The 121,896-nt window shown below is 37.4% G+C and overlaps 2 protein-coding genes across 2 annotated transcripts; both read left to right on the top strand.

The window, feature by feature from the left end:
* Window positions 1-19,620: 19,620 nt before the first annotated feature.
* On the top strand, window positions 19,621-70,943 carry LOC149287207 (myosin-IIIa-like). The gene is made up of 35 exons (XM_089493189.1): window positions 19,621-19,788; window positions 22,830-22,964; window positions 23,677-23,781; window positions 24,225-24,324; window positions 24,410-24,486; window positions 24,604-24,749; window positions 25,117-25,182; window positions 26,724-26,879; window positions 29,365-29,464; window positions 33,408-33,524; window positions 34,299-34,403; window positions 34,654-34,737; window positions 37,007-37,209; window positions 38,100-38,198; window positions 38,300-38,414; window positions 40,517-40,643; window positions 42,481-42,691; window positions 43,167-43,314; window positions 45,722-45,875; window positions 47,926-48,014; window positions 49,691-49,820; window positions 50,210-50,289; window positions 50,390-50,431; window positions 50,733-50,807; window positions 51,847-52,052; window positions 52,448-52,559; window positions 53,773-53,935; window positions 54,072-54,155; window positions 54,240-54,363; window positions 55,025-55,883; window positions 56,716-56,860; window positions 64,759-64,862; window positions 68,527-68,567; window positions 70,078-70,209; window positions 70,835-70,943. The coding sequence occupies exons 1-35, from the start codon at window positions 19,621-19,623 to the stop codon at window positions 70,941-70,943; spliced, it is 4,911 nt and encodes a 1,636-aa protein (XP_089349315.1).
* A 9,705-nt stretch (window positions 70,944-80,648) lies between these two features.
* LOC149287206 (glutamate decarboxylase 2-like) lies at window positions 80,649-112,936 on the top strand. Its single transcript, XM_089493228.1, has 16 exons — window positions 80,649-80,724; window positions 81,310-81,369; window positions 81,481-81,630; window positions 82,123-82,356; window positions 85,847-85,937; window positions 87,855-87,967; window positions 93,033-93,148; window positions 96,701-96,780; window positions 97,566-97,620; window positions 98,431-98,547; window positions 99,395-99,459; window positions 104,674-104,752; window positions 104,853-105,002; window positions 111,241-111,348; window positions 112,280-112,369; window positions 112,763-112,936. The coding sequence occupies exons 1-16, from the start codon at window positions 80,649-80,651 to the stop codon at window positions 112,934-112,936; spliced, it is 1,758 nt and encodes a 585-aa protein (XP_089349354.1).
* Window positions 112,937-121,896: the final 8,960 nt, after the last annotated feature.

The following is a 121,896-nucleotide window of genomic DNA, read 5'->3' as shown; positions in this document are numbered from 1 at the left end:
CATGCTCACAAGCACTTATACACATTCTCTCCCCCTCCTTACCAAGTTATTTTTGTTTTCAATAAATATACAGACCACAAATAAATGTGCATAACGTGATAAGATGCGGGTTCATTTTTGACAAGTAATTCCTTACTTTTCGAAACATACAAAAAACAGGGATTTCAAAAGATTTGAAGTAAAAATGGTAAATACAAGAACTAAATACCCTTATTACTCCACTAGTGAAATGTGAACTATTTGATGAGATGACGATATATAAATTATATACTTTAAAAGCCTTTATTATCATCAAGCAGGTCAAATCACACCATGTTCTGATCACAGAACAAAAGAATTGACAGAGTGCTTTATACTTTGTTCAGCTATTTATTTATTACATTCAATGCAGAAAAGAACATCGGGATTGTAAATGCTCTTGTTTCATGTTAGGTTTTGAAGTAGTTTAGTATTTAACTTACATGAAGTGGCTTAACACACAAAGCTAGTGCACCCTTCTTGTATGTATTCTGCTTTAGGTTTACAGTTCTGTGTCTTGAGACACATCAATGTGCATGCGGTAAATCGCTTATATTATTAGAATAACTAAACACAAAATGTAAAAATGATAATGCATATCTAGTCCATGTCTTGGAAAAATATAGTGTCACGCGAGCCGCCGCGGCACTTACCTTGCGTGCTCGCGGCAGCTCACTCTGTCCTACCGCTGACGCCGCGCGGTCACCGCGACCCGACGTCGGCTGAGCGTCACACGCGCTGCCGCGGGACACACACCAGGGGATCGCGGCGGCGCGCCCGCCGATGCCGCCGACGCCGTACGGTCGCGGCGGGGTCGCAGCTTCGACCGGACGCTAGTGATGTCCGGATCATGAACGAATCGTTCATTTGATCCGGTTCTTTTTAGTGATCCGGATGAGTCGGTTCACTAGACTGAACGATTCGTTTGTAGCGGTTCAGTCTGTGAATCATCATGCAGCTGTAACCTGATCCTAGAGCTGTGAGTCATCTGCAGAGCACTCTGGGGTCAGGTTACAGCTCATTAATTCTCACAGGAACGATGACTCATAGAGTCAGAGATTCGTTCAAAGAGTCGAATGAACCGAAGAGTCGAATGAACCGAAGAGTCGAATGAACCGAAGAGTCGAATGAACCGAAGAGTCGAATGAACCGAAGAGTCGAATGAACCGAAGAGTCGAATGATTCGAATCTTACAGGGATCCGGATCTTACAAGGATCCGAATCTTACAGAGATTCGAATCATTCAGAGAAAATCACTGATACCATACTTTTATAAATAAATACATTAATAATGTTCACACTGCCCCCAGGATTTAGATTCCCCTGAGTTTGCCCCCCTTTACCTATAACTGCACCTACAGTTAACTTTATTAAATTAATTAAATTAACCCTCAATCATCAGCATAAAATTAACCCTTATACCCCATCAACCATAACTGCCCCTGAAATTAACCGTAAAGATCCCATTAACCATAACGGCCCCTGAAATTAACCCTAAAGACCCCATTAACCACAACGGCCCCTGAAATTAACCCTAAATACTCCATTAACCATAACTGCCCCTAAATTAATTGCATGTACTCCAGATAAATTACCTAATAAATTGGTATGGTTGATGGGGTCTTTAGTGTTAATTTGGGGGCAGTTATGCTTAATGGGGTGTTTAAGGATAATTTAGGGGCAGTTATGCTTAATGGGGTCTTTAGTGTTAATTTAGGGGCAGTTATGCTTAATGGGGTGTTTAAGGATAATTTAGGGGCAGTTATGCTTAATGGGGTCTTTAGTGTTAATTTAGGGGCAGTTATGCTTAATGAGGTGTTTAGGGTTAATTTGGGGGCAGTTATGCTTAATGGGTCTTTAGTGTTAATTTAGGGGCAGTTATGCTTAATGAGGTGTTTAGGGTTAATTTGGGGGCAGTTATGCTTAATGGGGTTTTTAGTGTTAATTTAGGGGCATTTATGCTTAATGAGGTGTTTAGGGTTAATTTGGGGGCAGTTATGCTTAATGGGGTCTTTAGTGTTAATTTGGGGGCAGTTATGCTTAAAGGGGTCTTTAGTGTTAATTTGGGGGCAGTTATGCTTAATGGGGTCTTTAGTGTTTATTTGGGGGCAGTTATGCTTAATGGGGTGTTTAGGGTTAATTTGGGGGCAGTTATGCTTAATGGGGTGTTAAGGGTTAATTTTAGGGGCAGTCATGGTTGATGGGGTGTTAAGGGTTAATTTTAGGGCAGTCATGGTTGATGGGGTGTTTAGGGTTAATTTAATGGTGAGGGTTAATTTAATTAATTTAATAAAGTTAGCTTAAGGTGCAGTTGCAGGTAAAGGGGAATGTAAATCCTGGGGGCAGTGATTATGAATGTATTATTTATAACAGTATGGTGACATTCTCTGAATGATTACAATGCCAATGAAGGCAGAGAGTCGTTCAAAGATCCGGATCTTACAATGATCCGGATCTTACAATGATCCGGATCTTACAATGATCCGGATCTTACAATGATCCGGATCTTACAATGATCCGGATCTTACAGTGATCCGGATCACTGTAAGATTCGGATCCCTGTAAGATCCGAATCTTTGAACGACTCTCTGCCTTCATTGACATCACTGGAGGCAGGGGGGAGGATTCATAATGAAAGGGGCGGGGCTCCGTGCAGACACACTGAGTGATCCGAAGATCCGGATCATGAATCGGATCATTTCAGTGAACGAATCGAAATGATCCGATTCACTTTAATGATCCGAACTTCCCATCACTACCGGACGCCGGCAGGGTGGTCCTGCCTCCACGTCATCGCTCGGGCTTGCGCCTGCACGCCGGGGACGTGCAGGTGCGTCACCACCTCTCACCGCCGGGATCGCGGATCGGATGCCTGCCGCGATGACGTCACGCGACGCACGCCATGCACGCCGCGCACGGCTCGCCGCAGCCTCATTGTGAGTAGGAATTCCCTATTTAAAGGCCATTTGTTTTCTCTTCTGTACCCGTTCAAAGTATATTACTTTTTGGGGTGTGCTGTTCCTTGTGATATTTATCTTGCCTCGTGTACCGACCTTTGCCTGTTCTTTTGACTACGATTCTGATCTGCCTGCCCTGACCTTGGACCTGTTATACCTTTTTCCCTCTTATCTGCCTGCCTCGACCTCGGACCTGTTATACCGTTTTGCCTCTTATCTGCCTGCCTCGACCTCGGATACGCTACGTCCTTATATCTGCATAGTTGGATCCTCCTTCGCTACCTGACCCCGTGACATATAGTACAATTTGTGCACTAACAAGCCTTGAGTCTACTACCTTTGGGCGAGTTGTACAGCAACAGGTGTAACAACCTATGTTACAACCAGTCACATCTAACATTTGCCCTATTTACTAAACTACAAGTTAGCAAACAATGACTTTAAAGATATATTTCATAGATTAGAAAAAAAAAAGTTTGCAAATTCAATAAAGCCACCTTGCATATCCACTCAATTCTTGCATATACTGACTTTTCGAGTCGAGTGTACACAAGCAGACAACTTGCAAATGAATTAATCACGGAACTTGCATACCCTCATCTGAAACTCACAAAGTCACATTCCCACTTGCAAGCAAATTAAAATGTTTTGTGAGTGTTAGCATGCAATCATAGTTGAGTTAACCATTAAGTTTACTAAACCCCTTTTTGTAGATCCCATTCAGTATATGGGTAACCATTTCTTTTAAGGTTGACTACGCAAGGGTCTACAGTGCTGTAGGGGGGTTCTGACAGTAGGTACTCACAATTCTGTTTATCCTCATCAAGAACTGTAGTTTCTGTGGGTGATGAATCAGAGGCTTCAAGCCAAGAAGGGTAGTTAATTTCCTCAAACGAGGGGAATTTGAATGGGGCTGAAAGATTCAGGTTATTCCAGGAATCATCCGTAGTTTAAGTTGATGATTAACAACCTTTAAGCATCATAGGTAATTTTTATGGGGTCTACAGCTGACTCAAGTAAAGAAAAGAGTAAGGGGATTATTTACATTGAGCCCTCCTGAGCTAGAGCAAAGTGGCTTCCTCTGTTACCATTCCCTGCACACCAATGTCTAGGGGTATTAGGACATATGTCTTGTTAGATGAGTTATATATTTTCCCCTTTCAATAGTTTCTTTCAGAGGGCTTATTTAGGCAAAATGCACCTTGTAAAATATTCAACCAAGTAAATGAATGGCATCATTTTTTCTATGTCAGAAGAATGCATCAGAGTGTCCCTGTGGTTTTTTTTGCCCCAAACACTTATCTGTATAGAGTAGGTTAGATAGCATTAAATGATCACATTGAATGTGTTCTCCCATATTACCACATGGTGGCAGTATTCCATCTTCAGAGTGCATGGCAGGTTCCATGGAATATTAACTGTTAATAAAAGTATATCAAAGCAATATTTCATTTGCAATAAACTTCCAAGAATGTATTGTACTGCACAGTGGATAACCGTTACATCTTTTACCTATCATCTTTTATATTTTTTCAGGTAAGGTATTATTTTGTTCTGACACCTGATGTATTCTTGTTTCTGTTCTTTTATTTGAGGCTTTGCTAATTAAACATCAGTGACCAGTAATTGCTAATTTGAAGCTGAAATAAGAGGCCCACAACCCAAGTTGTAATTTAACCTTTTTAACTTTTTTTTCCATGCATAATTCTTTGTCTTCTAATTTTCATCTCAGGCTGCAGCTGGGAATTTTCTGCTTGACTAATGCTCCAGTGACTTGGAAGGTAGCATCTGATAGACGCACTTACTGACAATACGTTCCAATAATTGCATGCCAGTCACCTATTCATACTGTGTCTCAGAAAACAGGGAGCGCACAGTTATTAACATCAGTACGCACCAAAACTATAGACAAAAGGAGACACTTTTAGATTATGTGGTATTGTCTAGTACCCTCCTTTTATGTTTTTTTTTGGTTTTTTTTTTTAACGGTGGAGGCGAAGCTGAAATGTCAGTGATAGACTGAAACTACCAGAAGGGCAAATGATGAAGACAATGTTCCTCTTCCTACTGGGTGTTTCCAATGGTAGCGGTTTTATGGCATGAGAATACAATGCAAATAGATATAATAAACATAATAATACAATGTCAATAAATAACAAAAAAAAACATTTATATATATATATATATATATATATATATATATATATATATATATGTCTCTGCCGTAAGAATGGCGAAACATTCATCCGAATGTTTAATCACATACAAACTATGCAAAAGAGTAGTAAGAACCTATCAGGGCCTGCTCTTGTCTCACATGACAATTAACTGTTCCCTGAAAAAATATGAATGAGGTAAAACCTTACCTGTTAGAATTGTTAGAAACGGCTTTGATTATCAAGAGTACTCGGCTGCATTCATTATAAAGGTGTTAAAATTTTCATAGTATGTTAAACAGCACCATTAAGCATCAGACAGACCTCCTCTATATATCACATTTATAGGTTGAGCAAACCCTCAAAAACAATGCAAAAATATGTGATAGAATATATTTAAATATTCACCGCTAATATATTTGGTTACAATTACTTTGTTTTAAAAACGCAACCTCGGCTCAACCATATGCACATAAAATACATAGCTATTATGGTAAATTTATATATATCCTCACAGCATATATATCTGAGCGTTGAGAGAGTAGGGAGATTGTCCCGGAACACCAGTATTACCGTATATTAATGGGCCAATTATAATTTTTAATAATAATAATAACAATATTTATTATTATTATAATTATTATTTATTTGTTTAATTTATATAGCACCAACAATTTTTATTACAGTGTATCATATGGAATTTTATTTTCCAATATGGCATATCACATTCTTTTCCTCGTCTCTGCTTTTTTCTTTTCAGACTCAGATGCTTATTTTCAGCATTCATTCTGCATCACTGATTTTTGTCTTCCTTTCAAATGATCACTTTGTCAAATTGTGACTGGTGTTGCCATTTGTAAATCACTGGAGCGAGAAATTAAACAGACTCTTTGAGAGCTACTTTTTTTGGACATGATAGCTATGTACAAAACCAGTCTAAGGCTAGGTTTCCACTTGTTTTTTTTTTTGCTAAAAACGCCCAATTCAGTTTGGTGTTTTTTCAGTCCTCTTTGGCGTTTTTCTGCTTTTTTGGGCTCTGTGGCAGTTTTTCAGAATCGCAGCATGTTGACACTCTGGCGTTTTTTGCAAGGAAATCTTGACGTTTTTCTCCAATAGAAGTCTATGGGAGACAAAAAACGCCATGAAAAAGCCATGTGGGTTTTGCCTTGGCGTTTTTTATGGCGTTTTTCTCCACAGTTACAATGCAGAGGATGGACCCGGTATCTGTGTGTCCTACGAGAAACAGGCTGGAAACAAACAGTTTCCCACAAAACAAAGTTCATATTGAATTTTACACCATTTAGAACAAACATGCCATTACAAACAAACATACCCAACCGGATCCTGCCTGCCAAAAGCAACAGCAAACAATTTGCACCATCATTTGGGGCCAATCTTCCTAGAGGAGCAGACATTCGGAATAAAGCATGCCTTACAAACCACAGAAAAGAGACAAAAGGGTCCGCCGGGGCGAGTTTAAGTAGAACTCTACCAAGAAAATGACATCATTTGCTTGCCATTTATCCTAATCCCTTTTAGCTGGGCGAAAATTCCAACATGTAAAGGCTGGAAAAACTGCCTAAGGTCAAAAAAGCAATTTCCACAGAAAGGCTAAAACGCCAGAAAAAACACCAAAACATCAAGAAAAAAACGCAGGACAAAAACCCAAGTGGAAACCTAGCTTTATAGCATACAGTGTTATATTTTTTATAGGCATTATCTGACCTTTAATGGAATATCACAATATGTTTTTGAATATTATCTTGTTAATTCAGACACCGCTGATAATACAATGTACAAATTCAGCCATCAACTGAAACATAAGTACATGAAATATACCTTTTCAGGTGTTATGTCTATTTATTATGACCTGCCACATTATTATTTTTACATGCAATGCGCTTAAATGTGGAAAATGATTTTTTGCTTAGAAGTCTATGGCTTAAAGCTTGTAGCGCATCCTTTACACAGCACATGAGACGCCAAGCATCCTCAATGGCGCTCTCCATGTGTGTTCCTGGAAAAAGTCCGTAAAGTACCGAATGGTAGGACAGGTACTTTCTCTCGATGGAGTCCTTGAGATCCAGCTCCAGGGCTCTGAACAAAGCCTGTGCAAACGGGCACTGCCAGAACAAGTGAAGGGAAGTCTCCTCCTCCACAATGCACTGTGGGCAGTGTCTATATCTGCACAGCCCCCTGGCATGCATAAATGTCCTTAGGGGGAGGCCTCCCTGAATGGCCATCCATGCCATGTCTTTATGCCTGTTGGTTAGCCTGCTCGACGAGGCTTAAAGCTTGTAGATTTTTTGTATTTAAGTTTATTATACAAACTGATTATGATAAAACAGACATCAACCTGTTTTAGCAGGAATACATAAATCGGTAGTATCGTTACAGATAGACGATAAGCAGTACTGCGACGCAGCGCAAGGCAATACACGTTACAGTATGACTTCAGTTACGGAAAGCTCAGTAGAAGCAGTGTACAATTACATTTCCAGACGTGGCGCATATGGTTAGCACTTTAGTGAAACATAACCTGGGGAAATGGGGGGGGGGCGAGGAGAATGGGGCTAGTCTTCAGCCTCTAGACTGTCCTTGAGAGAGTAGTCTCTCAGCAGGCTGTGGATAAGCCTGCGGCAGTCACGGACTGTGACCTGCTCCCTCCTCAGCACCAGGCGGTTCCTGGCAAACCATAGAGCGTCCTTTACACAGCACATGAGACGCCAAGCATCCTCAATGGCGCTCTCCGTGTGTGTTCCTGGAAAAAGTCCGTAAAGTACCGAATGGTAGGACAGGTACTTTCTCTCGATAGAGTCCTTGAGATCCAGCTCCAGGGCTCTGAACAAAGCCTGTGCAAACGGGCACTGCCAGAACAAGTGAAGGGAAGTCTCTCTTTGGCGGCAGAGTGCAGCTCCTCCAGCGTCAAGGGGGCGTCCATGGCTGCGCGACCTGCGGGATCAATGGTGTTAGTGATACCTGACAGGAACCGTTCAGCAGCCTCCGGGTCTGTGTCTTTGGGGGAGTAGAGATCTCGGTAGTAGTCGACGACCACTTTCTGGACCTCCTCCTTCCCCTGTCGTACCACACCTTCGCTGTCTCTCATTTCCGCCAGGGGCGTGTGGGCGGAGTGGAGCTTCCTGAAAAAGAGTTGCATTTCTCACCCTTCTCCAGGTTCTCCACCTTGGAACGGAAGACGATTTGCTTGGATTCCTCCTCAAAGTGCCTTTTCAGGCCCTCCTTGGTCTCCTCCAGCTCCTCGTCCACGTCCCATCCGCACTGTTGGAGGTCCAACAGGGACTGCAGCTTGCGTTGCAGCCGTCTGAATTTCCTCTTCCTCTCACACGCCTGGAGTCTTCCTTTAGCCTGAAAGAAAGAGCGCAGCTTTACTTTAGTAAACTCCCACCACTGGGTTACAGTGGGGAACAGATACTTGGTACTGACACAATCAGAATATACATTTCGCAGCTCATCCACGATTTCCTGCCTCTCTAACAGGGCACAGTTCAGCTTCCAGGAGCCTGGACCGGGAGGAAACCCTTTGCCCAGGGCACACTGGAGCTGAACAGCCCTGTTGTCTGAGAAGTAGCAGGGCACCATGGAGCACTGCTGGTGCTCTACCGTTCGAGAGGTGAACACAAAGTCTATCCGGGAACGCACAGAGCCATCCGGCCGGCTCCAAGAATAGTTCACGGAGCCGGTCCCGATGGAGCCCATAGCGTCCTTTAAGGATGCCTCTGTGACAATCTCTCTGAGCAGTTTCGAACTCACGTCCAGTTTTGTTGCGTGGGTGGAGGTGCGCCCTCCTTCCTCGATCGGGCAGTTGAAGTCCCCGCCTATCACTATGGTCCTGGCGGTGGTCAGCTGGGTCCGCAGGTTCTGGAGTAGCTCCAGGCGTTGCTTCTGTTCCGGGGAGGCGTACACGGTGATGAGCCTGACAGGCTCCCCCGCCCAGGATCCGTCCACGACTAGAAGTCTGCCGCAGACCATCTCCTGGACAGCATCCACCGTGAATTTGGCTCCTCGGATCAGGATAACAACTCCCGCCGACTTGCAGCCGTTCCCGCCGGACCAAAAGGACGGGCCGTGAGACCATTCCCTGCATAGATGGCGATAAGAACGAGAGAAGGGTAAAGCACATTCCTGCAACATATACACATCACACTGCTGGGAAGAAAGGAAGGTTAGTAAACCGTGCCTCCGGAACTGGTCCTTCATGCTCCTTACATTAATGGAGAAAATAGAAATTGACGCCATTAGTTGGGAGAAAAAAGAAGGTCAGCTCAAACAGAGGCACTAGTTACCGCCTCCTCCCCCTGGTGGGGGAGGATCTTCCCCGCTGTGGTCGATGGGGTTCATGGGGGTCCAGGCAGCCTCGTCTAGCATCTGTTCCAGGAGGGAGACCTGGTTGTCGATGTCCAGCTGGTTGAGGATCAGAGCCTCGGTCTCGGTGGCTGGCTCATCCGACGGGGTCAGGTCCTGGACCATCTTTTCGAGCGTGTCGTCGTCGTCATTAGCGGGCTCGGGAGGAGAGGGGACGGTGGTGGCGCCCTCTTCTGAAAGCTTGTAGATAATGTAGATAATCTATCTATCGTAGATTATATATATATACACACATATATCTATACACACATATATCATTACATAAGTTATGGTGGGTAAAGGTGATGGAAAACCCTTCCATTAAAATTAAGGGGGTAGTAGAAGTACCGTATAGGCTCGGATATAGGCCGCACTTTTTTCCCCCACTTTAAGTCTTTAAAGTGGGGGTGCGGCCTATATTCGGGGTCTGGCGCCCGACGCCCGGGACATGCAGTCCCGGGCGCCGGGCAGGCAGCGGGGTTAGGATACAGATCCCCCGCAGCGGTGCAGGGGACCTGCATCCTACTCCCCGATACGCTCAGACAGCCTCCCCTGCCAGCACTTCCCACGGGGGGGGTGCCGGCACGGGAGGTTGTCTAAGCGCATCGTGCGGTTGTCTAACCGCACGATGCGTTTTACCTCTGGCCCCCCGCCTGACTCCCGGCACCGGAAGTTGTATACGCGTATTGCGTAGATGTCCCCCGCCGGCCTCGCAAGACACCCGGGAGTCAGCTCCGGTAAGTCGGGGGGCAGAGGAGGACAGTGGCAGCATATCTCGGGGAGGGAGGAGGACAGTGGCAGCATATCTCGGGGGGGGGACAGTGGCAGCATATCTTGGGGGGGGACGGACAGTGGTAGCATATATCGGGGAGGGAGGACAGTGACAGCATATCTCGGGGGGGGGCGGACAGTGGCAGCATATCTCGGGGGGGGAGTGACAGCATATCTCGGGGGGGGCAGAGTGGCAGCATGTTTTTTGGTGCTTTTTTAAAGAAAAAAACTTTTTCTTTAAAAAAGCACCAAACTTTTAGGGTGCGGCCTATATACGGGGGCGGCCTATATCCGAGCCAATACGGTATTATTAAACACTCATCTACAGACACCAGACAAGCCAGAAGGCTTGTTGTTCCCTCAGAAATCTCATGGTGCTGCCACAACCACAAGGGATTCTGGGTAGGCGCATGCAAATAAGATCAACAAAGATCACCTTTGCCTCTATATCCACTTTAAACACGGATCCCTTGAAAGTAATTGTACAGGACAGCCTTTAGACAAAACTCGGGAAGAGGTGCAGTAGCCAGATCACCACTTATGGACAGCTGTTTTGTCCTAATGGGACTCGTCAGCATGGGGTTGTGATACTGGGTTAATACTAGAGACTTGGTGTAAACAAGGAAAACCATTACATAAGTTATGGTGGGTAAAAGTGATGGAAAACCCTTCCACTACAATTAAGGGGGTAGTAGAAGTAGATTGAAAAATGAAATTCAATCTGCTTGAGTTGATCACCTTCAGGGCACATTTACAGCATTAAGATTTCTGTAGGAGATGTGCAACATTATTTTACTGGAGATTATGAGACGGCTCTGGCACTTTAAGGCTGCTGGACGTCTAATGGCATAAGTGCAGTCTACGATAGGCCACACATTAAATTTTTATGCTCAAGCGGTGTGCGGCTGAGTTTATTAAGCCTGCGGCCACACACCATACCTAGGAGCTTCCAGGCACTCTTCAGGATGCCTGATGATATCAGTGGGATGGTGCTGATGATGTTGGTGGGTGGGGCCATTCACATTGTGGGCTGGGCTAGCCCCAAGCGCTTTATATTTGTATGGGGGTGGGAGGGAGAAATTGGCTACATGCAAAGAGTGCGCCGCGTCTAAACACCTCTCCCGCGATGCAGAGATTTCGATGACCTGGGGAAGCAAGGCCAACACGGGCCAACCTGGCACACTGAGCGAGTGCTGCAGTGTGCCTTCTGGATATGCCCGGCCACACACTACATGGCATTTTAACATCCAGCCATCCACCGTGCTTCTGTCATTAGGTGGCCACTGGCCTTAAGGTCCCTGGCACTCACATGCTACGACTAGCAAATTATATTGCATTTTCATTAATATATATATATATGTTTTTTGTTAAACATAAGTTAATGTTGAGTGCATGTCCTCGACTGTGACTCACAAAATTCTCCCCACCACAGAATAAACAATTATTTAATGAAAACATTCTTTTGACTAACTGATCTTACAATAAATAAAATTAATTTCAGCAATGAAAAGTATTTATTTGTTGAAAACCAAGCACAGTGCTTTATGACAAGGTGTTCGCTTGGAGATAAGGCTTATTTATTCTTTAACTTATTCTTCCTTTCATTCATAACTGTTATCATTCTTCGCTGATGCTCCATAGTCATAATGAATGTGCTTCAAAGCGCACATGGTCGGTTCTCTGAGGTGACAGGGCAGGGAAAGAATAGGCATGCCTAGAAAGCTTAATAATACTAACAAATACAAGTAATTCTAGAGTAAAGGACTCAAGTAGGTCAGGACCCTCCAATAATGGCTCTGGTCGCTTTTAACCCCTTAACGCCCATTGCCGGGTCAGGCACGTCATGCAAAACGGTCACTTAACGACCTATGCCTGACACGTCATGAGACTTAAACAAGCTTAGAAATGATCACTTTCTAAGCTTAAACGGTGTTGCTGTAATGCCTCGGTGTCGAGGCATTCAGCAACACCGAGATCGGCATGATGGGCCATGTCTGGCCTCTCCCCGGTGGCGTCAACATCCGCCATACATTGTATGGCGGCGGACGCCCGTTTTAAAAGCGATCAACAATCACCTCCTAAACTTCAAAAAAGTTTTAAAAAACTTAAAAAAAATGAATGGTTTGATGGGGTAAATTGGAGTGGCTGGGCTCAAAGATAGGGCATAGTACAGACTGACCGAAATGGGGGGGAAAAAGCGCACCTCCAAAATGTGGCATTTTAACCCCAAACACCAGACAAACCCATACATGTGGGGTATGACTGAACTCGGGAGATGTTCCTGAACACATATTAGGGTGTTTTTTGATAGTGATGTATACCTGGAGCTATAAATTTATACCCAAAGTACAATTTGTGTGAAAAAAATACAAGCAAAGCAAAACGCTACTTGTACTTAATGCTCCATAACGTGCAGAAAAAAGCAAAAAAACATAAAAACATTGGGTATTTCTAAACTCAGGACAAATAGTAGAATATATTTAGTAGGTTTTTTCATTAGCTTTTTTGGATGAGTAAAACATTTTTGGGGTAAAAGTCAGAAAATGTGGGGTTTTTTTTACATTTTTCATCATATTTTATTATTTTTTTTATGGGAAATTAGATAATATGATTAAAACAATGGTATCTGAAGAAAGCCCTTCTTGTCCTGAAAAAAACAACATATAATTTGTGTGGGTTCACTAAATGAGTGAGGAGAAAATTACATCTAAGCACGAACACTGCAAAAGTGTTAAAACAGTCTCGGTCCCAATGGTACAAAAGGTAAAACACAGCCTGGTCCTTAAGGGGTTAATATCTGCATATATATTTTATTAGATACATCCCACGTGCAAGGGTAGCTAGTCTGTACTTCTGTAGGTTCTATGGAAATATATTTCATAGCATCAAGGGAGTTCAAATTCAATAACATCTGGAATGCTTCTTGGGGCGACTGACAGGCCCATCCTGGGCTAAATGATGATTTGGGCATATTTATTGCCTAAATTTTCTGCCACACCAATAGTAGTTTTCATTTTCAATCAGTTCTATGAAGTTTTAAGATTTATCCCAGTCTCGTTTTGACATCTGTAATCCAGTAACAGGGTTGAAGGTGTCAATGTTTTTCTCATGGCTCCTTTGTAATTTATCCACACAACGTACAGCAACCGTTCCCTAAAATAATTACGTTACACTTTTTACAGAATTTTCAGTAACTTTGTGACTGTCTATTTCACTGTAGGCTCCAGCTCAATGAAGTAAAAAAACAGTATTATACTGAAAAACCTCTTTTTTTTTCGTTTTATGGTTGAAAGAGCCTAGCGTTTTTATTTGACGTTGAAGGGCTTTCCGCGTATAATTCAATACCATTTTGTGTTACACAATGTTTACACTAGTCATAAAACTAAATATGTTTCCCGGTAGATCTCTCATTTTATTTTTTCTGATCATGGTTTCATCACATAAGAACATGGCAGAAATATTTAATAAGGGGTTTCTGTTTCCATGGCAACAAACCATCAGTGCCTGTTATTGTGTCACACGAAAATAATGTGTTTCCAGCTAAAATATGATTGCGGTAACATTTTCCTTGTTTAAAGGGACACTCCAGACATCATATACAGTTTAACACAGGGCTTGGCAAATTTGCTTTGAATCTAGGAAGGAGTCTAAAAAAGTTAAGAGCCAGGGTTTTTTCTTTATAAACAAAAATAACAGCTCTTAAATTTACACATAAAGTAGACTAGAACCAAACGTCAAGGGCATTTAACGTATGCAGATAATTAATACATTCTGATGTGACACGCCAGATGTTTTATGTGCTCTGGGGAGCAGTTTAGGGGAACATACTTCTGGACAATAGCAGTATATTATTGTACTTTTTGATAGTTTTTAACTTAAAGTGATCCATAATCTTTGGGGGAAAAAGATGGTATATTATGGATAAATCGCTGTACTTAAAACTAACTCAACACCACAAATTAAATAACACAAGGAAACACAGCATTGAAGGTATAGAGCAACTGAAAAACAAACAAACCCAAACTTACAGGTATAGATCAACTGAAAATCACAAGCAAACTCAGAATTGAAGGTATAGATCAAATAAATAATGCATGGAAAGCCAGATTACACACGTAAGGACTTGCCCCAGGTATGATATAACAGCATATGATATCTATTTATGCACTAAATGAATAAACACATGGCTTCACTGATAAAACATGCCATAATCTAAAAAAAGAAGGCGAATTAATAAACGAGCATGAAAAACACTAAATAAAGAACAAACTGTCCATTTAAATATGATTTTAATTCTGTGAACAATTCTTAATATTTAAAGAATGATTTCTATACCAGTGTATCTACGATCAAAATCTAATTTTTATATTACAGTCCAAAAAGAAGGGTCCTTTTTTTTGGTACTCCAAATGATGTTCGTTACGCCAAATGTCCAGTGAGAGCTATCAGTGTGTAAAGAGCAGAAAAATCATTAAAGGAGCTTGCGGAGCCTTCGCTTAAAATCGTTCTTGAAAATATCTCCTGCAATACAAAGAATTGACACGTTTGTAAGAGCTAAAAGACGCCTGGTGGAATTGACAGACCTCAGCTAGGTTTTTTAATGAGATTCAAAATGTTATTACTGATCATAGAAATATGGTGATAATGAAAAGCATCTAATCAACAACGCCATATGCATTAATGAGAACATACACTGATAACTGTATTTAAATGACATTACCATTTCTAATAGCCATGTGTGCTGGTTAGCATTATTTCCTCACATTTACATCCCCTGCTTATAGAATAGGCTAATTAGAGGATCTTTAAAACAACTTTTAATATTTAAAAAAAAAATTATTAACTATAAATGACCTATAATTTTGCATTTATGTCAAATACCAATAATCCTGTCTACCTTAGTTCCAATTTTAATCAACCATGTTTTTTTTAGTTATACCACTGTATTTTTCTTTGTAAAATTATTTTGCAAAAAAAAAACCCAAAACATGTTAACTTTTATATAATTTTAAAATTATTTTAAATGATCTGATTTGAATTAATGCGCTTAATTATAATGTTTATACCCCTTAGTATCAGAACATGCGTCTTTTTCTTCCTTACGTTCCTTTTGTTTTTCTTGTTTAATTTTCACACCACATAAAACTGATATAAAAGTTTTATTAATCTGCCTTTTGTGTATCCGTTTTATCTTGGCTCGGAGTGACACATTAGCTGCCCAGCCATTATTCTAATTGGCAGCTTTAATATTTTAGTACGCACTACGCAGTATCTCGTATTAGTTTCTACTGCCTTGGAAAACGGAACTAATAAAGAAACCAGTCTTTGGATGGATTATTTCATATATATGCTGACGGTCTTCAGATCATTTCACAATAGTTGTCAGAAAAAAAAACTGGAAAAATTGATTTGGTCTAAAAAAAGTGGAAAATATGTTAAGTTTGTATTAAATGTGTTTACATGCTTAGTAGCAGTCAGCAGTTTAAAAAGATGTAGTTCATGTTTATCCTTTGCATGCCTCTCTTTAAAAATCTTAAAGTCTGTTTAAAATCATCATTATGGGGAATTAAGTATGGGAAACGAAGGAGAAAAATGGTTTCCAACCAGTGATCAGATGAGATGGCTGAAATATGGAGTCTTTGTACAGGAGACAATGTGCAAGATGGTGCAAATATTACAAAGTTTCGTTTGACATACATGTTAAGCTTAAAATTTTTGTATGATTGTTTTTTCCATGTATATATTATCTGTTTAAAAGACCCAACGCTGAATATCGGTAATTTGAGCTGAAAATGACTTCCGAAGCATATGTAAATTATGAAAGCGTTATACAGATTTCTCTTCCTGTTGATGAGCATACTTGGGAAGTTTTCCTCCGAGTCTCCTGGTGATCCACTGCTTACCAGGGACATCAGGTTAGTATCTTCAGTCTCCAGGCGGGGGAGCAGCACTTACTTGTGTCCACTCCCGGCCCACCCCTTGAAAGTGTAACATAATGTCTACCTGCTGATAGTCGTACCTCTTGACCGCAGAGGGGGAGCTCCGGCAGACAACCTTGGGAAGTTTCCAGGTATGTTAATGAGGTCATCATGGTATGACATCCAATCCCAGTGTCTCTGCTACACACGCCTTCCAGGGGACAAGTAAAGAGATTCCTCAGCTAGTGGAAAGGGTTAAAAGAAACGGAGCAAACAAAAAGGGTAAATAAACCTAGACAAGAAACAACATATAGGATAAGTGAATGGATTGTTGGGGAACTCTCTTGGCCTCTAGAATGCATAAAACTAAACTGGCGATAAGTGGCTTCAATTTAGTAAAACACAAACTTCAATATTTAAGTTCATAGACATTATGTAACAGCATATGGAATACATCTATATGCTAGATAAACAAGCACCGGAAAATGGAAACTATTCCATAATCTGGAAAAAAAAAGGAATTCAACTCTGTATGAAAGTCACTAATTTAAAAAATAAACTGACAATTTGAATTTGATAGCTTTTGGGAGCAATTCTAAATATCCACAGATGCAAAAACCAATTCAGCCATCAGGACATTTTTTATTAACTTTTGTAATTTCTATACTTGAGCATCAGCAGTAAAGATCTTTTTTTTTATCTGAAAGTAAAATTTCATTTATTATGCGAGTCAAGTGATGACCTTTTTCACGTGACCGGTAAATGCTAATATCAATGTTCTTTAGGGCTAACGGGCCATATGGTATCTTTACTTAAAATAGTTCTTGAAAATATCTCCTACAATTCCAAGAGGAGATTTGCTTGTTAGACAACAAAGCTGCCCTTAGCTCCCAGTAACCAGAAATCTGGATCACACGCTAATCCCTTCAGCGATGTCAATTGTTATTAGGCAGATCATTTAACGCTGAAGGACAAAAAACATAAACAATTTAATAATCAATCGTATTTCCTCAAAAATAACCCACAAAGAAGTAGTATCCCACAAAGAAGGCAAATGACGCTTTAAGCAGCATATTTTGTTTTTGGGATCATGGGTTAAAAAACCTTTTGTCAGCTCTCTAGAGATTTCACGCTACAAATAACTCCTTACATAAGTATCCCTAGAGGGATTTGCTATTTGCAGAAGTTTTTATGCTCCTGTTCTTTAGGTGAAAAGGCGAAAAACTTCTTTATTTTAAGCAAACAAATAAAGACACGTTTTGCTTGTAATCTACGAAAAACTAGAAGGAGTTTTTGTTTTCTTGGAAGAATATTTGTCTTCCTTTTCTCAAGGAGCTTAGTGATCACACTGTAATCTAGTGTACTGTAATTGAAACACTAGAGCAGGAAAAGGGTGAAATATCTGGGGCAGTGGGAGCCAATCTGGGACCCGCAGCTTAGGTGACACCAGTTTGACAGTTTACATTGGTCATCAGAAATGTTTACCTGTAAAATTTTAATGCACAGCATGTCGGAGAATAGACACAGTATAGTGCAAGTTCATTTGGAATGTAAAGGACGTATTAGAACCATGCCGGCTGCTCGGATCATATTCTGCCTCCATGTAGGTGAGTATTTCACACGGTGAAAAGCTGTTTTTGACTTTGTAGATGATATATGTTTTCACTGACCCTAGAACAAAAATCTTAGTATATATATATATATATATATATATATTGTAAGAATTAAAAAACAAATAATTATAAAAAATCTGCCAGATAACACCAGTATAAAACATTGAGATGTAAATAAATTAATGTGATTTAAACCTTCGAGTGCCAGAGAAACATGCAACCTATTGCAAAGCACATAAATAGCTTAAATGACATTTTTGAGTGCATCCGATTCATGTATGATCACTTGAAAACACACAGTCTGTTATTATTGCTTAATAATGACTTATCACTTATGTAAAAAAAAAATTGTTTATATTGTTGTAGAAAAAATATTAACATCTAACCAGGAAAATCATGATTATTTTACGTATGGAAATTATATATTATTTAAATATAGTTAGTCTAGTATTACATTATATATATATATATATATATATATATATATATACACATAAGACTACCCCTGTATACTGTCTGTTGGTGAGCACGGATGTAATGTTAAACTCATGTTTTCGTGTATTCAGGCGGAGAACATGATGATAATGATTTCTATAGCTGTCAGATCTGTTCAGGATTGCTGCTTTTTTGGATCAGAGAGGGGGTGTAATAGCCAAATATCAGCATTGTGTGACTAGTACACAAAGCAGAGCCCCCTCAACAAAGTTTTTCCAGATTCATAGTCACAGTGCTTGTTTTAGCTTTCTGTATACCAGGAGATGGTACAAAGCTGCATAGAGTTAGCGTAATATGGACTCATTAATGTTGTAAAAGAAAGATTTTTAAGGCAATAAGGACACTGTACAAAAGCTCTCAAGAATTCCTGTGGCTTGCTATTTTGAATATCAGTGTTATAAATCCCTGCTGTATTTGTGCTTTATACAAAAGTAGTTTTCTGACTATTGTGCAGTGGTGCCAGTGTTTCCTTTATTCCTTCCTAAATTTCTTTGGTGACATACAAGACAATGGCGTGCATGCTTCTATACAGAGTAATCTGAACATGTTGGGCTCTCACAGGCATCTGTACCTTCCTTCATAGACCTCATGTTGGCTTTGCTAACCCCGTCATGTTATCTGTCCAATGTTAGTTGCCCTCATCCTCTTACACCTCCATGTTAGCTCACCAAACCATCTCTTTCCTGATATTATTACTTCAAACTCCTACATATTATTCCCTCTCATGTGTCTTCCATCAACACCTAATGTTAACTCCTCAATGCTCCTTTCTATCTTTTTCCACTCTTCTTCCCTCAGGGTTTCCTGAGGTCCGTGAGCCCTGGGAACCTTTTCATTTTGCTCTACATTAAAGGTAGCCCTGAACATCAAACACCAGTAAATGATGTCTAATGCTGCTCGCTGACCTTCCCACCACAAGACCATGGTATGTCCGATTACAAATGCACTGACGATTAAGGTTCATTGGGAATTATATCACATAAGGTTATTATTTATTATCAGACTTTGTGGTTACAGTGGTTGTATGGATGGAGCTGGCCTTGTTCCTCTTCATGGTAAAGAATGTAATGATTTCTGCTAGATAACTACAGATAATATGAATACTTTAAACAATAGATTGCACTCATTTTTGTCAAAGTAGGACATTTATGGATATGTAGATATGTCCCCGTTGTCAATTGTCTGGGCAATTAGCGAATTTGGAAAGGTTGAACTTGAAGGGATTTTTCAAACTAACTATGCAACCACATACTTGAGGTGGTAATGGCCAAATCATTATGTGATATTAGAGGGTAATATATACATTCTTTTTCAGAATGAAACATTGATGATGTTTTCGTTTGGTGGAAAATCGCTAATATTTGACTCTTTCCCCGACCCATCCGACATATGGGAAATTGTTGAGACAATTGGTAAAGGAACTTACGGCAAAGTTTTTAAAGTAATGCACAAGCACAATGGAAGCAAAGCTGCAGTGAAAATCCTGGATCCATTTCATGTACGTTGCCTTAAAATTACATGTTTGTCATGAATGCTCAATACTGTTTCGCACTTGATTCGGTGTTATTGAAGGTGCTAAGAACTGCAAGTTTTGCCAGAGTTTAAAATAACTTTTAAGGTAGTTTGCTTTGGTGATATTTTACCGGCTGGGTGGGTGTGGAGTAAGAAAAGAAAATAACAAAAAAACATGTAAAGAGTGCGTGACCAGGACCAGGACATTAATATGCATTAATTGTATTGGTTATCATTGTTGTGTTTATATTTCTTGTAATGTATCCCATTGACTTCACTGGTTATTGTATGCCCACTCCCTATTGGTTACTGTATGCCCCACCCCCTGAATGTTATAGATAATAATGCATATAGAAACAACAAAATATGTTTAAAAATGAAGTCCTGAAATTGTTTAAACCCTGGGTATAGATGCAGGGAGGTGGTTCTAGTATGGGTCTCACTGTTTTTGTCTCCGATGGCACCTCTGACTGTGGATCTTTTGGAATATAATTGTAGCATGGATGCTGCTGCAGCACACACAGCATTTTTGAATACAAGAATTTTCTGAACATTCCTAAAAAAGACAAACCCAAGAACAAATATTTTATTAAACATTTTTGGTTGCATTCTCATAATCCTACACACCAATGGGTTCAAAGGTTTGCATATTGCGAGAACTCACTGTTTGTGCATTTGCTAGGTTGATCTTGCTTTTTGGTCTTTTTTTTTAATCTTTAGCACCTGACTACCATCTACAAAATCCTTCAGGAAGAAATCTCAATGGGAAATGTAGGAATCTTTTTAAACATTCTTTGGACTCCATTGGGTCCATTAAAAGATTGTTTGATGAAACTAGTAAAGGTTGATATTTTTATTTTTAAATATATAAACAAAGAAAATAGAAAACAAAAAATATATATAAACAAAGAAAACAGCAGAAACAAAAATTAAGGCAGATATGCCAGGTTTATTAACGTCCTACTGTCTGTGAGTTATCTAAACACACCATGAAGGTCACTTGCATACAGCAACATGTAAACACCTTTATATCTACGATACCAGAACCACAATTCCATTGCGACGTGTCTCTTCCCTCCCACAGAGAAGAGCCTTATCTTCAAATATGACATATCTCTGCGTTTGATGAAATCAATTGTTCCTCAAGCCTTTCCGATAACCAAGTCTGGTTGTTTCTTTAGTAGAAGAAGCTGCTCATTTCACAGTTGCCAATGAAATAAAATATGAAATCTAACCATAGTAAAAGAAACAGGGCTACTAAAAAGCACCAGGTGAGATTTTAAGGAAACAGTGGCAGATGGTGGCTACGTATCTTTGAGTTAGCTTTTATTTTCTAATGCAGTGTTGTACTGTACAAGTATAGTGAGTCATAAGAAATATGAGAAACATATTGAAAAACACAGCATATAAACACATACATAAAGCACACAGCTGTATTGAGCGATGGTCCCAAAAAAGCCACAGACTTGGCAATGTGACAAAATTATATATATATACGGGACAAGTCTGGGGTGAAAAGAAGTTCAGCTGTCTAGTCCTTTCCTTACTCCAGGGTGATAATCTGGTATCATGTCACTAATTCTCAGAGCTTCATTAATGAACCATTCTGTACGCTGAGTGATGATATCAACAACTTTATAACTAGCCAATTGTAGGGATTTTGTCTGTGATCTGATGAATTATGATTTTAAATTGTGAACATAAAAACTTAGATTTATATTTAAAAGAAACTTTAGACATTGTAAAGTACAAGTGCAAATTAGTATTCTGTGGCTGATTTGTACATTGGATACAAAGATTATTAGAACGCAGATGAATGAGAACAGCCCTGGAGGGAAAGAATGAGACAGAGGAGCCCCATGAATGAGGTGCAGGAGAGGTACCTCCTTTGGTTTCCTTTTAATTTAATGGTTCATATTGGGGACAAATTTGTGCCAGGTAAGGGTTAATACCCCAAGGGACGAAAATGGGAGGTGGTGAGAAAGCCCTTCTAAGGGATATAAAAGGGAGGCCTGGAGTGGCAGTTGCCAGCTTTTATGCAAAGAAAATAATTTCCCGCCTATCCCAGGGTTTTGTAGCCGGGTGGTCAGGTTTGAGGCTGGTATGGCGCAGGAGTTAACCACCTATAGGTGTGGTTACTCGTGGTGCTCAGAGGTGTGCAGGACACTCCAGGGGCACTTGCCCTTGTGATTCAGGGTAGTTATGTGGCTGCCGTGGTAATGCCAGCAGTTCCAGCGGGGATCCAAGGGGAATAGGCCCTTGCCAGCCCGTAGTTTAATTGGTTATAATTTGGTATCGTTTGATGGTGTAAAAGGAATGTTAATAAAGGTGGTTACGTACTTGGTGTTTGTTTTGGTAAGTAAAAGTTTAATGTTAAGTTTTAAAAAGTGAAAAATTAATAAAAAAGCTTTCTTTAAAGTGTTGCGGTGCTGTGATAATATGTGGCCCGCATAGCAGACAAATTTCATCCATTGTTGACAAGATTGAAAATGAAGTAATGTATCTGTTGTGTTATTTAGGAGGAACCACAATGAGACACAATGTGAATATTATCATACAGGAAAAGCAGTGACAAGAGCAGCCACTGAAAATTGTTGGACATATCTTAAAGATTGCCATATAATACATTAAACTTTTAACATATAGACAATCTTTGGTGGTCAGTTGATTAATGTTTTCTTTGTAGGTGACCTGTCTGTTATAACTGAGGAAATGTGGAAGATTTTCAAAATAGTTGAAGAGCTATGATTAAAAAAAAAATGTTTCTTGTTTACTGCCAAAAGCATGTATTTTTCATGGAATTAAATCAGAAATTCAGTGCCATTTTAGCCACTCAATCAATAAATATTTAGAGAGAAAGCAAAATGTAATAAAAGGAGACATTTGATGGACTTATGCCCCTTTAAACCATGTTTTCCCCAAAATGAGCACACATAATAGAACATGATAGCTTTTTATTTTGAAACTAGTATTTTTTCTGCATGATTGAATAACTGCTTTTGCTGTTTTTTGTGTGTCTTGTAGGAGGATATTGATGAGGAAATTGAGGCAGAATATAATATACTTAAAGCACTCTCTGATCATCCCAACGTAGTCAAGTTTTATGGAATGTACTTCAAGAAGGATGCAAAGACCGGTGATCAATTATGGCTTGTTCTAGAGGTCTGTACCACCCATTAAAACATGGTTTAGCATCCTGAAAATGGTTCTGTTAATGCTTTCCAATGCTTCAAATGTAGATATTTGGTCAAATTTAGTCCTAAATCCTGCTCAAGAGGTGCACGTCCAAGGTAAAAATGATAAGTCTTCCCATTTAAAATTTCAGTACCTAATTTTAACTCAACCAGAAGGCAAATTCATGTTCCTCAGGTTTCTCCTGCCTGTGAATGCCCATGGATATACTAGTACCGGGTAAAAAGTAGGTGTTCAACTTAAAATCAACAAATTCTAATTTTCAAAATTCATGCCTAACGATATTTGAAAATAAGACATGTCAAGTTATTAAAGACCCAACCCAAGTGTCACCCAGTAGTCAGGCCCCGTATAGCATTACTAGATGAACCTCCATTGACCACAATTTAATCTACTGTCATAAAAAATAAGTTACATAGAAGTCATTAATCGTCTGCTTGTAGAAATATAATGCCATTAGCCCTTCGGCACTCTGGTGTTAATCGAATTACATTACACCACTGAATAATATCAATTACATACATGATTCTAAGCATTAAAAAAACTGATAGCCAAGCTACTATCCTGGCACAGTGTCCCCATTTGTTGCTCAATATCTAGCAGCCTTTGTTCAAAATGTATCCCTCAGACCATACATGGCTGTGTATGAATGACACTTGAATACAATGTTGTGATCTTTCAGCTGTGCAACGGAGGATCTGTTACTGATCTTGCAAAGGGACTTCTGAAAAGAGGAGAAAGGATGAATGAATCCATTATAGCTTACATTCTGCATGAAGCTCTAATGGTAAGAATAAACCTTATTCATAGCTGGAAATTTTGCAGATATAGTGGTCCATAGGTCTTCCTTCGTGCTTCGTATGGAAGCTAAGTTGCCGTGTGGCTGGTAGACCCAGTGCCATATACAGCCTCCACATATATATACATACTACCTGATTATTTGTTAAGAAATTAGACATTTGTAGGGAGAGGTGAGAACCTTTAATAGGAGTTAAATATTACAGTGGTGTTCTGGGTACCTTAAGTAACACACTTATAACCTGTGATTTCTTTTAGAGATGAACATACAGAATTGAACTCGTTTACTCTTTTGGGTCCAAAAAGTTTGTCTTGTTGCTGTAGGCTTATGAACTGGCTGGCCATGGTTCACATGTCATACCTTCTATGTCCCAAGTCTTTTTAACTCTGTTATTACTGTCTAAGGTCCACTAACTCTTTCTTTTTTATCAGGGCCTTCAGCACTTACACAACCATAAAACCATTCACCGTGATGTCAAAGGAAACAACATTCTGCTCACTACCGATGGAGGAGTTAAGTTGGTTGACTTTGGTAAGACAATATCTTGAGCTATTAATCAATATTTAAAATAATGTTAGGCATGACTTCTACACGTGATGTACTTTAAATATTGCAGGTGTATCTGCACAACTAACCAATACACGATTGCAACGCAATACATCAGTGGGAACACCTTTCTGGATGGCACCTGAGGTTGGATATTTCTTTTTTTTAAGCATCTTTGAATTTTGAGAGTGATTAGTACTTTGTTTTAAAGAAAATATGAATGGCACAAATCATTGGAATATAATTTATATATGATCAATACAGGTAATTGCTTGTGAACAGCAAGTGGATACAATATATGATGCAAGATGTGATGTTTGGTCATTAGGAATTACAGCCATAGAGCTTGGCGATGGGGATCCTCCTTTGGCTGATGTTCATCCCATGAGAGCCCTATTTAAAATACCCAGGTACTAATATAAAAATTGAAAATGTATAATATAATAAAACACCAATTAGTGATATGAGGAGTTTACTTGTTAAACTTACTCTGTCTTTTGGTGAGGGTATATTTATTATATGTGTAAGGCTGATGCCATATTTAGCTTCTCACATAAAAATCATAAAAATCAAAAGAGAAAACTGCATGGTTTTCAAATTAATTTAATTTGATTAAATGGCAAATATTATAGCACCAAAATAGTTCTCACGTTTCCAAATTGGATGGGTTTTTCAGATCCCCCCTTTGTTCCTTTTCCTGTCATACAGGCTTATCATTAAACATGATAATTTACAGTTGGGTTGTTTAACGTTTAATACTAGCCTGTGCTTTTACAGGAACCCGTCACCTTCACTGCGCCAACCGGAGCTGTGGTCATCAGAATTCAATGACTTCATTAAAAGGTAAAAGCAGTATAGCAGGAAGATGCAACAACTACCATGATAGAGAGGAGCCATACATGTTGAAAGTAAAGGAAATATATGTATATTTTACATTTGTAGCTTTGTCTGCCATTGAATTCTGTAATCTAGTGCATTTATTCTATTTCTTCTTTGAAAGAAAGTCTTCATCACCTTTAGAATTAATGTAATAAGATGATACAAATTTAATTAGTATAGTATTCTTTTTTAATTTCACATTTACCTTCTAAGTGCTGGAGGCCAGGGGACATTTTTTTTCTTTTGGGACAGTTAACCAACAAAGTTTTACTGTAGTAAACTTTAGCTGACACTTTTATTAGGAAAACCTATAAAAACCTATACTATAGATATCTAGTTCAAGGCACATCATGCATCTGATCACATGACATAATGGTAAAAACACAAAAAATATCCTCCTCTATTTTCCCTATGAATTCAAACCAAAGTAAAGAAAAGAAAAGTGCCCACCCTCTTTGGTAAATTCATACAATCGCTGTTGTACAAACATGTATAAGTAGATTGTAGAAACGGCCCCCATGTAGGTGACAATGCACATTATAACAGTTTAGGCACATATACATTTTATAATCTTTCAAAAGAAAAATAATGGCAGAAGCTCATTGGTCTTTATTTTAGACAGGGCAACAAACATATATATTAAAACATATACTCTGTTTGCTATTTTATTATGTTTTTGATCCAACATTTATTTGGAGGAGGTTTTGGGTGGAAGGGGTGCCAGTGACATTGTATAGGTATAGGAGTAGAGATCAGGCTGTTTTATCAGCATGCCAGTCAGCTGATCTCACAATATAAATGCTGCCAATTTAATACCCCCCAAAGTCTATTACCATGGTAGCAGGCAGCTGTATGAGGCTGTCTTTAGACAGAGATGCCTAGCGCGGTCACGTCACACATGTACTTGACCCTGGAGACCCCATGGAGAGTGCTAGTTGCAGCGAATACACGCCTTGGCACAAGATAAAAGTGAGAGAGAGCTGTAGTTAGGATGGGATGAGGAGAGAGTGTGTGTGTGTGTATGTATGTATGTATGTATGTATGTATATGGTGTTGAAGTGAGTGAGTGTGTGTTAGTGGATGGTGTTGGTATCACCCTGCCCCTAAACAGAACTCCACCAGATGTTTCCTAGGTTTCTATTCTGGTTGTTGCTACTTATATTTATCCTATGTAAATAATTAATGCAAATTGTACACATATTGTGGTATATTCTGGATCAAACAAATACTCTATGGCAGAGCAATTCCACATACAAAAAGTATGTAAAACAGTAGAATCAGGTATTTTTTTACATTTTTCTAGGATAGGGCCTTGCATACCAATTTAAATATGATATATATATTAGTTATTAGTCAATATGTGAATATAAGGTACAAATATTTAAAGAATATACATTTTATTTTCTTCATGCTTTTGAAAGGAATAATAATTTCCATATTAATTATGTGGTAGGATGTTTGCATTGACTCCGATGTTTTGTTTTGATTGATTCGTATTAAAACAGTTGCCTTACGAAGGATTTTGAAAAGCGGCCAATGGTTTGTGACCTCTTGGAACATGCATTTATTAAGCAAATTAAGGGTAATGAAAAAGCACTCCAAAAGCAGCTCATGGAATTCATTGATATTCACCAGCAAATGGGAATCATGGAGAAAAAAAGGTAAGAAAAACAATCACAATTTTACATGCGCTAAAGAAATTTGTTGTATGTTCAAATTATTACATTTATATAATAATGCTAATAATTGTTATACAGTATATAATATTTATTACATCACTAGTGCATGTTTTTTGTTCTACAACTGATTTAGCATAGAGGTGATATCTTGAATTCAGTTTGGAAGTACAAAGAGTCAAAAGCAGTCCTAGTGCAAACTTTGATGTAGGGAAGGTATTAATCAGGAACTGAGCAGCCGATCAATATCACATATTCTTTCTTGGCCTCTTGTTCCTTGTTTTATTTTATTTCTTCTGGTTTCCATTCACGTTTTGGAGAAGTATGAGTTACTAGAGCTGTAAAATGGAAATAATTACACCGTGCAGCTTTTTGACTCAAGCTGGAGAAAGGCTTCAATGATTCGATAATTTATCATAGTCTGGCAGTGATGCCCCCCCAATATATGGTAAAACGGGCTTCTTTTTATAATCCACAATTCTAGTGCAAAGTGCTAAGCAGGGAGTAATCAGCAGGAAGACTCCGTTGGTTTGCATGGTAATTGCTCCAAATGTAGAGCCGAGCCCCACGTTTTATCAGTATGGCACTAGGTTTTCAAAGTGCTCGAAGATTTATTTTCTCATATAAACACAGGTGGCACAACCACATCAACAGATTGAAGAGCTGCCTAGGATCCTGTTGCTCAATGAAGCGCTCAGAGTATGGAAGGATGGCACAGGTTTACCGTAACATTGAATCATTCTAATGATTTTTTCCAACAAATGAGTAATTGAACATATGTCCCACTTTCCTCGCAATAAATACATTCTCCTAAATAAGGAGCCACGGACATGCCACAATTTATCGATATTCCAGCCTGAGCATCTCAATTAGAAATCGATTAACCTACCTATTTGCAGACAGGTATACACAGAATTGTTTGCCTTTTTGCAGCCCTCCATACCTGAAATTACATACTGCTAAGCTAAATCTGTACTACTTGATAAAGATTATTTAATATAATAATTTAAAATATTTTATGTTTAGGGCCCATTAAAATCAAGAGCTGCCAATAGTAAAAAAAAAAGTCATTAAGAGGCTTAAACTGTAGAAATGGCAAAATAGAAAAGCAATAGACCTTAATCAGTCCCTGGTCTGATCATTCCTTCAATGAATTTGCCTACTACCACTTCTGCTGGTAAGATGTTGCATTTATCTACCACCTTCTTGGTAAGATAACATTTCCTTACATGATATCAAAACCTCTGACCCTCCCGTTTTAGACTATGGCGTCTTGCTCCTCTGACATTGAAGTGGAAGTGTCATGATACAGCTTTCAGCACTACTAAACAAATTGAATGAAACCACTTATTTTATCAGTCAGTGTATTTGTTTGGCAATATTTTGTATAAAATTGCACATAGAAGCTGAGATTGGCAGAAACCTGGGACAGGGCCAGCATTATCTAATCAATTGCTTGTCCTGTCCTACTCATCTTTTCATCAATTCTAATAAATGATGCCAGAACCGATCAACAAGCAATAACCGTAGGGGAAAGATACTTTAACAGGAGGGAATACTCATGACGATCCCGAGAATAGGAAGAAAGAATGGCTTCCCTAAAAATAGTTTTAATTGGTATACATCGCTTATCTTAATATGTCCCTGTCATTAAATGGGGTTACTAGAAAGGATTTAGGAAAACAGTATGATTTCTGAAGGGAATATAATTTGTCTATAGAGGCAGTAGTCCAGTGATGTATACAAATGATCATTAATTACGCTAATAATTCCACTTATAAGATTGGAGTTAGACAGTAAAAAAAAAACATCCATTAGGTCATCCAAAGCAATCTTCAAAATTAAGCATAAAAGAAAATATCGATGCCTCGTTCTTCAGCAAAATCAGTCAAAAAAAGAAATTATTCAACATTTCTAATTGCAATTAAGAAATAAATGCAAGTGTTCACATTTTGTAAAATGCATAGGGGGCCAAAAAAAAAAAACCAGACTTAAATGCAAAAAAAGATTTCAATGTGCATTTTACTGGAAACTTTCATTTGTAATGATAGAGCGTTACTCTTCAAAAGGCCGAGCACCTAAACTTCCCAGCTAGTTCCTATTTAAAGCATTTCATCCAGCTTTGACGTATTTAACATAAGCACCTGCGCTGGCTTTCCTAGTATTTGCTAAGTATATCATTTGATTGCAAATGAGTCAGTTCTGGTCTGGCGTAAAAGTCACACTGAAGTACGTCTACTGGGATTGGGGAAAGAAAAGGCAGAGGCAAATAAGAGAGAACCAAATAAAGTCAATTTATTTTACTAACAAAATAGGTGTGCATGCGCTAAATTCCTCCAGAAACATAAAAAAGAGAATTGTGTGACTTGACATGTAATATGACGATGATCACTGCTGATAAATGTTTTGGAGTGCTTATGTTTTTTATTCGATTTTAATTTTGAAAGAAAGCTATTTTTTTGTTCGCTAGACACGAACGGATTCATACCAAGAAAGGCGTCTTCAGAGAGTCTATGACACCCAACCAGAATGATGTGGATGACTTGGCAACATTAGAGGTCCTGGATGAGGTAGGGATGCGTTAATTTACCAATTTACACATGTCTAATATACGTTGCAATTGAAATTTATTTCATCCAACCTTTTGTGAAGCAGGCAGGACACCAATGAATGGAGACTTAATCATCAAAAAGATGTAACCAACTCACCATAACTATACAAAAATATATGTGGTGCATATGTATGTAATTTAATAATTACTAGTGATACCAATGATAATAATTATTAATACTTTCATATGGTAAATGTAAAAATCCTTTATTTATTGATTTTTTTTAACATTCCGCCTTCCTAATTTCGGTCACTCAATTTAATGCATATGATAACTATGTGGTCCCTTTAAATTTTCATGGAGTCCACTTGCAAATACATGGAGGAATGCTGCAGAATCCCTCTATCTGCATTTTCTCTCTTCCTCTACCCCCCTGCTATATGCTCTTCAGCCAAACACATCTCCATGCATGTGGTATACTCATCCCCAGTCGAGAGGGGGTTTGTTGAGACCCCAGTGTGCACCTACATAAACCTTGCCATTTATTTCAATGGAAGCACCTTTCTGCAACTAATTGTCTACTTCAAGCATCCAGTCAGTGGCAAAAAAATGTCAAACCATGGAGTAGGAGAGCAGCTGCAGTTACATGGCTGCAGCTTCTATATAAAATAAGTGCTTGTTTTTCCATTTATAAAGAATGAATGTTCGGATCTTCTTTTAGTAGGAGTATCAGGGACACTAAACTCTTTCTTTAATTGTTTTATATGTGCCAGTATTGTGCCAGTATTGCACACTTTGCTACAAATGTTTCTACCTAAATTACAAGGGGTCTTTCAGAAATAAAGACAGACTGTACTAATCCTATGAATGTTCAGTGGAAAGCTGGCTTCTTCTGGCCCAAGGGGCAGGTACAGCTGATTGCCCCTCGGCCCCTTGCTTCACATGGTAAACTGTACACGAGCACACACGCTCACATTAAAACATACACTCACATGCTTGCTCTTATTCTGAAACACAGACACTAATACATAGTCACACCATCATACTTCACCCCCTATCACACCTCACACCCTTACCATGCTCTTCCTTATTGCAGCTTATACACTGTGTGAGCAGCCACGATATTATTGTAGGATCATTTATCATCACGTTATGTGTCCCCACTATGATTTTGAAGAAATTTGGACCGTCCTTGGGCACATTTGCCCCCCCATGCCAGCCTGCCCCTGTTCAGGTTAATATTCCACCCAGTCACTGTCTCTTCCACAACTGTAAGGACTGGCCTGCAGAGCATCGGGACTATTGTTAAATATGTTTGAAGCAGCAACATATTAAAATCATTAGACAGTCTTAATTTATCCCAATTCTTGCATTTTCTTCAAATAAATAATTCTGACATCTGCTTCATGCAAATGTAATGATTATGAAAATGTGCCCTCCAAATGTAGTCACAGACATGCTTTTATGAATATCTGAATATTAAAAGAACACATGTACTTACCTGTTATTACAGCTGATTTCCTAAAATAGATTTATTCAAATAGCAATGGCAAACATGGAAATTTGATTAATGCGTCAAAATCCAAGCTTCTAAATATCCAATCAGCATTACATCTAAATTCATAATTTTAATATATTGGATATGTACGAAAGGTCATTAGTATAGTTAGTTACTCTTAAGGCATCCCAAGATCAAATCAGTAACCCAACTATGGAAACCATGTTGTATCTGAGCAGTGAAAAGCCTAAAAGGCATACCTGTTAAGTTTGACCTCCCTCCAGAAGTCTACATACTGTTCCGGGAAGATTAATTTATGGCAAATGGCTAGTTGAATGAATCACTGTTGGAAATTACTGTTGGAAATCATTGTTGGGCATTACTAGTCTATAGCTGAAATGATGGAGCAGCCAATAAAACTGATTAGTAGAAGTATTATTAAACACTCATCTACAGACACCAGACAAGCCAGAAGGCTTGTTTTTCGCTCAGAAATCTCATGGTGCTGCCACAACCACAAGGGATTCCGGGTAGGCGCATGCAAATAAGGCCAACAATGATCACCTTTTGCTTCTATATCCACTTAATACATGGAACTCTTGAAAGTAATTGCCTGTTGTACAGGACAGCCTTTAGACAAAACTCAGGTAAGAGGTGCAGTAGTCAGATCACCACTCATGGACAGCTGTTTTTAATGAATCACTGGGAACACAAATTTGACTTCTGTCTAGGGGCGCTTGCAAACCCACGATCCAGAATAACTTATATAAAAAAATAATAAAAAAGGAAAAAGAAAAAATAGTGTGATACAGTAACAAATGTAACTCCGGCACAACGCTTCAATGAATACACTCACAATGTGAATGGATCTTTGGCGCGTGTATCAAAACCACTCCTCGGTATATGTGTTGATTTCTTGGCTCCACGTGTATGTAAGACAAGAGATATCTGATAGGGTGATACCTTTATAATCTGTATGTGTGCTATAAGGTAATGCACTCACATTTCGTCTTTCAAATTGTTTTATTCTACTTAAATTTTTTATATTATTTACATTACTTTTTATCCCGTTCGGACAACTTTGTAAACACCTATATGGTGTAGTTGCCGACCAGGGTTTAGTAAGGGCTTGGTCCCAGATTAAATTATTTATTTATTTATTCAACCTGGTATCCTTTGATCTATTTATGGCACACACTATCAGTTCATAAACTACTGAACATACACTATTTATATATAGCACTTGCACTTTACCAACACCCACACTGGATCTTTGAAGAAATCTTCTCGTGGAATCCAAACAAAGCCTCCCCAGGAACTTCATCAAGAGACCGGCTCCACTCCAGGACAACAAACCAGACGAGCTTGACATCTTCCAACTAAATGTGAGTGCATTACCTTATAGCACACATACAGATTATAAAGGTATCACCCTATCAGATATCTCTTGTCTTACATACACGTGGAGCCAAGAAATCAACACATATACCGAGGAGTGGTTTTGATACACGCGCCAAAGATCCATTCACATTGTGAGTGTATTCATTGAAGCGTTGTGCCGGAGTTACATTTGTTACTGTATCACACTATTTTTTCTTTTTCCTTTTTTATTATTTTTTTATATGAGTTATTCTGGATCGTGGGTTTGCAAGCGCCCCTAGACAGAAGTCAAATTTGTGTTCCCTTTTTCTACATTCCGTGGAGAGTGTATATAGGGCTGCAGCTAAAAACCCGATCTCAAGAAAGGAAAGTAATTTTTTTTTTTTTAATTTTTTTTTTCTTTCTTTATTCTCACTTTTTGACACTTGGTTTCACATTTCTCACGTTCTACACTTTGAATGAATCACTGACAGACATTAGGGATCTTTGGCTAATATTTACTCTATTTCATTGCAGCTAAGCGATTTAGAACTGGTTAGGTCACCAGGGCTCTCTTTATGGGTGGTGGTGGGGGGCTAGGCATGAATTGGGGGTGGAAAAGGGAATATACAGAACCATGGCAGGGAGCAGAGCCAATCTCTACCACCCTCCATTTAAAGGTCAAAGGTTTGAGAGGGAGGTCCAGTAATCTGCTGGGATTCTGGGACTCTCTTGGGCCCATAGAATTCTCAGGTATGACCAAGTATAGGTAATTATGAAACCATCTTTCAGCATTAATCCCCATAAATAAAGACCATTTAGTGTATTGCTGAAGGTTTCTTCATTAACAAATCCTATTAAATTAATAATTTGTTTTCATAACCCAATCTTATGAATTGAGGTGTTGCCTAATTCTTCATTACATTATAAATTATATACAAAATAGCATCATTACAATTTTTGTTATCTGTTATTTGTTATTTGGTTAACATTAATGCTTTATAGATTAAAAAAAATGCAGAAATGTAATGTCAATTTCATGATATAAATTGCAAATATTGTACAAAAGCCTGCTTTAAATATTTGCCATTTTCTTTTCCTATAGAATTCTGTAACAGACCAGCTTCAGAAACGATATAACAGAGATCAGATATACACCTATGTGGGCGATATTCTTGTTGCAGTCAATCCATTCAGAAGCTTGGATATTTATTCTTCTCAGGTTTGTCCACATTTGATTTTATTTGCTTATGTTTAAGATAATTTGCATTTATTTGCTAAAAAGGATTTGAATAACCAGCAGTTTGTATTGAGATTATCGGCTATCTACGTCTAAAATACAAAGCCCTGTGTTTGTCATGCAGGAGCTAAAAAACGACCTAACTCTTCTTTTCCCTTGTACTTTTTTATAATTGGACTTTTTGGGAGAATACTGGAAAAAGTATAATCCTGCATATAGTGTATGTGTTTTAATGTGGGTGGGATGCAGCGCTTTTTATTATTAAAACATTAATTTAGCATAATATAATAAGGTGCGGATTTGGGTAACATCAAGGATTCCGCCATAGCAAAATTAGTCCTAAATATATAAAATATATAATGTATAGATGAGTAGCTGCTATATATTCCAGTATGCATTTATATTGTAAACTATCTATACTGTAATACATGTCTTATGTTGAATATATCCAATATTGCGTGAGATAGAGCTCATTGGAATATTTTGGAAATTCGAAAATTTGAAGTTGCCATGTATAGAATAATTTTCTAAATCAAAGACGGAACAACTAGAAGATGCTCCAGACGCAACACTTTTTCTACAGTCCCAAGGATAACTTAAAAATATGTTGGTGTCATTAAACAGTTCAGCTCTTCATTATCAATCTCTCTACAAAAAGCAATTGTAACAGTAATAAAAAAAAAAAGTATAATAGTATTTAAAAAGCACTAAAAGTTGCAAAAGTTGATAAAACTTTGTCTATTCTATGTTTTACAGTATTCTCAGCTGTACCTAGGAGAAAAGAGAACTGCCAACCCTCCTCATATTTTTGCTGTGGCTGACATAGCGTATCAGTCTATGGTTACATATAATACAGATCAGGTAACAAAAGAGCATGTACACTACTGCACAATATGAGGGTGATATATAAATCAATAGATAATCATATTCTTAAACTCGATTGGCCAATCTAGAAATATAAATTCATGTGGGCCGTCAATTACAACATTATATTTCTATGGAAATAGCTTCATATCTTGGAAAAATGTCCCATATTTATCTTATGTAATAGGACCTTGACATGTTAAGTAGCTCCTGAGTGATATAATATGAGCTGTATTTATCTTTTAAGTGTATAGTTATATCTGGAGAAAGTGGAGCAGGAAAGACAGAAGGTGCTCACCTCTTGGTCCAACAACTAACAGTACTTGGAAAGGTAATGTAATTGGTCTGGAGTTTTAAAAATGATTTATAATGCAGATTAGGAAATCTATTTGTAAAGAGCAGTTCATCATGTAAGTAAAAATTAAGTTGATGGAAACACAATATAAAAAGTGAAATTTAGAAATCACTTACTAACACAAATATTAGGTGACCTTGCTAATAATCAAGTGGTTTATATAACAATATTTTATAATTACAACATTTAATGCAACTATAAAAGTAACTTAAACTTGGTTACTGATATTCTTTTCTGATATTACTAATGTTTGAATGTGTTTCAATAAGACACATTACCTGGTAGGGGTGTATATAATGGGGTTGTACATTGATAATACTCATCTTTAGTTGAGAGACAAAAATGGCTAATTAAATTGTACCTCAAAATGTGTTCACTATGTAACAAATCTACAAACAGCATACAAAGGGTATTCTCATATTATTTGAGTTGATATACGGTATAGACACACACACACGCTTACCTTGCGTAGAACCTATCTTTAGCCCAGCAGATATGCAGTTTAAGCCTCCACACTACTACCATGTTACTTGACCCCACAGAGCCCCTTTTAAGAGTGGGCCCAATTCAGACTAGCCCTGTTTGAAGAATTTTGGCCAGGCAGACAATTGCCCTCATGCCCCCCCTCCAAGGCCAGCCTGCCCCCAGAACACCTGACTAGACTCTTCAAACTTTAGGAATGAATATGTTTAAACATTAACACACGAATAACACTTTTGACAATGCATGCCCTTGATGATATTTTTTTTCAAATGGTTTTCTATGTTTCAGTACATGTTCCATTATTAAAGATTATGCTAATTACAAAAGTAATTATGCAAATATAAAGCCCAGAATATTTAAGTAAGCGTCATGTCTCATTATCAAACAGACAGGGATCTCACTACAGTCAACGTAAAATATCATTTATGTAGATATTGTAAATCATTGTATAAAGTTAATTTCCACTGAGGAGATTTGGTACAGAAGACTTTGATAAAAATCACCACAAACAAAGCATGATTTATGCTTGAAATTTATTTAGGGCCGTCTTGGGAATTTTCGCTGCAAAACAGATCTGTTTAATTTTTCTAAAATAAATCATGTTTTCCTAAGCTCTTCGAGGAGAAGGGATGATGCTTATTCACCTCACAGCAGATAGCGTGGCACAATTATACATTTACGTTAGCCACCACGACCTCTTCATCAATTGCCATGAATATTGTATGCCTAGAAAAACATCTTCGCAGTACGTCTGGCTATATGTAGCGGTAGACAAAACTTCTGAACGTCTAAGGTCCCTGACAAACATACTATTGAAGAAGACATATACCTGTCACTGATTGACAGCCTAAACAGCCAATCAGTGGCAGGAAAGTTCTCCTATTGAAATCAACGGGTAGACTTTACGCATGGGGTATAAACAGATCACTCCAGCTGAATACACACCGACAAGGCATTTAGCTGGGGGTAGGGAAAGGGGCAAATGTTTTTGGGGGATTCTGCAGAATTCCCTCATCCATCTGCAAAATTAACCACGCACCTATGCATTAAAGTACATATGATGGCTGGTGTGTCCCTTGAAAGAGGAACACTGTTGTCTTGGGGAGTATGGTTGCAGTGTTGAATAAGGGGCATTTAACTTATTAAAACATTTTGCCCTGCTTTATGCCTGTAAGTATGACTGTGATACACTGAAATATTTTAAGCTTCTAGAAAAAAGGTTTATTTGTGGAAAAGAGAGAGATTTGGAGCCCAAAGAGGGACACAGTTGAGGGTTTGCAACAAAAATCTTTACAGGTATTCACAGAGTCACCTCAGATTCCCAGTTTATTTAATGCCCTATTTTTATGAACTTTCATGGCAGATATGTATTTTATATTCTTCTTATATCCATTTTAAACTAATCTTAACTTACTGTGCACGTCAAAAATGCAACTAATGATCACAACATTAGACTAGTCAGGGAGAAAAAACTATGAGCAGCTGGATTTTATTATTGGATACATACATTAGAAGATTGTGTTGATTACAGTTTAAATACAATTTTAGATCTAGTTTTATGAATATTTACTCATGGGCTATTTTATTCAAGCTCCAAAAAAGGGTAATAATGGCTAAATTATAAATGAGGCTTAGGAAGGAATGGGGCCATTGGACTGACGATGCTCCCCCACCGTGAGGTCCAAATCCTGCCCAAGCCACCACAGAGTTCCTAGGTAGAACTATATTATTAGGAAAATTTATTTTAACTTTTGTGCTTCAGGCGAACAATAGAACATTGCAAGAAAAAATACTGCAGGTCAATAACCTGGTGGAAGCCTTCGGAAATGCCTGCACTATTATTAATGAGAATTCGAGTCGCTTTGGAAAATACCTAGAACTGAAGTTCACAAACAATGGAACAGTAGTTGCAGCCCAAATTTCTGAGTATCTTCTTGAAAAATCCAGAGTTGTTAATCAGGCCTTGTAAGTATCCATTTCTTATTATACTTAAATAAAACTTTACGTGCATTGTTTTTTATAATTCTGCTTTTTTCTAACTCCATACAGTACATCGCGCTTACCCCCTCCTTCTGATTGTGTCTATATACCGCTGCACATTCACACTACGTGCCTCCCAACTGTCCCACCTTGTGCCCACCTGATTTTGCCAGTTTATCCCACTGTCCCGCTGAGAAAAGGGGACAGAGGTAGAGTTTGGTGGGACAGCTGGATTGGGGACCGCAATCCCATGGTGCCGGTTTCATTCTCCGGTGTCTGGGATGCACAGTAGTGCTGCCAGTTTGAGTGACACTCTACCTCCCAAGCAGGGCTGGTGCGAGGATTTTTGCCACCCTAGGCTTCTAATGAATGACCGCGGCCAAGCTCAGTCCCCTGGCATCCCAGGGGTAGAAGTTGGGAGGTATCTATGCCAACACTAACACTGTTAACCACACAAGATAGGGACCTCCTTTAATTTTGTATTCATCTCTATTGTACCCGAAATGCTGGTATGGCTACTGTAATTATGTTTGGGGGAAGTAGGGCCTTTATTTAAACTCATAAAAATGCTCCCCTCCTGGATCTGATGCCCTGATCTGAGCTAGGTCACCCAGAATATGCCAGTGGTGGGTCAGATGTCTGGCTTGGGTGAGTGGTAAGGGTGGCCTCGTTAGTTGGCACCGAACTATAAACGTGCCCTCTGCATCTGAAAGGGGCATAGCCTTGAACTACATCGCCTTGATCCCTATTTTCTTCCGCTAATCCACCTCTACCAAGGCACTCAAATAACCATGTTAAAATGATTTATATTTTGAAAAAGGAGTTCTGAAAATGGCAAAATAAATGTTTAAGGACTTCTTGATTTGTTTTTGCAGAGGAGAAAAGAATTTTCACATATTCTACTATATCTATGCTGGATTGTCAGAAAAGAACAAACTTGCACATTATAAATTGGCGGAAAACAAGCCTCCTAGGTAATACAATACATTACGCACAAACGTGGTACTAAACTTTGGCACGTTATTATTTTTTCATTGCAATTTAAATGCTAATCATTTATCTTTCAACATTTCAGATATCTACAAAATGAACATATTAAAATGGTACAAGACTTTATGAATAATCCTTTCTATAAAAGCCAGTTTGATTTAATTGAACAATGTTTCAAGGTAATAGGTTTTACACTGGAGGTGAGTGATATGATTGCATTTAATATTGCCTGCCAGAGTAGGGGACAATTTCAATAAGTATGCGTTAACAGGAATATTAATTATGTCATTGAAATTAGAAATGTACGTCTATGTGATATGCTTTTAAATTCCAATAAAAATATCACAGAATATATCTATATCTATCTATCTATCTATCTATCTATCTATATATATATATATATATATATATATATATATATATATATACAGTATATATAATACAGAATAGATAGATACAGAGCTAGTGACAATAAGGATTTCAAAATCTGCTTGCAGTTTCTTCTTAAACAGAATATTAATATTTTTATAGATTTTTATATTTGGAAAACACTGTGTCAGTATCAGTCTTAATTATTTTGTACACTATGGATTCTTTGTGAGCTCCCTCCGTTTTTTATATGCAGTACATGCTGGCATTGGGCAAGAATCCATAGTATGCTCTGAGTTGTTTTTTTTCGGTTGGTGGGGTTGAAGGTTGCAAGCCCCCCATTTCTATGGGTATCAATCAAGTTGCACTGTTAACTAGCTGTTAGATGTGATTATGTATGTACATCAAGACCAAAATCATATGTGGTAAATAAGCAGCGGTATATTTCCCTTTGGTGCCACCCTAGGCCAACCTACGGCAGCACCCCCAGTCGCCTACTCCCCTGTGGTCGTATCTCCAGTACACTAAAAGGCACTATGCGTCTTTAAGAAACAGAGTGCCGAGATATGATGTCACATCTCATTGCGTTTTATCTTAAAAGCGTGCAGAGCCTTTTAATGAAGGCAGCAGGGCCTCCATAGAGCAAAGATCTCCCTTGTAACCGGCCCAATCTTGGAGCTGTTAATGTTGTTGTTGAAATGGTAGAGATTCAATATAAAAGGATATTTCCAAATGAAATATCTGAATGTGTTAACAGAAACCAAACAAAATAATTTTTGTTGCTGTTTCACAATCCAATTCTAGAATTATTCATTTCTGGACAATATAGTAGCTTTTAAGGGGTCTATAAGCTTAATACAGTGTTTCAGCTACCACATTTTTTTGCCAGTCTCTCGACAAATCAAATGCAGCTAAGGATGATCAGGAATAGAAAACTCTGAAAAGTCAAAGTAGGGATGTCTTCACTTAGATGCAACTTGGCCAGCAAACAGCTCCCACATGAATATTTTGAGAAAGCATGGCCCTTTTGGTGGAGGAGAAGTTACCAGGATTTCTCTCTCCCTTACTTTCCCTAACTCTGGCAAAGCTCCTCTTCACCTTCTGGTGATTTTGCATGCATATTATGGATATATAGATAGCTAAAATGTAACCATATCTTAAATTAAAATAAGATAAATTATTTAAATGGGATAAGCATACAGGGCCGGCCGAAGACTTAACGCCGCCTGGGGCGAAGTTTAAAATGCCGCCCCCCGCCGACGCCGGGGGGGGGCGGCATTATCTACCCCCCACCGGTACTTACCCTTAAACAGTCCTGCGGCGAGTCTCCCTGTGCTGCCACGGTGCCGGCTTGTAATGCTGAGCGCCGGAAATTCACGTCACTTCCGGCGCTCTGCATTACAAGCCGGCACCGAGACCGAACAGGGAAACTCGCCGCAGAGGAGAGAGAGAGGGGCGCCGAGCGGGTAAGCGAAAACCACTCGGTGCCCCTCTCTCTCTCCTCCGCTTCAAAAAAAACAAAAAAAAACCGCTTGGGGCGGCAAAGTGCCGCCCCTTCTGAAGTGCCGCCTGGGGCAATTGCCCCAGTCGGCTCCATTGTAGGGCCGGCCCTGTAAGCATAACACTATCCTGAATCTACAACATGGTCAAAGACTAATTAAGAGTCCTAACATCAGGAAAAATGAGCAGACTACAAGGGTGGAATGGTACTCCGCCATCAAATTCTATGTTTCTATGTTCAGCAGCTTAATAAAAAAAAAAATATTTTGCCAAAGGTCCCAAAATCTTCGTATTTTTCTATGTATGCACAATTATCGGGTATCAGCATTTACTTTTCTGGTTCATAACTCTTGTGTGATTCAACAAGCATGATGTTAAACATTCCCTGATTAGTATTCCTAACTGTAACTAACAAACCAAAATTTTTCCTCAGGAACTTGGAAGTGTGTATAGCATTCTAGCTGCCATTTTGAATGTGGGTAATATTGATTTTACATCGGTGGCCTCAGAACATCAGATAGACAAAAGCAACATCTCCAACCCAGCGGTGCTTGAAAACTGTAAGACCAGATTTTCTTTTATTCTACCTTAATTTTTACTTAGGTTTCTGCCAAGTTTTAATAAATAATAAATAAAACAAAAATTACTACAAAATTCTACTTTTTGTGATTAATATTACAGGGAAATAATAAATAAAATAGCATGTGACATCGGAAAAGAATGTGCTGGAAAAACTGTTATCAGAGACATTAGTCAAAGATGTTTTACTCAAAAGTCATTTGTTCACAACACTCTTATTTCAGCTTAGAGACACCATTAGAAGGGAACATAGGGTCGCGAAGGTATAGTTTTGTAACCTGCTCATGAAGTATTGTAACATTACCAAATAATAAAACTTGGCCCACCCTGTTAATGAGTACTACGTCCACCATTGAAGCCTTGTCCACCATAGGTGTGGAGTTATATAATGACGTCTATCCTACAAGGCCTCTGCAGTCTAACAATCCCTGTAAGAAGTGTCCTGTAAACGGTTAGGGCTATATAAATAAAAGATAATAATAATAATAATAAACTAAGACCTGTAAGACCTTTACTTTTTATTTTCTGCACTACACAAAAGGTCTAAAAGACATCTGATGGTGGTTCTTTTTTTTACCAATGTGCTTTGGAAGGTTAAAATCACTAACAATAATGATTACCATTGATGACAGATGCAAACATCTACAGGCAGCCTGTGACAAAAATATGTAAAAAGGATAATGTTAATGCTTGTATAGCTTTGATGAATAGTTTCAGCAGAGATCAGCCTAGATCAGCAGATCTAACAAACAGCAAATTGCTCCAAAGAAAGCAGCTGTGCCGGGGCTCCTGAGGTTTGATGTGTATTACCATAACTATTTCTGTCTCGAAAGCCAAAATAGAACAAATCACACACCGGGTTGAGTTAAAACAGTAAGGACAACAGTGCACACATCAGCATTTATAGTAGGATTTTAAAAAAAAATCTGCTGAAAAAATGCTTGCTGACCTTGAAAATGCACAATAAGCCATGCCAACCAATAAGCCCCCCCATTTCATCTCATACATTTAGATATTTAGATAAATAAAAAATGTCTGATATTTTGTTTCTTTCACCCAATATCTCCCTAAGTTTTTGATAATTAGGGGGTTTTTTTCCCCACCAATGTACATATAGCTAAGAAAATGATTTAAGAATGAAAGAGCTGGCCTAATATATGATTATTTCAAGTAATGGTAAAAAATACAGCTCTGTCTGGTTGTTTATATATATTTTTGATACTAAAATGTGTGTATATATATATATATATATATATCCTTTAATATATCTATGATAATTTAGGCATAACACAAATTCATATTCCTTCACGTTGTAGATTATACTCTTTGTATCCTATGCATCACCTTCAAAAACTCCATTAGCTACTAAAGAATTGAATCCTTGATGAAACAATAAGATAAAAAAGTCTCTGTGGGTATCTTATTATCTGTCATGTGGGATCCTAGGGAAAATATTCAATGATATTCACATTCAATAATTCACATTCAGTGGTAACTAACATTTATCTGACATGCACCTGTAATTATTATATACACTGTACTTATCTGTTCTTTTATAAATAATGAATGAAGCAAATATTTATGTTCTTATGGTGCCAAAAGAATAGTAACTTATGATGTCCCCAATCCTATGATCACAATAATAAAGACCAATATCTACAATATGTTTCTATTTTTTTTGGTGTTCCTTGGTTATAAATCCCAGTGACATATTAAACCGTAAATTAATATTTAACTGAGTGAAACTTTTAATAAACACATTATTATTATTTCTTTATCCAGTAAGCAATTACAAACTTTTTTCTTGTTACATTGTAGCTGCCTCCTTGCTGTGTATCCAGCCCGAAGAATTACAAGACGCTCTGACCTCACACTGTGTGGTGACACGCGGGGAGACAATAATCCGCCAAAATACAGTGGAAAAAGCAGCAGATGTCCGCGATGCTATGTCCAAAGCCTTGTATGGACGGCTCTTTAGTTGGATTGTTAACCGAATTAATGTGTTACTAAAACCAAATGAACATTTAAGGTAAAATAACACTGTTGTTCTGAATACCCATTTAACTGTTTTGCCACAAAAATACTATGTTGGGTGGCAGATAAGAACCATTCGGCATATGCCTATTATTTCTGTAGTTCGCTTTAGTAACAATGGAAACTATTAGATGAAATCAGGCCCAGACAAATGTAGCATGCAGCTGCGTGTATCCGACCATCACCGCACTGACATCATCAAGTAGCCGCTGGCCTTAAAGTGATGAAATAATCAGATATTTTATACCAATGTAACACAGAAGCCAGAATTCACAACCACTGATATATGTGCAATATGGAAAGTGTCTATAAAAGTCTGTGTGGATATAATTTCCACATGTCTGCCTGAAAATGGTGATAAGTGAAAACAGAGAAAGAAACAATGGTGGGTGGATTCAGTAAAATAAAGATATTTTAAGCGATTGTATAGTAATTAGATGCATTTTAATGGTTCTTTTTCTTTTTTTCAGCGAAGATGACACTGGGTATAATATTGGAATACTTGATATATTTGGCTTTGAGAATTTTAAAAAGAACTCATTTGAACAACTCTGCATTAACATTGCAAATGAACAAATTCAGTTTTATTTTAATCAGCACATTTTTGCCTGGGAACAGGTAAGATATATTTTTTGTAATATTTCCCTTGTATAACCCAATAAGAGCAAAATATATAGTGTGTTTTAGTCTAAGCATTCAGTGTACTTAAAGATTTAAAAGAAATGCATAAATGACATAAATTTTTGCCATTACTCTGAAATGAGAGATGCCTTTATTTTTGGTAAAGATGCATAATGCTAAGCGTTCCAGCTTTAATTCTTTCAACAGAAACTGGCAAAATTGTTAGTTAACCAAGAGATCTTCATCGTGTATCTCATCCCTTAAGGTGTCTTACTCAGGTCAATAGATTTCTCAACTTGGAATTAAATATACTGATTGAGGCCAGCACTGTAATTTTCAGATATCTGACAGTCCTCCATATCAGCAAAGCAGCTGTCAATCAATGTAATATAGCAGTGGATCACTTTCATCCAGATGGCCAGGATGGAAACATACAGTATGATGCAACCATGATCTGCAACAAACGTTGTTGACTTAACACAGACTGAAAAGTTTTAATAGATAAAGGTGCCAATCCAATGATCAATCTCCGCTGAATACAATTATTGAGGATGTATTATGTGCACTGGAAATGCAGTAAAAATGAGACTTCTGATTCATTAACTATTAAGATTCTTACAAAGTATATGGCCTCTATTTTCCAGTTCTCCATAATTTTTAACTCATCATAGTAAGTCTGACAACAGAAAAAGCAACATATGGTATAATTTACAGCTCCCTACAGCATATCGGTTAGAGGTTTTTTCGTAGGATGTAAGCAAGTTAGAAATGGGTCAATTTAGTGAAAACTCTTATGGTAATATATAGAGATAGAAATTCAATGTCAAATACATGAGAAAATGCTTAGCATTTAAATTTCCAGCTATCTCCCCAATTCTGAAACCCCCAAAGACAAATAATTAGTTAATAAGAGACAAAATGAACACATTTTTTTATGAAGCAAAACGATATAGATAAGTAGGATCACTGTCACTTTAAATCGATGCTTTGTCTAAACACACATTTTGTTAGGACCTTGTAATGTTTGCCATGCAAATCTTTCTAGTTCTATTAGCATTTTCATTACTTTGAGCTGAGTGTAATTGGTATGACCTTTCCAATCAGTTATAAAAGTCAATTAAAATAAAATGTTGCCTTGAGGTATACCCTGCCGACATACAAAACGCACGATTTAATGACGCTAATAATGAAATTTGTCTTGTAAAACCCTAAATATTGTACAGCCACCTTAGATTTTTTAATATTGAGACTATGTGTTTCTCAATTAATTAACATATTGTTTGTTTTGTAACCCCACGCTTCTGATATCAATAAGAAAATTACAAGATTCTGTAGGCGGTAAATTGCATTTCTGGTTTTGTTCTGTCTACTAATAAATCAGGGTTTCTATTTTTCTTGAATTGATCTGTTTATTTCATGCAGATAAAGTAAAAAAAATTAGTTTATGGTAATGACATTTTAAAGTTAACAACATATATTAATCATTACACTATGACCTCCTTTTCCTATGACCAGTACAAATGTATTTACCTATAAAAAGTTTTGTTTTAATCAAAACCAACCAATTTAATTTAACCTTTGAAATGCACTGATCTCACGTGTGTGGTTTATCTACTAGTTAATGGCAAACTGGATTCATTTTTCTGTGCAGGGAATTTCAGCAGAAATATTCACTAAGAAGAATTAAATCATCAAAATCTGATAAAAGTTGTATTTTTATATATAACTTGATAAAAGTCTGTAATTTGAGCAAATTAGCTGCTATATAATCATTGGCAAGAAAGCAATCATATTGAAGTAAACAGGAGTGCATACCATGCACTGACTAGACCCCCACAACACTCGCCAAGCCAGCACTGGAGACGACTGGCTGTACGTATATCAGATTCCAGGAGATGTGTTTGCCCCGACGTATCTCCTGCACTGAAAATATTTAAGAGGCAAATGCACATGGGGGGTTCTTAAGGATTCCTCCATGCATTTGCAAGGGGACCCCATGTAAATTAAACTGCATGTGATGGGTAGCGTGTCCCTTTAAACCTTCTTTGCTTAGCTAAACAGTTTTCTTTCGGCCCAGAAGATAGATGTCCAAACTGAATCCCATAATTATGGTCTACCAACCCCTACTTCAAATGGAAATCTAGTCCACCAACATGGTTTTCCAATTTTAATAATAGCATGTTAGTAATATAATTTAATATTTTAGGACCTTAGAATTGGTTTGCAACCTGCCCGGATTATTCAGTATTATAATAAACTTTCCAGAATATACTTTTATGACCTTTGTATATAATAATAATAAAAAATCTTTTAGAATTCTTAGCTGGAAACCTATGTTTGGATCATTCACACATCCAAAATTATTGTATAGGCAACAGAGTAATGGATCTTTTTTTATTTAAAGAATGAATATATAAATGAAGATGTGGATGCACGATTAATTGAGTACAAGGACAACAGGCCACTTTTGGACATGTTCCTACAAAAACCAATGGGTCTACTCTCACTCCTTGATGAAGAAATTAGATTCCCAAGGGCAACAGATCAGACACTTGTAGGTAGGTAATATTATACCTGGACTAGGATACTGCAAATTCTTAATATGAACATAATTTTGCTGTTTAGACTTTTTTTAATGCGCAAATGGGAGTTGCAAAAGAGGTTTGTGTTGCAACCAGCTCCCTGTGCCAATAAGGTTAGATCAGAGGACTTCAAGATAAACAAAACCACAAAGTGAATATAAATGTGCAAATAAATACAAAAAATAATATTACTCTCCTAATGCACTGCTGCTCCTAAAAATACTCCTCAGGTACCGCTTTAAACCATACTCCTCCACATGGGGCGCAAATACATGAGGGGGAAAACAAGACAAAACAAATATAGTGTAATATAGTATGGAGCAATATGTGGTATATATAGAATGAATTCCACTCACAAACGTGGATGATAATCAGGCTTTTTAATGGACATTAATTTCAGTCCGATAAGTAAAAAACGTCTTCTTCGTTGTGTAGCATACACACAGGAATCAATCAATCATAAGTACTTAATAAAAAAGACAAAGTTGATAATAACTTAATAATAAAAAAATAATAAATGGCTGCTCAATTTAGCAAATGAAGGCAATTCAACATTAGCTAATGTAAAACAGATTCTGAGAAAACTCTGACTCTGGAGGATGATTATTTTTTTATTTTTCAATCTACTAGGTCAATAGTTATGGATTTTATCAGCTTTAGGCTAGGTTTCCACTTGGGTTTTTGTCCTGCGTTTTTTTTCTTGCTGAAAAACGCCAAGAAAACTGCCACTGCATTTTTCTGCGTTTTGGCGTTTTTTTTCTGGAGTTTTTTCTGGCGTTTTAGCCTTTCTGTGGAAATTGCTTTTTTTGACCTTAGGCAGTTTTTCCAGCCTTTACAAGTTAGAAGTTTCACCCAGCTAAAAGGGATTAGGATAAATGGCAAGTATCTGCCCCCTGATGTCATTTACTTGGTAGAGTTCTACTTAAACGCCCCGGCGGACCCTTTTGTCACTTTTCTGTGGTTTGTAAGGCATGCTTTATTCCGAATGTCTGCTCCTCTAGGAAGATCGGCCCCAAATGATGGTGCAAATTGTTTGCTGTTGCTTTTGGCACGCAGGATCCAGTTGATGTGTCGCGTATGTTTGTTTGTAATGGCATGTTTGTTCCAAATGGTGTAGAATTCAATATGAACTTTGTTTTGTGTGAAACTGTTTGTTTCCAGCCTATTTCTCGTAGGACACACAGATACTGGGTCCATCCTCTGCATTGTAACTGTGGAAAAAACGCCATAAAAAACGCCAAGGCAATAAACCCACATGGCTTTTTCATGGCGTTTTTTCTCTCCCATAGACTTCTATTGGAGAAAAACGCCAAGATTTCCTTGCAAAAAACGCCAGAGTGTCAACATGCTGCGATTTTGAAAAACTGCCACAGAGCCCAAAAAAGCAGAAAAACGCCAAAGAGGACTGAAAAAAACGCCAAACAGAAAAACGCCAAACAGAAAAACGCCAAGTGGATATGGCATTCTGCGATTTCCTATTGAAGAACAGCTAACATCTGGCTGCTGCGTTTTTTCACTAAAAAAACGCCAGGTGGCGCTATTGGCGTTTTTATGGGCGTTTTTAGCTAAAAAAAAACAAGTGGAAACCTAGCCTTAGTAACTATATATTTCATGACAAATTGTGAAAGGTTGTTGGGTTTGTTTTGAACAAACTCATGGAATATAATATAAAAATACAGCATGTTTTTACTTAAATACAATGATAAATTATATGTATTTCATTTCTATTCTGTTCTAGAGTGGAAATTAGTTTCGTATATTGTCATCTATGCTTCTTAATTAATGTTACATATATATTGAACTAAAGTAATGGTAACTGATCAGAATGAACACATTTTTGCTGTGATATACCCAAAACCAAAAAGTTGCACGTTTGATGATCAGTTTGATACCTGATCTTATTGGATTTTACTTTAGTAAAATATAATCCGACGAATAATTTGATGCTGACTTGAATGAAGTCTTTGCAGAATGGAAAAGTAGGCTTATAAAGAAGCAATGTTTAATGACCTTTCATGATTTTCAGAGAAATTTGAGGATAATCTGAAATCAAAGTATTTCTGGAGGCCTAAGGGGGTGGACCTAACCTTTGGAATCCATCACTATGCGGGCAAGGTAATGGATAAAGTAAAGATGTTTGCTTGCTGAGGGTACTATGGCTGGCACTCTTGTATACACTACATGTATATTAGCATATATGCCCATCATTAAAATCACGTGCCAAAAAATTATTTTATCTCGTTTTTGAAAATACATTTCTTTCACTTCAAATCTCATTTGCTCTCTTTATTGTGGCATTTCCAGGCCCGGACTGCCAGCCAGTGCCCTACGTGAGCATAAAAGCATTATGTGCAGCTTGCCATATCCAGGGGCCAGCAACGCTTATATCATTAGACGTCCGCTGAACTTAAAGAGCAAGGGCCCACATTTCATCCCTAGTCCAGCACTGGCGATTTCATATCAGAGGTGGAGGCTCTCGTGACTGCAGAGGTCCCCCTACAGTTTAGCTTCAGGCAGGTCTCCCACTCCTGTCATGGACACCATGTAGTCATCTTAAGGGAGGGCAAAGTAACAGCAAAAATAACAGCAGCCTCGGGCTTTGAAGAGGACCAGGATGCTTAGCAGTATGTTCTGCCGAGTATGACCAACAATTCCCATGGTAACATGCCTTTTATAAGAGGCTAACGCATTGGCCTGCCAATAAGATAACATGCCAAAAAAGTCTCACTCCCCTTCTCGTATGCCTTAAATGCAGATTACATTTTATCTACATCATCCCATCCACTTACACGTTCTTCTATCATGCCAGGTTCTCAGTTCGACAACATCCCAACACTGCATAGCATTCTCTAGTTCCTTTCATACCTCTGGTCATAACCAGAAAAATTCTTCCCACCATCTTTGTCCTTCACACTTCAACTAGCCGGGTTATTTGCACAAATGATTGACAACACATGTACTCTCCCCCACTCCCATGTGTCGTTAGACTAGCCAACACTTAACCATCTCCTGCATCCCATCATACAAATGCATTATTTACCCCATTACACAAAAAACTCCTGCAATATTGCAGGCATCCACCTCAATTAATTATTACAGCCCAGGAAGCTTTAGTTGCTAACATACTGGCAACAACAATTTTGAGAGAGACAACATCCAATCAGATACACCAATTGTGCGCCACCTCCGCTCTCAATGGACACTCACATTATCCATGGCCACAAGACTCATATATATGCATGTCCAATGTTATCACATTCCATGCGTCATTGTTCATTGTCATTTGAAGGACATTGACCTTTTTAATTTGCATAATATTTTCTAACTCTATGACTCAGTCTCTCTGAATACTCTAGACAGACGTAATTATTCAGTTTACATCATTTATATCATTTCTACATAATCACACAACTTTAATTCATACAAGTAAGAAGCTGTATTTTAATCTATACAATCTTTTTTTTGTAATTTCATATTTTGACATTTTACTGCACTTTACGACATTTAAATGACTCCATATTTTAATACTGGGAATAGCATAGGGGATTTCTCCGGCAATGAAGCATATAGCAGTCATTTTACATTTAGTTCTACCTCGAACACTTAATTTAATTTTAACTAAGTTTTTAGACATAGATCCGACTAGAATGCCTATAATAAACCAGTGTTCACATTGAATAAATGTTCATTGCCACAGCAAATTACTGAAGGTATTGAAATATTCTCGGTCACATTGAAAAACTTTAATCATTTCTTAAGCGTGTGGTTTCTAACAAAGTATTTCTTTGAAGGTTCTCTACAATGCATGCGGATTTCTGGAAAAGAACAGAGATACTTTACCGGCAGACATAGTGCTTCTTCTGCGATCCTCTGAAAACAATATAATTCGCATTTTAGTAACTAATCCCCTCACAAAAACAGGTATTATGTCTCTTTCTCGTATATAATTATATATATATATATATATATATATATATATATACATATACATATATATATATATTTGTACAATATGCAGGTGAAAAAAAAAACATTCAACCCATCTAATCTACCCAAATTTTTACTGCTTGAAAGACTCAAATCATAATCACTCCTTGGTCTTGCCTTAAATTTGGCGTAACCATATGACTACCCCATGTATGTTTTAATTCCCTACTGGAACAACTTTATCCTGCCCAGACCATTGGTTTTTTTGGGGGGGGGGCGAAATGACAGGTAGTTTTGTTTAAAAATCTCAATTAACCTTAAAATGTGATATGATACATTAAAATACTGCCTAAAAATAAACAATTAATTTAATTTTAATTCAGGTAATCTTGCGCACACCAAAACTAAAGGAGGAAACAATTCACAATCATGGACGACACAAAAATGTTCCAGCCGCAGCAAGGTAAAATAAATCAGCTTCTTATGTGGCAAAACTTTATTTGCATTGTAAAAATTACACATCCTAGTTTCTCGGCTAACATGTTTGTTTTATTTCTATCAAGCTGGATATCTTAATGTTGTACAATTCATATTACTTCTGTGAGGTAAACACATAATTCTCCTTTATTGTATGTCATCTTGGCTTTGCTTTGTAGATCGGAAATAATATTTATGTCAAATCTTTACGATCGTGTAATGTTAACAACCACTTCCTGTGTCGATGATGTAATTGCGGTGGAAGTTCTTTTATTTAGTAGATCTACATAACTATACAATCAATTACAGCATTTTTCTTTGTTATACAAACGCAAAAAATTTGGGATATATCTCTCTCAATTAAAATACTTTATGTGCACACAAATTTAAGATAGAATTCACACCATTTTATTTGTATCATTTCTGCAGAGTGACTTTGGAGATGCCCATCACCCAAGGGAGACTACAAACATGAAAACTCAAACTGTTGCTTCCTATTTTAGGGTAAAACATTGAGTTAATGGTCTGCTAAAACTGTGTATGTTTCAATGACTAATTATGAATTAGGGAACAAATTAATGGAGCAACTACATGAATTCTAACCCAAATTCATACAGCTAAATATATACATATACTATGATCCGTAGTTGAACTCACATTTATCCTGTAAATATCATGCATTTTATATTAACAGCAGGTATATAAATGAGTTTATATTCATTTAATTTATATCAGCATTGAAATATTTTACACAATAAAGAGTTGAAGAAGTTCCCACTCGCCAGTAGTAATTTTGCTAATTCTTAATGGTATAACTGGTATAATGTAGCTGCCTCCAGTTTTTTCCCATCTACTCTAACACTTTGTGATGGACTGTAACTGGGTGGACTACTGTTATTAACAGTAAATAAGCCAATAATAGCAGATCTGTGACCAATGTCAATTTACTTAGGTGCATGTAAACACTTGAGAAAAGGTACAAAAGCCAACCATAGCAAGAATCCAACATATTTGACCCAGTAAGGTTTATTCATTCTTTGAGAAGGTTTGAGTTGGCTCTGCATAATATAAAACTAAATAACTGAATTGTCCCCTATGCATAACACAGGGAAAACTCAACAATTCTTACAAAAACGTAGAATCTAATGGCAGATAAGAACCACTCTACCCATCTAGTTTGCCAATTTTTTCTGTAATTCAGATCTTAATCAGTCGTTGGTCTTGTCTTAGATTCATTACATTACATCTAAACCTCTGATTCTCCATATTTAAATGATGACCTCTTGTTCTAACATTTTTCTGAAAAATAGTGCTTTGTTAAATTTGTACAAATATTTCTACCACATTCCCACTCTCTCTTTCCTCCAATGTATAAATATTAATATGTAATATTTATTAACATAGGCTATCTTCCAGGGGGTGAGGATGGGTTATTATGCTTAGTATCTCCCATACCAAATTAATTTTTATTTCAAATGTGTTTAATTGGTTTTTAATTGATTTACTACTTCTGATTGACTAAGGTCACATTGTGTTATTGCAGTATTCACTCATGGATTTATTGTCAAAAATGGTGGCTGGCCAGCCGCACTTTGTTCGATGTATCAAGCCAAATAACGATCGTTTACCAAATAAGTTTGACCGAGAAAAGGTTCTGGTCCAGCTGAGATATACAGGCATTTTGGAAACTGCAAGAATCCGTAGAATGGGCTACTCACATCGGATACTTTTTGCTAACTTTATAATGCGGTAAAGATTATCTAACGTTACATAAAAATAGATAGCATCATTAATTTTTTTAAAGTTACATTTAATATATTAATTCTCTTTCTAAGTAAACATTGTAGACAAAAAAATGGCAAACTTCAATTCCAGTTGGATAAATTATATTTCAGGCACTTAAAAGAAAGAATCACAATTTCTGGTTTAAGGAATGGGATATGATACAAAGTATAGTTGATTATAAAGGCAACAGTGCCTTATTTTTTAACATACCAATGAAGAAAGAGTGTTTTTCTTGTTGATGCCATCTGTTCACCTGAATGAGTGGAGCTGACAGCTTTGTGGCAGGCTATATTATTTTTTTAATAATTTTTCTTTTGGCTTTGGACTTTTCAGCTTATCAACATCTATTTTTTTTTAAGGTATCACCTTATTTGTTTTAAGTCAAATGAAGATCCACCGGTCAGCCCGGAAAGCTGCACCGCTATACTAGAAAAAGCAAAGCTTGACCGCTGGGTCATGGGAAAAACAAAGGTAATTGCGTGTAACTTAAAGTTAAAATAGGTAACATAAATATTAAAAAAATGATGTTTTAGATGAATGATTTTATTTTATTTTTTGTCTGGGAAATTGACAGGTGTTAAACCGCTCGTGCTTCTGTACATGTCTCTAATGCTCAGTCCTGTTAGGCATATGTGTAGACATGTACATGAGTGTGTATATGAACTCACCGTTCGACAATGAGAGAAAAAAAATACAAATATAAAAATAAATACATTTTGCAACAACTACATATAAAACAGAAAATGTTGTTTCTGTCTTACTAATCAAGATAAAGAAACTTCACCCCATTCTTATCATTAAAGCATTTTGCTTAATTCAAGTGTGCAGTAGAGGAGATGGCTGATAACATTCATCCCAGGGGCAAGTCCAGCCAAATGGCCCACTAATAGAGCAGCACAATACGGGTCTGGCAGGGAAGAAACCCCATGTACACTGTGCAGTCGTAACAAAAACACATTTAGGGAAATAGAATGTATAAAGAACCTACAAATGTTGCAGGAAAGCGATCATTCACCAATATATCTGCATAAAGTTTATGATGATATTACTGGGAACTTGTAAAATGTCCTTGTACAGATACGTAAATCCTCATGTAATTCTGAGGTTTTCCATGGCATTTATTTGTAATATGACGTTTACATAATGAGATGACTGATATGAAAAACTCAGTGAAATAGACCCAAAGTAACGTATTGTCCATCACTTCATGATGAATACGGTAGCCAGTATTGATTATCATCACAAGGTGGCAGCAGAAGGCTATCGACACAGAATTAAAAGAACAACATTACATCCAAAATAAAAATTTTAAGGTGTTATAAGATACCGTATAGTGATTTATCCCAAACTGGTGATGTTATCGAAAGAGAGCAGATTATAGAAATGAGTCATACAGAACTTACTGGTAGAGAAGGAGAAAAGGGTCCTGCTCAAGCAAGCTTACAAGCCTCAGCGCCCTGCATTCACTGCATGATGCTGATGAAAACAGAACCCTGCAGTGAATGCATTAAAATCATTGTTGCCCTGCAGGATGCATCTTTTATAAGCTCTCGTAGAGCCATCTGGCCACCTTACTCGCTGGAGATTTTGCTTCTATAAAGCTACTTTTTTTTCACAGTGCTTAATATTGTTTTCCCTTTAAATACCTTAAATAATACAGTATTGCATGTTTGCATTTATTCAGGTGTTCCTTAAATATTACCACATAGAACAACTCAATAGGATGGTAAAGACCATAGTTGGAAGAATTGTTCTTCTTCAGGCTTGTGTCAAAGGATGGCTCGGAGCAAAGAGATACCAAAAAAAGCGGCTCTTAAGAGAACAAAGTGCAGTGAAAATACAGTCAGGTAATCTTCTTCTGTTACAATTAGCACAAAATGGAAACAAGTTAATATTTTTTAATCAAATTTGTATTTTAATTAGTTATTCTATTGGGACTATTTGTATTACTGGACATATATTCATCTTGCCTCTTGTATGTAGCCTACAGGGGCTATGCTGTCCGCAAAGAAACAGGACAAACAAAACTGGAGAAGATGGAAAATTTCATTGTGCAATTCCAAGCAGGTAAATAGGTTTTCATAACTCAAATTAGATATATTTCATGTTATTGTCCAAGTTTACATATCATTCATCTATACTTTACTGTAGTTGCCAGAGGGTATCTAGTGAGGAAGGAAAGGAGTGAAATGCGGAAACAAGAGAATGAAGCGGCAACAAAAATCCAATCACACTATCGAGGGTTTAAGGAGCGACGGAGCTTTCAGAGGAAACGGTACAATACATTTGCATGGTGCCTGCAATACCTGAATACAAATTGTCTTCTTTACACTTTGCAATTAAAATACTCAAGCATGTAAAAATCAAGTGTCTATGTTTGCTAATATTATCAAAAGTAGCAAAATAAAAAAATAAAAAACATTAATTGGCCAATAGATCGGGCCCTGTAGTGTGTGGGCCCTGGCTTAATACGCATAACTGCACCTGAAAAGTATAATATTCAGCCGTATGCATGTCATTTAGTGGCTGCTGACAGCAAAGTGCCAAGGCTGCTAAAAAAATTATAACTCTTTGAACATGTCTACTTTATTAAGTGATGTGATTTATCTTGATAGACAATAACTCACCTAAACTCCTTATATTTGGTAAGTTCCTTCTAATAACTACTAACGACTAATTGTCTTAAATTCCTTGGGAAAAAAAGTTGATGAAAATGGCAAGTTTAATTTATTGGCTTCTACACATTTAAAGGTGCCCAATCTTGTTATGATATTCATGATCAATGGAAATACATTTGAAGGCCTACTATTAACAATAAGGCATATGGCAGATTGTGTTTCCAGTGGACATACAGTACTTGATAAAGACAAATAAATAATTTAAGGAAAATGAAACATGGATAATATATCAAGTTTGAATCAATGTTATTTTTGTAGCGAGTCAATGAAGAAAAAACAACACGCCACTTCAGATGACATGATAGTAAATGACGAACCAGTTGAGATGGATCAAGAGAACAAAAGTCCAGAGGGTAAAGATGAGGAAGAAGCCGCTATTGTTATTCAAAGCCACTTCAGGGGACACAGACAAAGGAAGCAAATGAAAGAAGGATATAGAAAAGAGAAAGAATCAGATATTACAACAGAGGAAAACCAAGAACTAAAGGATACTGAAGTTCTCAAAAAGAATCACAATGATGTTGGTATTGATAGCAGTGATCCCAGAGAAGATAAAGCTGCCATTATTATCCAAAGCAATTACCGTGGTCATAGAGAAAGAAAAAAACTCCAAGAAGGTCGACAAATGGACAAAGATAATACAACCTTGGCTCAAAATAACCCTACTGATCAGTTTATTGAAATAAACTCAACACCAGATGCCCAGGAGGAGGATCAACAGATCACCAACGGGAAATTGGTTAAAGGAGCGCTAAACCCCCAAACATCTCAGGACCATGTAGTGGACCCTGATCTTAAACATGGTACTGATTCAACTAATGAAAGTTCCAATTCTACCACACAAGGCAACACAAATGATATCAGCCAAACTATACAAGAACCACGGCCATGCAAAGGGGAAGTGGAGAAATCTACAGAAGAAGAAGATTTAGAAAGAGCTGCTGTAGTTATCCAGAGTAATTATCGTGGATTCAGAGACAGAGAGAAATTAAAAAAGGAAGGAAGGCTACATGGAAAAAACAATGAAGAGCTGAACGCAGTTTGTGAAACAAATGACACAATTTTAAACTTTACCTTGCTAAAGGAAATTGAAGATCTTTCAGTTTTTACAGAACAGGTAAAAAAATATTAAACATAGTTACTTGTCTAAATTTGAATGTTGAGAGTGGTGGTAATCCTCAACCACGTGATAAGACTGAAAGATCTAGGTATTTAGAGACCTAGAGAGGTTTCATATACTGCACGATCAGTATATATTTATATTCCAGGTGCCTATAGGCTTGAAAACAATATATATATATGAGGCGATAATTATGATGGGTTGGTCATGATCACTACCTCAAGCTCCATGGCCTTACCTCACCTAAAAGAACATACACACAAATAAGCAGAACAGAATTAATTGTTCACAAAGTCTCAGAACGTACAGCCCAATAATCGGTAGGGAAACATGAAGACAGCATTACCAACTCTTTAAAGTGCTGATAAGACGGCAGTAAGTAGAAATGTCATGATTCAACAAAACCTACAGAGACTGAGCAAGGAAACACATGAAGGGAAGCAGAACTAGCAAGATTGCAAGTCAAGATTAAATAAAACCGGACAGGGACTTGACAAAAGATGTGTGACAGTTGTTACAGTCTGTTACAAAAGGTTTCGTAAAAAGAAACCTAGCCAACAACTGACTAGAAGTAACACAAACATTTAAATGCAACATTTTGGGGAAATCATCAATAACTAGTTAATGGTATTCAGAATGAATGGTGGTGGAAAATCTTGTGTCACCACATTATTAAGGGTCCCTGCATCAGGGATCTCCTGCATGCTGGATTCTTCATTAGGCTATTTAATGCTCATAATGCAATGTCCTTAATGGGTTCATTTTGTAAAAACATATTAGATTCCGGAAAAAACAATCTGTTAAACATGAATATGTTTGTCATTTTCAGATCTCAAAATTGTCAGAGAACTACTTGGTTCTACAGCAGAAGCTTAATGATATGATTATGTTAAATCAACTAAAACCAGAAAAGACTGCTCTATACTTGAAGGAAAACCAGAGAAGTGAAAACAATACTATGGAAATGCAAAAAGGTGAGCTGAGTTTTATGCATACATGAGCAAGATTTACCGTGTGTACATAAAATGTATTGTTTTGGGGCAGTGATATGTTTTCATTATGACAATTTATATAACTTGTAGCTCTAAGCCAGTTTCATAGACTTGTTATAGAAACCAAGTGGTTGTGGCATTCCTAAAGGTGCTGTTCCACTAAGCATAATGGGGGGGGTTAAATTGTCAAATAACTTTTTTGCTATACATTTCCTAGCCTAATTTTTCAATGACAAGTGCACCTCAGCCACGTAAAAACAGCATTTTCAGTTTCTATGTCAAAACCCTATCAGTGCCTGCATTTGTGTCACATGACAACTGATAAAAATATGAATGAGGAAAAATTTTACATGATTGAAAATTTGTTTCTAGGAAAGGATTGGTCAATTCCTAATTTTACCAGGAATCATGTTTTTTTAATGCTGCATTTAGTTATAAATGGCAAAACTTAGCAGAGTAGGTGGATGGCCCACACATGAAATAATCAGCAGGGCTGACCTAAGGCCCAGTTCCCTACACCTCTGTGGTCAGGGACTCCAGTACAATTAAGAAACAGACCCCCCCCCCCTATATGACATATCGACCCATCTCTGGTTCTCTGGGTCACTAAGTCTCTGGGTCGCAGGAGTAGCATTTAGGGATGCCCACTCCCTGCTCTATTACCCTTCCACCCCATACAAATGTAATGTGTTTGTTGCTCGCATATATATATGGATAGCCATGCCCTCAGGCAGCTAATTCTCCCTGAAGAGGGAGGGCTTCAGGTAGCGGAAGCCTGGAAGTTCCCAGTTATGTGTATATTTGTATATATTTTTTCAAAGAACATTCAGTGCATTTATTTTAATCTGAGATATGTAATGAAGTCTGAAATTCTATTTTATCACTGCAAATTTACAGTTCCGTATATACTTCCGAGGAGGGGAGCATCGTTTGGACATGACCACTACCTTCCTACTCATTCCCCACTCCCCGCCCACTCCCCGCCCATTACCCACCCAGTTAGGGCGGTCTGGGACTAGCTCCACCCCTGTGCACGGCCCTAGAGGCAAAGATGCCCCAGTAGCCTGCCCTCGGAAGTTCCCACTATATGTGATCGCACCACTAATTCAGCAAAATAACCAAAATTACTCACTTTAGTTTAGTGCAATCAATATTATTTTATGTTCGATGTTTGCTGTTCATTTAATCAGATCAAATTTACATATATGTGATTGCTTTGTGGTTTTTGATGACAATTCACTATATTTATACAATATTTCTTAGAACAATGTCAAATTATAGCCCGTTGTCAGCCAAGATGTTGTTTTTTTTCTTGCCAAGCAAATTTACATTTGTAAAAAAAGACAATGAAGTCAAAATTACTACAAATTGCAACAATTAAACCTTTTTGTTTCTTAGAACCAGCTGTCAATAAAAAGTTTTAATTACTATTACAAATATTCTTAGGGTCAGTATAAGGTAGATTCTAGCTTTTCTTTTGCACGGGAATTATTTTAAACATTTTCCACAAAACGTTAATTGCACTCTCAAGTATGTAAAGTGGAGAAAGCTCAGCAGGTCTGAAATGTCATTCTTTGCACTGAAGTTTTAATCAGGTAAAACCAAAAGAAATGTTAAAGCTGCTTTTTCAGTTTCTATGGCAACAACCTGTCAGTAGCTGCTTTGTGTCACATGACAAATAAATATTCCTCGCAAAAAATATGAAATTTGATATTATGAAATAATTATTTCTTGGAAGAGTTTGGACATTGAAGAGTACTACGCATCCATTCTCTAATGTTGTTTTTAATTACAAGTTACATTAAGAAGTCCTAAATTCAATATAGTAGGCGGACCAGTTAACAGAGCGTGCAAACATGGATTTAGTCAACATTTGCTCATGATGGAGTAACATATCAGAATCCCCCATACTTAACTTAAAGGGAATATAAGCTATCATTTGCGTAAAGTGCACATGATGGCTGGACTGTCCATTTCAAGGAATAGCTGGTCCTTTGACCTAAAACTAAAGCTGAAAACTCCTTAGGACTTCTTCACATCTCCCACTTCTGCTGGGACAAATCGTGTCCGGGTCACATTCCAGAAGAATTGTCGCATATGATCTATATACTGTATAAGCATCATTACTTTTTCCTTTTCCTTTATACTCTTGTCATCTATCTGTTGCTGCTCTCACACTGTACTTGGATATTCTTTGGATCTGTTGAAGAGGTTTTGGTAGCCTTTTGATGATGAGCTGCACCCATCCCAATACTGCCCAACATTTCAAATGCCCAAACTGGGATACTTGGGGGGTTGTAGCAAGAGGCAGGGGGGCACTCACCAGGGGAATGAACACTACATTGATTTTACAGCCCCCCTGGGACGGTCAGGGAAGATCAGAGGGTCAGAGGACAGTCTTGGGAAAAACAGGACTGTAAACTTAGCAGCAGCCCCCTTATAAACCAGGTCAGCATCATGGGAGCCAAAGAGAGAATTACATGAAATACCCTATTTTTCTGGTTCTCCAGTTATGGTTTTATCTCACATGTGACATTTCTCCTTTTAAAGGACTATTTAAATGCCATTTTACATAATACATTTTAAAACATTTAAGGAATACGTGATCATTTTATCGTGGTTAGAATATTCCTTTATTTATTGTGCACGGCCTTTAAATCTAGAGCTCTGTGTTTGTGTATATGTTTGCCCAATGATTCCCTTTATCGAGATCCCATGCTGTGTTCTTTTAAAATAAAATTATTTACAGCATTTCTAATATATCACCTGCTCAGCTTTCAGAAACAAATTAACATTTTCATAAGGCTTTCACATAGTATTTGCTTTTTCCGGCAAGCTACAATATGTTAGTTTGTTGGGAGTATCTCCAAAAGGTATTTACAGGTTCATTTACTTTTTGTCTGACTTCTGTCAGATTCTATTATTAGAGGCCGAAATTGCTGTTACATGACAACATTCTAGCTGATGAATTCAGAAAGTAATCAGTAAAATGTAGAAATGTATTTTTCATTGCACAAAATGGATTTTAGCATTTTTGTTGTTTCTGCTAAAATTGAAAAATAGTTCAGAAATAGTAGGGTGAAATAAATGAATGAAGTAAAGACCCTAAGCAGTAATAGATAAACAAAATATGGAAAAAAATATATATTTTCTTATCATTACAATGCAGTGTCTGGGTGATTATTTTGAAGCCATTTTATGAGTTTCATATGAGATTATATTTAAAGATTAAATAGGTAATTTGACCTATTTGTGAAATGTATCTTTCAACCCCCACCGCTAGCAGGTACAGTGGCTTTTGTGGAGAGTAAACACTTTCCCCTAGACTTAGTGACTCTATGGGAAGGAACATATACTGTACTAAGCATTTAGCTACAATTTTTTTTTGCCTGATCTTGCATAAGTCTTAATGTGATATCAAACCTCTCTTCACATCAAATATGCTCTATTATCTGATCCCAAATATGCTATATGTAATCCACTAGATACAACACATCATGCATCATGTAGGGTACCTCTGTCCCATTGTGTACAGGTGGGGGAAGAGATGAGTCAATTATTGACCCTCATTGTTTATATCAGGTCTTGGTGAGCCCTCTTGTTCTTTTTTATTATTATTTATAATTTTGGTGTATGTGTTGGGGAAGGCATCATTTTGAAAGTTTCAGGTGCCAGTTTAAATTTTTTTTAAAAATTGCCATTTTTGTTAATTTCTACAATTGTCCAAAAATAAGAAAAGGCCCTAATGAAACTAACAAAACTTTTTCACCGCGTCTTCTTTCTTCTCTGATGATCTGCATCTTTTGGTGATCTCTTTCTCTACTGATCAATCTGCATTATCCTGGCTTCCTGGGGCACTTCCACATCAGGGTGTAACCGTGGTGCACACTACACCTCAACCTCCAATTAAGGGAAAGGTTGTCCCCATGTGACGAGCCAAGAATCAAACCCTGATGCAGATGTGCTCCAGGAGGCCAAGGTTATCCAGTAGATAATGGAGAGAAGCAGCGGATAACAAAAAGTGGAACTATGGAGACATGGAGAAGGTGGGGAGACATTGAGAGAAAGAGTGTGAGAGAGAGTGAAAATGTGTGAGAGAGCATGACAGAGTGAGTGAGTGAGTGACGACAAATTAAGTTTCTGAATAAAAAAAGCCCTCCGAATTTCGCCTGTTAGCCAACAAAATTTGTTGTCCGAAAAATGGACCAAAAACAAAACAAAAATTGACGTTTTTGGCCCATGTGCACAAGTCTAAAAAATCTGCAAGTTGTTTTGTGAGTGTTAGCTTGCAAGGGAATGGAGCCTTGGTGGCGTTAACCCTTAATTATGCAAAAATTTAAAAAGGTAGAAATACATAAAATAAATCATTCAAAAAACAAAATCAAAAAGCTACAGCAGGATGAAAGCCGTGTTCTCATTTTTACTTAAAAGCTTCCAGATCTGGTTTTATATTTAAATGCTCTAATGCAGAGTATTTATTATTGAATGCTTTTATAATGTGGTCCTAACTAAATTACTTCCTTTTCAAATAAGTTGTACTTTTTTCCTATAGCTGTAAGAGGCAAACAGGAAAGAGTCGGCAACCGGCTGCTATACAGTACCACTGTTAGTACCATTTTAATGTTCTAGATATTTTGAAATATCCTTCCTTGCATCATCCATCAGATTTTTCCTTTAAATTGATGGTACTAGTAAGAGTCCATTAGCCATAAAACAGTAAAGGAATATTTATTTTTGCCTATAAAGTAGATTCAAGTGTATTCAGACTCTATATATTAGGATTCTACTATTGTAACAAGTATGGTATATCTCCTGAACTTAATGTCAGATGCAACCATGGATGAAAATAATAATCACAAAAAATATCCAAAATTATCTTTTGGCATTATAGTGATGAAAACTGTATTTATCAGGATGTTTGACTTTTAGCCTTACAGTTTAGTGCTTTCGATAAAGAAAAAAGCTATGGTAATTGGAATTCTGCGTTCAGATATCAAAAAAGTCAACCAAGAAGTACTAGGTTACTGTGAGGGTGGTAGATAGATGGAACAGCCCACCCATCAAATGTAAACATCCATTTGATAGACATAAAGCTATACTGAATCTAAAACAAGATCAAGGACTGATTAAATGTGACTGATTAAGATTCATCAGGAAAAAATGGGCAGACTAGATGGGCCAAATGGTTCTTATCTGCCTTCAAATTCTATGTTTCCTTGTTTGTAGATCATATCACAGACCAGGATCAAGGCTTAATAAACTCTTCTTAAGCTAAAAAAGTGATGTATTAGATACTTTCCTTATTAATCCTTTATCTTCGCTTGACTTTGTACTTTTTGTAAGTATTCAACTTTGTTATCTCTGTGTTCACCACTGACTTAACATGAACATCCACAAATGTAAGCAGACACATGCACATGTAATGCTTACCATATCAAAATTGACCTAGGCAAGCAATTTTACTTCTTCAATAATAAATGTATAATGATGGTAGATGTGTTAAATCCACTCTGCTGATACTGTTCAAGGGAAACTTCAGCCATCATGTACACTAAATGTCCATGTGTTTTTGTAAATACATGGGGGATTCTGCAAAAAAAAAAAAAAAACCCCAAACATTTTCCTTTTGCCTATCCCCTGGCTGAATTCCTTTCAAGAGATGTATTTGGCTGAACATATTTCCATGCATGTGATATAGTTCACCTCCAGTTAGCTCCAGCACTAGCGTGTGCATGGGTGGAAAATGCACCCATTAGTTTCAATGGAACCACATTCCTGCTGCTAATTGGCTGCTTGACCATGATTGACTATAGAGACGGATGGCAGCTGCTTTCGTTGTGGGGTTTTTTTCTGTTTCGGAATAATTCATATTAAAGTACTTTTACAAAGTCCTTCCCTGAATCCAGTAACTTCAAGAATCTTCCCCACAAATCATGTCCGTGCGTATTCCCTGCCAATGACACACAGGGCAATCATTGTGGGTACACACGGATGCAATCGCAGGTATTCTGAATGTGATTACATATATTGACACCAAATGTCATTATGTTTAAGGTTCAATTTAAATCCATTGCTGCCTATCTTCACTAAAGTCAATGTCACGGCATAACATTCTGTCTGCTAACTTTGTGCTTCTAGTTCAAATTGCTATGTTGGTGAGATTTAAGTCAAAGGAATTTTCCATCCCCGGTGTCTTTTCAGCAGCCATGCATCTGTCAGCTGGAAAACTCTAAGAGGATTAAAAGAAACAGTTGTAATACCAGTTAGAGCTGTGAGAGCAGTGTGTTGCACTGATTGTGGTTTGTGGAGGTTGAAATCTCTTCTCAGTAATCTCACATAATATTAGTCATCTCATTTCCCTGTTCCAAACGATATGAATCACATCCGACAAAATGCAAATTAATCCAGAGAACTTCTTCAAGGTCATCTGCCATTACTGCTAGGGATAAGCAATTAGATTTTAAACCGTAAAGCTTTCAACCAATAGTACAAGCAATACTTTCAATAAATTCTTTGGCTTTTCAATAAAGTGTTGTGTTTGTTTAAACGGAAGGAAACTCATAAGTCATAACTTGGTGATATGTATTTAGATGCACTCATTTATAGAACAAATTGATGTGAGTAAGCTTAGTATAACTTTCCCCATCCCAACATTTTTCTGAGCTTTGATTATCAGAGTACAAAACATCCCCCTTTAAGGTGATGGTAGGAGCTCCACATCCCGCCTTCATTCACAAAACTTTTAGCAAGGTCCCTCTTCTACCCCATATCATAGTCTGGAATATAGGTCTCAAGGCCTAGCCTCCCTTTTTTTATAGTATCCCCATCACTGGATGAGCACTTTGGTTCATTAATGGGCTTGCGTTAACACTAAGGACTAGAGATGGCTCATACAGCGAGTGAGAAAATTCTACTTGTTCCCTTCCCTAGAGATTGTTCTTCCAAAAGGAGAAGGACCATTAGAATGAAATAATAGGGAGCAGTGCCTGGCATATAGACACAATGTCAAGAGAACCAAACACTTTACTGACACATTCTATCTATGTACAGTACAATGGGTAATCTCTTTGCTGGTCAACAGTACAACAGGGCAATTGTGAAAAAATGAAGTTGAACTAGAAGTTAATCATCTCTAAAATGTAAATAAAATACTTGTTAAGCTGTCCCAAAATAAGTCTCAGTATAGCTGTAGTACCACCAAGCACAGCCAAGCAGAAGAACTAGTCATAGTTCCGCAGTAGCCAACAGATCAGGCAGGATGCTTTGTATATCGGTCAATAGTTTGTTCAACTGTAGTTAGAACTGTAGTGAGAAGAAAGGAGTTTAGGAGATATATTAAATGTCTTATCTTACAAAATACGTTTTCATAAAAAAGCAAAGGACTCTTTATACTTTTTGCAAAGATGATCAATAACTTGGATTAGGGTAGTATGTTATTTTAATAGCTTTTAAAGAATATTTAAGTGTGCAAGAGATTAACAATCTTTTAATCACATTAAATTACATTTTATTTAGAAAGCCCCAGCAGATTCTGTAGTGCTTCCATGTTATATGTCCTGTTTATATAATTCTGTATTTGATTATTAATCATACATACATTTGTTTCAACAAATTGTTACCAAAATACTTTAATTTAGGGGTGCCAAGCATTACTTTACTTTTAAACAAGTGTTGTAGTTGCCAAGAAGAACTTTTTCGGTGAGGTAAATAAGCTGCTTCATTAAAAGCCCATATCTGACACTATATACCGGTAACAATTATTCTTAAGGTTTTTTTTATTAGCCAAACATATGCCACCTCTTTCTATGTTTCACTATATTATTTATTTTGCCATTGATCAGTTAATTACAAACAAATGTGTATTTTTTTCCTTAATGCAGTTGCCACACAAATAGAAGATACCAAGTTACAGAGGACCTCAAGAAGGCAAAAACCTAAGACGTTAAACAGCCCAGATGACTCTACATACTACAGTCTCCTACATGTAAGTAACGTGCTTTTGTATTAAAGGCTGGCACCAAGAGGCTTCCTTGGGTGTATTCAATCCAAAGCGGTGGAAGAAGGTTGTCCTATCGGTACAGAAATCCTTGTATCCCACTTTCCTTCCCTGTGTTCCTCCTTTCTATGAGCTCAGAATATTTGCAAATTAAGCAAATAAAAGGAAGGATTTGAAACTGTAAAATGGAGAGCCTTGTTCGCTTTGTGATATTTTTATGAAAAAGTAATCAAGCACAGAGCTGTCCTCTAAAATCTTACAGATTTAAAGCCTGGGTCTCCATTCATTCTCCTGCTCCTTCTCTCCATCTCCCAGGTGCCACTAACCCTAACTTTACCCCCAACACCATATGCTGACACCCAACCGCACACACACATTCTAAAGGCAAATACTAACAGACACACATGCTCATGCTAACAACATAGACTAACATACATTTACACACTTACACCATACAGTAACATAAACACATGCTAACATATCCTCACATACACTAACACACACATTACCACCAAATGCCCATATATACTCACACTAACAGTAACACGCACAACACCATACACTCACCACTCTTAATACTATACATATACTGTATATACACATACACACACTGACTGTAGCACTATACATATACACAGATATACACTAGCAACACAGTACAGCACACACACACACATACTACCCCCTCCCTCCATCAACCCCTCTCTCCCTCTTATCTCTTGAGCGATAGAAAATGCAGTATTTTCCATCAATTCAGGTATTTTTAGCTGTTTTGGCCTTGGATGGTCGATTATGTCAACAAAGTAGCAGACAGATGCCAAAATTACTTAGTGATGGACTAACATAAACAGCAGTTAATAAGTGAAGGCTGATAACATAAGGCTTGTTACCAGGCATTCAAAATGCCAAAAAGTTACACTCCATCAGGATAAAAAAAAAGACAGTTATTGCAGAAATCCCACTATTCTATCACAGCAGTTTGGGTCTGGAAGCTTATATTCCTAATAAACTAACCTCCAGTGTTGCTTAGGTGGCGTATGTGTAGATGTTAAAGGTCAAGGGTCACCATGCATAAGAACTTCAGAGCCCCCACTGCTTAAATAATAATCCAGAGCAATAATCGTTTCCTTAGGGTTGAGGGAAATCTTTTTTTTTTTGCACTTGTACTGCATCTGTGTCACTGAAAAATGTAAAGAGTGAATATCAGATCTATGAATTGATGTGACCATATAAGCTCCCATGGCTAGGTAATGGATAGTAAATGTACCCAGGCCCTCCCTTGTTCTGTATTAATGTATTGTCAAATTATACGTCTATTGTAATGTTATTAACTTGCTCTGCCCCCTATTGTAATAGTGCTACGAAATCTGCTGGTTCTTTATAAATATATGTGATGTAATGAAGTGTCCTCTTACTTTTTTGCACGGTCATTCGTTTGGCAGCACTATAGCAGTGAAATGTGTGAATTAAAAATCCAAAATTAGCTGAAAAAGCCTTTTTGATTAAGCTGTAGAACATTAATTAATAACACCAACATGTTTCTCCTAGAATTAGCCATTATAGCAAATTTAGCGTTCCGTACATATTTCCCCTGTATCCGAAAACATTTGTGTAACTCCATCTTTCCTCCCTTGTAGCTTGCGGACTGCGACAAAAAAAACCACCCATATTTTCATTTTCAGCCCACGCTTCTTTACCATTCCCAATTATTTACTTTGCCGTTATGTTCCATTTAATGCCTGAAGTTATTCAGTGCAGCACTTAGATAAACCAGAGCTTTCTGAAAACTTTGCTGTCAGCAAGAAATTGAAATGAGCTCAGGTGGGCGAGTTTAATCATTGCACTTGGAAATATCTATTTACTAACACAGATAATTATTCTAATCATAGCTGCTGTGACTCCATCACCCAGTAGCTTCAGGTGGCATTTTTACTGATCCCAAGCTGCTTAAATGTTGCAAGTGCTTTAAAAAAAAAGTTAATTATTATTGGGAATATATATATTTTAGGGCATTTCTTGGCAGATTTTTTGTATACCAAACACTGCTATGATTATTTACGCAAAAATACAATTAAATAGTTGTAATATCTCACAGTAAATACAGGTAATAAAAATAATTAAAAAAATAGCAGTAACTCGCTACTTTCCGCTTACATCCAATAAGTGATACAAAGTTCATTGAATTAAAAAAAAAAAGTGGTATGTAAATAAGAACATTTTAAATATCTCGTAAAATGACTCACCCCAAATCTTTGCGAGTAAAGTTATAAATGTATATGAAATCATTACCTTTGTTGAATTAACTCATGGCCCGACCGAGATCAGGCTTCTGCTACCAGCTGATATCACCATCAGGCTGTCAAACATTAATTTATAGCAGATTTAAAGCAATATTTAAGCACAGGAGAAAGCGGGTGATTTGGCTTAAAGCAAGCTGTTTGCTATAGCGCCTATAGATTTAAAAGCAGTACTTACACTGCAGTGGATACTCTGTTGGGTCTATTCATACGTTGTCAGGACAGCTGTAGTTCCAGGCTTCACTATACATTATGAAGGTCCAACTCGGTATGTTTCTGCTGCATGAAGAGCTTGGTTGTTCCTGTATAATGTATAGTAACATAGGTAAGATTTCTTATGCATTATACATTATACAGGGCCAGCTCAACCCTTCTTGCGGGAGAAACCTGTAATTGTTGACCCTGGATAATGAAACCGCAGTTCTCCTGACAATTCTCCCTTTGGTGAATAAACCCCAGTTTGTTTATGTCTGGACTGGACCTGTCAGTTGAATTGGAATAGAGTCCTAAAACCTGTCACTTTGTAGCTGCCAACATGTGACATCTACGTATCTAGAAATAAAGAGCGATAACATTATAGGCGAAATAGCAACTATTAATGTTAATAGTTAATGTTTTTTGGAGCTTTCTTAGTTACGAAAGCCAGCAGCATTTAGCCTTGCATGCCACACACAAGAAACATATGTAGATTATCAGGATCTTCACCATGAGAAGCGCCCTATATGTTTCACCGGATTTGATGCACAAGCCTCCCATAGGGTACCATTCGGAGTAGAGAGCTATAATTAAAATCTCTTTGTAGATCTAGGCATGTGGATAACTGTGTCCGAGCAAGTTGGGATTACATGGACTAGGAACATGGGATTTGATGGCAGATAAGAACCATTAGGCCCCTCCAGTCGAGTACGACTCAATACTTAATCAGTTCTTTGGCTCGTGTTAGATTTAGGATTCAGACCATATGGCCATCTATTCACTATATTAACCTGTAGCACTTTGGCTGGGATGTTGTTCCACTTATCTACCACCCTCTCAGTAAAGCAAAACCTCTGTACATTACATCTAAGCCATTGACCCTCTAATTTACTAGTTAACATTGATCACCAAACTCTCTTCATACCACTCCAGATTTGAGCAGTTAAAGCAAAAGCTGCCTAATGAGAGTTGAATTCTGAAGTCACATTGGGAACTATCCACCTTTTGGCCCAAGTTATTAAACTAAGTAAACTATACACAATATATAAATGGGAATTCTTTTTTATAGATTACTTTGTGGATTGCAAATTTAAATGTGACATTTACCGTGACATTCTCAAACACAACAAATAATGCATATTTGTTGGGTTTTTTTTCAGCTACCACTCAAAGACGAAAAACGAAAACCGAGAAAGGAAAGGTATGATTGAATATGTTACATAATGTAACGGATTTCAAATTGAATTGCACAGAACTGTAAAATTGTTCTATATAGAATATTTTGATGAACTTTTCTTTTTCTTTCCGCAAGTACCCTGTTAATAATAGCATTGTGCATGCCGTGTTATTTTATAATTACACACTACAAGATGGATTTGTATTGTACAGTTTTATAGGGTATATTTAAATACAGGGCTTTGCTGAGAAAAAATCTTGTTATGTCAGCACATTGCCAATTATTACGCATAATTATTGGGTATGAAACCTAAAGCTATACATATAAGCTATAAACTTTGTTTTTTTGATAACAGATTCAGTAGAAGAGATTGTAACATTTGAATGTTTTGCACGTTCTCTACTTGCCCCATATTCTTCATACTGCTTGACTAGTGGAATCCTTGACTTCTCTTCCACCTTCATACTACCCACTTAATTCACTGATATGATCATAAACATTACCAATGAGAAAAAAATGGCCACAATCAAATAATATAATTATATACATTTTTACAAGAGAAACACTACTATGTACTGACATTGTCCAATGTTAATGTTTTCACTATTGGTACCATATTTTGAGGACAGCCTGTACCCATGAAAGGACACAATCCCAAATCATAAGCCTGGGCCGTCACAGTGTCTAATAGCCCAGCCGTGTCTTGCATCCCGTTGAGACAGAATCGATACATGCTGGGATCAAACTCTGGGCTATAGTTGAATATAGTTGAATATCAATAAATATACCACGCAGAAGAGGTACAATTGTCTCCTTTCTGATCTTCTACCCATTTGGTGGCAGGTCCTATTGCTGTTGTGACAAATAAAAAATGTGCAAACATTTAAAATGGATTTGTAAAATGTAGAGGTGCACGAAAGGTTACATAGTTATTCATGCTAAAAAATAATATGTAGATCTGCGAAATGAAACCGGTTTAATACAGAACTTTGGACTGACCCAGATGAAGGCAAACTCCACGCACAATATTTTATCTATAGGTATGATTATGTCCAAACATGCACACTTAATATTTACCCGATAATCCAATTGAATAAAAACTACCATTAACCACCTGAGTACAATTCATCCATTCTAAATATCAAGTTCTAAGTACAACGAGTTACATCTCAGAGAACAGTTAGTCTTTCTTAATCCCTTAGGGCAACTTCCTGGTTGCATTCTTTTGTATTTTGGAGGGATATTTTTAATCTTGGGAATTTGGGAAACTAGCCTATCAATTATTGCGCTGCTTAGCAAAAGAGAAGATGGATTATATCAAAACCTCGCTTTCCATGTAGCGTCTGCATAAGGAGTAATCGCACCATCCCACCATTGGCAATCATCCCAAAATGACAATTTTAAAGGAATTTATTACATTTCAGAATTTTCTATTTCATATAAGATTATCTTTGCTTGTGTAAGACTTCTTTCGTGATACTGGTCTTTTTTAATATAGATTAAATACTTTCTTTCATTTTTATTTTTTTTACAGTAAAGGCAAAAGGCTGGATTCAGAAGATTATTATAAGGAAATTTATTCCAGCAATTCGGTTTCTGTAAATAATCAAAACCAACATGATGATTTTTCTGCTATGGAATTTTCAGTCTTAAACCCAGCTGAAAGGTAAGCGACCAATTTGTATCAGAAGCGTTGTAATATGCAGTAAAAGAAGCAGGGAATAGAATGCTAGAAAAGAAACTTTGGAAGGAAATAATACTCTGGAAGAGACAAGCACCTGTATTTTGTATTAAACATTTAAGTGCCAGAACAGTAAAACCACATTACTAACCTATGCGCCACTTAAATGGACAATCCATTTGTTGAGGAATTTTGACCTTAAAAATGTCTCAATGAAACAAATATTTTTGCAATTTTAAATATGTCTTTATAGAACCGGGGAAAATCTATGATTTCCGACAATTAATATTGTATATTACTTTATTTTATTGGAAGTGGGTTACTAAGCTGGTTGATGAGCTCTGTAGAAACCACTAGAACCACTCCTCAGCAAGTCTGCGTGTGCGTGGGAGCCCATCATACACTATTTGATTGCTCTTGAAATGTGTTGAATGATAGAAATCTAAAGCATGCTTAACCTTTCCAAGCTAGTTGCTTTGATAGATCTAAAGTTACATTTGTGAAGCACAGTGACGTTGACAGTTTGCCTGGAAACAGAAAACATCGGATTTGGAAACGGTAGCCATTTTTTTTCTGTAAAAATTAAAATGTTCCCTTTCTGCCCCCACAGATCATCTGAAGCCGAACACCAAACAAATAAAATGAAGGACAATCCTTACGACTACAGGAAACTTCTCAGAAAAACGTCGCAACGCGAACGCCTTATTCAGAATTTTTAATTTTTACCTTTTTCAATGATGCTCTTTATTAAAATCTGTCAGGGACAACATTCACCGGCCTAAAATCCTTGTTTACATAAAGCTTTGTGTACAATCTTGCATGCACTGAAATGCAGTAAAAATATTATTTATTGTCTTATATAGCGCCATCATAATCCACTGCGCTGTACAATGGGTAATGCTTCCTAACTAGTCGGATCGTTGTAAGCATGTAAATGTGCTGTCAAAGCAATATATATTGCCTAATCTCTACCTAAATACAATTTCTAGTAATAATCACCCTTTTTTCACACGAGTGACTTTGCTATCCATTAACGTATAAGAAAACAACGTCTAACTTTTGGTAACAAATCACCAATCAGGGCCAGGGAGGCTGCGTACCGCAGGACCCAATTTGTAGCTGGAGTGGCAGTATCAGTAAGCATGTGGCCCTATCAGCCACCCGTCCGCCAGGCATTAGCCCAGAGTGCCAGATGGCCAGCTCAGGCTGCCAAATAACTTTCCTCGATGCTCCTGTGACATTATAGAGTTCCCAGCGTGATGATGGATGTGCGCTGCTCAAGTGTTACATATTGTTTCTTGTTCAACAGACTCATTCGGTCCATCTAGTCCGCCCGTTTTCCTGCTTTAAAAACTCAAACCTTAATCTGTCCATGGCCTTCTTTTAGATTAAGGATAGCAGTGTGCCTGTCTCATATATGTTTAAATTTCCATAAATTACCACTTCTGCTGGGAGACTGTTCCACTTATCTACCACCCTCTCGGTAAAGTACATCACATCTAAGCCTCTGATCTTTATGTTAAGAATTCTGCCTCCTTTAAAGTAAACTTATCTCCTGTACTTTATTAAATCACGCGTTTAAATGTTTTTTTAATCATATCTACGCTCCCTCTTCTCGCCCCTAAGCTCTATATAAAGTATATATTGTGAAAGTAAAGGTGTCTTGGAGAGCGGGTGCACTTGTGACGAATGTTAGTGGATCAGTATAAACACAGGCCGTTTTTACACGAGGTTTGCCCTTGCCAAGTACCATAAACCAGAAATGCTCTGAAGTCATCAGGTTAAAGACTTTTTAATGCCAAAAGTAAATTGGCCAACAAATGACTTCATCGCGTTGACAGATTCCCTGCGTGAATATATATATATAAATACTGAAAGCTGCCAGCAAGTTGTGATGTCTAATTATTTTGTGGTCATTTCAAGAGAATCGAAACAAAACCCACACACGTGTACAGAGCGAGGTGGATTCTATTTAAAGTGATAAATGTATCCCTAGCTTTATCTTCACATTCTCACTGAAGCTGTAATAGCGAGTTTGTAGATAAAAGTAGACTTATTTGATAAGGTAAAGCAATAAGTCTTTTGGATCTTTACCGTGACAGAACGCTCGAGTGGGGAAACCGCAGAAGACTGTCCCAGACAGCCTCACCAAAGAAGAATGCATATTAAAGTACGTTGCGAACCCTTTAATATGCAGCCATTGAAAATGAAAAAAAAAAAATACTTACCTTTGGTAGAAGCTGCAGCTATCTGCCTCCTCCTTGAAGCAGCCAATCAGTGTCAGGAAAGCTCTCCCATTAAAATCAATGGAAGCGCTTCCGGTGCATGTCCAAGCAAATGTAGGAACTGACGGTCAAAATAGCTCCGGGTGGGGGGTGAGGGGCAAATCCATATGGGGAATTCTTCAGAATCCCCCAAGCATTTGCCAGGTGGACATCACATAAAGCTATAATATGCATTGAAGTGCATATGGTGGCTGGAATGTCTGTCAACACCTGCACTCTGGAAGGCTTAATATAATTTCTTATAACCTAATTTTAAATACAGTATTGTGAGTATTTCTTGCATACATTACCACTTACAGCATTCCTGTTTGCTGCCCAATGTAATATTTCACGGAGAGACAATAGAACAATTTGGATCCATAGTTGTAAGAGTGGTGTAATCACCACAGAAGTAGAATACCTTCTGGTTGCTCCATTTTTGCACTCAAATTGCTTCTTATCCACAGCTTAAAGTGAATTTAATAGCGTAAAATCTAATCCTCCAAACATGGGTATCTTGTAAGAATAAAGGCATTTGGCTTCATACATATAGGCATTAGTGTATTTGGAGTAACTGGGTATTTTCCGACCAATGTAGGATTCATGTTGACTGCTTTTGGGTAAAACTGATGATTTCTTACCCTCGTGTTCATTTCACTCCAGCACATACGATGCATCTTGCAAATGATGCACTTACAGAAGTATTTCAAAGTGCTAGTTAGCGGAGAGTATGTTTTTAAAGTTATATTGTCTTCTGAATTTATTCGAAGACCAGGTGCTAGCAGTATAGGTAGACGTATAGATCAATACCCAAAAGAACATTCCTTTTTCAATATACCCAAAATGCTAACACCTACCTGTGTATCAAACCATTTTGGGAAACATGTGCCATTATCTTTCATGTGTGTAATCAGCTGAGTTTTACAAATTGTGTGATTTAAACCTCATGTACATGACCCATACATTTACAACCGGCTTGCTTTTAATTTAACCAACCCCCAGATTGTTCTGAGAGAACGGCACCTACAATTGTCTTATGTTTTTAAACTTGGTTTACACTACTAGCTATATGTTATATAGCATATGAGAGGCACTTACCCTTTTGCAACACAGTTCGTATCACCTCTAACAATCCATTAGAGAGCCACAAGTTGGCTATATTTGTACTTCAATATTTCCAAAGCAAGCATAAGCTTTCACTATGGTTTTCTAGGGATACATTGACTTTCCATGATTGAGTTGGCTAGATTTCTATAAAAATGTACTACTGTAATTAAACACAGAATAAACATTTTCTTAAAAATAATAACACAACATGAGCGCCCATGTTATGTCAGGAGACATTGCCTTTATCAAAAGTACGTCAGACTATATCATATCTCCAAGCTTCGACAAATACGATATACTCCAGGTGTTGCTTTTTGGCCTCTATTTTATGTGGGGTTTGCCGACTAAGCCTAAGATCACAGTTTTATTGATAATTTAGGAACAGAGAGCAATTGTAAAAACAGCCCACTTTAACCCCTTAAGGACCGGGCTCATTTTTCGTTTTGTACCCTGTGGGACCGAGGCTGTTTTGACACTTTTGTGGTGCTTGTGTTCAGCTGTAATTTTCTCCTCACCCATTTAGTGTACCCACATAAGTTATATATTGTTTTTTTCAGGACAAGATGGGCTTTCTTCAGATACCATTATTTTGATCGTATCATCTTATTTACTATAAAAAAATTAAAAAAACATGGTGAAAAATTGAAAAAAAAAACACATTTTATGACTTTTATTTGAAAAATCTTTTACTCACCTAAAAAAGCAAGTAAAAAAACTAGCTAAATAGATTCTACTACTTGTCCTGAGTTTAGAAATACCCAATGTTTTTATGTTTTTTTGCTGTTTTTTGTAAGTTATAGGGCAATAAGTACAAGCAGCGTTTTATGATTTCCAAATCTTTTTTAACAAATCTGGTCAGTCTGCCTCCATCTCCTCTTTGGAACATCTTTGAAGCCGGTTAACTCAATTTAACCCATTCAAACCATATATTTTTGAAAACTAGACACCCCAGGGTATTCCAAATGCTGTTATTTTAACCCTTTCCATGCACCAATTATACAACTACACTTTGTCAAACTTTGTAATAGTAATTTTTTTTATTTTTTTTTCACACAAATTGTACTTTAGTTATAGATATACAGGTCCTGGTATATGCCACTGTCAAACAACACCCCAATGTGTGTTCAGGAACATCTCCTGAGTGCAGTGATACCCGACATGCATGGGTTTGTCGGGTTGTTTCAGATTTAAAATGCCACATTTGGGAAGTGCGCTTTTTTTCTCCATTTTGGTCAGTCTGTACCTATGCCCTATCTTTGAGCTAGGCCACTCCAATTTACCCCATCAGCCATTTTTTTTATATATTAGACACCCCTTGGGTATTTGAAGTGCTTTTATTTTAACTCTTTGTTGAGATTTTTGAGAAATTTTAGCACTTGCTCAAAATAATAAACTTTATTTTTTAATTTAATTTTATTTTTTTAATACTTTTTTTATATTTTTTTTTACACATTTTGCTGGTACTGGATGGTTCATCTAGTGACATCACTGCATAATTATTTTTAAATGTTAGCACATTTTTTTTTAATTTTTTTTTCCATTTTTTATTTATTTTTATTTTTTTTGAATATTTTACTAATCACATAGTGATTAGAAAGCTGGGCTCCATTGACTTGCATGGTTGAATGCAGTACCTGTATTCAACCAGCAAGTGGAGCCAGTTCTCTAGAGGGTCTGGAGACCCTCTAGCGAACTTTTTCGTCTTTATTGTTTTAAAGAGGTAAGTGTTTGGTGTCGCTGGATGCCTCCTGATCGAGGCATTCCAGCGACACCATTTAAGTTTAGGAGGCGATCGTTGATCGCCTCCTAAACGCTTTTAAAACGGGCGTCCGCCGCCATACAATGTATGGCAGCTGTTGACGCCTCGGGGAGGGGCCAGACATGGCCCCCGATGCCGATCTCGGCCTTGCTGAATGCCTCGACATCGAGGCATTACAGTAACGCCGTTTAAGCGAAGAAAGTGATCGTTGATCACTTTCTAAGCTTATTTTACTTTTTGACGGTTCAGGACCGTCAAAGGTCATTTAGTGACCTTCATGTCATGACGGTCCTGAACCGGCAAAGGTCGCGAAGGGGTTAAGCTGTTCTACTGTATTGTGAAGATTTGCTAAAAAAAAACAAACAAAAAAACCCCATGGTTTTCAGGGCATTTTGGGATAGGATCAGGGGTTCTTCCAGATCTAGGGCGACTACTTTCGGAATACCCCCTTTCACTGGCCAACTCCAATTATATAGCAGATATAATAGATGAGCGACAGTAACAATTACCTTGTAGATGAGCTTCTGGGCCTCAGAATAACCCCATTTCTGAGACAGTCAATGCTTTGTTGATAGAGGTCAAAACTCAACTTTTGATAAATTGCTGGAGGTGGCGTATTTTGGGGCTCTGGAATATCTCACCCATCCCTGGTCTGTATAAATATTGTATAACTGATAGTTGTGGCTCCCATAATTTCATTATGGTATTCTTGCTGTGCTCCTTTTTGGCACCCTCTCTGTCTCTGAGCAGCTATGATAGTTCCATCTATATTTCTTGCCTTTTTATAACCGATATCACAGCCATAAGCTAATCAGAAATGGAATCTGGCAATATATAAGATAAGCATGCCGGTTCTCTGTTCGTGTAGTTGCGTCTGAGAAAATTTTCCCATTCCTTCCTACTTTAAAAGGCATCCAGACCTAGATAAATAGGTAAATGATGTGCCTTATCAGAGCAGGTCTCATCTGCCCCACACTTATCAAAACTGAGCAGTTAAAATATGTAAATTTTTATTTTTCTGCAATGTGAGCGCCATCATTGATACAGTAAAATAAATTGTAAAGAAAAAAAAACTTATGGCAATACAGAAATAGCAAATAGTCGGCAAGATAAGCTAAAAATTGATGTTCTCAGGCATTTGGCTAAAGACAATAATATTGAGGCTGTCTCTTTTTGAGATTGATTGATGTATTCATGCTAATATGAAATCACTCACTGTGACCTGCAAAAGCATTTATTCGCTGCATTAGACAATGGGGAATTTGTACTGTGGAAAAAAAAAAGCTATTAACCCTTCTAAGTCAGGGTGATGCAAGCTATCACCCTGCACTGAATCAAACTGGTCTACGGTCTGACATTAATGGACCAGTGCTGAGTTTATAACATAAAAACCCTTAAAGTTGATTGAGAACAATATTTATTATCTATGCCTGGCATGCAGGATGCGCTGCATGTATACCAGCCATTAACCCTTTGGGATAGGGTTCACAAAACATTGTACTGAAAGAGATTAAAAAGACAAAGGGTTAAATAGAAGACATTAGCATGCAATGAAAGTGTTTTGTTTGGCTGGAAAATAATGGAGTTGATATCTTCTGAACGGTTTGACACAGCTTCACTCTGAAGTCCTTACCATCTGCAGTAAATCCATTATGAATTAATTCCTATAATTACCTCCTTGGGGCTGCTTTGTTCCGTGGCCCCCTGACTGCTAAGAATGAAACAGGCGAAAAATCAGCGGTTCCATTTAAATGTTCTTAAGGGGGGGAGGAAGTAAGAACAACCCATTCAACTCATCCTTATGCCATTAAATAATCACTTTGGGTTATGTTTCTTTTAGAGAATAACTTAAGCAACTGTAGAAAAAATTAATACAAAAAAAAAAAGTTAAACTCAACACTAACCATATTTAGTAGAATACATTTGTGATTTCAATTGTGTTAACATTTTTATTTTTGTAACACCTATGATATATGCGATTCATATACGTTGATAATGTATAAAAATCCTTAGGGTTTGTAATAATTTGCAGATTGCCAGTAGATCTGTGCATGGGATACTTTGGATAAAAGTCTTAAAGTAACAGTATCTGTAATCTTAATTCTGTAAAAGATGAGACGTGTATAAATACTTTGTATGGGACATTCAACGGATCTGAAAAAAAAGTAACAAGGGCAAAGCTCACATGCTTACAATCTAACTGGTATAGCTTTATACAACGCAGTCATAGATGTGGTATTGTGACCCTACCATGTTACACAGTTACATTGAGACTGAGATCAATGGGGTAGATAGATACATTTGTAATTTCATCTAATTAAATCATTATATTAATATAAAACAAATCTTAAATGTAAAATTTTATAGCAGCACTATTCAATTTGATTTTGCATTTAGAATGAATGACGCCTTTACTCAACAAATGTTTTGAATGTGTTCAAAGTCAGTGATGTCTGTCTGTAGATGGCCCTCGGTCTATCTAGAGCGTCATGTGTTTCTGTGCCTCATTGTGTAGAATAAAACCGTGTATCCCTGTTCAGTCGCGTGGAGCCGGTGGGGCAGGGAAATGGCATCTCTGCCTGCAGGGTCCAATCTGGAAGTGAGGGTATAAATCTGTTTCAGCCTTGAATCCCACGCTTCATTGGTCACCTAGCTGGAATCTGCACAAAAAGCTCCCTCCACGATGTTGCTTATGATGAGCAAGTCTGACTCAGCCTTCAGCTTCCAAGACCCAGATAATGGCACACAATATACTATAGGCTTTCTGTAAAAAGGCTTTCTGTATATTTAGGGTTCACGTTTATTCAGAATAGATATATACACAATGATATACCTTAAAGAAGAGCCAATTTTTGTGGCCTTATATTATAAATCACTATTACTTCATTCTGAAAATAGTACTATGTAAGGAGTTTAATAAGCAGACTATGAGACTTCATTATCAGTCAGAAGAGATACTTTACACAATGGTACGCAGTAGGCAGGTTTAGCATCGCTCAGCATACTGTATATGGGGTAAATATTGCCAAAAATACTCCGCTTGGGTATGGTGTACAGAAAGGGTGAAATACCTTACCTCCCCCAGGCTGCAAGGTCCATAATAGGCGTAGAGGCCCAGTGACCTCTTGGACTATATAGCATGTAAACAGGCAACAGGTGAGTCTAATTACCTGTAGCTCCTCAGAGCTCATCAAAATGGAAAGGCCAGCCTGGATTATTTATGGAGCTCTCCCAGAAAGTGGGATGGAGAACCAATCAACCCTGCTCTTCCAGATACTCCACCATAGAGACCCAAAATACCTTAATCACCTCTCCCTGGTGCTGTGTTTTCCCACTTAGAAGCTATCTACCATTTTGGGTCCTACATACACCCCATTTAGGGTCCTACCATGTGCTCTGTCACAAAATGTACAGAGCAGGTGACACTATACCTATACCTACTGCAAGTTAAAATGAAAAGGAGTGAATACACTCCGACACGAACACATTTCACCATTTACCCAAATGTATATTTAACTCTCAATACGAGAAGTTTTATTGCTGCAGGTAAAAAATCTAAACCTTTTAATTTAATAAGGCCTTGATCAACCAAGGTTTATCGTAAAATGTTACCCATTAAAGTACTAATTGGCTAAAATGGACCTATCACACTTTTAAAAGCATCCTGAACATCAAGATTTCTTCTGCTTCGGTATTATTTTGAAGCTGCAAGCTTTGTGAATCTGCTAGAAAACAAAATAAATGACATCACACCGGGGAGGCAGGTGGCGAAGTCCAATATCATTATTAGCTATTTTATTTGGATTTTATCCATCTAATTGAAGTAGCTTATTTTCCGCATGTGCACACAAACCTGATCCCTACTACAATGAACTTGGTATCTGGGAACTCATGGGACGTTCCAGCTCACTAAGCAGCCGGCAGTTTAAACCAAAGAGCATTAACCAGTGCAGGTCCCAAGACACCAGTTAAGCACTGGTGACCACACACCAAGCACTTCCCACTTCCCATCACTTCAGCTATAGAGCTCTTAATGTACTCTTCAGCCTTATGAGACTTCGGGGAGCATGGAGATGTATATAAAACAGATAAACATCTTTCTGTCATCATCTAGAACAGTTAATGCCCCTGAGGCAGTCAGCATTTTGGTATGATGATGCTAAAGAGCAAAGAGAGAGATAGGGGAGAGGGAAAGGAAATTATTTAGGTGAAGAGGGGAAAGGGTTAAAAAAGTTTAGAACAAAAGGAGGGAATGGTTAAAAGGAAGCGAGTGAGAGTTAAGGTGAGGAAAAAGGGCAGTTAAAGGTGGAGAATGATAAAAAGGGTAAATGCTGAAGAAAGGGTGGAGACTGGAGAGAGGTTGGGTGAGGTAAAGGAAAGGGTTAATGGAAAGTGGGCAGCTTTGATAGAGGAGGGAAGGGGTGAGACAAAGTGTATGGAAAAAAAGAGCAAGCCTTGGAAAAAGCCCCTGGGTCAGCTGCTAAAAATACATTTTCAAAATCACCATCAGCCCCTGTGTTCTGGTATTTTTAATCTTTTAGATTCTCTCACTTTGTGTCTGATGGAGCCGCATTAGGAGAGATTCTGCCTTCAGCCAATCGGTGTCTGCAGAAAGCTCAGGGAGGGAATATCGTGGCTGCCTCCATGCACAGGAGTCTGAGGATTTAGTTACTGAGAGGAGCAGGTTCAGCACCACAGCCAGCTCCACTCAGCCTGCTCCCTACACAGCCAGCTCCACTCACCCTACACAGCCAGCTCCACTCACCCTACACAGCCAACTCCACTCAGCCTGCTCCATATACAGCCAGCTCCACTCATTCTGCTCCCTACACAGCCAACTCCACTCAGCCTGCTCCCTGCACAGCCAGCTCCACTCAGCCTGCTCCCTATACAGACAGCACCACTCAGCCTGCTCCCTACACAGCCAGCTCCACTCAGCCTGTTCCCTACACAGCCAGCTCCACTCAGCCTGTTCCCTACACAGCCAGCTCCACTCAGCCTGCTCCCTACACAGCCAGCTCCACTCAGCTTGCTCTCTATATAGCCAGCTCCACTCAGCCTGTACCCTATATAGCCAGTTCCACTCAGCCTGTTCCATACACAGACAGCTCCACTCAGCTTGTTCTCTGTAGCTGCTCTCAGGCTGGACCCTGCTGGGCAGGGCATTCCCTCTGGCAGTGATATTCTCCCTTTGACTTTGGCTGTTGATTTCTATGCTCCTGTCAAAGCCATTGAACAGCAGCATTTCCCTGCACCCAGTTTCTCTCATTCCATTGTGATTTTAAAGGACTGGGATGGCATCCCCCAGCTCTGGCTTCTGGTCTTTTGGAGCACAAGATGGGAATAAAGAACAAGATAACCCAGGGCAAGGTAAGAACAGAACCCTATATCTCAAAATCTACTTATTATTAACACAGCCAATTCCTGCCTCAGCTGGAGTAATATATATCAGTTTGGTCATTTTTCAAGAATTCTATTTGTATATTATAGGACAGCACTAAAGTTTTCCTTTGCAGGTTAAGGGTATTTAAAATGCATGCCACTTACAGCAAAACATGAATAAATCGAAGTTCTGTTATATTACATATTTTATTTGCGTTATTCCTTAAATTTAATATTTTAGTTCTTAGTTTCATAGTAAGGTGTCTGATTCATTCATTTAAAATATGATATTGTTGTATTATTTTTTTAATGCAATTTATTATTACAATTCTGAAAAATATTCTTCACTGTGAAAAAATACAATTATATGATGAACAGCAATATGTTCAAAATATTATATTTTCTTTAAGAAATGTTCAAAATTATGTTACCATCATGAAATAATTATAGAGATATAATTTATTAATGAAATATATTTTTTTCCTGGTAAATGATGCAAAAATACATAAATAAAGTTCCATTTGCCTTATCCCTTACCATTGTTATTGACAATATATTATTTTTTTGTTTCAGCTAAAGCCTGGTGTCAGGTAGCCCAAAAATTTACAGGAGGCATTAGCTCAAAATTAACTGGTATGTAATAAAAAAAATAAGCATTTTGTAGCTATGACATATTTGACTGCACATTTAAAACAAGAACTGATTGTTAATATTAAATATATAAAATTGTATATTTCCATGTAGCTTTCCTTTATGGAGAAGGTGAAAAATCATCAGAGCCTGGAACTAAAGATGATATGGGTTCGGAAAATAAAGAAATGGCTTCTAATTATGATAAAAGTGAATGTGGCTGCCAAAAGAGAGAATTGGACTTCTCTTTATTGTACTCAACAGGTACATATAACATAGTATATCTTTTTGCTTCTACGTTAAGCATAATAACTCAAACAATGCATTTAACCATTTATACTGTTTTTGGCTTTTTAAATATTAACAATAAAAAATTATCTAGATTTAAATATGTAAAAAAAATATATATATATTTTAGCTATTTTAATTTTGATAAAAGTTTTACATTTAAAAACATATAATCATAATATAAATTATATTACTGATATATGTTGCAGCAAAATGAAACAAACAAAACATTTGCAAATTTTTTTTTCTGGAATTGTGACATTAATTAAAAAGAAATATATAACCAAAATGTTTTGTTTAATCAAGTAAAAAATTTGCACAATTTGTACAATAAGTATATATTTTGTTTAAAAAAAATCACTTTTAAATAAGGTACATGCTCAAAAGATATTTAAAAATAAACATTTTATTGTTAAATTGCCATATGGTTTTAACACAATATTTATTATATTCTGTGATTCATTTTAGATCTTCTACCAGCAAAAAATGGAGAAGCGGATACCCTGCGTTTCCTACAAGAGGTTATGGACATTTTGCTTCAATATATAGTGAAAACTTTTGACAGGTCCACAAAAGTGATTGATTTTCATTATCCAAGTGAGCTTCTTCAGGAGTACAACTGGGAGCTGTCTGAACATCCACAGCCCTTGGATGAAATCCTGCTTAACTGCAAGACAACTTTAAAATATGCTATCAAAACAGGTAAGGCATTTCCCTTTCTTATATAAGCAGTACCTGATTCAACACCCCGACTCAAGAAAGGGTTAAAGCGAGAAAATAATGTGAAAATGTAAAAAAATAAGTTCCAGGAAAAAATGCATGTTACCTGTTTCTTAATCTGTCTTATATAACCAAGATTTCCCTTTAGCGTCCTTAAAAACCTTTAAAAAAATGATACCGATATTATCGATGGATTGATTAACCATTTAACTTCCAGACATGATAAAACAGATGGCAGACATGTTATTTCAGGATTCAATATATTTATTTTATTTATATTTGTTTGCCTAGACACATTTGAATACTCACAATATACCCATTATTCATATCATAGAGTTTTGTTATCCACCTCAACTGTATTTTATGTAGATTGATGGGATCCGGATACATTTTGTATTTATCTTTCTGGGCCACAAAACAGCACAGACACATAAAGTCATGCAAAACACTAAAAACATTTTGTTATTATTAATTTTATTATTATTATATTATTCAGTAGTATATGGCCGAATGTACACCACCAACATTCTGTAGGACACGTTTTCAGAAGCACTTATTGGGGGAAGTGTTTCTGGATAACATAGCTGGTGTGCAGCGTACAAATAACGATTCATCAAAAGAATGTGTTACACCTTAATTCAAGTCCATAAAATTTAAGACTTTAAGCTTTAGAATGATAAATTGTGGGTGCTCTATCAACAATCAATCGTAAAGACATCAATAAATTAAAAAATAACATTGAACTCTAATAGCCCACACCCCTGAGTGCTGATTGTGTGTAGTAGTGATGTTGTTGCAATTAGTTACACTTAAAAGGTTTAAAATTTTACAAGCTATGTAAAGAAAAATGTTACACCTGAATTTATTTTGTTGAAGCCCAATGAAATGCAACTGCGGAAAAGCTTTGTCGCAAGGAGATGTGACTTGCAGGTCCAGGAATGATTTTCTTGGGGGTGGAATATGTCATCGCTGACGTACTCCAACACCCCGGTGTGTTTGTCACTGACTCTGGAGCTTCAGGGCCTTTTTTGTTCTACGCTGGTCCACAGAACAAAGAAAATCACAAACTAAAATTGACAAGAATTATCCCGATGTGGAGCTATTGTTAGGATGAAGCGTATTTGTTGATTAAATGTGAGCATATTGCCGACCATGTTACTCATGGAAGAAGTTGGATGGGAGGGATTTCTATGATGTCACGGGTGTGCATTTTAAATCTAAGTGTCCAAGATTTGTACCCTCAAAAATATATTTCTAAAAGGACTATATGTGAATGAATGCACGTCAGTCGCAGTGTCTTAGTGATACTGGATTTCATTCTTTGCATAACGCATGAAAAAAGGCTTGCTTTATTGTTGTCACTGAAACGAAACATTCCGTTCAGCCATTTCCTGGCTGTATACGAGGTGTGATAAATGCTTCTCTGCCGTGATACTAGATTGAAAGGATGCTACAAAATGGCTTCCCATTCATCAAAGTGGCATCATTCCCTTATACTGTCCTTGTGCAGACAATGCCCAGTATATTTAGAGAGGGTGAAAACAGACACTTCAAAAACAGAAAAGTATTATACAGTATATTTATTCGTTTATTTATATATTATTTTAATATCTATATTTCATATATATATATATAATACACATGCAATATAGATATTAACATAATATATAAACATATAAATATACTGTATACATTATGCTGTATAATCATACTGTATAACATTGTGTTGAGAAAAAGATAAAACATTTTAACATTGAAAAACAATTAATTAACAGCTGTAATTTATAGTGACCTTTTATATGTATTAATCATAATTTGAGACTGTTATCTGTATTGATCAAAATCATCCTCTGTGGGAAGTGATATCACTCCTTGCTATTTCATTTTTGTATATTTAGTTAATATTTAGGGATATTCTACATAGAAGTACAATGTGAATGTCAACATAGTGATACGTGTAGAAGAATGAGAAATTCTGAAATGCTGTTACAGGTCCTGCCCTACTTGGTACATCAGGTAGGGGGGCTTCGAGCTATGCGCATGCTCCCAGCCACTTTCCATTGTGACGGGGTTAAGGAACTGAACCCAGCAGCACCCTTTATGCAAAAACATTGTGTCACCTGAATATCAAGTGACTGTTGTTGACTAACAAAAACATTCACGCACACACACTATTAAAATACAATATACATTCTCCACAATACTGTTTCCATTAAAGATAGCAATATGTTTCTGCTAATGCCCTCATTAACCTTGTTATTATCTTTTTATTTGGGAGGGTGGTAGATAAGTTGAACAGCCTCCCAGGAAAAGTGGTAGAGGTAAGGGAATTTAAACATGTATAGCATAGGTATATAGATATCCTGAATCTAATTACTGATTAAAGCCTTTACATCAGAAAAATAAGCAGACTCGCTTTCTGTATTAACATAAACAATAAAATAGTAAAACAACAGAGTTGAAATTTATTCAGAACAAATAGCACAAAATATAATACATTTTATTAGGTCTGTTCTTCTACATACACTGTTGACAAATATAAAAAATAAATAATAGTAGTATTAAGGAGAAAACATTGTTTTTCTTGCATTATCAGACTTTTTCTTCTTTGCCAACCGGCCCCTGAAATGTTATTTGTAGACCCTTTCTTGCAAATGGAAATAACCCACCCTTACTAATTCTACTAAATGACATAGAAAATTACATCTCAGCTCAAAGCATTATTCTCACCCCATGTGCAAGAACATGATAACAGAGCAGTGGCAGTCCGGAAAATGATTTACAGAATTAATGGACTCTGATTTCCGATCTCTTTAGAGCTTTACACAAAAAAACATCTAGACTTAAATTATCTTGTTTCAACTTAAAACCAGGTTTATTGAAAGAAAAGATTATTTTTTATACCAAAACATAGCATTTTCCTAGCACCAGAAGACAAAATAACTTGATTGGGTGATCCATAATGAGTAATTTGTATTCACCGTGTTAATTGTCTTCAGAATGTTTCCACTAAGGTGGAAATCAAATTGCTAAAAAAAAATAAAAAATAAAATAAAAATAAATAACAATTTGTTTTGCTTTTAGGTTTCTTTTACTCTCTATATTTTTGCAGCGCATAAAAAAATTACTATTGTGCTCTTTATTAATACATTATTTCAAAGAGAAATCTTACCAGCATTTATTTTTCAGTTAGATCTCTTTTATGATAGAAAAAATAGCACATCTCTTTTGTGATTAAAAAAAATAGCACATCGTACATGATTTATGGACACATTAAAAACAATCTTTTACTGAGATAAATTCTAGATCTCAATGTGTGATACAATTTATTTAAAACAGAACTGACCAATACTGTGTGCGTCTCATAATATTCACTATATCAAGCTTAACTGCCTTACTTTTTATGTGTGAGACAATATAGGTCAATGCTCAGGGCTTATTTCTAAACACTGATTCCTTTCTTATTCTATAGGTCATCCTAGATATTTCAATCAGTTGTCCACCGGGCTTGATATGGTTGGGCTCGCTGCAGACTGGTTGACCTCAACTGCCAATACCAATATGTAAGTCGACATATAATAATCTTTAAAATAACTTTTTATTTATACACCTCCGATATAGTCAGCTGTGCTGGGTGTACGTGTTGTAATTTCAAGAGATGTGACACAATCCAGTGATCGTCAAATACATATAACAGTTACAGTTTTATGATGGGGAAGTAGTTTATAGAACAAGGTCTAAGTCTTTAAAGCATGAAAAAAGGGCATACTAGATGGGCCAAGTGGTTTTCTGCCATCCAAGTCTATGTTTCTATACATATTATACAGTTTTGCTATTGTATTGACCGGGTCCAAATCTATAATGATGGACGGATTTTGCAAACCATATTGTATTCCATTTACATAGAAGGTGGATATTACATTTATGTTTTGAAATTTAAATCTGGTTTAATGTGTGCAACAGCCTGTTCTATTGTTTAATATATCTACTTCACCACTTTCAAAAAGAAGTATATTTATTTTCACTGTGTTAGTGATGAATAACACCTATTCTGGGGAAGAGTTAATGGCTTGTCATCTGCTGAAGATCAAACGTTAATATCGTATAGCAAATAGGTTGCCTATGGAGTGGCATTTAATCTTCTATATCCATTAAAAAATCATCTGCCACCAATGATCCACCCATCACCACTAATAATAATAGCGCCCTATGACATGTGGAGAGGTTGGATCCCTGTTCACTTAGTTGGTGCTGCGGTGGTTTGGTTGAGCACATGTAACATTTAAGGCTTTTATTGTCTCCTCACTTCTGACATCACTGAAGATTATTCTAGTATACCCAGAAAGATCTAGAGAAGACTGCAGCTTGGATTTTATTTGAGCTCTGCTGTCATATTTTTAAAGTTTGATGAAGACGATATATCATTGTATTCTACTCTTATCATCATGTAATAGGTGGAAAACAGAGGAAACATTATCTGGGTCTTTGTAAAAAAAACCCAACTTTTTAAAACACAGTTTGCCCGCTGTCTTACTTGTAGGGTTTGTAGACACAGAACAGATCGAGTCACAATTCCTTATGATGACTACTACATTGGTGATCCATCATCTATAAGAGGACAATATAAGCTCAAAACAACATCATCACACATGATAAACAAAACAAAATTGGCATTATCACTTACACTTGATAACCACATCTCTGCATTTCCCTAAACGTCTGTAATTAGGACAGTTTAGTATTGAGGCAAAAAATGCAGAGAAATGGCAATCTGGTGAAAATACATATTTACACATTTCCCTGTGTTTTTCCTCTTTGTTTCCATATGGGTCAAGTTGACCTTGCTTTTACTAGACATGATATGTCACCATAAAGGTTGAGAGTGTGTGTGTGAAAACAATGGAGGAGAATCATCACATACATCAAACACAAAATAGTTTGTTGTTCCTAATTTTAATTATTTCTGTTGAAAAAGTAAGTAGGACAGATGCCGTCAAAAATGACTTCTTGTTACTGAGAAACTTCCTGTAGAAAACTTCAGAATGGAGCAGAATGTACATTACATGCCCATGAACTCGCAATGATTAAATGGTGTATGTCATCATATCATGTTACAGGCTGGGCAGAACTAATTTCCCTGGATACAAGTTGCAAATCTGGAAATATGTGAACTAATTTTGAAATAGTTTGAATATCAGGGCTTGCCTGAGTGCTCTTAACCACCAAGGCAATATTTGATGTCTTCGTCCAGTCTCTGTAATTTGCATACCTTGCATTTGGTATGACTGGTCTTAAAATATCCCCTACATTGCGGACCCTCATTAACTTCCTAGTCTGGCCTTGTACATGGAGCAACCCTGTTTAATGTACATGGTTATATGAACCGTAACATCCCCACCACAAGATTTCTGTTCCTCAAAGTAAAATTAAATTCTGGTCATTTTTTGTAATTTTTTTTTTGTTTTTTATTTGCATTTCAGGTTTACATATGAAATTGCCCCTGTATTTGTGCTTTTGGAATATGTCACCCTAAAGAAAATGAGAGAAATGATTGGGTGGCCCGGGGGAAGCGGAGATGGAATTTTCTCTCCAGGTAAATAATTGTATTATTAGAGTATTTTAAAGCTGCTGCAGAATGATATCAACTGTATAGGTATTTTTTCCCTCTTGCCCACTACAAATTGTAATGTGCTCTATTTGGAAAATAAATCCTGACAGTCCATGCTTTAGATGTATATATTCCCCAAAGCAAACTACATATTACCAGGAGCAGGAATTGTGCTGTGTGGGGAATCTAATCAGAAAAGACATTTGCCTTGCAGTTCTGAGTGTCCTTAGTCTTAGAGCATGGTAACTCTAACGTGTTGACTTTACTGTGTATGAAATATTTTTAGTATCAAAATTTAAGCCACAGAAGTAGAAGAGAATTACTTCAAGAAATGCTTAAATGTATGGATGAAATGTGCTTGTGTATTAAGTTATTTTAATGGGACAAGTGTATGTTAATCTTACCAAATGTGGTCAACCATGAGTTTGATTCCATTGCATGGAAACTGACAAGATGCTTCATCAACATAACACTCTGCCTCAGCCTCTTGTTGGGGCAATAAACAAGGGCAGTTACTTCTAGCTTACATTTCTAGTGACAGGCAGTAACCTGGACATAAATCTGGTTGACAGGACTATCCTGTCCAATTTGGCACTGTTGACACCTATGGTAAACTTACATTTAAATGTAATAAATATGTACTATATTTCTTAGTTATTTCATTTTAGAAAAAAAAGCCCTTTGAAAATACATGGCCACACTTTGTATACAGTTAAATTCAATACTATATTTTACTATCCAGTTACTGAGAAACATAAAAAATGTAAAATCATTCTGCAAAACATAGTTTTATATACTCATCATAAATGCTCTTTCATGGGCATTTCATTTTGTGATTAGAGAATATAGTGCGATGTATAGATCAAACGTTTAGATAAAGCAAATAAAGTAAAATCAATGTTCAGAGCAGATAAAAAGTTAATGCGAATGAACTAATAATTCATGAGCTCACAGTTCCATATGCATACAAACTGTATTGATGATTTTAGATCTCTTCAGTGCAGTAGAGGAATAGCTCTAGCTCATGTTCTAGATTCAGATCAATAACGTATATCTGTATATGGAATGCTCAGGTAATACATATCCAACCCTATGCTGTATTAAAAGACCCTCTATCTTACCGCCCTCTATTGAACCTCTACTAGAATCTCATCATTCTTGTAGGTTTCCTTAACTTCCGCCTCTATCACCCACACCCTCCCAGTACAGTGTCATCTTTGAAGAGTCATCCTTTTACTCTTTCTGTGTCAGCATGTTTTGTATGTATTGATGTCAATATGATGTGTGTATTTACTCCTCTTTCTAAAAGTACTCTGAAATTCACTGGCAATCCGTATACATTTAAAAAGCATGTCGCCAAATGGTCGGTCATGCCGGGCAGGTCATCACCAATCAAACTAAACTTGCAAATGCCTATCTGCATTCTAGTTCCCAGCTTTTGAGCTTGTATTTTGTTACTATACATGTCAAAAGTATTCCTGCTTCTAATCTTCTATACACCAGCTATAATCTGAACGTCTTCCAGGATCATCCTAAACATAGACTCTTCAGTTGTGTCTCCCTGTTTATATAGGATATCAGAGTTGTTGTTTGCCAGAAAATTATCAAGATTAAGTATATTGCCAGTGGGTGGGAGGTAGATTGGGAGGTAAACGTTGCGAGTGTTGGCTTTGCTGAGGATAAGATTGTGTGACAACATACATGGCTGTATGTTAGCCCATTATGGCTCTTATATAGAGTGGTAGAATGTGATACTTAAGTAGAGTGGTGTGTGAGCAAAAATAAAAGCAACCCAGCAATCATATTCCCTTTAATGTATATGATTAATTTTTTCTCCCCTTGCAAGTGCATGGAGGGATTCATCAGAATCCTGTCTATTTGCACTGTTTCCCCATCCCCCAGCTGTTTGGCGTGGATACAATTTGCTTGTTTTTAAAATAGTTTTTTAAAGAATGCATATGAAATGATTTACATACTTTAATATGTACTCTTCATTGGTTGGACTATATGGAAAATGGTTGTATCCTTCTAATGACAGGCATATACAGCGCTGCGGAATCTGTCGGCGCTTTTTAAATAAAGTATAATAATAATAACATGTAGTAGTATGTATGTATTAGTGCTCATACGTTTGAATAGTTTGCATTGGCATTGGCAATCAATATCAATACTCTAATTTTGCCCATATATTACCCCTTCCTGTAGTGTTTGCCTAAATAAACATATCTGAAATAGCTTCTAAAACAAAATTACTAAATTATACTTAAAATGTTTGAAGTAAATGGATGTCGGTTTCCAACTAGCTGAATAATATGTTAAAATAATTTAGCATTTTCATTGTTAAAATTCAGTGTGTCCCATTTCTAATTTTTTCCCAGTGAAAATGTAAAGTGTGGTAACATTTTGCTTTGTAGAACAGACAGAGGATGACCTTAGGCCTCCCCCGCATAAACCATCATGTTCACTCATCACGACTAGAAATGGTTTTTTTTTAGAATATCAGTTGAACACCAATTACATAAATTTTAATATGTGTGCCCTCAGGCCACTCAAGATGGCAATGCAATCAAAGTCCATTCATCAAGTGAAGGCACTTCAGTATACCTACCAGCACCATTTGGGAAACAAAGCATAAAATAATTGCAGAAATCATATGTAAAATACTGCAATGTAAACCAATTTTAAAGCCAGATAACTCATAAATTTCAAGCATTTACTAGGAGGATCTGTTGGTCTTTTTTATTCCATAGGCTCTTTTCTTCTCTATGATAGCCCAAAGTAATAGTGTTAAAGACATCCCTATTTTACTCTTATAAATTAGATGTTGAAAATTTAGATGTACCGCAATTATTTGTTAGATGAGTCCAAATTTTAAGTTTTAGGACACATTTTCTTGCTATCTGCATTTCCTACTTACATAAGCAAAATATTCAAAAAAAAAATTTGTTTAAATACGTTTGAGCATCTATATTTCCTTTAGAAATTTTGGGTTAGGTTTGGGTTTCTGTACCATATCTAGACCATATCTGGACTATATATCCAAGTATACAGTGTACCTGGCCTAATCGCTAAAATTCCATTTTCCGCTCAGTTTGATTTCCGTTGTGTAATGTTGCTATGGTGTCAGGTATAAAGTTTATAGTGTTGTTTTTCTGCAGGGCGGTAAACTTGTAGAAAGTCAGCAGTAATGGACCTCATGCTGGCATATTATGAAGTACAAAGTTGGCCATTTGTAGGCTCTGTTTGTAGATAATAGTCGAGGCAAAAACGGTAGGAGTCCAGTTTGTATGGGCAAAAATAGGTCTGTTAGATTAGGGATATAAAATAATCCCAGTCAGAAGAAGGAAAGAGACAGAGAGGCTGAGAAAAGGCTACTGTGCCTAATATTTGGCAGCTCATTTAAATAATTGGAATACTTCAAGTTTATTTAATTTGCCTTTACATATCATATGAAGATGTCAGATCATAACATTTCCTTGAAATAAAATGCCACGTTCTTATTGATGTTATCACACTTCTTTTATCTGTAAGATCTAAACTTTGTAAATTAACGTTTTGTGCTGTGTAAACTCTCAGGTCTGTTCACTTATGTGTCTCCGGCAAGAAGGACTAAGCTGGCCCTTTATAATGTATAGCTAAATCTCCCACAACGCCTATGAATCTTGAAGGACCAACTCAGGCCTTCCTGCAGGAGAAGCTCACTGGTGTTATGGAGCTTCGTAATGCTTGTTTAAGTGCCATAATGTAGGTCATATCAGTTATGAAATAAGTTGGTTGTCCTTGCAGGAAAATGAGACCGAGCGATATATCCACTTAGCCTGAAAGGCTTATATGAGCACTAAAACATGCAAACCATTTCATCATTCTAAAACTTCATACTAAAAAAATTATCCAGTCTAGGCTTTGCCTGTATGACTGGCACCATTGTACAGTGTCCATGGATGGCAGAGGGGCCCCGACATTTTTCTTTCAATCAATTTAAGACTTACCCCTTTGATTTAGTAATTCTCCTGTCTACCATAGATTATTATTATATAGAATTATTAGACAGGGGCTAGTACAAAAATAGCCACCATTTTACAGGACCCAACCCAACCATCCTCCTCACGTTAAGGCACTACTGGGAAGCCTTGGGCTAATAACATACATAAATGTATATGTAAAACTATGTCAGACTTGCAAAGTTCTATTGTCTCTTTGGGGATGGTATAAGGTATTAGGGGCCCTAATCTGCTGGTAAAGTAGAGCCACTACTGCTATATATCATCTTTGTTCATCATTGCCTTCTTTGGAGACCTTTCATTTTATCATTTATTTGTTAATTAGAAAGGAAAAAACATTTAGGTGTGCCAGAGGTTTTTTGTGTATAGCAGAGTCATGTATGTTGGATTGTGAACACTCTTCTTGTATAAAGCAACAGAAACAAATATTATGCCCTTGTTGTTTCAATGAGTAGAAATTAAAGAATATCTTTAAGTACAGCTCCCCAGATACCTAAACAAATCCGATTATTGTTTTACAGATATAGAAATTTACATAGCGCCAACAGTTTACGCAGCGCTTAATACAATAAATATATTCAAGGGGTCTGACAAGACGAGAATTGACAGACTAAGACAAACCGATACATTAGGTGGAGAGAACCCTGCTCTATATATAAAACAAATTATAAACAGAAGTATCTGGAGTTGTATTTATTTGTAACACATTTCTGCAGTAACACAAATGTAATGAACTCGAACTTTTTGTTTCAAAACGTTTACTGCCCCTTGAATTGGAAGAAACAAAAGCCTTCAAAATTGATTGTGATGACACAGCCTGATGAATTTTCCCTTGAATACATACAAGTACATGTATCGGGATGGGCATCTTATGGCTCTACAGCTTTCTGACAGGTCATGTCATCTCCAAGATGCCTTAACTGCCCAACAGCAGGCAGGCCATAGAATGCCCACCTCGCTCATTCTAAATGTACAACTGAACTTCAGTTTGTTGAATGATGTATTGATGATTCTATGAAAAAGTAACAATGTATTACTGTGGACTCCAGGTGGTGCCATATCTAACTTGTATGCTATGTTGATTGCACGTTTCAAGATGTTCCCAGAGGTTAAAGAGAAAGGAATGGCAGCAATCCCCAGACTGGTTGCCTTCACGTCAGAACATGTATGTGATGTACCATTTTTTTTTACCTTTTTAAACACCTGCGTATAACGAAATGTTAGATCAGTGTTATTTTGGTTCTGGTGTCCATTTATCTTCTATCCCACAAAATACTAGGGCTGATTTTCAGCAGGGTCATGCCATGTTGACAAACCACTTTCTCCTACAGATAATTTGATTTATGTCAACAAAGATTGCATTTGAAGTATATTAGTGTTTTTCATAGCCTATATAGAAGTTCATGCGTGTTCCTCAACGTGCATTTTGCATGTTACATAAAGCATGCAGTGCATATTTATGCAACTCTGACTAGAAGCCCATAAGTCACTGACCTGGCACCTGGGCCTGATTCATAACAAATTTACATATATAATCTCTGTGAACATTTTCAAATTATCATAAGAATAAAATAACTTGCTCATGTTGGTTATTATAAATTTAAGGAAAATATGTTGTCCTATCGCCATACAACCAGTGATTGGCTCATTCAGTCATTGGTTATTTTGGTAATGAGACCACTTTTCAATATTTCCAACAGAACCATATAAAACATAGGAGTGCCATTGATGTCTACATCACATCTCACGGTGTATACAAACGGTATACCCATACATATATATGTTTTATAGATCCAGGTGACTGCAAATAAAATGCAGAAAAAAATTGTTAGCAGTCCAAAATCTTCAAACCAGAACAGCCCAGAATTGATTACCCTTAGATACCAAATTTCTAACACCAATGTATCAATGGTTAGTTTAATGGCTCCAATACTAAACATTTATTTATGGACAAAATGCTGACTTCTCCATTTTACATTATTCAAGCTGGTTAAACTATTAATTAATATTACTGATTCAAAAATAAACATTGTATAGGTAAATCTATAATTGTTACTGGCCTTGGTTATTATTCCCTATGACGGATTACATAAAATCATCTACAATATATTATTTTCTCTGTTTTTGGCTAACATATGGTAACATATAGTAGATGCAATTGATAACATTTTTTTTAAATCCCATTTTATCTACAATAAATGCAGAGATAAAAATAGTCTCTAAACACATTTTTAATAATGGGTTTGTAATGTATAGTTTTATTTCCCTTTAAATGGTTATACTGTATGTGTTAATAAAAAATATTATTCTATTTTGTCAATAGAATATGAACACATTTTATAATATAATTTACCATTTAGAACAAAGCTGTAAGTATACATGCACACAGCAAAATCATGTGAGACTAATCAATTCAAAACTTATAGTAAAAGAAAAACACAAAACATGTACAAATAAACTGTTTTTTCCCCTTTAAGTCAGTATTATTGTTTTAGATATTTCATCTTTGCTCCTTCCAAAATTCAAAGAACAGATCATATTCTTCCAAAGGGGGGGGGGGAATAAGTTAATCAGGAAGATATCATGCAAACCATGTGACAAGTAACTAAGATGGCATCTCCCATTAACACGCCATTAAACGTACTTTCTAATTAGACATATTAGTTGTTTTGATCTGTAAGCTTCATTATATGGCCTTAGTAAGTATAATGAACTTCATCAAATGAAAGTAGAACTTTAGAATTAACAGTATTTCTTATAATACACTTGGACCTTCAATATTTCTGATGGGTACGATTTTCCCGGTGACGGCACAGTGATTTCTGATGCCTACAAAACTGAAACAGTCCCATTAGGAGCCCCTGCACTTTGCAGTAATCACACAAAGTGGGGCTGACACTTTAAAAAAGGAACATTATGACTGGAGTGGTGACTCAACAAGCCGTCTAAATGTACTTATAATCATAGTGTTCTTGCCAAGTAAAATTGCTCAGGACCCCGCCACTGCTCTGACCTCAATTGCTACCTTTTCACTTGATTAGCATAAAGGATTCATTCTTTTTTTTCATGATTCCGCAGAGTATGAATTCTAAATTAGAACAATTATGCAATGTTATTTACATACAACCATTAATGAAGAAGCTAGAAAGATAGTTCACTGCTGCCCAACTTACCGTGAATATTTGAAAATCACAATTATAATTAGTAGTGTTGGCTCATACATCATATTTTTTTTTTTTGCAGAGAAGCTAAAAAATGCACAAAAAAAAAGCATACTAAAGTGTTGACAGTGAGAGCTGATTGTCATATCTAAAGTAATTATGTTTGAACTAAAAGAATATAAAAATCTAGAGATAAAAGAATCGGCAGCCATCCGCTATGAAATTAACACATATAAACATAACCTTCAGTGACTGGGAAAGTATCCTTGATGTATTAGGTGTGATTTTCTGCAAAATATGTCACTTCGTAAAAATGTTGTCTCAGTTTAACCTACAGCTCGAAATGTAATATGACATATAAGGACATATGGCTAAACTTGGGGGAAAACTACAATTATTACAAACTAGTGAAACAGTTTTATATAAAAAAAAGGATTATTTTTCCTTTCCTTGGCACTCTCCCAAATCCTACAGTTTTATACGTTGAAGAAACCCACATAATAGTGTTTATAGATTAAAATAGGAGATTGATTAGAAATGCTAATTTATTTTAAATTTCTTACATTTACCCAAAATTTACATTGACTTCTTATAGTCATTTAGTTTTAAACCACAAATCTCCATAATTGTTATATGTACTGAAAAAAGAAAGCAATTGCTATAGAGAATTTTAATACATTAATTTAGTAAAGGTAAAAGGTGTGATGGTGATGGTTAGCCTTCAAAGCATGACCCTAAAACCTTAAATAAAAAAAACCATTTCAGGCATAAAGAATTATGTATATGCTGGGTTAACAAATAAAAAATGTTAAGCACCATTCTAGCAACTTTTGTACTTATATTATTTCTTGTGCTTAGAACAGATTACTTCCCAACATGAACCAGGCCCACTTTTCCTCACTGAGAATACATGGTGATAAAACAAGAGATAGGTTAAGGTGTAGAGCAGTGCTCCTCAACCCTCTTGTCAAGGCACACCTAACAGTCCAGGATTTAGGTATTACTCGGGGGGGGGGGTCTAAGGTGTGGCATAAATAAGATACAATACCACCTTGAACACCTTAGGTGTGCCTTGACGCGAGGGTTGAGGAGCACTTGTATAGAGCATATGTTCACTTCTCTTAATCTGCCTTTACAAAGTCAACTGAACATTAAGATGCATATGCCTTGCTCTGTTAATTTAAAACCCCATAATTCTGAGATGATTTAGAGGTACCTAATAGAAGAAACAGAAGAATTTCTATGGACAAACTGTGAAGTCAAGAGTATAGATTTTGGGGTCTATGCGCTGATGCATGAGTAATATCTACTGGCTAAGCTATGTCAATTTAAAGGTAATTTATTGATAGTAATGCCTCCAGATTTCGCTGAATTGAGGGTTATTATTGGAGAGCATTGTATAACTTTTATATTAGTAATTAAATATATGTATATGAATAATACTCTAGAGGTCAATCAAAGCTTAGCACCTTCAATTTAGAGGAGAGCTTACATGATGTCCTGTCAGCATACTGTTGCAAGTCAATGCAATTGTAATTATATACGTTCCTTTACAGAGCCACTTTTCTGTAAAGAAAGGAGCAGCAGCCCTGGGGATTGGCACTGACAGTGTAATTCTTATCAAATGTGATGAAAGGTAGGAAAAAAAGCAAAAAAGAAAACTTTAACATTGAACAAATTAAGCGTGAGTCAGTCATCTGGTTTAGGTCATACAAACAAGAAACACAACTAAATGAACAGTCACTAAATGTCACGTTATTGAAATGTACAACAAATGACAAGATGACCTCAATTTCCTTTCAAGACTACTTTCCACAACACTCTTTTGTGATGGTGTAAGAGGAGAGATAACCATTGATCACAGATAAGGTTTTTCTCATCTATCTCTGATTAGGATTTTGCTTTAACACTTTCTTCACCTTAAACTGAGAGGAGAAAGTTGGGTGATTAACTGTTCTAAGGGTTAACTTGACTGAAGTTGCACGGATGAAAACATTTGCAAACCAACTGGTGTATTTACTCGTTTACCAGTTGCTTGGCAAGGTCATGCAAGTTTAATGACAACTCGCACATCCTTGCCTAAAACTCACAAAATTACTTTTTCAAACATTAAAAAATGTTACAATAATAATATTAAAAAATAATTAAAAAGCAAAAAATTGGGCAAAGTTGGTTGAGGGGGAACAATTTTTTTTTAATTTATATGTATTTTTACACATTCTACTGAGGATATAAGGTGAAATTTGAGAGTTCCCATCTGCACCTTACAAACACCTTATTTATTTTTTAAATATTTATTTATTTATTAAACTTCCATGAACTAACCCTCCTGCAGACTGCGCAAATGCGAGTTTGCCATAATGAATATGGGCTTAGGTTCATGTATATATAAATTCTGTATATTCATATTTCCATTTACAGGGGGAAAATGATACCATCAGATCTTGAAAGAAGAATTATGGAAGCCAAGCAAAAGGTATATACTTTACAGGTCATTAAAGCAGAGAACATATTAAGAAACAAAAAAAGTTAAAGAAGGAGAAATGTGTGTAGGGGGGAATTTAGCAAGGAAAAAAAATCTTCCACTCTGCTGGAAAACAGGACCGTGTTTAACGTGGGGTAAAAGGGGCAGCTATAGTGAGCCCAGGCTTACCATAAGCGAGCTCGATCTGAGTCCTTTTTTGTTTTGTTGATTTTTTTCTAACATACAATTTTACTGGGCAAAACACTACTTTGTTAAGTGAATATCTGCATTTTATTTAACATAGCTGACTCATTATTAAATTAAAAAATATATATTTTATCCGATATTGTATATTTTAATATTATATATTTAGCAATTTCATGGGATACCAACTGGAAAATATACAAATAAAACAACAAATGCAAAAACTGAGAGGCATATTAAAGAAAAAACTTATAAAATCATGACTTATACTTAAATACTGTAGAACAATATTTGGAAAATAATCCAAGCAGGAATTAAATATCCAAGTTAAAATGTGTCAGCTGACCATAAAATAGTAAATTGCATTCAAAGTCTGTTGTGATACATGGCTTTGTACTGCCTATCTGATACTTGCACACAATTTAACATCCCCTTTCATTGTTCAACTAAATTATTCTATAGAAGCTCTGCTACCGCACCCTATGAAAGATAGACTTTTTAGGGTTGATTGCCCAATAAACATATGCATTACATTTAAAGCTTGCATTTTACGAGTGACCTCGAAGAATATATGTCTTACAAAACATAACTCATTCTACTTTGTTTATTTTATCACAGGGCTTTGTTCCATTCTTCGTTAGTGCTACAGCAGGAACAACTGTTTATGGCGCCTTTGATCCATTGATAGCTATTGCAGACGTCTGCAAAAAGTATAAGATCTGGATGCATGTAGATGTGAGTATTACTTTAGACCAAATGCATCATTTCCCATGATATCTACTGGGAAGTCATATAGAGAACTATTAATTATGTGATGTATGTGGGTATTTGGTTTGAGTGCCCAATTAATGTATCTGGTATGCTGGGCAAATTCTGGTAAGGCTGCATATGTGACCACATGTACGTCATTTGCCAGCCACTGGCCTTAAAGTGCCAGGGCCACCTGGTTAAATGGACATATAAACGCTGCACTATTTCTTATTACGAATGCTTGTTTTAGAAGCCTAACCATTTGGTCTTGCTTTAGTGACACTATTTCAGTTTGGACTCACCTCTCATGGGATGACTTGGTGAGGCAGGTGGGCTGATGTGCTTTGGCCAACTAAATCAGTATGTTTATCAGTATGAATTTGTACATTTGGATTTCTGTCCTGGTAATTTGTTTTTATTTGTATTTATTATCTCAGAGCATAAAGAACCAAAACAGTATCCAGTTAACAGCGGTATATTAATGCCCATGCATTCTAAAGCAGGTCGACGTTAGTGAAATGATTTAATACAAATAGTAAAATATCAGATTGCTGTTCATGATCATTGCAGTCAGACATTAGTACACTACAATTTTCATGATTCTGCCCCAATAAGTGGTGTGAATCGGTAATAAGAGTTTTTCTCATATAAGTTATAGATTCAAAGATGACTTTCCTAATCTCAAAAATAACATATATCAATAGATCTCTATACTATGTGTAATATTTGAAAGAAGTTTTGATATAAAGTGACATAATGTATAACTGTTTCTAACTGGTCCTAAACCCATTGATTTCATCCTTGATTTTTTTTTTGCTTTTCTCTTTCTCAGGGAGCTTGGGGTGGCGGACTGCTGATGTCTAGGAAACACAAATGGAAGTTAAATGGCGTTGAAAGGTATGGAAAATTAGCTATTAAAACACTCTCCTCAAAAAGCCTTCCGGCAAGCAAAAAATATTCCGTTCCTTAGTCTTGTATCACTCCTGTCACTAAACTCACCAACAGCTCCGAACATTCACGTTTAGATGTTTCTGCCTCTCGGGGAAAAAAAGCAATTTAAAAGTACACAATTTTATTATTATTTTTTTTTAAACTATATATATAAATACATAAATAAGCATTTCAGGAAAAGATGTAAGCACACATAAATATGGTGTAAGTTCTCTGCCATAGACAGGCAATGAACGGATTAAAGGTGCTGTTCCACTTTTAGAGCAGCATTGTCACTACTAGAACTGTTTAAGGACCAGAAATGATTCTTTAATCTCGTAAGATGTTTACCTTATTCATAATCTTTTAGAGGATGCTTGATTATCACCCTCAGCCACCCTCACTACTGAGTGCCAGTATCAGACATCATATCCTGGCGCTGCACCGGGTACAGCATACGATGGAGTCTGTGTCGGTTAGGCACAGTGCTCCATACGGTAAACGAGCCGGTTGAGGAGATCAAAGATCTCCTTCGGAACCAGCTCATTCAACAGATCAACGATCTGCCCCGGTTCTGTGGCAGAGATGCTGCCGCCCCCTGAACTTCCCGGACACAAAAACATGGCTGCCATATTAACGGACGTTTCTGTGTATCATCTTAAAGTGTCTGTGGTGTATGCATGTCATTAATCCTTTTGAAGAAATAAAAGATATTTAATAAACTTGGCAGAGAATGCAATTAATGTTTTATCTAAATGGAGCAGCAGCAGCAGCAGCGTTTTGCTTTAGAAGCTCCAGGTAAATGCTAGGTGTTGCAAAGAGCAGAAATTAATTGATTTGTGAGCCGTTCTATTAAAATTATATTCTGTCCGCAGCAATTGTTTTGTTAGCATCGCTTCCTTGAGGAGTAGCACATTATTTATAAAAAAAAAACACTGAAGAATATAAATATATCAGTAATAATTGAAAATGGCCAAACTTGCACCAAAGATAATGTTGGTTATTTTGTATTACTTGCAATATTAATATTTTGGAAAGTCGAAATATACAACAGATAATAGTGCTTGGTAATGACCTTTTTCCTTCCTAAAATAAACAATGAGGATTTTTTTTCTTTTAAATCCCTTATTAATAAAATTTTCACTGTACCCTCAATTAAGGGATCTAAAATGTACCAAAAAAGGGAAACTATTATAAAGACTCATTTCAGACTCTGATCCACATTGCAGACACAAATTGCACATCATTATTGTTATTATGACCCAATTGCAAATGGTAATTGCTCTGCCTCCTAGGGATTAGATCCTCACAATGAGCTGCGAGGATCTGAGTCCTGATCTCAGACAGACAGACGCGTCGAAAGTGGGGCTTTAGATAAGAAATTCTAGCGTGTCAAATTAAGGTGGCATTTATTTTATTTTTTTTGCTGTAGGCAGCTTCTGTTCCTCCCTGATATTAAGACGTGTCCCACAAAAATTAGCTGCTACAGAGTCTGTCTGGTGTGTTTGTGTTTTTAATGGATGCAATTTCACTGTATTATTCACTGTAATTACGGCAATTTCACAGCTGTACTATGTGCTTGGATTTCTGCTTCTCGGACGTGATTTCAACCTACTAATAGGGAAGGAGAGTAAAAGGGGTGGAGAAAAAAAGAAAAGCAGCATTAGGCACAGTGTATAAAGTAGTCCCATCATTTTGGGGTAATTTAAAGGATATCTGTAATCATCAGTAATGGGGTGTGCATCCAGATGGCGCAAGTGCCTTCTTGTCTCTAGCATGGGCAGTTAGGATAGCGTGAGTCTTCAATTGTTTAGTATGTATTATGCACAGTAAAAATAAATACTTTCTTACAATTAAGCTAAAGGTTTGTACAGTATAGACATTAGGTTAACGTGATAATATGATATGTCACCGGGTTGACCATGTGCAGTGTACACTGTAGTTGTGTAGAATTATGTAGTCTTAAAGTGGTAACTGTTCCATTTGCCAAAGAAACCATCATTTAAAACCCATTGTGTTCTTTTTATTTAGGGTTTGTTTGATTAGTAAATCCAGAACTGGCCTGAATGTTATCTCAGATTTGTCAGACTCCTCGGCAAGGTCACCTTGGCATTAAGCTTTGATTAATAGCTGAATCCATGATGATAAGAAAATATGTTGCCGACACCATTGATCTAAAAGAGCATTTTTCAAAAAAGAAATAGATCTAATAATACATTAAAGGAAACTCCATTGTGATATAGATGAGAAAAATATTTTATAATCAATGAATTGGGCTTCTCTTACAGATTTTTTTTTATGTAGTTCAATATAGAAACACATCATAGCATTTTAAGGCAGATAAAAAAAAATTCGGCTCATATAACCCAATATTTCCCGTTGTACAAAACTCAATTCTGAGTTGTGAGTGTATAGAATAAGATTCAATGAAGAGAAAGAATGCAGCTAATTAAGCAGAACTTTTCATTCATTATAAATGCGAATGTGCTCAAGTTAAGGGTTAACACGAGCTACTACACTTGACTTTACTTGCATGCTAATACCGGATAATCAATTCCTTTGTATTCACTATTATATGAACTTGTGAGAGCATGTAAATTAACATTCCAGATGAGGGCATGCTAGTTGAATGTCCTCGTGTGCAACTCGCTAAACAGCACCCCTTACAAAAAATTTGAAAACTATACTGGGCTCCCAGGGGCCATTCTATTATCTAAGGTGTGTGGTGGAGTGAACAAAATAACCTTGAATGGATACAGGATCCAAACTAACCCTCCCCCCACCCTCCATCTTGTCCATTGAGATGTGGGATAATTTGCCCTCTGGTTGAGATATTGACCCCACTCATGCCTCTCCCCCCTTCCTCCATCCCTGTCCATCCTATATATATTTAAGAATCCCACCTACCACTCTCCATCCCTGGTGAAGCCTGTGTCTCTCTGCAACTTAAAATGCTGCATCGACGACCCTTACATTTAGCTCAAGGAACGAGCCCATTCTAAATGTAAAGTTAAAAAAAGCAGGTGCATACAAAATTGAATATTTTCAATCAAGGAACCTCAAGGAAATAGAGGACGAAATTAATTATCAAACAACTTGGAGCTGCTGGAGCATGGGAGTAAAGTATATATAGACATAACGTCACAACCAGTAAGGGGGTTTGAGATATTCTCTATGACTGGAAAAGGCTTTCATCACTAAAACTTCCATTCAAGCAAACAATTTGGGGTGAAGGAGTAAAGGTCTCTGTACCCTCCCACTAATTAATTGTCAGTGATTGCGATGATGTCCTCTCCCCGATTCTCCAATCGGAGGAGAGGATGTCTGAAAGTGAAGCCATCGTGCCCTGAGTTCAAGTTAGAGCAAAATGACAGCGCTTTCAGTGACGTCCTCCATACCGATTGTAGGATCTGGGAGAGGACATCACCTGAAGCCCACCTAATTGCCGTGAGTTCAAGTTAGGACAAAATGACGGCGCTTTCAGTGACATATTCTCTCCTGGAGGAAAGGATGTCACCACAAGCATCTCCATTTTGGCAGAAGTTCCCACCGGCTTATGTCTGTGGACGAACATAGATGACTAAAGATAGAAGAGAGGAGAGAATGGACAAGATAAACGATAGAAGATGCCGAAGCCGAAGTGGAAGTCAGTTGAAGTGGTTGACAAGAGAAGCAGAGAAACATTGAGAGAGAGTGAATGGGAATGAGAATGTCAGAGAGTAAGTGAGAGTGTGTGAGAGTGTCAGTGAATGTGGGCCCACATACTTTGGATGAAAATTCTGAGTGTTTTTGTTTTCTTTGTTTTCGTCTGATTCATGGGTGGGGTGTGGCCTCATTTTCGTGGCGTCATATGGCTCCAAATGCACAAGTATATATATATATATATATATATATATATATATATAGTTATACCGTATTTGCTCGATTATAAAATGACCCTGATTATAAGACGACCCCCCAAATCTGAATATTAATTTAGGAAAAAAAGAAAAAGCCTGAATATAAGACGACCCTATAGGAAAAAAGTTTTACCAGTAAATGTTAATTCATGTAAACTATTTTTTTTTATAAAAGCTATGATTGAGAAAAATATTTTGGTTTTATTTCCTTCTATTTTCCAACCTGCTCCCGCAGTTATGCACATCTGCCCCAGAAATGCCTTATACCCCTTATATGCCACTGTGCCCCATGATATGCCTTTTAACCCTATATGCCACTGTGCCCCATGATATGCCTTTTAACCCTATATGCCACTGTGCCCCATGATATGCCTTTTAACCCTATATGCCACTGTGCCCCATGATATGCCTTTTGACCCCCTATGTGCCACTCTGCCTCCAGAAATGCCTTATACCCCTATATGTCACTCTGGCATTAAGGGGGTTAAAAGGCATATTATGAGGCAGAGTGGCATATAGGGAGGTTTAAGGCATTCAGGAGGCAGAGTGGCGTATAGAGAGTTAAAAAGGCATTTCTGGAGGCAGAGTGGCATTAAGGGGGTTAAAAGGCATTTCATAGAACACTCTGCCTCCAGAAATGCCTTATGCCCCCCATTTAACACCCCCCCCCAACTTACCGGTGCTTCTGACTCCCCTGTCATGCAGCCGGGGCAGCGCAGCGTGTAGATGTCTACGCGATTCGCTGCAACCGGAAGGAGGTGTGGCTAGACATCTACACGCTGCCCCGGCTACACACCGGGGACTCAGAAGCACCGGTAAGTGGGGCGGGGGAGACAGGAGGATCCAGGTCCCCTGCAGCTGCGGGGGATCTGGATCTTAGTCGTCTCATAGTCAGACTGATTTGAGGTCTGATTATAAGACGACCCCGATTATAAGACGAGGGGTATTTTTTCAGAGCAATTGCTCTGAAAAAAACCTCGTCTTATAATCGAGCAAATACGGTATATATATATATATATGTACACACTAATAATATAGTATACTATTAGAAGTGATATAGATGTGTTAAGAACCTACCTAATGTGTATACTATGAGAACAACCATCTTAACTGTTTATGGGGTTTGGATGATTTTTCCTACCTTTGGTATAGCTATTGCCCCACCATAGTTTTTTTGTATTTTTTTACAGTAGACTTGTCCATTTTAAAACCGGGAATGTAACATGAACTGAAACTGGAACGGTGAAGAAGAACATAAGAAAATGTTTATATTTTATTCCAGGGCCAATTCAGTGACATGGAATCCACATAAAATGATGGGCGTTCCTCTCCAGTGCTCTGCGCTGCTGGTTAGAGAGGAGGTATGGCTTCTTCACTGTTTTTTGTGATGCTAAATAAATAATAAAATGCAGACGCTATAGCATCAGGAGCTAAAGATCTTTTTCATTTTCCAATATCAAGGGATTAATGCAGAACTGCAATCAAATGCATGCGTCGTACCTCTTCCAGCAAGACAAACACTATGACTTGTCCTATGATACAGGAGATAAAGCGTTGCAATGCGGACGCCATGTTGACATTTTCAAGTTATGGCTGATGTGGAGAGCGAAGGTAAAAAGCAACCACATTTTTATAAGAAACTGATGATTATTAAACCCTTAATAGTTCTTGACCTACAGACATTCATACCTGAGCACCGTTCAAAATGGACTAAAATGTTATTGAAATGTATCCTAACAGTCATTCTGGTATGTCATTGGTTGTTTCTTCAAGTTCAGCTTTTAAATAACATGAAACTCATGGGTTAATTAAAAAACTGCTACTTCAGCAACAAACACCATATACCATATCTTTACAATAACAGTTCCTGTGTCACAATCACAGGTTCCTAGTAGACTTGGGCACCAGGGGGCTCTTCGTGTTCGTCTTCGTACTTGTCTTCGCCCGTTCCTGTCTTCTTTTCGGGCGAATATTCGTGGCCATTCTTCGTGCTCGTTTCATCTTCGTTTTCTCCCGGCTGCGTAGTAGGGGTTAATACGGGGTTAAGAACACATCGGAGCAGCAGCAGCAGCAGATGGACAAGAACTATAAAATAGCTTAGGGTTAATGTACGGGTTTTTTTAAGATTATTAGCAGTGCACTGTTTTGGTTAAAGATGTAGTATGTCTAAATAATAATGTAATTTTAATTTTAAGGGGTTTATTGAATTTTATTTTAAAGTTACATTTATTATTATTTACTTTATTATATTTTTTTTAATGTTGTAGTGCTACCCTACCCAGCTATACCTATGTGCACTAGCATACCTAGTTTAGCTAAATTTGATGGGACAGGAAAAAAGCAGGACTGTCCCAGAAAAAGTTGGGTCTGTTGGCAGCTATGTGGATGGAAAAATGTTATAGGGTGAAGTGTGAGTTATAGCGTTAATGCTAGTGAGTGTAGAAGTGAAGGCCAGGGCAAATAACAGGAGGAAAGGTCCTTGTGATTTGTGCATTGTACGTGAGTGTGTTATGTGTGTTATGTGTTATGTCACTGTGTTATATGTGTTATGTGTGTTATGTGTTATTGTGTGTGTTATGTTTGGTAGGTTGTGTATCAGACGGAAAAAAATGAAATTGAAATGGAAATGGAAAAGGCGAATGAGTGGGCAATTGGCGACCCACTCACCTGTTTCACCCCAGAGCAAAGCATCCAAACAACTGTCAGTCCTAGACTTACAGAACTCAGACACAAGGCCCTAGCGTAAGCTGGCTACACCGGCGGAGGTAGCAGGCGTTGCCACACCGCAAACAGACGCAGCCAGGGGGAGAAACTACCTTGAACAAATTAACTTTCCAAGCTAAGAGCTGGGTAACCCAATTTGGGCAGATTGAATTTAAGAAAGGCAATCTGCTCCATCAGATGAGGTGCCATGCGTGAGCGCTGTGGACTCAGTATGTTTCCAGTCATAGAAAACACACGCTCACTTTGAACAGTGGTTGGCGGACATGATAGAAGCTGCTGCGCAACCCATGAGAGTGCAGGCCACACACTCTTTTTTTCATCCCAGTAGCTAAGAGGATCAACATTAGGTGCAGAAGGAACTTCACAGAGGTAAAGTTTGACCATTTCAGCAGCACTACTCTCCTTTCTGCTGCTAGGTCTGTCAGATGGTCCAACTATACTCCCAAGTGCCTCTTCCCAAAACGCAGCTGCTCCACTCAGCTGTGTTGTTGTGATGCTTGTGGCACTGCTGCTGATGCTGCTGCTAGGAGTAGCAGACCACATAATCTCTTCCTCCTCCTGCACCTCTCCCTCCTCAGACAGCATTCCCATTTTACGCTGCCAGTCGCGCACCTTGTTGACCAATTGCTCCCGGTAGCTACTGAGAACATTAAATTTCAAAGCTAGCTTTCCCTTAATTCTTGGATCGCAAAGGCACTCTAGCATCATTTCGGGACTCTCTTCCATGCGTTTGCGAAGGTGTACTTTTAGCAGATCCTTCAGCTTCCTGACTATGGCTGCTACGTCAGGATGTAGAGTGCCACCTTGAACAACCTCACGGTTTTCAAGGAACACATCCATCTTGCTGCCTAGATGGGAGAACACTGGGATTACCTGGGCCAGACTGGCAGTGTTTGAGCTTAAACTTTCTGTGGCATCCCTGAATGGTTTAAGGACTGCCACTAGCTGGGCGATCACTGTCCAATCCTCCCTATTCAATGGAGAGGTAATCCCAATATTGTGCTCTGAGGCAAGATTATGGATTGCCCTCTGCTGCTCAAAAATCCTCTCCAGCATGTCTAACGTGGAGTTCCACCGTGTACTGACATCCTGACGTAGGCAGGACCTCTCTTGCTCTTCCCTCAGCTAGCCTTAACACTATGGTGAAAGTGCCCAGCGATCTTTCTGCACCGGGACAGAACTACTGCTGCCACATTAGTTCCTTCTGACATTGCTGCCTTCACTACAAGATAGATGATGTGGGCTGCACAGCGCACACCAACAATATGACCATCTCGCAGCGCTTTCACCATATTGGCACCTCCGTCAGTTACCACAAAACCAACTTCAACATTGGTGCCTGCCTCTGCTCCCACCCAAAGGCTAAACATTTTCCTAATCGCATGCAGAATATTTTGGGAAGTGTGCTTTTCATCCAACACTTCTGCATGGAGAAGGAATGATCGGTAGCCTGCTGCAGCAGCTTCCTTGGGCACACCGGGCTGCCACCAGTGTGCTGTCAAAGAAAGAAAGGCATGCTGCCCACTAGGTGCACTCCACAAATCTGTAGTGAAATGAACAGACTGACCAGCAGCCTTGGAAAGCTCCTCTTTCACTGCTGCAACACAGGACCGATACAATGAGGGGACAATGTTCCTGCTGAAAGTGGAACGTGACGGAACTGTATATTGTGGAGCCACAGCCACCATCAATTGTTTGAAAGGCTCCCCTTCGATCATAGAGAAGGATGCCCCTCCAACAGCAATGAACTGACCAATAAGTCACGTTACTTTATTGGCCTGCTGTTTGGGCATTGACCTTTTGGATTGGAATGCCACAAATTGTTCCAGGGTGGGCTGGACATGCAGTGCTCCAACCTGCCTTGGTCTCTGGCTGCCAGCACTAGCTGCTGCTGCTGCTGCTATTGGCTCAGAAGCAGCTGTTGGGGTTTTTCCACGGCCACCAGCTATGCTGCCTGCACTAAGTTTTACTTCTGCATCTTTCCCCAATAGCACAGCGTTGTGTTGAATGCTGAGGTGATGCTTCATGCTAGCACTGGTAAAATGGCCAGACACTTTCCCTCTGCTTATTAGCTTCCTACAATGTTTGCACTTTCCATAGCGCCCTTCTTCAACATTTTCAAAGTGCTCCCAAATTGGGGCGCGCATAGCCTTGGAGTGTGCCTTGGGTGCTGCTCCTTCTGCTCGGGGTGGATGACCAGAGGCAGAACTAGTGGTGGTGGGACTGGTGGTAACAGTACTGGCCATAGTGGGACTGCTAATTGCTTTAACTTTAGATTTGCTAGGTTTTGCTGCTGCTGGTGGGGGTGATGTGATGACCATAGAGGAGAAGGTGGAGGCTCAGGGGAAAATTGTGCACTAGTCATTTGGACACTGCTCCCTGAGGAATCTGATTCCTGACCACTCATCTCCTCTACTTCCTCTGGCTCATAGTCTAGTTCTTCATTAGCCAGATCGAATGGAATTCCTGCTAGGCTGGAGCTAAGACTGATATCGTCGCGAGACTCGTGACTAGTAGTAGTGCGAGCAGGAAGAACAGACTCTGCACTTGGCCTCTCAGTCTCAGGCTCCTCTGCTACCTCGCTAGGTGGAGTTCCACTATGTGTAGCCCTCTCTCTAACTGTCTTTACAAAAATATTGTAAGGACTTGGTGGCTTGCTAGAGGTACTAGGAGGACGTGGCGGTACTGGTGGGAACAGTAGGCGCAGCACTAGTGGTGGTAGAGGTGGGGGTGGTGGTTGTGGTAGTGGTGGTTTTCCCTACGAAGGAATGAGATCGCTTTGGTTTGGGACCCCTCTGAGTCTTGCTGCTAATTTGGCTCTGCTTGGTACCTTGCATGCTGCTCGTGGATGGGGAAGATGCTGCTTGGGGCAAAAGGCACTTCTTTTTACTCACTGGGCTAGTAGAAGTACTAGTTGTGCTACCCTTTAACTTTGAACGTGCTTCTGGTGCTTTAGGCTTTCCGTAAAAAAACATAGAGCTTGTGGGCCTAGCAGCACTACTACTGTCTGCTTTTGGTGCCTTTCCTTTACTTGATGATCCTTCAAGCAATGCTTCCCCAAATAATAAGCGAGAGCTTGGCCTACTTGGCCGACTAGACTGACGCAAAGGCTGCATCTTAGAACTGGTGGTGGTGCTGGTGGTGGTGGTGGTAGATGGAGCTTGTCCCTCCTTAGTCCCAAAAGGAGGATCCATTTCAAATTTTGTGTTGTGTGTGTAGTGTAGTGTTTAAAAAAACAAAAAAAAGGGGGATAAAAAAATTAAAGACTTTGAATTTACACAGGCCTAAGAGCCTATCCTACTACTATGCTAAACCTAAAGCTATATTAGTATTCTAGTCTAACTCTAGGCAGACGCTCTCAAGCCCACTAAGCTAAAGTGAGGTTAAGTTATATATAATATTATATTATTAATAGATTAGAATTACTTATATTATGGATTATAGATAGAATATAGATCATGAATTAGATAGAATTACTTATATATTATAAATTATGAATTAGAATTTATATTATATTATATATTATAGATTAAGAAGATTAAAGATTAGAATTATTTTAGTACTACAGCTAGTAGCTTGAAGTTTTGCTTAGTACAGTTGTTGTCGTCACACAGTCAATTTTTCTTGAAAAGAAATTAGAAATAAAATAATGTCACAGCAAAACAGTTAGCTTTACTGCTTGCTGAAACACACAGCACTTATGCGGTTGCACTCACTAGCCCAACAAGTTCACTTCACTGATGGACTGAGGTGAGCAAAACAAATGAAATAAAATGAAATATTATTAATTAAGAAAAATTGACTTGGTCTCTTGCTGTTGCTAAAACAAAGCACAAACTATAGAGCTGCAGCACCAGTACTAATAAGATTAGCTGAACTATAAGCTAGTAGTAATTATTAATTATATTTATAGCTAATTTAATTAACTATTAAGATAAGAATTATAGAATTATTGATATTAATGATTTTAGATTAGACACTAGTAGATGTCTTGAATGTCTACAGTACACTCTACACTAGTATACTTTTACTAACTATAGTATATATAACTGACAAATATATATATAATTTTATAATGTATTCAATTATTAATTATTAATATTACTGATTTTAGATTAGACACTAGTAGATGTCTTGAATGTCTACAGTACACTCTACACTAGTATACTATTACTAATACTGTACTAACTATAGTATATATAACTGACAAATATATATATAATTTTATATGTATTCAATTATTAATAATATATTCTATTAAATTATTTATAAATTCTATTATTTAATTTATTTAAGCAGGACAGGCAGTAGGCACTAGTGCCAGCCCAGGGCAAGGGCACCCCAGTGCCAGTGAGGCACTGAGTGCACTGTCAACTCAACAGAACTACACAGTTGATGACAGACAAATTAAATAAAAAAAATATTAAATTAATCAAATTATTATTATTAAATATTATTAATTCAGTAGAACTGAAGTGAGGATGAAGTACACTGTGAGAAATGGCAGGCTAAGGCTTACCAGTCTCACACAGAACAGAACAATCTCTCTCTGTAACGCTCGGATGCAGCACAGCAGTGTTGCCAAAGCAGTCACAGCGAAAAATGAATGGATCTCTCAGGCAAGCTCTGGTCTTATAAAGGCGCCTTCATAATTCAAAAAACAGCAGCACAGGCATTGGACGAGACCCTTAGCGTGACGTCACAAGAGTGAGCTGATTGGAGAGACGAGGATCAGCTCACTCCTGTTTGAAATTTTGGCGGCTGCGCGGCAAAAACGAAGACGATCACCAAGAATCTTCGATTCTTCGTGGTTGTGAGTCTTCGTCTTCTACGTTTTGCCGGCACTGTATTCTCTTCGGCGCCTCTTCGGCACGAACAAAACAACGGCCTCTTCGTGCTCGTTTACATGTTCGCCCGAAGACGAATGCGCAAGTCTAGTTCCTATGAGACTTTTAGTTAAATGTCCATCAAAAAAACTCTATAATGCGATGTTATGGTGTAATAAACTAATAACTAAAACCGGGACATTACTAAGGATGAAAATCAGCCCTTACACATTGGATGTTAAATTACACGTCTGCACTATTACTGGTATGTTTATGTAAACATGTTATATCTGTTTTAGGGAACAACAGGATTTGAAGCTCAGATCGATAAGTGTTTGGAACTTGCGGAGTATCTTTACAACAAGATAAAGAACAGAGAAGGTTATGAAATGGTCATTGATGGAAAGGTATGGTTCATTTTCTTTCTTCTTAAACTAAGATCACAGCATAACAGACAATTTCACAAAAGTTAATTGTGTATCAAAGGAAATTCTTCACAAAATTCAGGCCTTCAGTCTTAGATCAGAATCATTTTTATTGCCTAGTTTCTAATTCCAGCCTCTGCGATTCTCCACAATGCACCCTCAAGATCTCACTAATTGTTCTAATTGTATTACATACACGTGTTAGTAAATAATACACTTGACTGAATAAATTAGCTCAGATGATTTCAACCAGAAACTAGGACTCACAAACTGGTAGATTCTGCATGCCCTTACCTGTAACTCACAAAATTAACTCCCCTATGATATTTTGAAGTAATTAATAATTTTAATATTAAACAGGGTCCAAACACCCCCTATGAACCAAGAGGAAGTAATGATTCCTCCCTTCTTCCCCCACCATGTGTGCAGTGGGGTAAAGGGTCATTAAATAACACTTGGGGGTATATGTCCCTTTATACCCCCCTCTAGCACATTATCAGCTAATGGGGTGGAGGGGTTTAAAACTATATGAAATTATAACACCTCCCCCCTCCCATGCCTGCCCTGTGAATTAGAGGGGCTTAACTTTAAATAAAAAATTTTAAAAAATGAAAAAAGTTTCCATACTTTGTCCTTTTTTAACAGTCCTCATAAATGCTCTATTTTGAGTAGGATTTATGTAAATATCAACCCTTCCTTAGTATAATGATACATTATTAAGAACCCATTTGTAAATTATTTGGACTGTATGTTTTTAAGTAGCAACATTCAAGTATAAATAATGATTACGTGTCATTCGCACAATGTAAGAATATGCATTTTCTGTAAAAACTTTATGTCATAGCCACATGTATATTACCAAGTGGAGCAAGCATTCGGAAAAATAATGGCTATCATTTATTCATTCCAACAGCCCCAGCATACAAATGTTTGCTTCTGGTACGTACCACCAAGCCTAAGAAATATGGAAAACAATGAAGAAAGAATGAGTCGACTATCAAAGGTAAAATAAAAAAAACCATCAACCTAACTAGGATATGTGTAGAGTCTTATTACGGGAATAAAAACACTTTATTTCCCTCCTGTTGGAGTTTATGTTCTGAACACTTTATAGGTGAGATGGAGTTACCTGTTACGCTGTCACACAAGCATATATTAAGCTTTACGATACATAGCATATGGATTTTCTGACTTTATTTTGTCACTAGACACTAGAAAGCATACAATAGGTAAGCAAACTGACCCTTATGAGCAGTTATGTCTATGTAACCATGAAAGATCAGAATCTACCCTTTGTCAGTCAAATGACAATTTGCGATAATATATTAGAGAATGTAAAATAGAAAGACTGTTTGTATATCAGTCAATACCTAACGACAAAGGTGTATTTTTGCAGGTTGCTCCTGTGATCAAAGCTAGAATGATGGAATATGGAACCACCATGGTCAGCTACCAGCCACATAGTGACAAAGTTAACTTCTTTCGCATGGTGATCTCAAATCCAGCCGCGTCCCATCAGGATATTGATTTTCTAATCGAAGAAATTGAACGTCTTGGACAAGACTTATAAAGGGACCCCTAAGGCTGTTCCAAGTCTTTAGGTATACGACAGAGTTGTTCCAAATGTGTGAATGTATTTGTAGTTCCAAAGTAGTTATATATATTGTGCCGTTAAACTTGACAATAGCTTTTTTGTTTTAGAAACATTGCTGCTTTACAGTCTCACACTCAGATTTTTATGTTCTTGGTCCTATTTGCAATACGTTATTTAAACGTCTAGGAAATTAAAACTTATATGTAACATATCTCAAGTATAAAGCAACATGAATGCTACATAACACGAATGTGCCAAATGTTCTAAAACACTATGCTTCAAAGTATGTTTCATGGGGCAACTTTAAAGGAGATGAGGCATTCTTTAAAGTCAAATACATTGCCTGTTAGACCGTTCAAAATGGGAATTTCTAATTTAAATTTGATACAATTAAAGACCTATGATTTTACTAAAGAAAATATATATATATATATATATATAGATATTACAAATATCCTATTTTGTAAAACAGATTTTATTTTGTATGTGTTATAGGTATTTCTAATGGTATCACTGATAACCAAGAGGTTTGTAACCTTAGAGGGATACTTGAATTATATCCTAACATGCACAATCCTACATAGTCTTAAAATAAAACTCTGTATATTTTGGGTTCCCCAACATCAAAAAAGGGGTTTTCTTGATGCTTACCCCATAACCCGTAAAATGCGCAATCAGTATGCTTGGGTTTTGTTACATCGGTGTTTATTTCATGTTAACTGGTCCCCGCTTTGACATGTACCCGATGTCCTAAAACATACTGAATAATAAGAACCTTAGGTCCGAAGAAGCAAAAGGTAAAATTATTAAACACTGCCCACCAATAACTTCAGAACCTTGGTTTTTAGTAATATTCAGTGGAAGTAAAAATACACAATGTATGAAAAGAGCCAATTTTATTATGATAAGAAAATATTTTTTTTCATTCATTTCTGGAAATTCAATATGCAAAAAAAAGTTTTTGAAATATAACATACTTTTTCTCTCTCATATTATTGTTTGCACACCTTTTGTACATACTGTCCTTATTAACTACTAGTGTCTATTATGGCATACTACAGGGTTGTTTTACTTAAATGTGAGTTGTAGAGAAAGGCACAATCTGTGAAAGTTCAATTTGAATCTTCTATTATGTGTTCCTCAAATCCTCAGACCCCAGTGAATATCACTGAAGCCCATAGGGATAAATCTATTCACACACTAGAATTGACTCGCTATTATTCACATACGTTCAAGGTATACGTTTGTTATATTTTTTTCTGAATTTTTTTTGTATAACACACTCCATTTCTGCCCGCGGTACAAAATGAGAAATATTATAGCAATCAGGCATATTTCATTCAAGGGGCAGATTGCCATCCTGGGTGATCAGGCCCCCCATGTGGCACTGCTTAATGGGGGGATTACAAGGATGATCTCTAATCTCCCCGCTGGCCCATTTACACTATGGAGGCGGCGCTGAGCCTAATGTTATCTCAAAACATTAGAACATTTTTATGGGACCTTTTAAATTCATTCTATTAATGAAAATTAGCTGGAAGATTGATTTACAGCATTGCACAGATTAGATATTTTCTTTGGAATGAAATTTTTTTTTTTATTTTATTATATTTTTTACATATATATTTTCCTTTTAGACCTCTATTATTGGTGTGCTTATTATGCAACATAATTTGAATTAACAGTAATGTAGAATGTCACCATCATCACAGATTTAAAGTGACTGCATGCTCTGACACCTAACAAGTAAATATGTTCATTTTGTCTTGGAAATGTTTTAACATCACCTTTAAGTTATCAAGCAATATTTCAGTGGAAAGAATCGAAATGAGTGCGATGTTAAGGTACGCCATTCTTTGTTTTATTTTTATAGCATACATAGTGCTGATATCAAGTCACACTATTGTGAATTAAGGAAAAAAAATCAAGTGTCTTTGTATGTGTTGCATTTTATTATATTTAATATTGCTGTCTTGTCACCTCAGATTGAGGTTGTGTAAACAGTGTTGCAGTTCAACATGTGTTGCTGTATGAGCTTGTACAATATATTATTGATATGATTTTTTTAGTGCAATTGTATTATTCATGGGTGTTATTGTGAAAAAACAGCTTTTTCAAAATTCAGAGTGATATTTCTTATAAGTAGGGCATGGATATTTTGGGATAAAAATTTTGGAATGTTATAATTGTGACATGAGAATCAAGAATTGACATCAAGAATTTGGTTATCATGATTTTGGTAGGGTCCGTTTTTTGGGGGGGGAAAAAAACAGGTTGAACTAAATATATTTAGTACGGTTTTAATTTTAATCTTTATGCAATTTGCTTGTTACAAAAATGTTTGTAAAATTCTAACAATTTTTTCCAACAGAATTTTAAAAAAGTGTTATATTTGGTACTGCATTTCCAGTTTTTAGTATTGGTACTTTCACAATTTCTTTTTATTTACAGTTTTATCTCAATTTCTTAAAATGGGTAGTAGTCCTATGCCCTTCTTTTAAGATTCTGCTCTCTGCAGCAAAATAAATCTATAGGATTAGAGTTAGCTATTATTATTTTTCTTTTTGTAACAGTTGTACATGGATCTAAATATTATTATTCTATTAGACCAAATACATAGTTAACCTACACAAGGTGAACAGCACATTATATGGAAGCATTGTTCAGGTGGTGATTGTGAAACCAGTCTAAAAAAAATATTTTTTTCAATGTCTAAAAGTGTATTTACGGGTCTTTGTTAATTGAGATCTAGATGTTTATTGAAGATTCTGTCCCTTCTGTCTGAGAAGGAAAAATACTTCTTTGTACCAAATATATACCTGTGTTTTATTATAATAGTATTGTATTTTATCAATGTTGTCTGTTTGAAAGTTAATAAAGTAAAAATGTGAAACATTTTAACTGTTATTTTGCAACTGGAAAATATTTACATTCACCTATTTTAATCTGGGAAGTCCTGTGGAATACAGTGCATCATATAGTGATGTAGGTTGATATCTGTAGATGTGATATTTTGGATAACTGTGCCAGCTCTAACACCACACTGAACTGATTACTTATGACAATTCTGATGCTTACATAGACTTTCATTCGTCAGTGTATCTGGTTGGGTAATTAAAACTGAGCCATTCTATTTTTTTACACAGGCAGTATGATAATCTGGGGATCTGCTGTAAGCTGACCACTCTGTATCGCTGCTTTTAATGATGACATACCAGGTACATCATCAGTCCTCTAGGCACATCTTTTCATGATGCACCTCGTACGTCATTGGTTTCAAAGAGGTAAAAGAGGCTTTCCAGAAAGAAGGCATGTCTCACAATAGGAGTATATCTCAATGAGAACTTTAACTTATTACCTAAAGCAATGCATAGGAATGGTTTTCAATTTGTTTATAACTGTCCATATATTCTGCTCTGCTTTGCAGTGGGCAGACACATCACGCTACTGGTGTTGATAACATTAAATAACATTCTAGAACAGCATACATATTATCCATAGTCATTTCAATCGTTCTTGTTTTTTTCTACCCAAATTAGAAAAAAAGCAAGTTGTGTAAGTAATTAGAAGACAAATGCTGTACACAAAATAACAAAAAACAGATCTATTTAGTGTTATTATAATATACTGTGGCCACTAGGCGGCGATAAGCCAAAAAAAATGAACACGCATGGGACAAAGTAAAAATTGTTGCACTTGAATATTACTAATAAATATGAAAAGGTAACCTAATATAATAATAATACATTTTTGTGTGTTTTTTCTGTTGCCTACAATCATCTCTGGATCTGGTGGATTCAGAGGAATCCGTGAGGTCCTCCGGACAACTTCTTTACAAGGCTCCTCCATACAAAGTATCTGTCATTCAGTATTAAGAAAAATAATGTAAATGTTAATACAACTTCTTTGCTTGTGTTGCTGCACAGGGATACATAGACGTATAAAATCAAAATGCAAGTGTATGCAAACATAAGCAGATTTAGGGGGTCACCAAGGTGCCCATACATGGACACTGGGGTCTGCCTTCGCAATGTGTGGTGCCTGCTACTCATGGATCATGGATTACAAGGCATGTTCCTACAGGCCTCTGTTTCACTCATTCATAGTGTTAATAGGCTGGTTATGGAGATCAGTGATCTGCTTTATAACTAGTCCATTGACGACTGAGATCCTGATCACTCAATAGGGCAATCGACTTCCCAATATGCGACTGAGGGGCTCGTATCTGCCAGAATACATGACTGCATGTGAGGTCAAAGTCAGGACAAGGAAAAAAATATATATTTTGAGGCACTATTTTTATTTGAATTAGCAGTTACAATGGATAATGGGTAACAAGAAAACATTTTTACATAGTAACTTTATGTAAATGAACATGGTATCTTGGCAGGTTTGCAACAGTTCTAGCTACCATGTTAGCACATAATATACTCAGTCAACAATGCTCACCCTACCACACATCTATGACATTCTTATATTCTATTGACATGGGGGGGGAAGCTTAGTTAATAAGATTATCAGCTCTCATGGAGCTGCAGAAATATGGAACATGAATAAAGCAATCATCAACAATAATAATATGCAATCATTTGTGTTAAATGCCAGAACGGTGAAACTATTTCATGAATAATGTAGATACTTTCATGGCTTCAGTAAGCAGGAAAAAAATATCAATTTTAAGCATCCATCATAAAAATCTTGTCATCTATTTCTTTCTGTTGGACAGCTAATGCCTTCACATACAAGACTCCAATTTCCATAATTGATGAGAATATATAATTACAGGAACTCGTTCGAGAGTCTCTGGCGACGAGTAGGTTGACGAGAAATTCAGACTGTGTAATGACGACAAAGGATTCGCATGACATTTAAAAAAATGTTTCTATGAAAATAAAAATTTATTTTATTTAAAGACACAGCCTTTCTTAATCCACCTCTGACAATATAGGGATTCCTTAACTCACCATATTGATCCAATTCACACTTACTGTATGATGTGACCCCATTTTAGCACTGATCTCAAGTGACATCATGCAGACTCAGACCATAATATTGCCTTCTTCATACTGGGAATTCTTTTTTTTTTTGTTTGTTTCTTTCAATTTAAACAATATCTCCATAGCGAACTACCATGCCAATTTTGCTGCTAATTGCTGATTGCTAATAGTTGCAACAACACAGATAGGGTATATGTGCGGTCATTTCTACGGTTTGGAACGTAATCTCATCTACGTTGGTTGTATAGGAAAAAATAACAGATGTTTACATGTATCAAGTCAAATTAGAGTGCTTTTTCCTGGAATTTATCCTAATGGAAGTATGAAGACAGCCTGTATTCTGTAAATAGTGGTGGAATTCTGCCACAGTGGAATGGCTGTGCGTATAAATCAAGCGACTATTTGGAGCAAACATTGGATGTGGGCCTTCCTTTAAACTGTAAAAATTTGGTCTGTAAATTAAACCAACAACAATTACTTGAAGAATGAAACTCACAGAACTTTCAGCAGAACCAGGATATTTTGGTCTCATTTTTGTTCCAGAGTGAGAAGGAGTGTACTGGCTTCTTTCTTTCTGCTGACTACTCAGTCCGTCAAATATTATTAAAAAAAAGACATGAAAAAATACAAACAGATATGTTTTAGGTTCCAGGATTTGTGTCTGTAGAATAAAACTCAACAAATCTTTTTATAATAAATTTACATTTGTATACATTATATGTGTATTGGAAAGTGAGATACGGAATAAGCTAGGAAATGTAGCAGAATGATTACTTTGTAAGGTAGTCTAAATATATATATGTATCAAACAAGCAAAATTAAGAATACAAGAGAGATGTGACCAGGGGAAGAATGGAGTTTTGTACAATGTATATTTTTACTATGGTGAGATAAGGCTCCCATTTTGGACCCAATATTGTGGTTTGACCAGAGTCTCTGGGTGAACATCTGCTTCCCTGGATCTCCAAGTCAGAAGCGTGTCATTTGACCATGCTCCCTGCCTACTCCTCACCATCTCCTCTCCCACTCCTCACTCTTTAAAGGCTGTCTGGGGCTAGCCTCATCCCTATATGTGGCTAGCTCAACCCTTTACGAAGCCACTCCACTGGAAATGGGGACTGTCTGGGTATCCTACCCTGGGAAGTTTCCAGATATGCCAATATCAGCTTAGGGTGAAGGCCATTATCTCATCATGCCCCAATTTATCAATCTACCAAGGTAAACAGCATGACCACCCCCTCTTCCTACAGTGGCCACCATGATAAAGAAGTGCAGTAAACCACCACCAGCTCCACATTACGAGTTTTTACCTTGAAATCAATGCATCAGTTATCAAGGTAGGAATGCGAGGGGATACACCGGTGTGGGACCCCAGACCCAGTGTAGCAGATGGGCCCCTAACCGCTGTACCCAGGGTGGGCTAGCAAAGGGCGGTAATTGCCTTGTGTGCTGCTCTGATGTAAAGATTTTGGGGCATTGTCTTAAGTATTATAGTACGCTTAACTTCCCATACTACATACAACCAACAGGGTACCTAGAAAGTAACAAGAGCCTTAAGAAGAATTTACTACTTTACTGAATCCGTTCTATGCTTCCTGCATGTGTGTTTCTATTAGACTTGGGCACCAGGGGGCTCTTCGTGTTCGTCTTCGTGCTCGTCTTCGGGGAAAAAAAAATCTTCGTATTCCGCGAATATTCGCCCGTTCCTGTCTTCTCTTCGGGCGAATATTCGCGGACATTCTTCGTGCTCGTTTAATCTTCGTTTTCCTCCTGGTTGCCTAGCAGGGGTTAATACGGGGTTAATAACACATCACAGCAGCAGCAGCTGCCGTGAAGGTACGTGTGTGCAGCTCTATTGGTCGTTTCGGCAGGGGGCTGGTCTGGCATCAACGAGTGAATTGCAGAACTGCAGAATGCACTTCATTCGTTGATGGCAGGCGAGCCCCCTGCCGAAACGACCAATAGAGTTGCACACACATACCGAGGTGTACTGTCCATAGATGTTTAATAAAAGAATAGGGAATATTTTACATTTTTAAATTGATTTTGGACCACTTTACATGCCTAACATTTGCTACCTATTTACAATGGCATACTTTGCAACAACCCAACTTACTTATTGGACAGGACTGGAAAATAGCAGGACTGTCCACCAAAATCTTGGGTGTGTTGGCAGGTATGCTGATGGAAAAATGTTGGACAAGAACTAAAAAATAGCTTAGGGTTAATGTACGGTTATGTTTAAGATTAGTAGCAGTGCACTGGTTTGGTTAAAGATGGATTATGTCTAAATAATAATAATTTAATTTTAATGTTTTTTTTTTAAAAAAAATAGGGGTTTATTTAAATGTATTTTAAAGTTAGATTTATTATTTAGTACTTGATTATATTTATTAAATGTTTATAGTAGCGTTACCTACCGAGCTATAACTACCTATGTGTATTTGCATTTTGCATACCTAGTTTAGCTAAATTAGATGGGACAGGACTGGAAAAAAGCAGGACTGTCCCTGAAAAAGTTGGGTCTGTTGGCAGGTATGTGGATGGAAAAATGTTATAGGGTGAAGTGTGAGTTATAGTGTTAATGTAATGCTATTAGTGAGTGAAGGCCAGGGCAAATAACAAGGAAAAGGTCCTTGTGTTTTGTGCATTGTAAGTGTGTGTGTATGTGTGTTATGTGTGATGTCACTGTGTGTTATATGTGTTATATGTGTTATTGTGTGTGTTATGTTTGGTTGGTTGTGTATCAGAAGGAAAATAATGAAATGGAAAAGGAAATGGGAAAGGCAAATGAGTGGGCAATTGGCGACCCGCTCACCTGTTTCACCCCAGGGCAAAGCACCCAAACACTGTCAGTCTTAGACGTTTGGCAGCAGACTTCCAGAGCTCAGACACAAGGCCCTAGCGTAAGCTGGCCACTCCGGCGGAGGTAGCAGGCGTTGCCACACCGCAAACAGAGGCAGCCAGGGGGGAGAAACTGCCCTTACCATTAGGGACATTTTGGGCATGACTCTAGCCAGGAAGCGAACTGGCAGAGAAGAGATGCTGGCACCACCACCAGCAGCAGCATTGAAAAGGCGAATGAGTGGGCAATTGGCGACCCACTCACCTGTTTCACCCCAGGGCAAAGCACCCAAACACTGTCAGTCTTAGACGTTTGGCAGCAGACTTCCAGAGCTCAGACACAAGGCCCTAGCGTAAGCTGGCCACTCCGGCGGAGGTAGCAGGCGTTGCCACACCGCAGACAGAGGCAGCCAGGGGGGAGAAACTGCCCTTACAATTAGGGACATTTTGGGCATGACTCTAGCCAGGAAGCGAACTGGCAGAGAAGAGATGCTGGCACCACCACCACCACCACCACCACCAGCAGCATTGAAAAATTGGAAAGGCGAATGAGAGGGCAATTGGCGACCCGCTCACCTGTTTCACCCCAGGGCAAAGCACCCAAACACTGTCAGTCTTAGACGTTTGGCAGCAGACTTCCAGAGCTCAGACACAAGGCCCTAGCGTAAGCTGGCCACTCCGGCGGAGGTAGCAGGCGTTGCCACACCGCAGACAGAGGCAGCCAGGGGGGAGAAACTGCCCTTACAATTAGGGACATTTGAGGCATGACACTAGCCAGGAAGCGAACTGGCAGAGAAGAGATGCTGGCACCACCACCAGCAGCAGCATTGAAAAGGCGAATGAGTGGGCAATTGGCGACCCACTCACCTGTTTCACCCCAGGGCAAAGCACCCAAACACTGTCAGTCTTAGACGTTTGGCAGCAGACTTCCAGAGCTCAGACACAAGGCCCTAGCGTAAGCTGGCCACTCCGGCGGAGGTAGCAGGCGTTGCCACACCGCAAACAGAGGCAGCCAGGGGGGAGAAACTGCCCTTACCATTAGGGACATTTTGGGCATGACTCTAGCCAGGAAGCGAACTGGCAGAGAAGAGATGC

Source organism: Sceloporus occidentalis, unplaced genomic scaffold (assembly GCF_023333645.1).
Source record: "Sceloporus occidentalis isolate IW3139 unplaced genomic scaffold, rSceOcc1.0.p SCAF_63, whole genome shotgun sequence".
NCBI classification, from domain to species: Eukaryota; Metazoa; Chordata; class Lepidosauria; order Squamata; family Phrynosomatidae; genus Sceloporus; species Sceloporus occidentalis.
Note: the sequence above shows the minus strand (reverse complement) of the source record. Positions and strands in the feature narration are given on the sequence as shown.

Bases quoted from the DNA above. Each gene is read 5' to 3' on its own strand.
- LOC149287207 (XM_089493189.1), top strand. From the start codon at position 19,621: ATGTTTTCGTTTGGTGGAAAATCGCTAATATTTGACTCTTTCCCCGAC. The intron at 37,210-38,099 runs GTAAGTATCCAT...TTGTTTTTGCAG, and splicing joins AGAGTTGTTAATCAGGCCTT to AGGAGAAAAGAATTTTCACA. The intron at 68,568-70,077 runs GTATGATTGAAT...TTTTTTTTACAG, and splicing joins CGAAAACCGAGAAAGGAAAG to TAAAGGCAAAAGGCTGGATT.
- LOC149287206 (XM_089493228.1), top strand. From the start codon at position 80,649: ATGGCATCCCCCAGCTCTGGCTTCTGGTCTTTTGGAGCACAAGATGGG. The intron at 85,938-87,854 runs GTAAGTCGACAT...TTTGCATTTCAG, and splicing joins TCAACTGCCAATACCAATAT to GTTTACATATGAAATTGCCC. The intron at 98,548-99,394 runs GTGAGTATTACT...TCTCTTTCTCAG, and splicing joins AGATCTGGATGCATGTAGAT to GGAGCTTGGGGTGGCGGACT.